Source organism: Neomonachus schauinslandi, chromosome 5 (assembly GCF_002201575.2).
Source record: "Neomonachus schauinslandi chromosome 5, ASM220157v2, whole genome shotgun sequence".
Classification (NCBI taxonomy): Eukaryota; Metazoa; Chordata; class Mammalia; order Carnivora; family Phocidae; genus Neomonachus; species Neomonachus schauinslandi.
In genome coordinates this window covers 166137712-166281890 of record NC_058407.1, presented here as the reverse complement: position 1 = coordinate 166281890, position 144179 = coordinate 166137712, and the positions used below count along the sequence as shown (strand labels likewise).

Here is a 144179-nt window from a genome sequence, read left to right as displayed (position 1 = left end):
TTTTTTTTTTTTTTTTTTTAAGATTTTATTTATTTATTTGAGAGAGAGAGAATGAGAGACAGAGAGCATGAGAGGGAGGAGGGTCAGAGGGAGAAACAGACTCCTTGCCAAGCAGGGAGCCCGATGCGGGACTCGATCCCGGGACTCCAGGATCATGACCTGAGCGGAAGGCAGTCGCTTAACCAACTGAGCCACCCAGGCGCCCTAAGATTCTATTTTTAAGTAATCTCTACACCCAACACGGGGCTTGAACTTACAACCCCAAGATCAAGAGTTGCAACTCAGGGCGCCTGGGTGGCTCAGTTGGTTAAGTGGCTGTCTTCGGCTCAGGTCATGATCCTGGAGTCCCAGGATCAAGTCCCGCATCAGACTCCCTGCTAGGCAGGGAGTCTGGTTCTCCCTCTGACCCTCCCCCCTCTCGTGCTCTCTCTCTCTCATTCTCTCTCTCAAATAAATAAAATCTTTAAAAAAAAAAAAAAAAGAGTTGCATGCTCTACTTACTGAGCCAGCCAGGCGCCCCTGAATATATTCTTTTTTTTTTTTTTTTAAGATTTTATTTATTTGACAGAGAGAGATACAGCAAGAGAGGGAACACAAGCAGGGGGAGTGGGAGAGGGAGAAGCAGGCCCCCCGCGGAGCAGGGAGCCCGATGTGGGGCTCGATCCCAGGACCCTGGGACCATGACCTGAGCCGAAGGCAGACGCTTAACGACCGAGCCAGCCAGGCGCCCCTGAACATATTCTTTATGGTTTAAATTTTTATAAATAAATGGCCATATAATAGTCTAACAAGTTACATACCATAATTTACTTTTTACAACAGCTTATTGAGATACAATTCACCCATTTAAACTGTACAATTCAATGGCTTTTACCGGTACCCACTAGCAGCCACACCACAATTCAGCTCCCATAGTCCCAGGCAACCACTAATCGACTTCCTATCTTTATGGATTTGCTTATTCTGGATGTTTTGCATAAACGGTATCATAAAATATGTGGTCCTTCGTGACTGGCTTCTTTCAGTTAGCATAAAGTTCTCAAGGTTCATCCCTGTTCTAGTGTGTTCCAGTATTTTATTTCTCTTCATTGCTGAATAATATTCCATTGTATGGATAGATTACATTTTTAAAAAAGCTCGGGGCACCTGGGTGGCTCAGTAGGTTAAGTGTCTGCCTTTAACTTAGGTCATGATCTCAGGGTCCTGGGATTGAGCCCCATGTCAGGTCCCTGCTCAGTGGGGAGTCTGCTTCTCCCTCTCCCTTTCTCCCTCCCTTCCCCCCCCCACTCATGCTCTCTCTCAAACAAATAAATAAATAAAATCTTTTAGAAAATGTATTTATCAGTTAATGGGCATTTGGGTTGTTTCCATTTTTTAGCTACTATAAATATTGTCTTAGTTCATTCAGGCTGCTATAAGAAAAAAGCAAAAATACCATTGACTAGGTAGCACATAAACAACAGAAATTTATTTTTCACAGTTCTGGAGGCTGGGAAGTCCCAAATCAAGGCAGTGGCAGGTTCAGTTCTGGTGAGAGACTGCTTCCTCATTAAGGCCAGTTTCTTGTTGTTAGTCTCACGTAATGGAAGCCAGGAGGGAGCTCTCTGGGATCTCTTGTAAAAGGGCGTTTGCTGAAAAGATCATTTGTTTCCCACTGAATGGTCTTAGCACCCTTGTTGAAAAATCAACTGATCATAAAAGTGAGCGTTTATATCTGGCTTCTCAGTTCTTTTTTAAAAAAATTAATTAATTAATTTTAAATACGCACCTCACCCAATGTGGGGCTTGAACTCACAACCCTGAGATCAAGAGTCACATCCTCTACTGACTGAGCCTGCCAGGCTCTCCTGGGCTCTCAGTTCTATTCCACTGATCTCTATGTCTATCCTCACAGCAGTACTGCACTCCATTGATTACTATAACTTTGTAGTAATTTTGCAGTCAGGAGGTAGTGAGTCCTCCAACTTTGTGCTCCTTTTTCAAGATTGTTTTAGCTATCCTGGATCCCTTATATTTCCATATGAATCCTAGGATCAGCTTTTCAATTTCTGGTGATAAAAAAACCACAACTAATTAGGATTTTGATAGAGATCATTTTGAATCTAAGAATCAATTTGGGAGGATTGCCATCTTAACAATATTAAATCTTCCAATCCATGAACATGGGATGCCTTTATTGAAGTCTTCCTTAATTTCTTTAATGATGTTTTATAGTTTTTAGTGTACAAATCTTACACTTTAAAAAAATTTATTCTTAAAAATTTTATTATTTTTGTTGCTATTATAAGTAGAATTGCTTCCTTAATTTCATTTTTGGATTGAAATATATATACATATATTTAAAGATTATTGATTTATTTGAGAGAAAGAGCACAAGCGAGGGGAAGGGCAGAGGTAGAGGGAGAAGCAGACTCTCTGCTGAGCAGGGAGCCCGAAGCAGGGCTCAATCCCAGGTCTCTTGAGATCACGACCTAAACCAAAGGCAGATGCCCAACCTACTGAGCCACCCAGGCACCCTGCTGAGATCTTTGTTTATTTTTTTAAGATTTTATTTTTAAGCAATCTCTACACCCAACATGGGGCTTGAACCTATAACCCTGAGATCAAGACTTGCATGCTCTACCAAATGGGTCAGCAAGGCGCCCTTCTGAGACTTTATTGTGACACTATTAGTGTGTCTCATTCATGTTTGCTTGCATTCACCAACCCACAACTGAGCAATGCTTGACCCCCCCCCCTTTTTTTTTAAGATTTTATTTATTTATTTGACACACAGAGAGAGGGAGAGAGCAAGCACAAGCAGGGGGAGTGGCAGGCAGGGAGAAGCAGGCTCCCCACTGAGCAGGGAGCCCGATGTGGAGCTCAATCCCAGGATCCTGGGATCATGACCTGAGCCAAAGGCAGACGCTTAACTGACTTAGCCACCCAGGCGCCCCGCTTGACACCCCTTGTAAGCACAGGGGATTTCAGGGATGAATTGGGCCGTCCTTCTCTGCTGAAGCCAGTCTGGTGAGAAAGACAGAACTGGGTGAGGGCAATTACATGAGGACCAGAGCAGTGGGAGGTCACACTTCAATAGCTCTAAGCACCTTATGAAGATGAACTCATTTAAAGCTCATTAACATCTCTTAGAGGTGGTACTTCTTTTTCCCTATTGCAGCAGAGAAAACTCACCCAAGGTGACACTGCCAGTAAGGAGCAGAGGTAGGATTTAAACCTGGAGCCAGAGCTCTTAGCTCTCGTGCTCTTCACTCCCTCTACAAAACCGTCCCAAAAGAACAAATAAAGTGCCACAGCAGTAAATACGGTAACAAGAAATACGGTAATGATAAATACGACCCTGGCAATGCAGAGTTCTGCAGACACAAAGAGGGAAACAGTCCACTCTACCTGGACGTGTTGAAGGATGTTTCCGCGGAGGAACCGTTCTTTAGCTGAGCCTTGAAAAAAGAATTCACCAGAACCCAACAGTGGGAAGGTTGTTTCAAGCCTGTGTGAGAGCAGACAGCCGTGAAGGGGCTCGGGGTGTCCAGTTAGCACTGGTCTGTTTGTTACAGAAGTGCTCTCCTTAAAATAACGGGGGGGGGGGCACCTGGGTGACTCAGTCATTAAGCATCTGCCTTCGGCTCAGGTCATGATCTTGGGGTCCTGGGATCAAGCCCTGTGTCAGGCTCCCTGCTCAGCGGGAAGCCTGCTTCTCCCTCTCCCACTCCCCCTTCTTGTGTTCCCTCTCTCGCTGTGCCTCTCTCTGTCATATAAATAAATAAAATCTTAAAAAAAAAAATGACAGGGAGGAAGAGCTACAGAGAACAATTTTTTTAAATCACTATGTCCTCTCTACTCATGTCAATTACAACCGAAATAATATTTCTTTATTGAAAACAGAAATATTAAAAATGTTTAAAATTTAAATGTAAAAAACTTCACCCTGAAAATAAATCTTTAAAAATTTATTTGAATAATCTCTACACCCAACTTGGGGTTCGAACTCCCAACCTCCCCAGATCAAGAGTCGCTCGCTCCTCTGACTGAGCCATGCCAGGCGCCCCTAAGATATTTTTAAGAGAAATATTATTTACTGATTTCTAATCACATTGTGTCTATGATATTCTAACCACTTTGAAATGGACCCAGAATGGTATAAAAACTGCAGTTTGCAGGCCAAAGACTTCCAGGGGCTTTTTGGTGTGAGAGCACTTCACACAGCAGCTGAAAGCAGAAGACCCCGAAGACAGCAAACATGGATTCCTGCCTCAACTGGTAGTTTGTAAAAATTTTCCATGAGGTGGCAGTAGTTCTTCAAGGAGTCGTGGAAAAGGATCTCAGTTGAAAATTCAAGTTTTTTGGTGTTGGTGGGTTTTTTGTTTTTTGTTTTTTTGTCATTAAAGTGAGATCTCTTTCATGCACTTGAACTTTGCCTACCTTAGAATAAAAGCCACGATATAAAAATTCCTTGATTTACAGAGCGAAATTGGTTTCAAGTGTCGATATTTTCTGGAATTTTCTCGATGGTATTCTCTATCAGCTCACGCTATCAGCTCACGCGGGCGGACCGAGGTTTCCTTCTACCTCTCAAGGTCATTTCCGAGCGGTCAACTGAACGAAGGAAAATGAGATTCCCACCACAGCAACTAGAAAGCCGTGTTTAATGTCAGCCCTGCCAAGCAACGTGAAGCAAGCGGTAAGTGATTTTGGCATCTGGAAGTGTTCCATGCTTCACCCCAAGTGAGTGTGTCCCTTACTCTCCGTTCTCTGGCTGGCTGCCCTGTTAATTTCTATTTTCTCAGACATCTGCACCGATCTCAATTTACGCTTGTGAGTAAAAGACAAGAATAAGAGAGGAGCCCAGCTAGCTGAAGTGCAGCAGAGAACAAAAAGTGGAAAGGATGGGCCCTCACAGAAGAGAATTGTTTCAGCCCCAGAACAAAGGGGCAGATGGATTAGGCCAGTCTGAGCCCTGGCTCCGCCTCTTAGCAGCTGGGCCCTCACCTGATCTCTGAGCTAGTGTTTTTCAACCATAGAAGGACAACAATACCTATTCACAGGATCAGAGAGTGCAAAGGGGAGAATGTCCAAGTTAGTGGAAGGTACACCAAATATTTTACCAGGCCATCCAAATGTTTCCCTGCTGGCTTTTTTTTTTTTTTTCCCCTTTGCCTGTTTCCCACACCAGAAAGACGATGGAAATAAAAATGAAAGTCCTAATCCTCTTGTCAATCCATTTTTGGCTGGCTGTCCTCCCTGGCTGCACACCAGAATCACCAGGGAGCCCTGGTCCCAGCCCAGAGCAATAGCCACAGTCCCTGTGGGTGGGGTATGAACTTGAGGCAGCCACTTGACAAACCCTCTGAATGCCCTTGAAGGGATTCTGCCTTACCCGGAGCGGTCCCGTGGTTTCCTCGCTAAGGACACTGCCAGCCAAGAAACCAACGATTTTGCTTAAATGAATCTGTTAAGCAGCTGCTTCAAATTCACCCTCGTGGATCCCGTGGGGTATAAAGCTGGCCTGACCTCACTGAGTTAAATGGACATACTTTTGTTCTGGGCTTAGAGAAGCATCTTCGCAAGCATCTTTACAGACTTCTTCGATGCTGAAAATGGAGATCTGTGACCTATAATTTGCAAGATCTTTAATTTACTATAATTATAAGGACACTTCTGAAATTAATGTCCAAATAACCAAAGGCACTAGATGACAATTCCAATACATCACTTCAATGCCTTCCTCCCTTTCCTCTTCTCTGTCCCTTCCCAAAACGATGCTTCAATTCAGGTGAGTTTGTTTCTTTGGTTTTTTTTTTTTTAACTAATTTAAATACTTTATTTGTTGTGACCTAGTTATAAAGCCCCTCTGATGAAAATATTAGCAGTTTTTGGTTAAATCAGTTTTTTTGTTTTTTATATTTTGCAGATCTCTTTAATTTTTCTTCTTCAAAAAAAATTTTTTTTTAATTTTTTTTTGGGGGTGGGCACTTGGATGGCAGAGTTGGTTAAGCACCCGACTCTCGCTTTCAGCTCAGGTCCTGGCTCAGGATCATGAGATCAAGCCTCAGAGTCTGCTTCAGATTCTCTCTCTCCCTCTCCGCCTCCCACTTGTGCCCCCCCCCAAAATAAATAAATAAACCTTAAAAAGGATTTTTTTTTTTTTTAAGGAGGCTCCATGCCCAGAGTGGAGCCCAACGCAGGGCTTGAAAGCACATCCTTGAGACCAAGACCTGAGCTGAGATCAAGAGCCTGACACTTAACCGACTGAGCTGCCCAGGTGCCCCTCAAATTTTTATTTAAATTCTAGTTAGTTGGGGCACCTGGGTGGCTCAGTCGGTTAAGCGGCTGCCTTCGGCTCAGGTCATGATCCCAGGCTCCTGGGATCGAGCCCCACATCGGGCTCCCTGCTCAGCAGAGAGCCTGCTTCTCCCTTTCCCTCTGCCTGCCGCTCTGCCTACTTGTGCTATCTCTCTGTCAAATAAATTCTAGTTAGTTAACATAGAGTGCGATATAGGTTTCAGGAGTAGAACTTAGTGATTCATCACTTTCATACAACACCCAGTGCTAATCATAAAAAGTGCCCTCCTTAGGGATGCCTGGGTGGCTCAGTCAGCTAAGCATCTGCCTTCAGCTCAGGTCAGGATCCCAGGGTCCTGGGATCGAGTTCTGCATCGGGCTCCCTGCTCAGCGGGGGCCTGCTTCTCCCTCTGCCTGCCGCTCCCCCTGCTCATGCTCTTTCTCTCTCTCTCTGACAAATAAATAAATAAAATCTTTTAAAAAGTGCCCTCCTTAATACCCAACTCCCATCCAGCCCTCCCCCACCTACTTCTCTCCATCAACCCTCAGTTTGTTCTCTATTGATAAGAGTCTCTTATGGTTTGCTTCTCTCTCTCTCTCTCTCTTTTTTTTCCTCCTCCTTGGTTAAATCAGTCTTAAGTCAAAGACATTCATTAAATAGGAATCTTCAAATGTGACTATTCCAGAAATTTTCTCTGTGCTGCCTGATCAAGACTAATTTACTGTAATATTACCTTTTTCTGGAAGGTATCTGCATATATTTGAACTGAACTCATAATTTTCCTAAATATGCCCTAAACTAAAAAAATATATATATTCTGTATTAAAACCAAAACAATTTTCATACCACTTCCCTTTCCAGGCTTTCTTGTAAAGTGTGGTAAAAAAATAAATGTGCGCCAAACTTCCCCTCTTCAAAACAGAGATACTCTCTTCCTAGAGCCTTGGAAACCAGAGTGCAGCAGTCCACTGTCACAACTTCTGGCCAAAAGCAAAACTCAGGCTGCTGGGGCCGGGGTATTCCTCTAGTAGGGGCCACATGTCCCCTGGGATGGGGCCATACTGCATACCTGAAGGACCCCTGTTCCACCGTCTTAATCACATCAACAGCCCATTCTATTTTTTTTTTTTTAAGATTTTATTTATTTGTCAGAAAGAGAGAGAGAGAGAACACAAGCAGGGGGAGAAGTGAGCAGGCAGAAGGAGAAGCAGACTCCTCACTCAGCTGGACCCCGCAATGCAGGACTCGATCCCAGGACGCTGGGATCATGACCTGAGCCGAAGGCAGACCCTTAACTGACTGAGCCACCCAGGCGTCCCTTGATAGCCCATTCTAACTGCTGACTGCATTTGACAACCATCCCTACACACAAAGCCATCCAGTGTTGGGTCTTACAAAGCCACAAAATTTTCACCATCCTCTGCAGACCGGGCAGATTGTTTCTGAATTGTGGTAAAGTGTGCATAACATAAAACGTACCATCTTAACCATTTCTCAGTATACAGTTCATTAGCGGTGAGTACATCACGTTGTTATGCAGTTGATCCCCAGAACTCAGTTCATCTTGCAAAACTGAAGCTCCGTACCTATTTTTTAAAGATTTTGTTTATTTATTTGACAGAGAGAGAGAGGGCACAAGCAGGGGGAGCTGCAGAGGGTAGAGAGAGAGTAGCAGACTCCCCCCTAAGCAGGAAGCCTGACGTGGGGCTCGATCCCAGGACCCTGGGATCATGAACTGAGCCGAAGGCAGACGCTTAACCGACGGAGCCACCCAGGCGCCCGTGAAGCCCCATATTTATTAAACAACTCCCCATTTCACCTCCCTCAGCTCCTGCCAACTGCCATTCTATTTTCTGTCTCCAGAAACGTGACTGCTCTAAGTATTGCATATAAGTGGAATCATACAGCATTTGTCTTTTTGTGGAAGCCAAAAAAAATTTATTTTTTTAATTTTTATTTTTTAAAGATTTTATTTATTTATTTGAGAGAGAGAGAATGAGAGAGAGAGCACATGAGAGGGGGGAGGGTCAGAGGGAGAAGCGGACTCCCTGCCGAGCAGGGAGCCCGATGTGGGACTCGATCCAGGGACTCCAGGATCATGACCTGAGCCGAAGGCCGTCGCTTAACCAACTGAGCCACCCAGGCGCCCAACAAAAAAAATTTTTAAAGTTTATTTCTTTCAGTAATTTTTTACACGCAACGTGGGGCTCGAACTCCCGACCCCTGAGATCAAGAGGCGCGTGCATCTCCAACAATGGAGCCAGCCAGGCGCCCCTGGAAGCAGAATGTTTTCTTTCTTTTTTTTTTTTAAGATTTATTTATTTATTTATTTGACAGATGGAGACACAGCGAGAGAGGGAACACAAGCAGGGGGAGAGGGAGAGGGAGAAGCAGGCTTCCTGCCGAGCAGGGAGCCCGAGCAGAATGTTTTCAACCACACCTTCATCCCATCAGAGGTACGGCCAGGGAGCAGAAGATCTGAAAGTTTGAACTTCACGATGAAGTGTGTAAAACACACTCATACACACTCACACGTACACACGGACCTGCAGATACACGCACCATCCAGAGCTGAGCTGCGTGGGACGAAGTGCATCCGTGGGTGCCACCGGAGGCCTGTTTAGCGAAACTGCCCCCCTCCCACCTCCACCGTGTTTCACCTGTAGGAGCAGAAAGGAAAAGTGTGCTTTTGGCAACTGGCAAGGGTCAAGGTCTTTCAAGTTATACAAGAACGGGCCTGCAGGGAGGCTTCTCAGGACGCAGCCTGGAACTGAAACCCGACATGAAACCAGCTGCAAAGGGGCCCCCTCGGAGATCAAACCCAGGCCGGGTGTGTGCAGAGGGGCCTTGGGGGATCAGGGCTCTGGCCTGGGAATTTCACAAAAGACTCATCTGGTTCTGCAGGTTTGGCTTGGAGGATTCATTCTTGGGCCTCCCTGTTGTTATCTGCACCTCCCATGCCAACCTGGCCCAGGGTCACGGTAGGCTGGGTCCAGGAGGAGCCGGGAAGCAGGTGCCCTGAGGACTTTGACAGGAAGCCCGTCAGCAACAACTTCTTACTGTCTCCACGCAGAAAACCACAGTGTTCTCACTTGACAAAATGTTCTGGAAACTGCTCTGCAGTGGAAGGTGTTGCTGGCCGCCCCGCCGGGGGCAGGGCCAGAGTGGGACCCAGCACAGGCCGGCAGCTGGGTGACCTGCACTGCCGGCGGACACGGGCAGCCGGATCTGTGGCTTCACCCATGTTCCTGAGATGGGGCGTCAGGAATGCGGGTGGGGAGGGCCCTCACTGAGGCCTCGGGACTGTTCTTCTTCCCCCCGCCCTTTGTTGCTGCGCCATTTGTCTGGATAGTTCTACCCTTCCTTGTTTTAAAGATGTATTTTATGTATTTATTTTAAGGGGGGAGGAGCAGAGGAAGAGGGAGAGAGAATCTCAAGCAGACGCACACTGAGCGCAGAGCCTGACACGGGGCTCGATCTAACGACTCTGAGACCACGACCTGAGCCGAAACCAAGCATCGGACGCCTCACTGACTAAGCCACCCAGGTGCCCCTCTACCCTTCCTTTTTAAACCATAAAGGCTTACAAGGGACTGGGGTCCAGTGCCCAGGTGTGACAATGGGCCACTTCTGGGGCCTGGCAGGTAGGCTCATGGGGCAGGGGGTGGGGCATGGAGGATGTGGGGCTTGTGGGGTCACCAGATCTCCTATCAGGCACTGCTTGTCCACACAGCCCCTTGCCCATGTCCTGCCCTGCCTACCTTCCCTGAGGCCTCGTTCCCAGCAGTCCTAGGCTGCCTCCCCCCACCCCCCAGCCAACCTGCAGGGGCCTCAGCCTTCTGGGGACTCGCTGCACCCACCCTGGCATTTTCTTGGGGGCTCCTCTGGTCCGATGTAATATTCCAAGTGTCAGGGGAAGAAGGGACTTCCTCAGGATGCCAGGGTGGCCATGGTGGTTTGGGTTGGCACAGAAATATGGGTGTGGGGCTGAGTGACACCTCCCATGCCCCCCTCCCCCCATAATCCCCCACCAGCCAAGGGAAGCTGGCCGACTGTCCTTTGAGGGCCCCTCTCTCCCCGCCTTTCCCTCTCTCTTTCCTCCTCTTCTCTCACAGTTTGGCGGTTTCCTAAAAGTTAAACATGCATCCACCCTAAGAATCAACAGTTCCACTTCGAGCCATTTACCCAAGAGAAGTGAAAACATGTCCACACAGACTCGTATCCCATCCATAGCCACTTAATCCATAATAAGCCCACCGGGAGACAATCCTAATGCTCACCACGGCTGGAGAAATTGTGGCACATCCATTCAAAGGAATACCACTCAGCAGTAAAAAGGAATGCCTTACTAATCCATACAATTGCATGAATCCCACCCCGAAAGCATTAGGCTACGTGAGGGAAGTAAGCCTGACATAGAAAATACGGGCTGGATGAGTCCTTTTACAGGAAATTCTGGAAGAGGCAAACTAGTGACAGCAAACAGATCAAAGATCGCCGGGGCCTGGGGGGTGTGTTGGGGGGAGAGGATTAACCCAAGCAAGGGGGCGCAAGGGCACTTTGTCAGTGATGGAAACGTTCTGTATCTTGATTCTGGTGGGGATTCCATGGGTAAACACATTAGTCAAAAACGCATTGAACGAAGCACAGAAAAAGGAATCGTTTTCTTCTGTGTACATAAAATACTTGAATAAAGGTTTTTTTGTTTTTGTCTTTTTTTTTTTTTTTTTTAAAGGCAGCTTAGCCCAGCTTGCCCGAGTGGGTGGTTCCATGTCGCCTGGAAAAGGAAGGCGGAAGCTGGAATGACAGGCATCCTGACCGACATGTCCAGCACAGACTAGGTGGCACAGAAGGCCCATTGTGATCAGAGCAGAGTCTCTCTCCAGCTTGTTCTGCACCTGGCCCTGAGCCCCCGGCCATTCCCTCTGTGAGCCGTGCACCTTGACACTTCCCTGTCTTTGACCTGCTCCTCTCCTTGCTTTCAATACCCCCACTTTTTTTTATAAGGGTATTTATTTATTTTATTTAAAGAGATTTTATTTTTATTTATTTGACAGAGAGAGAGACAGCCAGAGAGGGAACACAAGCAGGGGGAGTGGGAGAGGGAGAAGCAGGCTTCCCACTGAGCAGGGAGCCTGATGTGGGGCTCGCTCCCAGGACCCTGGGATCATGACCTGAGCCAAAGGCAGACGCTTAACGACTGAGCCACCCAGGTGCCCGTCAATACCCCCCACCTTTTTGCGGGGAGGTTCCATGCATCCTTGAGAGCTTGACTCCGGTGTCTCCCCCACTCCCCGGAGTCTCTGGGCTCTCCCTACTGCTGGACTAGCCACACTGTGTTATAACCTGTTACTCTTCTGTCCTGCCACAGTCTGTAACCTCCTTGAGGTCAGGGATGGTGCCCTATTTCCCTCTGTACTCCCCCAAAGCACCAACACCTTCCCGGAATGCTGGTTATGCAATATGGTAGGCCTAAATAAGTCTGCTAAATACATTCTCACAACCTTCCTAAAAACATAGATGTTATTCTCCCCCCCAACTTGCAGATGAGGAAATGTGGATCCGAGCGCTCAGGCGATGATGCTGAAGATCTCAAAGGCAGGAGGCAGCATCACTGGGCGTCAGGCACAGAGGGTAGGAGGGTGAGTGGACTTCAGTCCCTGCCTTCTGTGAGCTCAGAGAGGAGAGAAGCTCACAGAGAGTGGGAAGCATACACCGAATGGAAACATGAGTGAATGAATGAAGGAATTTGGGTGGCCTTTCCTCCCCTTTGCAGTCTACAACAGCGTGAACCCTTAAGCGCAAGCAGGGGCTCCCTCTTCCTCTCCACTCCAGGAGGGACCTAACCCACCAAACTTCAGCACAGCCCAGCTAGAGACCTTGGGGATTAATTTAGCCAGTTGTTGTTGTTTAAAGATTTTAATAAATTTTAAAGATTTATTTATTTGACAGATAGAGACATAGCGAGAGAGGGAACACAAGCAGGGGGAGTGGGAGAGGGAGAAGCAGGCTTCCCGCGGAGCAGGGAGCCCGATGCGGGGCTCGATCCCAGGACCCTGGGACCATGACCTGAGCCGAAGGCAGACGCTTAACTGACTGAGCCACCCAGGCACCCCGGATTCATAGTTTTTGTTGGGCTTATTTATAGTGACAGCTGGGTTTTGTATTTTACTATAAAAATCTTTGATTTTATTTTTTATTTATTTATTTTTAAAGATTTTATTTATTTATTTGAGAGAGAGAGAATGAGAGACAGGGAGCATGAGAGGGAGGAGGGTCAGAGGGAGAAGCAGACTCCCTGCTGAGCAGGGAGCCCGATGCGGGACTCGATCCCGGGACTCCAGGATCATGACCTGAGCCGAAGGCAGTCGCTTAACCAACTGAGCCACCCAGACGCCCCCAAAAATCTTTGATTTTATTAACAGAGGTTTATGCGGCACTGCTTGCATTTTACCTAGAATGTGAACCTTGCATAAATGTAATGGCTCTGGGGGTGCCTAGAACAGGGCTGGAATGCAGTAAATATTCCAGTATTTGCTGGAGGTTCTGTCCATCTCCTTTGCTGAAACTTGATTTTGAGAGAGTCAACTTTCCTAGTCGGATTTTTTAAAAATCTTTAATTTCCTATGTCTGTCTGCAATATGTTAGGAAATTGCTCACAGATAATTTCACTTGACTTGAAAACAAAGCATAACCTTTGATTTGCAGCCAAGTGTGACCGGTTTTCTCTTCCTTTCCAATTTATTGGTAGAACAGACAGAATTGTGTTACATTATCTTACTTCATGGTACCACCCAGAATAATGCAATTGGGAAACTGGTACCTATGTTCTACTTTATGCTTTTATAAGAATTAAACGTATCATCAAAGTATGATGAAACCAACTTATTGCTCTTTATAACAACATGGGTGAATCTCATAGACATAATATAGAGTGAAGAAAAAGGACACAAAAGAGTATATAGCCAACATAAATCCGTTTACATAAATTTCAGAAAAAGGAGGGGCACCCGACCAGAGCATGAGACTCTCGATCTCGGGGTTGTGAGTTCGAGCCCCACGTTGGGTGCAGAGATTATTTAAAAATAATATCTTAAAAAAAAAAGTTCAGAAAGAGGCACAGTGGATCTGTGGTGAAGGAAATCAGGGCAGTGGGTATTATGGTGGGAGCTGGGGGGCTTCTGGCACTTTGTCACTGTCCTATTTCTTGGTCTGAGTTCTTTTTTTTTTTAATTTTTAGAAGATTTTATTTATTTATTTAACAGAGAGAGAGCACAAGCAGGGCGAGCAGCAGAAGGAGAGGGAAAAGCAGGCTCCCTGCTGAGCAGGGAGCCTAATGCGGGACTCAATCCAGGACCCCAGAATCATGACCAGAGCAGAAGGCAGACGCTTAACCGACTGAGCCACCCAGGCGCCCCTCCTGGTCTGAGTTCTGACCCCACAGGTGTGCTCACTGTTAAAGTTTATAAAGCTATTCACCAGTCTGTGCTCTTGTCTGCTTGCCTGGCATATATCAGTAAAAAGGTTAATGTGACAAAGCCAAATTTCAGCACCTTTTCTAGAATAAAGGAGGGGCTTTTCATCCATTTGCCCTTTAGCTTCTGTAAGCCAGCAAACAGTGACAATGAGATAAAATTCGGTTTGGGAGGGAGATGGGGGGGGATGGGCAAATGGGGTGAGAGGGAGTGGGAGGTACAAGCTTCCAGTTACAAAATAACTAAGTCCTAGGGATGAAAGGCACAGCACAGGGAATATAACCAAGGGTATTGTAATCGTGTTGTATGGGGACAGATGGGAGCCACACATGGGGAGCACAGTATGTCACACAGAGTTGTAGAGTCAATGAGTTGTACTCCCAAAACTGATGTAACGGTGTTTCATTTCAGCTTTGGACCTGTTTGTTCTTCTACGTAATCTATAAGATTACCTGTATCTATTTTTAAAAATATTTTATTTATTTATTTGAGAGAGACAGAGATAGCAAGAGAGAACACAAGCAAGCGGGAAGGAGGGGGGAAAGCAGACGCCCCACTAAGCAGGGAGCCCGATGCGGGGCTCGATCCCAGGACCCTGGGATCATGACCTGAGCCGAAGGCAGACGCTCAACCGACTGAGCCACCCGCGCGCCCCTCCCTGTATCTACTTTTTGTTACTCTTACTTTTTCATGGAGCTGTTAACGTTAGTTTCAGGTGTAGAGCATGGTGATTCCACAGCTCTATACCCTGTCTGTGCTCACAGCAAGTTCAGCTCCCGTCTGTCACCCAACAATGTGATTACAACACCGTCAACCATATTCCCTATGCTGTACCTTTCATCCCTGGGACTTATTCATTCCATCCCTCGAAGCCGGGACCTCACACTCCTCCATCCCCCCCACGCCCTCTGCCCTTGGTCAACCACCAGTTTGTTCTCCCTATTTAAGGGTTTGTTTCTGCTTTGTTCATTTGTTTTCTTTTCTCGATTCCACATGTAAATCAAATCATAGAGTGTTTGCCTTTCTCTGACTTATTTCGCTTAGCATAATGCCCTCTGGGCTCATCCATGTTTTCAAAAATGGCAAGATCTCATTCTTTTTTATGGCTGAGTGCTATTACCCAGATATATTTTAATTGATTGATTTCTTAGGATTATGCCCAATGTGATTGTTTCAATTTGTTCTTACAAATTTGTTTAAAAAACAAATACCTTTTAAAGATGAACCCTTCCATGGTATGTGGAAACAAAAATGTTCCCATAGTTCATTTCTAAGTTAGCACCTTCTGGTTGCTTGTTTTGTTTGCTCAGTAAATGCTGTTTAGCTGTTAAATGTGACTAGGTGAACACACACAAGAATGCCTCCTTGGTAAATGAGGCCCAGGGTCATTTTCAGATCCCAGAAAATCCCAGATCCCAGAAAACCGGCCCATTCTGCAAGCTAAAGGACTAGCACTATTCCAATTTCAGTAATGCTCATTTGTAAACTCCTTCCTCTCATGTTTCTTTTCCCTTTCACTTTGAACTCTGAATATTTTGTGATTAAAAATCAGGAGAGTTCTACCAAAATCCAAATTTCTGACTTCTCTGAATCAGTAAATCTGGTGACAAGGGACCTATGTTTCTAATTGGGAACAATTGGCTGACTCATATTTAATTAGGCATTTGTCATGTGACAGGTATTTGCCCTGGGCCAGGACTGGGGATCAAGAAATGAAGGAGATGAGATCTCTGATCCCAAGAAATTAAAATCAAATAAACAAGATGAGAAGGACACAGATATTTATAATACAAGATAGAATGTGGGGCACCTGGGTGGCTCAGTCGTTAAGCCTCCGGCTCAGGTCATGATCCCAGGGTCCTGGGATGGAACCCCGCATCGGGCTCCCTGCTCAGCGGGAGGCCTGCTTCTCCCTCTCCCACTCTCCCTGCTTGTGTTCCCTCTCTTGCTGTGTCTCTCTCTGTCAAATAAATAAATAAATTCTTTAAAAAAAAAAGAACTTTGTTAAAAAAAAAATACAAGATAGAACATGATAGGTATCCTAACAGATTTATACAGAGCTGTAAAATAACAGAGAAGGAAGAAATTAAATCTCAATGGAGAGTTCACTGAGGTCTTTATCATTTTTTCCCAATTATAAAATAAAATAAAATAAAATATTCTCATCATAGAAAAGTTAGAAGATTAAAACATATGAGACTATTTAAAAACAATCAGGGGTGCCCCGGGTGGCTCAGTCAATAGTGTCTTCCTTGGGCTCGGGTCATGATCTCAGGACTTCAGATCGCACATCGGGCTCCTTGCTCAGTGGGGAGTCTATTTTTCCCTCTCCCTCTGCTGCTCCCCCTGCTTGTGCTCTCTCTCTCTCAAATGAATAAATAAATCATCTTAAAAAAGAGAAATAAAAAAAATTAAAAAATAAAAACATTCAAATAGAGGTGCCTAGGTGGCCCAATCTGTTGAGCCTCCACTTGGTTTCAGCTCAGGTTATGATCTCGGGCATCATGAAATCGAGCCCCTTGTCGGCTCCACTCTCAGCGCAGAGTCTGTTTGAGATTCTCTCCCTCTTCCTCTCCCTCTGCCCCTCCCTGCATGCATGCTCTCTCTTTAAAATAAATAAATAAATAAATAAAATCTTAACAAAAAAAACCACTCAAACAAAATACTTCCACAGACTTTGGTATTTCTTCCAAACTTATTTTCTATGTGTATACCTTTTTTTTTCTTTTTTTTTTTTTTTAAAGATTTTATTTATTTATTTGACAGAGAGATAGAAGGGCACAAGCAGAGGGAATGGCAGAAGGAGAAGGAGAAGCAGGCTCTGCACTGAGCAGGGAGCCCGATGCGGGACTGGATCCCAGGACCCCGGGATCATGACCTGAGCCGAAGGCAGACGCTCAACCATCTGAGCCACCCAGGCGCCCTACCTTTTTTTTTCTTAAGTAAGCCCTACACGCAAGGTGGGGCTTGAACTCAACGACCTCAGGATCGAGAGTCCCCTGCTCTATTGACTGAGCCACCCAGGCGCCCCTCTATTTGTGTATCCTAATTAAAGTGACATACCATATTTATAGCCTGCTTTTAATTGCTCAGGATATGCTGTGAGCAATTTCTATATCATTATTGTTTCAGAATCCTGATTTTTAAAAAAGATTTTATTTATTTGTTTGAGAGAGAGAGAGCAAGAGAGCAAGCAAGTGAGGGCAGGGGGGAGGGGCAGAGGGAGAGAGAGAGAGAGAATCTCAAGCCAATTTTGAGCTGAGCACAGAGCCCAATGTGGAGTTGACCCCACTCCCATGAGATCACTACCTGAACAGAAACCAAGAGCTGGATGCTTAACCGACTGTGCCACCCAGGTGCCCCAAGATTGATGATTTTAATCTATGGTGTAGAAAGGATTCATGGGCTGGGAGTAAGGGGTGAGAATTGAATGGGAAGGAGTACAAGTGAGATTGTGGGGTGCTACAAAGGGTCTATACTTTGATGACAATGGTCATCATGTATTTGTCAAAACTCAAAGAACTGTACTCTTATTTTTTTTAAAAAGATTTTATTATTTATTTGACAGAGAGAGACACAGCAAGAGAGGGAACACAAGCAGGGGGAGTGGGAGAGGGAGAAGCAGGCTTCCTGCTGAGCAAGGAGCCCGATGTGGGGCTCGATCCCAGGACCCTGGGATCATGACCTGAGCCAAAAGCAGACACTTAATGACTGAGCCACCCAGGTGCCCCAAAGAACTGTACTCTTAAAATGGGTGTATTTAAGTTAATTTTACAAATCCATTTTGTTCTCATCACGTACGGACACGCGGGCACACACACACACACACACACACACATAAGGTAACTGTGTGAGGTGATGGATGTGTTAAGTGATTTTACTATGATAACCATTTCACCTTATTATGATAACCTGATGATTTCATAAAAGTCATCAGGTTGTATGCCTTAAGCTTATGCAATGTTATGTCAATTATATTTCCATAAAGTTGGCAAAAACATAAAAAATAAATTCCTATGACCAGTAAAAAAAAAAAAAAAATCCATTCCAGGGTCACACAAAATGGTTAAGTAGGAAGCTCCAGGGCTCAGTCCGTCCTCCACTGAAGCAAACACTGAGCTGAAAAGAAGGACTGTAATCAACTATTTCAGAACTCTGGAGCCTGATCAAACCCTTATAGCAACCAGAAGAGTGCTTGATGAGGGACAGGCTGCTGTTTCGTAACTGGCGTGCACAAAACAGCTACTCTCGCCTGTTCCTCAGTCCCCACCATGACTGTGGGCACAGCAGCCTGTGTTTCTGGAGAGGGTGAACTGGTGCCAGGGTGGGCAGTGGGAATCTTGTCCCTCAAAAATTTGGGGTTGTGCACTTCGGTTAGTCTGGTGGTTACCTGAGGGGACTACTGTAGACACTTATCTTGGTTTTGCATACACACACACACACACACACACAGACACACAGACACACACAGACACACACACACCCTCCCCGCCCTTAGGCTACAGCAGCTTCTCTGGCAGAATCTTTTGAAAGATTTAAGGGAACAGAGTCTTTTTTGGGGGGGGTGAGGGTGTTTGAGAGGGGAGGTTGGCATCTTTCTAGGTTACTGGCTGACTACAGAGATAATGGAAAAGAAATTTAAGTGACCACATGCAATAAGATATATACACCTTATAAAAAGTTTGTAAAAGACACAAATGGATGGTTCTAGTCCTCAACAAGAAAAATCAGCAATCTCTAAGAAGTGAGAGTATCAGATTTTTTAAAAAAGATTTTATTTATTATTTATTTGACAGAGAGAGAGAGACAGTGAGAGAGGGAACACAAGCAGGGGGAGTGGGAGAGGGAGAAGCAGGCTTCCCACTGAGCAAAGAGCCCGATGTGGGGCTTGATCCCAGGACTCTGGGATCACGACTTGAGCCTAAGGCAGATGCCTAATGACTGAGCCACCCAGGCGCCCCGAGAGAATCAGATTTTCTAGAGCTACCCCATAATAACAAATGAATGTCCACTTCTGAACAAAATATTACAGAACATGTAAAGGAACAGAAAAGTACAGCCTATTCATAGGGGGAAAAAAAAGAATTTGACAGAAATTATCCCTGAAGAAGTTAAGGTAATGGAATTACTAGTCAAAGATATTAAATCAAATATTTTGAATATACACAATAAGCCAAAGAAAACCTTGGACAAAGAGGGGTACCTGGCTGGCTCAGTTGGTAGAGTCTGCAACTCTTGATCTTGGGGTTGTGAGTTCAAGCCCCACAGTGGCCGTGGCAATTACTAAAAAACAATAAATAAATAAACTTAATAATAATAATAAAGGTAAAATAGCCTAAAAAATAAAAAAAAGAAAACCATGAACAAACAACTAAAGGAAATCAGGAAAACAATGTATGAACAAAATGAGAATATCAATAAAGAGATAGAAATGATCAAAAGGAATGGATAAAAAATTTTGGAGTGAAAGAATATAATAACTGAAATGAAAAATTCACTAGAGGAGTTTAACGATCAGTTTCAGCAGGAAGAAAGGATCAGCAACTTTGAGGATAAGGCAATTGAAACAATCCAGTCTGAGAAACAAAAAGAAAAAAGAATGAAAAAAAAATAGCAAAACCCGAGGGACTTGTAGAACAGCACCAAGAGTAACAACAAACACCTAAGAGTTCTAGAAGGAGAGAAGAAAGGGATGGAAAAAAATTTGAAGAAATAATGGCTGACAGAGTCTCATGTCTGATGAAAGACACAAATATACACATCTAAGAAACTCAACAAACTCCAAGCAGGAAAAACTCAAAGAGATCCATACGGAGACAAATTATAGTGAAACTGTCAAATCTAAAGACAAAGCAGCAAGAGAAAACCAACTTGTCATGTACAAAGAAACCTTCCTTACATTCACAGCTGGTATTTCATCAGAAACCATGTTGGCCAGAAGGCAGTGGGATGACATATCTAAAGTCTTAAAAAAACAAGAAAACACACAAAAAACTATCAATCAAGAATTCTATATCCAGTAAAACTATACTTCATGTATAATAAAGAAATGAAGACATTTCCAGATAAACAAAAGCTAAGGAAGTTCATTAGTAGTAGATCTGCCCTATAAGAAGTGCCAAAGCAGGGACACCTGGCTGGCTCAGTAGATAGAGCATGTGACTCTTGATCTTGAGGTCATGAACTCATGCCCCATGTTGGGCTTAGAGATTACTTTAAAAAAAAAAGAAAGAAAGAAAGAAAAAAGAAAATACCTTGAGATGAATGAAAACAAAACACAACATGCTACAACTTGGGGCATGCAGTGAAAACAGTACTAAAAGGAGCACTTATAGCTGTAAATGTCTATATTTAAAAAAGAAGAAAAACCTCTTATGTATAACCTAACTGTAAATCTTAAAGAACTAGAAAAAGAAGAGCAAACTAAACCCAAAGCTAGCAGAAAGAAGAAAATATTAAAGAAGAGATAAACAGAGAATAGAAAAACAAGAGAAAATTAACAGAACCGAAGTTTGTTTTTTTAATAACAACAAAACAGACAAATATTTAGCTAGATTGAATGCGAGAAAAGGAAAGACTCAAATTACTAAGATCAGAAATTTCAGTTCACAGACAGTATGATGTTATATGTAGGATGTCCTAAAGAATCCACAAATAAACTATTACAGCTGATAAATGAATTCTGCAATGTTTCAAGATACAAAATCAACACGTACAAATCAGTTGTATTTTTTTTAAGATTTTATTTATTTATTTGTCAGAGAGAGAGAGAGCACAAGCAGGGTTAGTGGCAGGCAGAGGGAGAAGCAGGTTTCCTGCTGAGCAAGGAGCCCGATGTGGGACTAGATCCCAGGACTCTGGGATCATGACCTGAGCCAAGGCAGACGCTTAATGGACTGAGCCACCCAGGTGTTCCAAATCACCTTGTATTTCTATACACTAAGCAATGAACCAGTTGAAAAAGAAATGAAGAAAACAAGGGCGCTTGGGTGGCTCAATCCATTGAGCATCTGACTTGGGTTCCCTGATCAGTGGGAGTCTGCTGGCCCCTCTCCCTCTGTCCCTCCCCCCACTTGTGCTCTCTCTCTCTCTCTCTCAAATGAATAAAATCTTTTTAAAAAAAGGAAATTAAGAAAACAATTCCATTTGCAAGAGCATGAAAAAGAATATAATACTTAGGAATAAGTAAACTTAACTAAGGAGACCAAAGTTTTATATACTGAATGCTTCAAAACACTGTTGAAAGAAATTCAAGACCTAAATGAGCAGAAGGATATCTCACGATCACGATTACAAGAGTCAATATTGTCACAATGACAATACTACCCAAAGTGAAAAACTTCTATTCCTCTGTGCAAGACACTCTGATGGCTGTAGACTGGAAGGGGGAGAGAGACAAATGCAGAAGAGGGGCTTACTCCCTATCTCTCACAGGTGTTTAAAATCTAGTGACTACAGGGGCACCTGAGTGGCTCAGTCGTTAGGCGTCTGCCTTCGGCTCAGGTCATGATCCCAGGGTCCTGGGATCGAGTCCCGCATCGGGCTCCCTGCTCAGCAGGGAGCCTGCTTCTCCCTCTGCCTCTCTCTCTCTGTCTCTTATGAATAATAAATAAAATCTTAAAGAAAAAAGAAAAAAAGCTAAATGAGACTTCATCAGGATTAAAATTTTGTGTGTCAAAGTGCATATTATTTTACTATTAAGAGAGTGCAAAGACAATGCCCAGAATGAGAGAAAATACTTGCAAATTGTATATCTGATAAGAGATTAATGTTCAGATTATATAAAGAACTACTACAAATCAAGGATAAAAAGACAAACAATCCAGTTAAAAAATGGAACAAGAAACAAAACAAACAAGCAAAGGGAAAGAGAGAGAGAGAGAGAGAGATAAATGAAGAAAGAGACTCTTAACTACAGAGAACACACTGATGGTTACCAGAGGGGAAGTGGATGGGGGATGGGTGAAATAGATGATGGAGAGTAAGGCACCCCTTTGTCATGATGAGCACCGGGTGTTGTACAGAAATGTCGAATCACTGTATTGTACACCTGAAACTAATACTATGCTGTATGTTAACTAACTGGAATTAAGATAAAAACTTAAAAGAGATGGACCAAGGACTTGATTTCTCCAAAGATACACTAATGCTCACAACTTCATTAGTCATGAGGGAAATGCAAATCAAAACTACCCCAATGAGATACCACTTCATAGCCAGGAGGATGGCTATTATTAGACACACGCATGCAAGCATGCACACACTAGCAGAATGGAAAATACCAAGTGTTAGTGAGGGCATGCAGAAGCTGGTGCTCGTGCAGTGCTAGTGGGAATGTAAAATGGTGCTGCCCCCGTGGAAAAGTTTAGTGGTGGGGCGCCCAGGTGGCTCAGTCGACTGAGCGTCTAACTTTTGTTGAGGTCATGATCTCAGGGTCCTGGGATGGAGCCCAGCATCAGGCTCCCTGCTCAGCAGGAGTCTGCTTGTCTCTCTCTCTCCTCAAATAAATAAATTAAAAAAAAAAAAAAAAGATTTGGTGACTCCTCTAAAAGTTCAACATGAAATTACCGTGTGACCCAGCAATTCCACTTCTAGGACTATATCCCGAAGAAATGAAAACAGGGGCGCCTGGCTGGCTAATGGTGCAGCATGCGACTTTCGATCTCTGGGTCGTGAGTTTGAGCCCCACATGGGGTGCAGAGATTACTAAATATCGTAAAAAAAAAAAAATGGAAACAAACTCAAATAGATACTTGTGCATGAATGTTCATAGCAGCATTATTCACAATAGCCAAAAGGAGGAAATGACCCATCAGATAATTGGGTAAGCAAAATATGATATATACATACAATGGAATAGTAGCCATAAAAAGAAATTTCTGTTGCATATGCTACAACGTGTAACATTGAAAACTTGCTAGAGGAAAGTGGCCAGTTAAAAAAGGACAAATATTGTCTGATCCTCTTTTTTATTATTTTTTTTAAAGATGGTCTTTTTTGGGGGGCGCCTGGGTGGGTCAGATGGTTAAGCGTCTGCCTTGGGCTCGGGTCATGATCCCAGGGTCCTGGGATCGAGCCCCGAGTCGGGCTCCTGGCTCAGCGGGGAGCTTGCTCCTCCCTCTCCCCCTGCCTCTCTCCCTGCTCATGTTCTCTCTCTCTCTCTGTATCTCTGTGTCTCAAATGAATAAATTAAAAAATTTTAAAAAATTTTTAAAAAAAGATGGTCTTTTTTTTTTTTTTAAAGATTTTATTCATTTGAGACACACAGAGAGAGAGAGAGAGAGAGCATGAGCTGGGGGAGAGACGGGGGAGAGGGAGAAGCAGGCTCCCGGCTGAGCCAGGAGCCCTATGTGGGGCTTGATCCCAGGACCCTGGGATCATAACCCGGGCGGAAGGCAGATGCCTAACCATCTGAACCACCCAGGCGCCCCCCATCTGAGCCACCCAGGTGCCCCCCATCTGAGCCACCCAGGCGCCCCTGTCCGATCCTCTTTTTATGGGGTAACCAAAAAAGGCAGAAAGTACAATAGAAGTTACGAGGCGCTGGAGGGAGAAGAAAATGGGGAATTATAGCTTAATTGCAGAGTTTTTGTTTGGGCAATGCCAAAGTTCTGGAATTAGATCGTTGTGATGGTCACATAACATTGTGGAGGTGCTTAAAACCGCAGAACCATCCTTACTTAGAAATGGTTCGAACAGTACATTTTGTTATATATCTTTTATTTACAACCAAACCAAAATGCATACGAAATTGAGGCTTTCTTTTGGACTAGTTAGATCGACAGAGCGTGGTAAAGGGAAACCTTTCAACTATCTAGGTCAATGATGCTGTCTGGCGAGCCGGACCGGGAGGAGGACTGGGGACGCTAAGTCGTGCGTGCTAAGCAAGCGCGGGCCGACTGAGCTATAAAACCAGAACACTGTGCACCTAGGCACAGTTTCTAAAGATGGACAGAAGTGTCCGCCGGCCCCAACGGGGCTTTTGTTCCAAGCTGTTTCTGTCCTGCCTGCAAACGGCATGGAAATGGAAATCGTTGGCAGCTGCCCCCGAGTATGCAGCAGGATTCGGGAGGATCCCCCGCCCTCCCTCTCACCTCCTGACCCCCAAGCAGGTGCCTTACCAACTCTCCTGCGGCCGCATGCTTCTGGCATTTCCAGGAACGCCCAGAACCGGCCTGCTCCCGGGCTCCGAGGAGGCCCATCAGCCGGCCGTGGGAGCCTGCGGGAGGGGCAGGGTGCAGGTGCTGGCGGGTAGGACTTCCGCCCGCCTGGACAACGGTGGCCCGGGGCTGCAGGGCAAGTGACGAGCCTGCGGGTCCTGCGGCGGGAGGGATGCCCCGCGGCCCACCTGGCAGGCGGGCGGGCGTGCAGAACGGGGACCAGGACCCAGACCCGTACCCGGAGGGAGAGCCTTAAAAAGCACCGTGAAATGGAGAGCCCGGACAGCTCCAGCAAACAAGGGAGATGGATAGAGATGGAAATGCAGAAATCTTGCTTGGAGAGAACGTGTGTACGTGTTTATGTACATATACATGCCTATATCTGTATATCCATATACATATATCTATGTCTGTATGTATGTTGGTGTGGGGAAGGCTTTTCTCACTACTGATTTTTAACATTGAACACGTAAGGGGAAAAAAATGGATAAATTCGCCTATATCAACCATAAAACTTCAGCAGAACAACACCCAAAAAATGTCACGGTCAAAAGACAAACTGAGAAAATATTGTAACACACCTAAGGAGAGAAACGCGAATTTCTTTCATTTTATAAAGCACTCGCACAAGAGAATAAGGGGGGGTGGTGAGGGGGAGGAAGCAAAGGACTTAATGGAGAAAAGGCAAACATGAATAGCCTTTGCAGAGACATACATGCAAATGGCAAATAAAAATATGAAAAGACACCCAACTTGGTTCATAATCAATGTGCACAGCAGAACTGCGGCGGGTGGGGGTGGGGGAATGCTATTTTCCACTGGAATTGGGCAGGTGTGGAGGAAATGGACATTTTCATACCCTGTAATGTCCAGTGGTGCAATCTTTCTGAAGGGCAAATTGGCCATGTGTATCAACATTTTAGGTGTACAGATCCTTTGATGTGATGGTTTTTGCTGTTAAGAGGTATTAGAAGGCTAAGAGTTCCCACCTTTTTTTTTAAACCATACTCATTTTATTTTTAAAAATTCCATCCACCTTTCATATTCATTGCAAATGCTACCTCCTCCATGCAAAATTTCCTGTCTTCGTCTCTAACCTTCTGGTACTATTTCATGGCATCAACCTGAGTATACCTTGGATTTCAGTCACTTATCCTATCTATGCCTGGATGAGGTGGCTGGAGCCTACAAATAGACAGCAGTAGTTGAGAATTCAGGCTTGGATACAGGCCGATTTAGATTAGAGTCTAGATTTTGCCATCTGCGTATCCTTGGCTAAGTAACTTAAACTTCCTGAGCCTTTTTAGCAAATGGGGAGGTTCTAAGCATCTACCACAGTGGGGGTTGTGTCAGCGTGCAATGAGATAATTAAGAGTGGAGCACAGTGTGTGGCATCAAAGAAAGGAACACACAATCTTAGCTAGATGGCAGAGACAGCCTCACAAGCTTTCCAGAATTTAATAGATACTCAGATTCTTTCCAATTGCTTATGTGTCCCTCACTTCCCCCATTATCTCAGGGCCAATCTGAGTTCATTTGGGATGGGAACGCACAGTTTCCTGGAAGAAATGAAGTCCGTTTAAGACCCCAGGTACAACCCCGAGCCTGGCCAGCCTGCTCCCCAGGCGCAGGGGGAAGGAAGAGGATGATTTAACACCTTCCCACAGATGGGAAGACAAAAAGTACTTGATACACCCATGCCACGGTGGCTAATTTCACATTTGAACAGTTTCCTTATCACTGGCTTCTTTTTTTCCTCTCTAATCCCTTGTTCAAAAATTCCCTTTATTCTTGGTTGAAAATTTCTCCAAGTGCATCTACCTTAATTATCATAATAAACACAAGGTCTTGAAAGGGGTTAAAAAAGGGTGGTTATGAGTCACCAGAAAAAGAGGAAAGGCTTGTAAAATGCAAAGATGAAGACTCAAGAATCTGGACCACTGGCGTTAAATTGACACCGGAAACATAAAGAGGAAAAGGAAGGAATGGGGAGATTGGTTTTCAGCATGTAAACGAGACTTTCTTTCTCTTGGTGTTATGAAAGTCAGGCTGTAGGTTATGCATTTTATTTGGAAATAGCTTTCCTTGACACAACTTTACACTCAGGTTTCTGAGTCCTCTACAATATTTTTGACAGAGATATATATTCTGAAAGGATGTGCTGCTTATATCACTCATTATTTTATTACTTCCATCATCTGATCAGTCAGATATGATAACAGGTCCACCTTAATCTGGTGATAAGAGTCAGTCTTGGTAAATGTAGTTTCTCAGATATTAGAATATAAAGCATTTTAAAAATGAGCAATAGATTTCTTCAGTCAGAAAAGAAACATGCACATATTATTCACATTTAAAAATAATGTTTGGAAGGCTAAATTATACCATGTAATATTTATAGAACACTTAACTTAGAGTTTCTAAAGTATTTTCGTTTACATGTCATCTGAGTCCCCCAAATCCCTGAGGGAGGCAAAGAAAATATTATAGAGATTTTACTTTTTAAAAATTAAGTTACACGATTACAGCCATCTGAACATAATGCTAAACAGAAAACCATATTCATCTAAATCCTGTTATTCAACCTCTTCCAAAAAACCCTGTTTATTTCAATGAGTTTTTCATGAATATTAGGTGTATTGCATAGGGCAGATGCTTGCATAAAAGGCACAGCAAGAGTTGGAAGGTCTGTTTATATCACATCTACATTATTAATTATTATGAATAAATTATAACTGGGATTTAGGTTTTTTTTTTTTCCCACTTTGGAAGAGTTCTGGAAAAGGTCACTTATCTAAATATTCAAATTATCCAAATGGAAAACTGTCCCAAAACAGTGTTTTATAATCAGTTAAAAACGCATCCTTGTAATAACAAAGGATTTATCTGCTAGAGTGCAGATACCCATCCAAAAGCTAACAATGTCACTGTGGCAAAACCCCCGTGATCTGGACTGAGTTATACAAGTTCTAATTGAGAACGCTGATGTGAGAGATCCAACCCTTACGAGAGAGATATATATTTTATGGCCCATTCTCTCAATATACAGTACTTATGTCTACTGTAAAGGAAAACCAAGAAATTGGACCCAGAAGATATTGGGCTAGTATCAGTGCCATTATGGGAAAAAGAGTCCTCTGTTTAGTTTCCATCAAAAGCCTGGATGTGTTCCTGAAACTAATGTAAATTGTGTGTCAACTACACTCCAAAAAAATAAAATAAAATAAAATAAAATATTAAAAAAAGAAAGACTGGGGCACTTGGCTGGCTCAGTCAGTAGAGCATGGGACTTTTGATCTCAGGGTTGTAAGTTCAAGCCCCACATTGGGTGTAGAGATTACATTTAAAAAATCTTAAAAAAAAGGATGACCAGATGTGTTGTGAAAAACGGGTATGTCAAGAGCATCTCAACTTTTGCTTAGAATTATGGTTTTGGGCAATTTAAAATACATGACAGAGTCACAGAAAGATTAAATTATTCAGTTTGGATCTTTAAAAAGACCCACTAAATGATCTCTCAACAACAGTAACCTTGACCAAGTGAGGTGGGCATGGTTCTGTCAGATGGGTGCTCAGGGTTTCCTAACCAGGGTAGGTCCATGATAAATGGTCCCATAATAACAGAGAAGGCAGACTCCTGATACCAAGTATTAAAATCCCCAGGAGAACGTGATGCGTTTTCAAGACTGTTGAAGACATTCAAATATTACCACATCACTTGGTATTTAAAAGCAATCTACAAGGCTGTGAACTCAGTCTATATGAAGATGCATTCATACCAGTTGGTCTAGATCCATCTCTTGACTGGCCAAGGCCCATTACACTTGGCTTTTGTCTCCCAGGTACAAAGTAGAATGGTATCATACTATACAGACACTCATCTGCAGGACTGCATACACTAGGTTAAACATTACAAAGAGAAATATTTGGGGGTACCTGGATGAGACAGTCGGTTAAGCATCTGACTCTTGGTTTTGGCTCAGGTCATGATTTCAGGGTACTGGGATCGAGCCCCACATTGGGTTCTGTGCTCAGCGTGGAGTCTGCTTGAAATTCTCTCTCCCTCTCCTTCCACCCCTCCTGCTTGGGCTCTCTCTCTAAAATAAATAAACAAAAAGGGAAATATTTGAAATAGTTCAAAATAAATAACATGCAAGGTTCTGCCACCTGTTGGCCTCTGTGCACTTTGGTCTTAAGTGAGCGTGATCCAAGAGCTACAAATCAGTCTTAGCATACACATCTTGTTATGTTGAATGAGATTCTGACCACAGCAAGCTGTGTGCAACTTAACAAAGGATTCCATCCCTAAACACAAATCCTTTGTTGCTCAACCCAAAAAACAGCAATTTGATCCTATGCTGGAAAAACAACTCTGCCCTGCTGAGATGGTATTCAAAGTTGCTCATCCCCAATGTCCACAATAGCCAAACTGTGGAAAGAGCCAAGATGTCCATCGACAGAAGAATGGATAAAGAAGATGTGGTATATATATACAATGGAATATCATGCAGCCATCAAAAGGAATGGGATCTTGCCATTTGCAACGACGTGGATGGAACTGGAGGGTATTATGTTGAGTGAAATAAGTCATACAGAGAAAGACATGTATCATATGATCTCACTGATATGAGGAATTCTTAATTGTAGGAAACAAACTGAGGGTTGCTGGAGTGGGGGGTGGGGTGGGAGGGATGGGGTGACTGGGTGATAGACACTGGGGAGGGTATGTGCTCTGGTAAGCGCTGTGAATTGTGCAAGACTGTTGAATCTCAGATCTGTACCTCTGAAACAAATAATGCAATATATGTTAAAAAAAAAAAAAAGAAGAAGAAGAAGGTAGCGGGAGGGGAAGAATGAAGCGGGGGAAATCGGAGGGGTAGATGAACCATGAGAGACGATGGACTCTGAAAAACAAACAGGGTTCTAGAGGGGAGGGGGGTGGGAGGATGGGTTAGCCTGGTGGTGGGTATTGAGGAGGGCACATTCTGCATGGAGCACTGGGTGTTATGCACAAACAATGAATCATGGAACACTTCATCTAAAACTAATGATGTAATGTATGGGGATTAACATAAGAATAAAAAAATTAAAAAAAAACAAAAAACAAAAAAAACAAAGTTGCTCATCCCTACGGTCACAATTAACATAGCACCTATCAATGAGTGAGGGACAAATTGGTTAACAAAAAGCAGTAAGTGTACCAGTAACTGCCAAGGTGGTGAGCCAGGCCTTAGGAAAGACCGTAAAAGCGTATTTGTGACTTTAAGACATAAATTCGAGGGTTACAGCCCCCAACAGCAGTATTCGAGAAAAAAGGAATTCGAACCACACACCATTCCATACACCCTTCATTGTCTCAAAAGGGCCAGCTTTCTATCTCCAGGCAATTAGAAGCCAGCTTAAAAGCTTGAGGAACAGCTTTAGGATTTAATAGTTTTAGGAACTGCTTCAACCCCAAAGAAGTTGGGAGTTTTTCATTAAGCAGCAGCAAAATTCCACACCGGAGTGTTAAATTCATAGAAGTGAGCAAACACTTTTTTTTTTTTTAAGATTTTATTTATTTATTTGACAGAGAGAGAGAGAGGGAACACAAGCAGGGGGAACAGGAGAGGGATAAGCAGACTCCCTGCTGAGCAGGGAGCCGGATGTGGGGCTCCATCCCAGGATCCCGGGATCATGACCCCAGCTGAAGGCAGACACTTAAGGACTGAGCCACCCAGGTGCCTTGAGCAAACAACTTTTTAATGATGACAAGTGTCATCTTGACTAAATGAACTTCTGCCTTCCCAACTCTCTAACAGTCTCCAAATGCGACTCCATGACACCAGCGCACCCAGTGAATCCTTCCTTCGCTGTCCTCAACCTTCCAGTGTCCTCAAGAAACCATCCAGGACGCCAGTCCTTCCATAAAACATACTCACCGGTGCCCACAACAGCTGAATGTTTGCCCCTGGAAGGCTGGCTGCTCCTATCAGCTCAGTTGTAGACTTCCCAAAAGTTACCTTTGTTCCTTAAATATATGTCAGTTGTACGTGCTACTGGGAATACGGACTTTAATTAAATATTCCAATATGTTAATGAAATACGAGTGCAAAAAGAAAACTGTTCTCGTGAAAATGAAATGAACGCTTTGGAGAGACTCGACAAAGGAGAGTCACAATCGAATTAGGCGGGGACAAAATGCCTGTAAAAGATTGTAGGGGAAATCGTAAAAATGTGGAGGTCTTCTGCAATCAGACTGCCTCCGCAGGGATCTTTAAAGTCTCCATCTAATTTAAAGAATCCCAACATGGACATTCTAGAGGCGGCTTTATGGGTGCGGTCTATGCACGAAAGATGGGGAACGCCAATCTGTGAACTAAGATTCAAAGGGAAGGTCTTGGACCTACATCAAAAGACTGGCTGCTCGGAAAGTTTTCTTTCCAGCGACAAAGGCTGGAAAAAGCGCCGTGGTCGCCACCTACCGAGAAGGAGGGGGCGGGGGGGGGGGATGGATGGCCGGCGTAGCCCCCATCTCCGCTGGGGAGAAGAATCGCGAAATCATTCGATCCTGTGCTTTACAGAACCACCTACGACCTCTGGGCTCGAGTTTTGTAAACTTTCGAGTTTCACTTAGGTGAAGGGCAGTGTCTCATCAATATCGAAATTCGAGACCTCAAGTTGAAAAGCGAAAGAATAAGCGGGGTGGCAGGGGGAGAGGTTTCGGTCAAATTTCTCCGCGGTTGACAGAACAAAACGCACGGGCTACAAGACAGGTTTTCTGCTCTCACTCCGTGGCTTTCCCTCAACTTTGCTTCTAAATGTTGAGTGAGGGAGCGTGAGGAAAGCCTGGGGGGTGGGTATGAGTAAATAAAAACAGGAGCGTCCCCTCCCGTCGCCCGTCCAAAGTTGGGGCAACAGTCTCTTTCGGCCGCTTTGGAGGCAAGCTTTCAAAACTAACAGAGGAGTTCTTTGTGTCCCGGAGGGTGGTGCAGGGCGGAGGAAGTCCCTTGGCGGAGCACGAAGAGGGGCAGGCCGGCCTGGGGCTCCCGGCCTTTGCCGTGTTCCGGCCTCGCAATCGGCAGGGAATCTCGGGTGCAAGAGTGCGAGCCCTGCACGGTGGCTGAGGCTGGCTGCATCGCCGCACGGAGCAAGCGAGGGCTACCCCCGGCCTAGATAGGCGCCCCGCGCCCCGGCTCCCCTCCCCCACCCGAGCGGCCGCGCAGGCCCCAGGTGCAGCCATGTTCTTGCTCCCACCACCCGCGCCTCCATTGACAGTCCTTGCCGGAGAGGGCCGGGCGCTGCGCTCGCCGCGTCCTCGGGTTCGGGGCTCGCCCGCGCGAGGCTTCCTGGGAGTCGTAGTCCACCGCCCCCGCCGTCGCGTTGGTGGGGACGAATCAGAAACTACAACTCCCGCTGGGCGGCGCTGCAGGTGCGCACGCGCAGCGCGCCTTCGAGGAACAAAAAAAAAAAAAAAAAGAGGAGGAGGAGGAGGGTGAGAGAGAAGCTCGGAGAGCAGAGAAAAGGGGCCACCGATCGCCCCCCCCGCTTCCCCGCACGCGCTCTCTAGCTGAGGCCGCCCGCCTGTCCCGGTTATCCCAGCCTCTCCTTCGGTCCCCTGTGATCGGATCTAGGCGCTGAGCGAGGCCCTGCCGGGGCGGCCATGCGGCGGTGACAGGAGCTCGGCCGAGACGCCCGGGCCCCTCGCCCTCTCACCTCCTGCCCGCTCGCCCGCTCGCCTCAGCCCGAAGCTGCTCCGCCGCGGCCGCAGCTCGCGCGCGGCCCACACTCGCTTCCCTTCGGCTCGCCCAGCCCCGGCGCTGCCTGGAGGCGGCTGCACTCGGGTGAGTCCCTGTCGCCTCATCCCCCGTCCCCCGCCCCGGTTGCCATCACGAGCAGGGCCTTTATTTGAGACGCGCCCCCTCCGGGGCCTGCACAGACTGGGGTCTGTCGGCGGCCGTGTTGGGGTACCCGGTCCCCCAGCCCCCCCCGGGCCGCCGGCGTTGGGGGTGGGGCAGGAGCAGACGCGGTCGCGGGGGACGACAGTTGCACGCGCGCGCCTGGGTGCGCGTGGGGGAGGGGCGCGCGCGCCGGCGCTGCGTGGGGGGGCCTCACGCGTGAGGCCCGCGCGCGAGCGAGCCTGCGGGCTGCGCATGCCCGGCCGCTGATTGGCCGTCTCGGGCGGTGCGGGTGCGCGCGCGGTGCCAGGCCCGAGCCGTGGGGTCGCGCTCGGCCTGGTGTCTCCGGGGCTCGTGCGCCCGGGTAGCAGACGCGCCGGATTGGCCGGCGGGCGGCCGGGGCGGTGCTGCCGCGCTGCCTGGTTACTGCGGCCGGCGGGCAGGCGGGCCCGGGAGCGCCGCCCCTCCCCGCCCCCCCCGCCCCCGCTCCTCCCCGCCCCTGTCCGCGCCCAGGTGGAGCCAGGAGTGGGCTTTGTCCCGGGCCCGGCCGGCGCGCCGGCCCCGCGGGGCCTGTTCTTGGGGGGAAATAAGCACAATGACCGGAAGGAAAACCTCAGCCTTCAGGCCATGAAAAGAAGCCGTCTGGATTCCGCCAGCACCCAGACGGGGTTTCGGGGAGGGAAGAAGATAAAAAACTGTCTTCCTTATCCTCCTCCCTCCCCCCCGTCCACTTTATTCCAAGTTTTGCCCTTTAATAAAGTAAGTTTTTTTTTTTTTTAAATGTGGTTTTGCGGCAATTGGCTGAGAATGTTCAGATGTCTAGTTCCGTTCGAGCATTGCTCGCTCCTGCTGATGCGGGACTCCGTGCAGACTTCTCACTTCTTTGCATTCAACTTCGCTGCAGACAATAGCTTGATGGGCCCGAGTGCGGAAGAGTAGTCTTTGGGCGTTCAGGAATCAGAAGGGGAAGTTAGTTTGCAAATGAGGGTGCATCGGAGTGCTCTGAGGAGGCCGAGCTTTTTCCCGAGGCTAAGGCCTACGACTGGGAATGACATTTTATTTACTACTACGTCTGTATATTTGTTTTGTCAGTTTTTCAGCCCCAGAGTTCTACTGCCGGGCGCTTTCCTTTTTCCTCCTTCTTTGGACCTTGGCTCACACCTTTCGGCTGGAAGGACTTTTTCTTCTTTTCAGGCTTTGGAACTCTTTTCTTGTTCATATGCAATCACTGAAAGCCGTCTCTTGCATTGTTCGGTCAGAATTTGTTGTTTCTTCGTACGGTGTCCCAATCAACTTGTGTGGCCCTTCTAGGAGGGTATCTTTATTTCCCCTATGAGTGTGTTTGGTTCTTCCCTGTGTACTCGTGTCTGCCTAGTCAGTGGGTAGGAGGGGTAGGGATTAAGCCTTTTCCGCCTTTTGTCTCCCCAGTGTACAAACCGTCAAAGGGCCTTGCATATAGTCGTAACAACAGCTAACGTTTGGATGATGTTTCCTAAGTGCCCGGCATCCCTCTCAAGCACTTAACGTGTATTTTCTTACTTAATCTTCAAAACAACCCCCTAATTCCCTTGTGTAGATGAGGAACAAGTCTAGAGAAGCTGAGTAATTTACTCTTGATTACTCAGCAAGTCAACCTTGACTCCAAGATTTGAGCCTAGGCAATATGACTCTTAACCCCTAAGCCAGTGGCTTTCCAACTCCGGAGCATCAGCAACCCCTGGAGGGCTTGTTAAAACACAGTTGCCAGGCCCCACCCCAGACTTTCTGATTCTGCAGGTCTGGGGTGCGGCCCGATCATTTGCATTTCTAACTAGTTCGCCCTGCTGCTACAAGGAAGGCACTTTGAGAGCCATTCACCACGGTGAAGAATTAAGTTATGAGTGCAGGAAATTTATTCTAGATTTCCTTTAACGAAATTAAAAGTTCAGTAAGTCTCAGGTTTTATTTTTTATTTATTTATTTTTAAAGATTTTATTTATTTATTTGACAGAGAGATAGCACAAAGTAGGCAGAGAGGCAGGCAGAGGGAGAGGGAGAAGCATGCTCTCCGCTGAGCAGGGAGCCCGACATGGGGCTCAATCCCAGGACCCTGGGGTCATGACCTGAGCGGAAGGGAGATGCTTAACCCACTGAGCCACCCAGGCGCCCCTAAGTCTCAGGTTTTAAAAGGAGCCATGGATTTAAGTACAGGGTAAAATTAGAAACCTAAATAATCTTGGCTTTTTTTTCACTCTGAATCATTTTTTAATTTATTTATCACACTGGTATTTATTATCTCCTCCCAGAGATGGCTGAAGCATCCTGTCCCACCACCGAATCTAGTCTGGAAACCCTGAAAGATGTGATAGGGCCTGAGTGTGACACTGAGATGGGGGAGGTGCTGATCACCTGTAGCCCTGAATCTCCCCCGACCCCCTCCCAAGCCCCAGGCACGTCCAGCGATTTGGTTTACTTTTTTCTTTCCTTTTTTTTTTTTTTTTCTTCTCATGTTTTTTTAAGTAGGCTCTAGGCCCTACATGGGGCTTGAACTCAGGATCCTGAGATCAGCAGTTGCATGCTGCACTGACTGAGCAGCCAGGCGCCCAATTTGGTTTACTTTAAAAATGACTACAAAGGGGGCACCTGGGTGGCTCAGTTGTTAAGTGTCTGCCTTCAGCTCAGGTCATGATCCCAGGGTCCTGGGATCGAGCCCGGCATCCGGCTCCCCGCTCGGCGGAAAGCTTGCTTCTCCTTCTCCCACTCCCCCTGCTTGTGTTCCCTCTCTCGCTGTGTCTGTCTCTGTCAAATAAATAAATAAAATCTTAAAAAAAAATGACTACAAAGACTGTCCTTAAAATGTAGGTTTCTGAGGTTCTTTTTCTTGGGGCACAAGTCTTGAGAAAGATTTTTTAGTTTATTATAATGGATTTCTTTCTGGAGAAAGTAACTCAAATTAGGTGGGAGGAATGTTCTGTCATTTTTGATGATCCATAGATGGATCGTGTGTTCCAAAACAAAACATAAAAGACAAGGGCCCTTCTCCAGGTTGTTATTAAAGGAGCCGTAAATAAGACACTGAGAGATTACTAAACACTTAACCTTTCCAGTTATTACTGCTGGCTAGCTTATGCGTTGCATTCCACCTGATTCAGTTCTAACATGGTCTCTTCATTGAAAACATGCGTTTTTAAATATTGCGGTTCTCTTCATAACTGCGGTGTGGTATAATTCACATGATATTGTTTTGACCACTGGCTTAAACAGATGCTGATCAAGTGATTTTTATGTATGTGTAAGGGAAAAATTTTTCTGAATAGTTGAGAAGTAATACTCTGAGAACAGTAGCAGAAATACTGTTTTTAGAAATATGTTAGAGGCAATTTACCTGAAAGGTAATTGCCAAGAATTTTATCAGTAGCAGTCTACTAATGATCACTGGTAGCATTTTTTTTTTTTTTAAAGATTTTATTTATTTATTTGAGACAGAGAGAATGAGAGACAGAGCATGAGAGGGAGGAGGGTCAGAGGGAGAAGCAGACTCCCTGCCGAGCAGGGAGCCCGATGTGGAACTCGATCCCGGGACTCCAGGATCATGACCTGAGCCGAAGGCAGTCGCTTAACCAACTGAGCCACCCAGGCGCCCCACTGGTAGCATTTTTCTTCAAAAGTTGTATACATTCATTGGGTGAAGCTTATTCATTGTTACTAACTGAAAGAAAGTTGGATATGCAGTCAGTCATTTGGTTATAATTGTGAAGTTGAGATTGCTTGTAATCAAGGTGGTTTAAATGGCAACATAGCAACATGCAGAATATTCAGTTGGTCAGAGTGTAGCCTGAGGTGACTTGCGGGGGGGGAATAAAATTGAGAATTAGTATTTAAAGGATGTGAGTACAGTGGAAAAATGATGTGGATAAAATCATCCCAGGTGCTGAAAGTGGTATCTTGATACTCAATTTCCACTCTTTTTTGTCCTTTACCATTCTCTCCCTTGCCTGTGCTTTGCTGGAACTCTCACCACTGCAGTTTTTTCCTGTTTTTGTTTTCTTTCATTCTCTTTGTTTCTACAGCCCTTGTCTTTCTCCCCAGGCTTATTTGTGTTTTCTTTCTGGCACTTACTTATTCCTCTGCTTTTTCCACTTTGGCCTAGTGGGAACATAAGAGAAAGTTCGAAATAGCCAGGGATTTTCAGAGTTGATGGGAGAATTCACTCACTGTTCCTTGGTTGTAACTTGATTGAAAACCAGAGTACTTTTGGGGCGCGTGGGTGGCTCAGTTCATTGAGGGTCAGACTCTTGGTTCCTGCTCAGGTCGTGATCTCAGGGTTGTGAGATCAAGCCCCGCGTGGGGCTCAGCATGGAGTTGGCCTGAGGATTCTCTCTCCCTCTCCGCTCCTCCCCAGCTCCTGTTCTCTCTCTCTCTCTCATAAATAAAATCTTTAAAAACCCCCAAAACTATAGAGGATTTTTTTTTTTTTAAGATTTTTATTTATTTATTTGACAGAGAGAGAGATAGCGAGAGCAGGAACACAAGCAGGGGGAGTGGGAGAGGGAGAAGCAGGCTTCCTGACGAGCAGGGAGCCCGATGTGGGACTCAATCCCAGGATCCTGGGATCATGACCTGAGCCGAAGGCAGACGCTTAACGACTGAGCCACCCAGGCGCCCAACTATAAAGGATTTTTAAAGAATTCGTTTATTTAAAATGTAATTTAAGAGGCAAAATGAGTTTATAACTGTGAGAGAAGAATATGACTTAGTGTGGTTCTAATAGACATAAGTTCCAAAATCAGACTGCCTGGATTCAGATCCTGGCTCATGCTGCTTCTGGTTGTTACCGTGAGCAATTCACTTCACCTTTTTGTGCCTTATTTTCCCTATTTTAAAAAAAGTAGGAATGATGATGAGAGAACCTTGTTTCTCTTACAGGTTGTTGTGAAGATTGAAAGTGCTTGGGACTGGCGAACAATAAGCATTCAGTAAATATTACCATAAAAATACTGTGTTGAATACTTCTGAGAAATTGAATTTTCTAAGGAAATAAAAATTGTCCCAGTAACATTGACTACAAGGTTAATCCCCCCAAACCGAAGAATATAAGTTCTGGAAAGGCAGGGACTTCTTGGGATTTTTTCCTTGTGACTGTTAAATTGTTTTGTTTTTGTAGGAGGGCAAAGGAAATAATGGTTCTTTTTTTTTCCGCTTAAAGTACAGGTATGAGATTATATTGTAGAATTATATACGTAATTCTACAAACAGAGTAGTGAAGAGTTTGGTTTTATTTAGGGTATCTGCTTCAAACAAGCTGAGAAACTATAAATTTGTGTAATGGAGATGAAACATGTCTACCTTGTGAATAGTGAATTTTATAATTGAAAAATAGCCTTCTGGAACTGCTTGCTCAACACATAAATTCACTGCGCCTATTTTCTGTCTTCAGCCCTCACAAGTTTTAGAGGTAGTAACCTCTTTCCCTACTGGTGATGTTGACGTATTTGAGATAGAAAGTAGTAAAGGAGTTGAAAGGTAGTCGTAATTTCTTGGCTTTTGCAGGGCAATTAAAGGAGGTAAGAAAATCTTAGCTATCTTATTTGTGGCCAGGCACCAAACACTTCAATTACATTATTTCATCGATAATTTGACAAAGAAGGATGACAGCATATATTATGCCCACTTTATAAGTGAGGAAATAGAAATTGACCCTAGTTCTGGAATGAGTTTGAAAATTGGCTGAACAGTTATCAGGAAATCCATTAGCTTCACTTCTTCCTCTTGTTCTTTCTCTTTCTGCCACTTTAAGCATATTTAAGCCTTTTTTTATGTATAGCATTTTTTATTCAGTGGCATTGATTATGTTCAAAATGTTGTACAGGGGCGCCTGGGTGGCTCAGTTGGTTAAGTGACTGCCTTCGGCTCAGGTCATGATCCTGGAGTCCTGGGATCGAGTCCCGCATTGGGCTCCCTGCTCAGCAGGGAATCTGCTTCTCCCTCTGACCCTCCCCCCTCTCATGTGCTCTCGCTCTCTCATTCTCTCTCTCTCAAATAAATAAAAAAAAATCTTTAAAAAAAAAATGTTGTACAATCATCACTACTATTTGTAAGATCTTTCTTTTCACCCCAAATAGAAACTCTGTACCCATTAAGCAATAACTCGTCATTTCTCCTCTCCCCCAGTCTCTGGTAACCTCTAATATACTTTCTATCTCTGTGAATTTGCCTGTTTTATTCTTTATACTTACTTGTTTATTTATTTATTTTTAGGTAGGCTCTATGCCTAACATGGGGCTTGAACTCACAACCCTGAGTTAGGACTCGCATGCTCTACTGACTGAGTCAGCCAGGGGCCCCTTGCCTGTTTTAGATATCTCTTTTAAAGTGGAATTGACAGTGTTAGTCATTTTGTGTGTGGTTTACTTCACTTAGCATATTGGTTTCAAGGTTCATCTATGTTGTACCCTGTGTCAGAACTTCATTTCTCTTTATGGCTGAATAATGTTCCATTATGTAGTATACAACATTTTATTTATACTTTCATCTGCTGATGGACGTTTAGATTGCTTCTGTCTTTTGGCTGTTATGGATATGCAGGTGTGGACATTGGTTCACCAGTGTGTTTTGAAGCCTGTTTTCAAATCTTGTGTATATACTCAGGAGTGGAATTGCTGGATCATTGTTTTTCTTTTTAGTGCTTTTTTTGGAGCAGAAGAATTTGGATAGATCTGAACAAATCTCCCAATAGTGTAGAAAACCCACGTAAAATGCATTTGTCCCCTTTGTAAAGAATAAATTTGTGTCTGCCATTTCCACCATGAACACCTCTTTCTTTCAAGTGGTTCCGCATAGTGATAAAAAAAAAAAGGTTGTAAAATATACATACCACAGAACTTGACCGTTTTTCATTTATAGTTTATTTATTTTTAGTCTATTGTTAATTATGATAGCTACATAATATTTATAATATACTACGAAGAAATCATATCAGTAATCATTTTAACCGTTTTTTAAAACTTTTTTTTTTTTAAGTAGGCTCCATGCCCAACACGGGGCTCGAACTCATGACCGGCCCTGAGATCAAGAGTCGATCGAATGCTCTACCGACTGAGGAAGCCAGGCGCCCATTTTAACCATTTTTAAGTGCATAGTTCAGGGGCATTAGGTACAATCACATATGTTGTTGGAACCATCACATCTCACAGGACTTTTTCTTTTTTTTTTAAGCTTTTATTTATTTATTTGAGAGAGAGAGAGAGCAGGGGAAGATGCAGAGGGAGAGGGACAAGCAGACTCCCCGCTGAGCCTGGAGCCCCACGCAGAACTCCATCCCACAACCCTGAGATCATGACTTGAGCCAAAACCAAGAGTTGGTAGCTCAACCGACTGAGCCACCCAGGCGCCCCTGGGACTTTATCTTCCTAACCTGAAACTGCCCATTAAACAACAATCCAGGTTTCCCCTTACCCCAGCCCCTTGCACGCAACTGTTCTACTTTCTGCCTGTAATTTTGATGATTTCAGGGACCTCGTAAGTACAGTATTTGTCCTTCCCTGACTGGTTTGCTTCACTTAGCATAGTGTCTTCAAGATTCATCCATGTTATAGGATGTGTCAGAATGTCCTTCCTTTTTATTTATTTTATTTTTTTAAGATTTTATTTATTTATTTGATAGAGTGTGAGCAAGAGAGAGCATGAGTGGGTCAGAGGGGCAGAGGGAGACGGAAAAGCAGGCTCCCCGCTGAGCAGGGAGCCCGACTTGGGGCTCGATCCTAGGACCCTGGGACCATGACCTGAGCCGAAGGCAGACGCTTAACAACTGAGCCACTCAGGTGCCCCCCAAAATCCACTATTAAGAATTTAAAAAGGAAGGACGGGGCGCCTGGGTGGCTCAGTTGTTAAGCGTCTGCCTTCGGCTCAGGTCATAATCCTAGGGTCCTGGGATCGAGCCCCATGTAGGGCTCCCTGCTCAGCGGGAAGCCTGCTTCTCCCTCTCCCACTCCCCCGCTTGTGTTCCTGTTCTTGCTCGCTCTGTCACATAGATATATAAAATCTTTAAAAAAAAAAAAATCGTGGTTTTTGGATTTTTGTTTTTTTTATAGAGTGACCAAAGAAATAATTTTTTGAAACTACTGTGTTGATTATATTATAGTATAATTGTAGAAGCAGAGAGGAATGAAGAGTTCGATCCAATTTAGGTATTTGGGTAAAGTGAGCCCTGGTTAGAGTCTGTGAAGATTGTTGATTGTATGGGTCTCATCCTTTTGAGGATAGCTGTGTGAATTTGGATTCCATTTGCATGCATAGTCCTTAGCGTAGTATTTTTTACAGTAAGTAAAAAATTATTTTCTGGGACCTGGGTGGCTCAATTGGTCGGGTGTCCATTTCTTGATCTCGGCTCAAGTCTTGAACCTCAGGCTTGTGAGTTCAAGCTCCGCTTTGGGCTCCACACTCAGTGTGGAGCCTACTTTAAAAAATGATTTTTATCATGTCTATTGCTTCTGTAAAGCTTTTAGAATACTTTTTCTAGGGTGTGTTGTAAAACAGTGGGGTAGTCACTTAACCAGATATTCACTTTTTGAGTCTATTTATTTCATAATTTTTCCCTTTATTTATAGCCTTTATCTGTAGGAAAAACATTTTTTTTAACAATGGTATTTAAGAACCCAGCTTTTTTTTTAATAGTTGGTTTTTTTTTTTTTAAGATTTATTTATTTGAGGGCTCCTGGGTGGCTCAGTCGGTTGAGCACCTGCCTTTGGCTCAAGTCATGATCTCAGGGTCCTGGGATAGAGTCAGGCTCCCTGCTCAGATGGGAGTCTGCTTCTCCCTCTCCCTCTTCCCCCTGCTCGTGCTCACGCTCTCTCTTTCTCTCAAATAAATAAATCTTTTTTTTTTTGAGATTTTATTTCTTTATTCATGAGAGACAGAGAGAGAGAGGGAGGCAGAGAGAGAAGCCGGCTCCCCACGGATCAGGGAGCCCAATGCGGGGCTCGATCTCAGGCCCCTGGGAACATAACCCAAGCCAAAGACAAACGCTTAACCAACTGAGCCACCCAGGAGCCCCAGAACAGTTTCCTTATACTAGCAAAATGAGTGGCTATATTCACTCTTAATCTTCTATGTTTTAAGCTTTGGAGAAGGGATCCCTTATTGTTTTTGGAGCAGTACTTACTCACTTACCCAGCATGTTGAGGGCCGCCTGGGTGTGTTAGCTCTTCTGCGAAGCCTCAGGACACAATCTGTTTCTTGGAAGATACTGGTCTGGGCAGATTATATTGTTGAGAGCTTCAGGATAAAGACTGTGAAGTTGAGTGTGTGTATTCATTCTAGTTTCTTTGTTTTAGATATTTGGAGTAAGGTGACTTTTTAAAGTTAAATTTAAAACAATTTTTGAGGACCACATTTGATGTAAACACATGCATGCTTTATTTTTTTTTTTAAGATTTATTTATTTGAGAGAGACGGGGAGTGCGCATGTGTGAGCTTGTGCTCAGAGGGAGAGGGAGACAAGCAAACTCCCTGCTGAGCAGGGAGCCTGACGCAGGGCTTGATCCCAGGACCCTGAGAACTTGACCTGAGCCGAGGTCAGATCCTTAGTTGACTGAGCCATCCAGGCACCCCCACATGCAAGCTTTAAAAACATTTCAAAGCAGTGATTATTGTATACCTTAAAAGTACACAATGTTAGATGTCAATTTTTATCTCAGTGAAGTTGGGGAAAATAAATGGGGAAAAAAGCAGTGATTTATTTTGACACTTTTCTCATTAGTTTTCCTGCCCCATGAGACGATAGGTTATTTTATTTAGTGGTAATTAAAGCAACTAGTTGGGAAATTTTCATTTTATCAGACTTGGATTTGGAGAGTTTATATGTAAATAAATAGATACCATTACATATGTGTTTTAAAAGTAACTATTTTAATGAAATTTAAATTTTTATTTATTTATTTTTAAAAGATTTTATTTATTTATTTGAGAGAGAGAATGAAAGACAGAGAGCACGAGAGGGAAGAGGATCAGAGGGAGAAGCAGACCCCCCGCCGAGCAGGGAGCCTGATGTGGGACTCGATCCCGGGACTCCAGGATCATGACCTGAGCTGAAGGCAGTCGCTTAACCAACTGAGCCACCCAGGCGCCCTGAAATTTAAATTTTTAAACGGTTAATTTAGTGAATGCTTGTGTGAAACTCCAGCAGGTACTTAACTTACATTCTGATAACTTTGTGGTAAGTACACATATTATTGTCATTTTCCAGACTAGGAAGTTTGGGGTTCAAGAATCCCAAGGTCAGTCATATCTAGTACTGGAGATAGAACTTGAATTCAGAACTTTGGTCTCATTCCAAAATTGGCGTTCATAGTAGCTTTGCTCTGTTGCCTGCCATCTGTGAACAGTGCATTAAGAAAAAATAAAGATGGGACTTTGTAGAGCATAGTTACTTGATTTTCATTTCCTGTTCCCATTCGTACAAAGTTAGAAAAAGAACAAGTGATCCAGGGGTGCCTAGGTGGCACAGTCATTAAGCGTCTGCCTTCAGCTCAGGTCAGCTTGTGTTCCCTCTCTCGCTGTGTGTCTCTCTGTCAAATAAAGAACACTTCATCCAGCTTTCCCAGTCCTAAATAATTTTTAAATTTGTAATAAGGTCAAAGGGATACATTCTTGGTGTGTTGGTAGAACAAGATCTGGACTACCAATTTAAAAGGGTAAGTTATACATTTGCAAACATTTTCTCTTGAACTGTGGTGCCAAGAAAAGTTGCCAATCTTCCTGAGTAGCTGATACGGGTTATTGATTGATCGATTGATTGATTGGTTTGTTTTTCAAGGACATTGCTTTGGCTACTTGTGAGGCTCAGGACTGAATTTGTGACCCATCAGTTGGGCAGATCCTCTTTCCCTGGCTTCATTTTATTATTTTGTAATTCTTCCTTTCACCTGGCTTTTTTAAAAATAAAATTTAGCTATTTTTGTTAGGTATCTCAACATGTTTTTCAAAATATGGTGGAGAAGGGTGTTAAGTTTTAAGCATAAATATAACTGTTACAGATCATTTCTTTTTTTTTTTTAAGATTTTATTTATTCATTTATTTGAGAGAGAGAGCACATGAGAGTGGAGAGGGTCAGAGGGAGAAGCAGACTCCGAGCTGAGCAGGGAGCCTGATGTGGGACTCTGTCCTGGGACTCCAGGATGATGACCTGAGCCGAAAGCAGTCGCCCAACCAACTGAGCCACCCAGACGCCCTGTTACAGATCATTTCAAATCTTAACCTTTCAAATGTATTTTGTTTCTTGAGAGATCGCTTGGGTTTTACTGGCATGGTTACCAGCTTTATTGCAGTAGATAGAAATGAAGAATTAAGCATCTTAAAATGTAAGCAAAGCCAGCTATCAAAACTTAAAAGCCTTGACTAAAAAATCCATCTTGAGCAAAGCTTCATCTTAGGGATTTCTAGTTTTATTTCTAAGCATTTGCCATTACATAGAATTTCTAAAATTAATGAAAGTTAAACAAACTAAAATGGGCTCTTTGGCTCTGTTTCTCTTGTCTGCTGAAGTATATATGTTCAAAATATGTTACTATATTAATATAAATTGTGATACTTTATATTCTGTTATGAAATGTTTGTGAAATGGAACCTCTGAATGAAGCACTAACCTGATTTTCTTCCCTTTGGAAAATACCTATTAAGCCTGTGGAGTTAAACTCTTAGCAACGTGAATTAAAATATCCCTCTGTGATAATGGGCAAAGAATAAGGGAATTCTGGGAGTTAAGGTCCAAGTGTAGTGTCTGGTGAACTGATCTTATCCGAGATGTTACATCCAATTCTGGGACCTTGCCTGGAGAAACTGGAATACTTTGAGGATGGTGTAGTAAAGGTAAAGGATGTTACAAGGACAGCACAGGACAGACCGCTGCTTAGTTTAGAGATGAGCATGTGAAGGAGCACTATGCTTTGAAAGGGCTTTTTTGTAGAAGGAGGATGCCACAGGGACAGATTTGATCTATTAGGAGGACTAATATTAAACCAGACCCGTGATTGCATATTGTTAATTTAAAATTAGCAAGGTCAGGGTGCCTGGCCGGCTTAGTCCGTGGAGTGTGCGACTCTTAGATCTTGGGGTTGTAAATGGAGCCTCACATCGGGTGTAGAGATTACTTAAATAAAATTTTTTTTTATTCATTAAAATATTTATTGAGAAGCTAGGGAGATACAAAAGTGATTAAAACATCGTCAAAGAGGTGAGGCAAATGCACACATCATAGAAAGCCAAGTGTAAGGGGGTCACTGAATGACAGCAGTCTAAAGAAAAGTGCTTTAGGAGATTAAGAATGAGATTGCTTCCAGTAAACAAATAAAATCTTAAAAAAAAAAAAAGCAAGCTCTCTGTTGGAGGATAGGTCAAATCTTGGGGTGCCTTAAGAGAGTTGGGCAAGAATACCAGTAACAAGTAACATTTTTTGGGTGCTTTTTAGAAAAGCATTTACTGTTCTAAGCACTGCTTACATTAGGGCACTTTTTAATCTTCACAGCAATCCTGTGTTCCAAGGTCGGCAGGCGCCATCAACCTAAGCAGTCGGATTCAGAGCCCATGCTCTTTAATTATCACGTTATACTAATTTCCAGTTCTGATATTAATGTTTAAAGTATAGGTAATGATATTAATGATAAACTAGTAATTTTACTTAACTGTTACTAAACAGGATAGCTGCAGGGTTGAAAATCATGTGAACTTACCTGGGATCAAATTATTGATTACACTTTCTGAATTAGGCATTTTAGCCAGTGATCTACTATTTGATAGCCTTCATTGTGACTAAGTTTAGTATTGAGGGGAAAACATCAGCCAGGAGCTTAGGATTCATTGTTGAATTCGGCACGTGTCGGGAGTGCCAGGCCCTGTGTTGGTGCTGGGGCGACGGGATTCCCCCCTCCAGTCTAGCGTACAGACACACACCGTGAATAGCAAATACTGTCCAAATTAAAAGCCTCCGGTTTACCAGTTGTGTGCGGTCTGTAGAGAAGTTTGATAACCTTTTAAGTTAGGTGTAGTGTGTGTGCCTTCACTTCTGGGCTCTTTTACCTTCATGAGTTTCTAGTCATTCCCTCCTTCAAATGCAAAAAGAAAGAAAAATAGCCCATTTCCAGTTTTATTTAGCTAATGGAGACAAATTGTAATCAGTAATTTACTATTTAATGTCCTTTGCCTTTCTCCTGATTTAAACATTCTGCCTACCTTTGACAGCAAAAGCAGCAAGACTTAAACACCCCTGAGATAAGGCAAAAGTAGAAAAATTTTGATTAGCTTATTAGCACATATGTACTTAGTGCTTTAAAAATTATTTGGGACGCTCTTGAACTGACAAAATAGTTACAAGAACAACAAACAAAAATTTCCCATATACCCTTCACCCAAAAACCCCATTCAGGTTTTGCCAGGTGTCACTTTTTTTTTTTTTTTAAAGATTTTATTTATTTGAGAGAGAGAGCATGAGAAGGGGTTCCAGAGGGAGAGAGAAGAGAGGGAGAAGCAGACTCCCCTCTGAGCAGGGAGCCTGATGTGGGGCTCGATCCCAGGACCCCAGGGTCATGACCTGAACTGAAGGCAGCCTCTTAACCAACTGAGCCACCCAGGCACCCTGCCAGATGTCACTTTATAGCAAAAGGGTCTGTATAATCCAGGATCACATTTTCACCCAGTTGTCTTCTCCCTCTAATACACCTCACTTTAGAACAGTTCCTTAGCCTTTGAATTCGGTGCCCTTGACCTTTTTGAAGATGTACTCATTTTACAGAATGTCCCTCAACTTGGATTTGTCTGATGTATTTAGGCAGGAATATCACAGTGTTCTCAGTACATTCTGTTGGGTGGGACATGAGGTCTGTTTGTCCCTGACTAGTGTTAACTTTGATCACTTGGTGTGTGCCACGCTTTACTTTGTTAATAAGTATTTTGTATGGCAATACTTCGGGGATAATGAAACTCTTTTTTAGAATTAAGGATTTTTTTCTTCTCTTGAGGCTGGGGATTTTAATTTTTTAGCATGAAGGTTAGCACATGGACCTAAAAATCCCATTATAGTTTTTGTCTAAGTCTCTTTGAAACTGAATGTTTTTCTGGAATTTAAATATTGTGAATAGTGGAATTTGGGAAACATTAAAAATCAGATTAAATTTTACAGGGGCACCTGGGTGGCTCAGTCGTTAAGCGTCTGCCTTCGGCTCAGGTCATGATTCCAGCGTCCTGGGATGGAGCCCTGTGTCGGGCTCCCTGCTTGGATGGAAGCCTACTTCTCCCTCTTCCTCTCCCCCTGCTTGTGTTCCCCCTCTCACTGTGTATCTGTCAAATAAATAAATAAAATCTTTGAAAATAAATAAATAAAATCTTTTAAAAAATAAATTTTACAGTAGATGGTGTGGTTTGAAAGAACATGGAGAATTAAGAACAGTAAGATCTCAATTAGATTGTACTTAATAATTCTGTCATCTCGAGCAGTTTACCTTGTTTTTCCATTATAAGCTGTTCTTACGTTAAAAAAAGTTCTGCTTTGTAAAATGTGTCAGGCAAATGCCCTGCTTTGGTAATAAACACATCAAGTTAATTTCTTTGGTATCCCTCAGAAGACAAATTAATAGGGTCAGCGAATGTCTTCTGTAGAAGCTACTAAGTAGACATAATTAGAACAAATAGTAACATGTTGAAAGAAATTTAAGACACAAATTCTGTGTTTGCAATCCGAACTCATTATAGTAAATGTACACTGACATTTTAGGGATGAATGTTTCCTCTCCTGAGAAACAGATTACTTAGCTTTTACTACTTAGTAATTATAGGTACAACATGGAGGTATTAAATGCCATCAATTTCAGAGGTAAAAAGATTTACGCAGCCTAGAAGAGTGTTGGAATATAGTATTATATGATGACCTAAATTAATTTTAATGCAACTGAATCTTGTTTAGGATAAAGTCAGCTGATTGAACTATTAGATCCTTTCCATTTATTTTCGGCACCGTTATGACAAAATGTGTAACATCTTAGATGATGAATTTTAACTTTTCTGTTTGTACTCATCATTTTGAGGAAATTTCTTTTTTTTTTAAAGATTTTATTTATTTATTTGACAGAGAGAGACACAGCGAGAGAGGGAACACAAACAGGGGGAGTAGGAGAAGGAGAAGCAGGCTTCCCGCGGAGCAGGGAGCTAATGCGGGGCTCGATCCCAGGACCCTGGGATCATGACCTGAGCCAAAGGCAGACGCTTAACGACTGAGCCACCCAGGTGCCCCTGAGGAAATTTCTTTTTTTTTTTTTAAAGATTTTATTTTTTTTTATTTATTCATGAGAGACAGAGAGAGAGACAGAGGCAGAGGGAGAAGCAGGCTCCCCGCGGAGCAGGGAGCCCGATGTGGGACTCGATCCCAGGACCCTGGGATCATGACCTGAGCCGAAGGCAGACGCTTAACCGACTGAGCCACCCAGGCGTCCCGGAAATTTCTTTTATAAAGTACAATTTATACTTAAAAGTTTGAGGTGCCATTTTACATTTTCCTTAGAATTAAGTGATACTTGAAATTATTTTATACTTTTCACTGAAGATACTTCTATTAGTTTATATCTTTAGACTCTGATGGTGCCTTTCATCATTAATTTTGTCAAAACTTGACTTTAGGATTTTTTTTTTTTTTTAAGATTTTATTTATTTGACAGACACAGCGAGAGAGGAAACACAAGCAGGGGGAGTGGGAGAGGGAGAAGCAGGCTTCCCGCCGAGCAGGGAGCCCGATGTGGGACTCGATCCCAGGACCCTGGGATCATGAGTCCTGGGATCATGACCTGAGCTGAAGGCAGACGCTTAACGACTGAGCCACCCAGGCGCCCCTTGACTTTAGGATTTCTTAATAAAATGAGTTGGTAAATTTGAGTTTTACCTCACATGTAAATAATAACCTGAGACTAGATCTCATAGAATGGAGAACAACTGGAACTGACACCAAAACACCGAGGAAGAGATCTTAAATACTGGCCCAGAAAAAGACCATCCATAATACAGGAAAATCACACTGCATTTTTTTTTTTTTTAATTTATTTGAGACAGAGAGAATGAGAGAGACAGAGAGCACATGAGAGGGGGAAGGGTCAGAGGGAGAAGCAGGCTCCCCGCCGAGCAGGGAGCCCGATGCGGGACTCGATCCCGGGACTCCAGGATCATGACCTGAGCTGAAGGCAGCCGCTTAACCGACTGAGCCACCCAGGCGCCCAACACACTGCATTTTTTTTAATGTATTTTATTTTTTTTTAAGTAGGTTGTACGTGCAACATGGGGCTCGAACTCATGACCCTAAGATTAAGAGTTGCGTGCTCTGCCTAGTGAGCCAGCCAGATTCCTCCCACTGCGTTTTGGGGGGTAGAGGTCAATAACTGAACAAGTTTGGATGAAACATTGTCCTGGTAAAAATATTCCTTTGTTTGTTTGTTTTTACGTCTGAAACCTGTTGAATAATTATAGAATCGAATACCATTATCTGTCCTAAATACTGGCTGTAGTCTTCCATGGACAGTGTCCTAGTGGTAAGCTATTTTAGGTACTGTTGAATATTTTCTTAGTTTTAATCAATCCAGGTATCTGGCTAGGATTTAGTGGTTATGGCTCTTGTACAAAACATTGAGTTAGGAAAAGTTAATGATTTTTGCAGTCCTGAAGATTATTTTACCATACTTAAGTAACTATGTAGGGTAGATCTTAATTGCTTACTATAAGTAAAAATAACGGAGATAACCTTAGCAGTTTGTACAAAATTGTGAAAATAAAGTTTTTGAGAATAGAATAAAATAATCGGCCTGGTGCCCCTATCAGTTTAAATCCAGTTCCTCCTGGTTGAGAAGTGGGTCCTGGGTCTTGGATTTTACTAAAATTTTACTAAGTTAAACTGTTGTTTAAACTCAACTCTGAGAGCTGTTACTTGCTGTTAAGAGGAGATATGACTCCTGATGGAGCCTGTCACCAGAATTCTGTGACACAGATTACGTGTTCACGTAAACACGTGGCCTGTAACTCTTTCATTTTTTTAAAAAGATGTTATTTATTTATTCATAAGAGACAGAGAGAGAGAGAGGCAGAGGGAGAAGCAGGCTCCCCGCTGGGCAGGGAGCCCGATGTGGGACTCGATCCCAGGACCCTGGGATCATGACCTGAGCCGAAGGCGGCAGACACTTAACCATCTGAGCCACCCAGGCGCCCTCATTCATATTTTTTTCTTTGAACCAAATCCTTTATTTTCTTCATAGAATGTGACTGATGTTGACTATAAAGTGTTCCTCAGTGTTCACTGTATTCCTCAATGTCCATTGTAATCTGTGCTTTGTGGAAAAAAAGGATACTATCCTTTTGCTTCAGTTTGTTTACAGTGGGTGGCAGTTAATTTACTGCCTCATAAAGATTGCTTAGTATTACAGGTTTTTTTTTTTTTTAAGATTTTATTTATTTATTTGAGAGAGAGAGAATGAAAGAGAGCACGTAAGAGGGGGGAGGGTCAGAGGGAGAAGCAGATCCCCTGCTGAGCAGGGAGCCCGATGCGGGACTCGATCCAGGGACTCCAGGATCATGACCTGAGCCGAAGGCAGTCGCTTAACCAACTGAGCCACCCAGGCGCCCGCCTAGTATTACAGTTTTAATCACTGTGTAATTATTTACCTTGGGTTCCTCTGTTTAACCTGCTTTTCTTTGATTATTATTGTGCATGAAAGAGGTAATTTGGAATTTGGAGATATGGATTCCAGCCACTTGTTATAAAATTAACTGTCTTTATGACCATAGCAAGACAGCTAATCTTTCCAGGTTGGGCTTCTCATTTATAACATAATGGAGCAAGGAGGTTGCACTAAAATATCTTGATTTTTTTCCCCCCCCTTGATCTAAGATTATATGTTGTAAGAGTAAAATGGAAAGATGCTTGTTGAAATTAACAAAATATAAATACAAAAAAAAGCGTAAAAATGTAATTAAAAAAACAGGATCAGTGTAATATAGTACCTTCCCCACTTACTAGTCTGATCTGAGGCTTAAATTTGAAGCACAAGTACTGAAAATTTAGTAATATTTTATTTTATTTATTTAAAAAAGATTTTATTTACTTATTTGAGAGAGAGGGAGCTAGAACGAGTGGGGGGGGAGAGGCAGAGGGAGAAGCAGACTCCCTGCAGAGCAGGAGCCCAGTGTGGAACTTGATCCCAGGACCCTGGGATCATGACCTGAGCTGAAGGCAGATGATTAACCGACTGAACCACCCAGGTGCCTAATTTTGTAATATTTTAGAGATCACCATAATAAAAAATATTAAGGACCTCAGTGGGTTTTTTTGTTTTGTGTGTTTTTGTTGTTGTTAGAATGATAATAGCATGTGTGAAAATCTTCATGAAGTCTCTGACTCACTATAAAATATTTTTTGTTATTTCGCTATTCAGCATTAACAGCAAGGATCAATAAACTAAAAGAAGTATGGTCAAATGAAACTTTGTATGGAATTAATTATTGGCTTATTTTGAGGTGGAACAGATCAAAACAGTAAGGACTCAGATAAACCTAATCCTTGAAATGGATCTCCAACAAGAAACACAAGGAGATTGTACAGAATGGCTGGAGTCTGGTTTCAGACAGATCAGAAAGGCATCACATCCATTAAACAGTAGCTGACCAGGATGAGAGATGTATGAAACAGTAACAGTCCAATGAAGGTCATCTTTGAAAGTCCTAAAGGAGAATTGAAAAGCAAATCAGGGAAACACAAGATGAAGTCAGAAAACATTCAGAATAGACAAATTGAGGAAATTGAAAAAATAGGAAAGAAGATACAGCAGACTAAGGTCGCTGCTATTTTTTGTGTGTTAGGCTTATGCTTTCTCATCCCTTTTCTCCTGATACCGGTGTCCTGGCTTTGCTTTCTTTTTAGTAGGCTTCACGCCCAACATGGGGCCTGAACTCACAGCCCTGAGATCAAGAGTCACATGCCATACGGACTTAGCTGGCCAGGCATCCCCCTGCTTTGCCTTCTGAATAACTGCCTACCTTCCTATTCCATGTGGTCCTAGCTAGACTGCCAATCGCAGTGAATCCCAGATAATTTTGTTCTGACTAGCCACTGTAATTAGACCAGGCTTGTGACACAAACCCCCAGAACTCTTGTGTACATTGCAGTGGGAAGATAAGATAATCTGTTGCCTCTAGGGTCACAGTGTAGGTGTGTGGTAAACTTAAAGATGCATGTGGCCTTTTTGTCTTAGGGAAGAAACCCATCTGCTCAAAGAGAAGTGAAGAATCTGTGTGGGAGTAGAGAGAACTCTTAACGACATGTCTTGTGTTTCCGGATCTAGCATTAGGTGGAGCCAGTGCATCCTTTCAGCTGAATAACTAAGACGTAAAAATTCCCTTCTTGGGGTGGTTGGAAGTAGGAATTTGTAACCTTACAGTCTAAGATAGTTTTGGCAAATTCATAAGTTGTTCTTAAGAATAAAGAATATTATAAGATGTGGTTACCAGAGTGGGTGGAACTAATAAGAATGTTCTAAAATTATAGAATAAAACCGGTATAAATAACAAAGTTGATTAGATGGGAACTTGGAAGGGCTAATATAGAAAGGCTAATAAGAAAAAGAAAGTGAGAACTCAGATAATAGAAGTGAAAATCACTTTTGTCCTGAAGGTACCTACCAATTGCAACACCTTATGGGATGAGAGGCTCAGAAATGGAAGCCCAGAGCCTGCACAAAACTAGGGGTCAAATAGGAGACTTTTTTTTTTCCAGTAAGATGAGACCCCAAATTGGATGAGGGTGATTGACAAGTGAGCTAGCCTGCATCCCTGTTTGTGGTCTGGGTTAACATCTGGGTGGCACAAGCAGCCTGAAGCCGTGAACTTGGATTATGGTGGTCCCGGGGAGGTGGTGTTCCCAGACACCTAGAGGAACCTGCCTTAATCAAAGGTCTCACATTTAAAATAATTTTTCTTTCTTTTTTTTTTAAAAGATTTTATTTATTTATTTGACAGAGAGAGACACAGCGAGAGAGGGAACACAAGCAGGGGGAGTGGGAGAGGGAGAACCAGGCTTCCCGGTGAGCAGGGAGCCTGATGCGGGGCTCGATCCCAGCACCCTTAGATATGACCTGAGCCCAAGGCAGATGCTTAGCTGACTGAGCTATCCAGGTGTCCTTAAAATAATTTCTTTTAATGTTTTTTTAATCTAAAGTGAGCAGCACATAAAAAAGATAATCAGGCATACATGGGAGCAAGTACCATGAATATGAGCAAAAACTATCAGAAACAACAGAAATACAGCTAAGACTTTTTTTTTTTTGAATTGCTAGAGACTATGAAACAACTACCTCTATTATGTTTTAAGAAATAGGGCACCTGGATGACTCAGTTAAACCTCTGCCTTGGGCTCAGGTCATGATCTCAGGGTCCTGGGATTGAGTCCTGCATCGGGCTCCCTGCTGCACAGGGAGCCTGCTTCTCCCTCTTCCACTCCCCCTGCTTGTGTGTGCCTGCACGCTCTCGCTCTCTCTCTGTCAAATAAATAAAATCTTAAAAAAAAAAATGTCAGGCTTGGGGCACCTGGGTGGCTTAGTGGGTCATGAGATCAAGCCCTGCTTTAGGCTCCATGCTCAGCACGGCGTCTGCTTAAGTTTTTCTCTCTCTCCCTCCCCCTCCCTCTGCCCCTTCCCCTCTCCTCTCAGATAAATAAAATCTTTTTTTAATAAAAAAAATATGTCAGGCTTGAAAATCTCTAGGGAGTAGGAAACTATAAAAGGTTACATAACAACAAATAGAAATTTTAGAAGTAAAAATTATAAACAATAAAAAACTTGATGTGTGGTTTTAATAACAGAATAAGCACAGCTAAAGAAAGAATTAGTGAAATGCAAGGTGAGTCTGAAGAAATAGTGAAGAGAGGAAAAATGAGAAAAATAAGAAGTGAGTATGAGTCTTAGGACAAACGTAACATTCCGTCTGAGTCTCAGTAGGATGGGAGACAGAGAACCAGACAGAGACAGTGTGTGTGAAGAGGCAACAACTGACCTTTTGATACATCGGAATCCTTAGTCAGGAATCCCAGGGAAGGACAGAGTGAATAAGAAGAAATGTGCATCTAGATGCATAGTGAACCTATAGAAAACCAAAGAAAGAAAACATACAAACAGCAGGGAGTGGGGTGGGGATTACTTTCAAAGGAGACACCAGATGACTTTTGAAAGGCAATAGTGGAAGGCAGGATATAATGAAGTAACCTCCGTGTGCTGAATGAAAGAAGCTCTCGACCTAGATTTCTATTCCAGTGAAAATATCTTACAAGAATAAAAGACTTACAGCAAACAAAAACAATTTGCCGTGAGAAAGAAATTTTAAAGAATTAACTTAGGCAAAAGAAAAGTCTTGAGATGCAAAAAAGAATAAACAAAGACTCTTAAATATGTTCCTAAAGAAAAATGAAAAATTGTGTGAAGCAGAAAATACTGCATTTGAAAATACAGAATTAAAACACATGTACAAAAGCTAAATAATCAAGGAGTTACATGACATAATAATCAGAATTGAAAGAATGAATTGGGATTGAAAATTATTGACAATTTTGGGGCACCTGACTGACTCAGTTGGTAGAGCATGTGACTCTCAATCTCAGGGTTGTGAGTTCAAGCCCCACATTGGGCATGGAGCCTGCTTTCAAAAAAAGGAAGATTATTGACAATTTATGTAAGTATGAAGCCATCAGACATCAACTTAGTAGTGGGCATAGGATCTGAGTAACCTAAGAAGAAATATGAATAATAAAAGTATGAAAAGTGTTTTGTTTTTTTTTAAGATTTTATTTATTTATTTGTCAGAGAGCGAGAGAGCACAAGCAGGGGGAGCAGCAGGCAGAGGGAGAAGCAGGCTCCCCGCCAGGCAAGGAGCCCAACGCAGGACTCGATCCCAGGACCCCCGGGATCATGACTGGAGCGGAAGGCAGATGCTTAACTGCCTGGAGCTGCCCAGGCGTCCCTGAAAAGTGTTTCTTAAGCGAGCAAGGAAATTCACCTACTTTGGTAGTATTGAGGTAGTCATAGTGATTAGGTCCTAGCTCTCCAAAAATGTTGGTGAGGCTGATAAATTTAGTATATTTTATTTTATTACTATGTTTTTTTAAATAATGTGCTTTTTAAAAGTAATCTTTACACCCAACATGAGGCTTAAACTCATGACCTTGAGATCAAGAGTCACATGCTGTATCAATTGAGCTAGCCAGGCACCCCAAATTTAGTCTATTTTAAACATTTCTGAGAACAGTGTAAAAATTTTGGCATTATGTATCAAGAGCTATAAAGATGTTAATACTACTTAATGGGAGTGCCCGGGTGGTTCAGTCAGTTGGGCGTCCTAATCTTGATTTCAGTTCAAGTCGATCTCAGGGTCAAGGGAGATCTCAGGGTTCAGGGATCAAGCCCCGCATCAGGCTCTTGCTCAGTGGGTTGTCTGCTTGAGACATTCTTTCCCTCTGCCCCTCCCTTCCCTCCACTTGTGCTCTCTCTCTAAAAGTAAATAAATCTTTTTAAATAAAGATGCTCATATGAATCTATTTCAGTATTAAGAATTTTAAAATACGGAAATAAGACAAAAGATTTATGAAGATGTTCAGAGAAATTGTATGATTCTATTTTGATAGGCTATTATGTAGCTGTATAAATAATTCGTTCTGTAAGAATATGGAATGTGACCGAAGGTACATGATGCTAGTTGATCATTGTGGCAAGGTCGATGCACTGATTGTGGGTTAGCCTCTTTGGAATTTTACTGATTTATCTTGAGAATCTGTGTCTCTGATGTCTCACATGCATTTTAACTGTAGTATATCATAAAACTGTATTTGTGTGTTCCTCTCAGGAAACCTACCTTGTTACTCTATTCTATGGGGATACTCTTATACCAGTAATCAATCCTTGGGAGGCTGGCAGTGAAGAATGCTCACATGGAGTTGGAATGGACCTTTGTATCCTGGTTTATGTTCCCTTAAGTTTTCTTTTTCCTTGGTTAACTCTGGTTACAGCTACCACCGTGGTGGCTCGAGGGGTCATGAGAATTACTTCTCATCATTAAGCTTACCTGAGTTTACTCAACATAGTGTAGCCTCTAGAGCAGTATAGTTTTTGGGTTTTGTTTTTTTTTTTTAAGATTTATTTGACAGAGAGAGACACAGCGAGAGCAGGAACACAAGCTGGGGGAGTGGGAGAGGGAGAAGCAGACTCGCTGCTGAGCAGAGAGCCTGATGCAGGGCTCAGTCCCAGGACCCTGAGATCATGACCCAGGCTGAAGGCAGACGCTTAACGACTGAGCCACCCAGGCACCCCAGCAGTGTAGTTGTTGTGATGATGACCGTGATCTTCAATATAGCAGCCACTGGCTACATGTGGATATTGAGCACTTGAAAGGTGGCTAGTCGTACTGAAATTTTAAATTTTAATTAAAATAGTTACATGGGGCTATTAGCTACCATAGTACATCTCTAAAGGGATAATCCACGAGGTTGTTCCTTGACTGTTGGTCTTCTGCCTTTGATGACTGCTTTATAGAGATCACGTTTTCTCTTGTAAGCTCTTCATAAGGCCTCCTTTATTTTATTTTATTTTATTTTTTTAAAGATTTTATTTATTTGAGAGAGAGAGAGAGCACATGAGGGGGGGAGGGTCAGAGGGAGAAGCAGACTCCCTGCTGAGCAGGGAGCCCGATGCGGGACTCGATCCCGGCACTCCAGGATCATGACCTGAGCTGAAGGCAGTCGCTTAACCAACTGAGCCACCCAGGCGCCCCATAAGGCCTCCTTTAGATATACATGGGGGAGCAGGCACTTTGTTACAAATCCAGAACCAGAAGTCATTTTCTTGTCTTAACACGGGTTTAGTCTATGAATTGTCTCCGGTCAATTTTTCCTCCTTTTCTGTATATAGAAGATTCAGAGGGATCCATTCTTTTTTTTTTTTTTTTTTTGTATTTACTGTCTTACAGAGTACATGATCATTTTGTTCATTTTCCTTTTTTTTTTTTTAAAGATTTTATTTATTTGAGAGAGAGGGAATGAGAGGGAGAGAGAGCACATTAGAGGGGGGAGGGTCAGAGGGAGAAGCAGACTCCCTGCTGAGCAGGGAGCCTGATGCAGGACTCATCCTGTGACTCCAGGATCATGACCTGAGCCGAAGGCAGTTGCTTAACCAACTGAGCCACCCTGGCGCCCTGTTCATTTTCCTTTTTGTTCCAAAGAATATCCCTAATGAAGTTTAGAGATAGAAATATGCCTATTAGCATTTCTTGAGTAGAGCGCTAACTGTCCCATTTTTAGTTGCTTTCAGTGGTAATTTTTTTGTTGTTCATTTCTAGTCACACACGCACAAACCCTGTTTAAAATAAACCAGAAAAAAACTACATGGGTTCTGCTCAAGCGTTTTATGGGAACACTATCTCCTGTGAAGTTCTTTTTTTCTAGGCTCCATGAATATACTTGTATTTCGCTTTTGTGCTCTTTATTCTTTCTCCCTTATAGGGTTGTTGTGACTATGAAATAGGTAATGAATAAAGCATGATGGGTATAATGAATAGATCTTTCTTCTTTTTTTTTAGTCTGTCCAACTCCTATTTAAAATGAGGGGGGCTCAAGGGACCCCTGGGTGGCTCAGTTGGTGAAGCCTCTGCCTTCGGCTCAGGTCATGATCCCAGGGTCCTGGGATTGAGTGCCTGCATCATGCTCCCTGCTCAGCGGGGAGCCTGCCTCTCCCTCTTCCCTTCCTCCTGCTCGTGCTTGCTCTCTCTCTGACAAATAAATGAATAAAATCTTAAAAAAAAAATAAAATGAGGGGGCTCATAAAAGGTTAGAGGTGAAAGGGGACTTTGAAGCAGGTGGTTGATATAGTGTCTCTGCTCACTGGAGGTCACAGAGCTACTTCGTGGTTGGGGACCCACAACACGGTCTGCCAGTGCCTGTCATGCCTCATGCTCTGTACACAGCCCGGCCTGGCGTGTGGCCCTGGTGTGTCGTCAGCATCACTGTTTGATGGCAGTTCCTTTCTGGGAAAGAGAAGAAAAGGGCAGTAGTTACTGGGTGAGGGGTGCAGGAAGAGTGTGTCTTGAAGAGTCTTGACTCAAGACTATCCAGGGAAATGGCCTCTTGGGACGTTCGGAGAATTTCTGTTGTGATGCAAATGCACACTTTCTTGAGAGCAGAAAGCCCCAAACAAAATGCATCCTTCCCCATCAAGCCCTACTGGACTCGTCACCTCTAAGGTTCTTCCCATTGTTTAGTGCTCCAATGTTTCCTGAGAAGTTCTGGTAATGAAATAGGACCTCTAATCACCTGGCATCCCTCCAGGGCTGTCAGTGTGATGTCTGTCTCCCATTTCTTAATACTCATTGAGTGTGAATGACCTCATGGCGGATTTCTGGCAATTTAAGGTGAGAAGTAGAACAATCGCAGTAGGCAGAAAATTGTCCCCGTGTTGTGTTCTGGCACTAAGAGTGGCTATAACCTTTGACACATTAAATTTGTGAAATGAGAACATGTCCCCCTTACCACGTCTCCTTTTTCTCTTTCTGGAGAATTGAAAGAAAAGTAAGAGTAGTAAGAAATCCTATGAACTTTCAGAAATAATGACAGTATATTCTAAGTGAATGTTATGATTATGGCAAAATAATATGCCTTTTTAGTTCATTTTGACTGAGCCACATTTTAATATAAATTTACTTAAACTCTTTTCCAGGTGAAAAGAATGAGACCTAGGCTGTTAGGGAGAGCAATTTCAGTGTTTTAAGCAATCTCTTGCTTAATACTGCTTTTCCTGATTTCTATCTCTATTCAGGACAGAGATCTTGTTTTGGAAAACAAAATTGTTTCTATTTGTTCACAGATTCAGGGATAAGTATCAGTTGTTTTTGTTACTGTTTTTCATTGTAAAGTGTTACTTCGTAAGTATGTACACTTTGTTACTTGTTGATGCCCAAATATAGCCTAGTAGTTAACTCACATGGTAACAAATGGTGGAGCTAGGTCACCTTTTTTTTTTTTTTAAAGTAAGCTCAGTGCTCAACATGGGGCTTGAACTCACTACCCCAAGATCGAGAGTCACACGTTCTGCCGATTGAACCAGCCAGGTGCCCCTAGAAAAAGTTTTTTTTAGTATTAGTGGTTGGTTGTTTTGTTTTTTTGAGAGAGAGCTCAGGAACTGGAGTGAGAGGTGGAGGGGGAGGGGCAGAGGGAGAGGAGAAAGAATCTTAAGCAGGCTCCAAGCCCAACACGGTGTCCTCCATGGGGCTTGATCTCACTACCCTGAGATCATGACCTGAGCTGAAATCAAGAGTCAGACGCTTAACAGACTGAGCCACTCAGGCACCCCAGTATTAGTATTTTTAAAATAGGTTTTTGATTTTGGCTTCTTAGAGTGTCTTTATGCAGTATATTTTTGCTTTTTTCAATTTTCAATTTTTCTTTTTTAAGATTTTATTTATTTTTTTGACAGAGACACAGCAAGAGGGGGAACACAAGCAGGGGGAGTGGGAGAGGGAGAGAGAGAAGCAGGCTTCCCGCTGAGCAGGGAGCCCGACGTGGGGCTTGATCCCAGGACACTGGGATCATGACCTGAGCTGAAGGCAGACACCTAACCCACTGAGCCACCCAGGCGCCCCTCAATTTTAAATTTTTATAAGATATACATAACAAAATTTACCATTTTAACCATTTTTAAATGTACAGCTCCCTGGCATTAAGTGCATTCATATTGTTCTGCAGCCATCACCATCATTTAGTTCCAGAACTTTTCATCATCCAAATAAAGTTCTGTGCACATTAACAATAAATCCCCACTACTCATTCCTCCTCGTCCCTGGCGATTACCATTCTACTTTCTGTCTCTATAAATTAGACTGTTATGTAGGTATCTCATGGAATCATAATATTTGTCTTTTTTGTGTCTGGCTTATTTCACTTAGAATAATCTTTTCGAGTTTCATTTATGTTGTAGCATGTTTCAGAACTTCTTTCCTCTTTAAGGCTGAATTATGTATAGCATTGTATGTATGTCTCCCATTTTGTGCATCCATTCAGCTGACAGTGGACATCTGGGTTGTTTCCACCTCTTGGCTATTGTGAATAATGCTTTTGTGAACATGAGTATAGACATATCTGAGTGCCTGCTTTTGGTTTTGGGTATACACCCAGAAGTGGAATTGCTGTGTCATGGTAATTCTGTTTAACTTTTTTAGGAACTACCAAATTGTTTTCCATCCTGGATGCACCATTTTACATTCCTAAGAGCAGTGCACAAGGGTTCCAATTTCTCCACATCCTTGCCAATACTTACTAAATGTTTAGTGTTTATGTGTTGCATTTTTATAGTGTTGGAGATTCAGCTGAGGCTCCTTGCTGATACCCAAGTATCAGAAAATGTTTTCTAAAGAGAATAATAATGCTGTATTATAAAGCATTCTTAGATGTTATTGTCCTGCAACCGATTTCCTTTTTTATTTTTATTTATTTTATTATTTTATTATTTTTTAAAGATTTTATTTATTTGATAGAGAGAGACACAGCGAGAAAGGGAACACAAGCAGGGGGAGTGGGAGAGGGAGAAGCAGGCTTCCTGCCGAGCAGGGAGCCTAATGCGGGGCTCGATCCCAGGACTCTGGGATCATGACCTGAGCCGAAGGCAGACGCCTAACGACTGAGCCACCCAGGTGCCCCCAACCGATTTCCTTCTTAGTAAGAACAAAGAAATTCTCTTCACCCAGCCTCTGTCTGCCTTACCCACTCTGCGTGTGCCTGGGAGGAAGGGAACTTTGTATTTATGTCCTGTGTTGAACTGTGATAAACTATCACTGGATCCTGGAGTGCTTCACCTCTAACTCTCACTTGGGATAATTTTTTTTTTTTTTAATTTATTTGAGAGACAGAGTATGAGCTGGGGGAGAGGGAGAAGCAGGCTCCCCGCTGAGCAGGGAGCCCCACACGGGGCTCTATCCCAGGACCCCGGGATCGGGACCTGAGCTGAAGGCAGATGCTTAACCGACTGAGCCACCCAAGCGTCCCTCACTTGGGAGAAATTTTAACTGGTTGTGGGTGACATCTGAATTTATTTTGGGGATTATGCTGACCTAATTTTATGGAAATTAGTTGGAAATTTAGGGGATAGATTTTTCTATCTTAGAGGATGGGAGTTTTTGACAAATTGAATACTCAGCTTCTGAGTTTTTTTTTCTCTTAGGCAAGAAAACTGTAAATTAGGCAGTCTGTGGAGGAGTCTCACAGCTCTGAACATCTGTTTAGAAGGACCTTGTGAATTTCTGCCACTCACTTTCTTATTTCTTTCCTAGGGATCATGGCCCAAGTAGCAATGTCTACCCTGCCTGTTGAAGACGAAGAGTCCTCAGAGAGCAGGATGGTGGTGACGTTCCTTATGTCTGCTCTTGAGTCCATGGTGAGATGGCTTTATAGTTCTAGAAAATGTTTATAGTTGGATAGGATTGAGTTCGCGGGTGAGATTGATTTTTTTTTTTTAAGATTTTATTTATTTGACAAAGAGAGAGACGAGGAGAGAGGGAAAACAAGCAGGGGGAGTGGGAGAGGGAGAAGCAGGCTTCCCGCCGAGCAGGGAGCCCGATGTGGGGCTCGATCCCAGGACCCTGGGATCATGACCTGAGCCACCCAGGCGCCCGAGATTGATTTTTTTGTAAACATACATGGTTTTTGGTTTTTTAAGAAGATTTTTTTTGCTTGAATAGTAGTTATGGATTTAGGCCTTTCAGATCATTTTATTACCATGTTTCAGAATATTCTTAACTTACCTAAATGTTTACTTTGTTACATTAAATTTCAGTTGTTTACCTACCAATATCTTAGGCAATTTCTTGTTGTGCAAGCAGTAGCTTTGAATTTATGTGTTGTTACTCATAAATGAAGTTACTCAGAATGAGTTTGTATATTCTAGTGTGGCGCTGGTGTTTAATTGTATCTGTATAAAGAACATTGGCAGAATTCTGGGCCATAAGAGCATACTTACTATTTATATTCTTTATTGTGCTATGCGTTCGTAGTTGTCCTTACCCCACTACCTTTTACTAAATATGTTAGTGTGTTAGCTCTTTATTTTTAAGAAACCTGTATTGTATACACAATTATAGTAAACTATTAAGTATCCTTTTGCTGTATTTTTTTTATTACTGTGATGGTAGTAATAATAATTTGCTTAATCATGTTTTTATAGATCTATAGCGGGAAACCTAGTATTTCAGCTCATAGATTTATAAGCATCAGACTTAGGTATTTTCTGACACATTGAAATTAAATATATCCTAACTAGGAGAGGGCTATGTATTTCCCATCCTAAGTGTTGACTAGTATTAGATAGTATTTAACCTCACAGGTGTCAGTATGACAGAGTTTGCAGGTTTGTTGCCTTTCCCCATTAAGGCATTTTTTCCTTCTTTGTACTATTTGAGAATTTTGAAAAATTCTTTCCTTAAAGAATGTTAGTGGCTATATACTGTTATTTTTTTTTTAAGATTTTATTTATTTATTTGAGAGAGAGCACAAGCAAGGGGAGGGGCAGAAGGAGAGAGATAGACTCATAAGCAGACTCCCTGCTGAGCAGGGAGCCCCACCCCGGGCTCAATCCCAGGACCCCAGAATCATGACTTGAGCCGAAGGTAGACATTTAACTGACTGAGCCACCCAAGCGCCCTTAAATAATAGTTCAGAGATTAAATCCTACTCTAGCTTTGTTTTGTTTTGTTTTTTAAGATTTTATTTTATTTATTTGACACAGAGAGAGAGAGGGAGAGAGAGAGAGAGCACAAGCATGGGGAGTGGCAGGCAGAGGGAGAAGCAGGCTCCGTCTGAGCAGGGAGCGTGACGCGGGGCTCGATCCCAGGACCCTGGGATCATGACCTGAGCTGAAGACAGATGCTCAACTGACTGAGCCACCCAGGAATCCCTACTCTGGTTTTTCTTTTGTTTTTGTTTTTTAAAAGATTTCTCATTTATTTGAGACAGAGAGCACGAGCAGGGGTAGGGACAGAGGGAGAGGGAGAGGCAGACTCCCTGCTGAGCACAAATTTAAAAAAAGAAGAAAAAATATATAATTATATATTTAACTCCATAAACAGCTTTTTTTTTTTTTTTTTAAGATTTTATTTACTTATTTGACAGAAAGAGACACACAGCAAAAGAGGGAACACAAGCAGGGGGAGTGGGAGAGGGAGAAGCAGGCTTCCCGCTGAGCAGGGAGCCCGACATGGGGCTCGATCCCAGGACCCTGGGACCATGACCTGAGCCGAAGGCAGACGCTCAACCGACTGAGCCGCCCAGGTGCCCCTAAACAGCTTTTTTTTTTTTTTAAGATTTTATTTATTAGAATGAGAGACAGAGAGCACTAGAGGGAAGAGGGTCAGAGGGAGAAGCAGACCCCCTGCTGAGCAGGGAGCCTGATGTGGGACTCGATCCCAGGACTCCAGGATCATGACCTGAGCTGAAGGCAGTTGCTTAACCAACTGAGCCACCCAGGCGCCCCTAAACATCTTTTCTAATGCCTAAAATAAGTGAGGTATTTTTATGCATCAGTAGGGTAACATACTACTAACATAGTAGAAAAATAACCAAACGATATTTTAATTTACAGAGAAATAGCTAAGGTACAATACTCTTTAATTTTGATACCAACCAGTCAGTGGATTATTATTATTATTATTATTTTTAAAGATTTTATTATTTTTTTTTTAAGTAATCTCTACACCTGAAGTGGGGATCAGACTCAACAACCCCAAGATCAAGAGTTGTCATGCTCTACAGACTGAGCCAGCCAGGTGCTCTGAGTGGATTATTGATTATACTAAGATACCGTTTTAAAATTTTTCTGGAAAAGTTACACAGTATCATTTGTGAGAATATTTTGATTTAGATCTTCTAGAAGGTCAGATGGGAGTGTGAACTGATAGAATCTTCTTAGAAAGCAGTTTGCAGTAGGTTTTGAGAACCTTAAAAGTATTTACTTTCAGAGTCAAAAGTTTTTTTGACTCGCTTCATCTCTCTGACACTCTACACACAAATATTTTGTCCCCAGATTATTTCAGTGTTATTTTAAGGAGTGATAATTAGAATCACCAACATTGCCAGTAATGTTAGTACTAAAGAAAATAAAATGGAATGTTATGTGTTAAGATTTTTGAGAATTTTTAATTTCATAGGAATATACTTAGTAGAAGCCATACTTATTAAAAAAAAAAAAAATACCCGAACATGATTCCCATGGTGTATTCAGACAGAGATACTTCTGGATGTGGGATTATGTAGTGGATGTTGTGATGTGGCTTCAGATTTCCCTTTAGGACTGATGGCCTTGATCCTTCCAGCTGCTGGGAGGGTTTGAGGCTCCCTGGCCCAAGGTCTCCCGTTTCTTTGGGAGGGCGATCCCAGCTCCAGAGCTCCCCAGATGCAGCTACACCAGCTATCAACTCTCCCTCTGCTGAATCCTGCGCCCCTCACATCTCATGAGTGTTGATATTGAGAGTACTCTCCAGTAAGCCTGGGTGGAAATCTGAGTCTGTTTCATGGGGATTTGACCTATAACAGATTACAAGGGATTTCTGCCTTTTTTCTTATATATTCTGTTTTTTCATGTTTAAAATAGGGGTTGAAAACCATATAGAAAGAGAGGTACCTTTAAAAAATGGTGACTCTTGGGCACCTGGGTGGCTCAGTCGTTAAGTATCTGCCTTCTGCTCAGGTCATGATCCTAGGGTCCTGGGATCTAGCCCCTTATCGGGCTCCCTGCTCAGTGGGAAGCCTGCTTCTCCCTCTCCTGCTCCTCCCCCCCTGCTTGTGTTCCCTCTCTCGCTGTCTCTCTTTTTTTTCCTCTTGCTGTCTCTTTGTCTGTCAAATAAATAAATAAAATCTTTAAAAAAAATAAAAAAAATAAAAAATGGTGACTCTTTTTATATGATAATCTAAGGCCAGAAACTGGGAACTTCATCTGATTTCAGATACTATAGAAAGACAATTGAAGTGATAATTTTTAATTTATCCAGCAGAAATAGTACTTTAAGACATCTATATGTAATATAAGGTTTGCTATTTGTATTTTAGTGTAAAGAACTGGCCAAATCCAAGGCAGAAGTGGCCTGCATCGCGGTGTATGAAACAGATGTGTTTGTCGTTGGAACTGAAAGAGGACGTGCTTTTGTCAACACCAGAAAGGATTTTCAGAAAGATTTTGTAAAATACTGTAAGTGTTGTATTTTTATCTTTTGTATTTCATAAATATTGTGCCTAAATATTTATGGATAACAAATGTCGTCTTATTTTCTAAAGCAGAATGAGATTTATACTAAAAGGACTTTCTAAAATGTCTAGAGACACATTTCAAAATGCTCAAAATGTCCGCAACATGGTAATATATAAGGGTAAATACTGAAGAGTTTAAGAAAAATGGTAAATGTTTATCCTGTGTTCCTTGGTTGGCGTTACTTTGGATTAGTGCCACACCTGAGAAAAAAGGTAGAGAAATCTTGAATTGATTAAAGGTTCTTATTTAGTTATTTTCTTGATAGGTATTTGGCGTGTTAAACGCAAGTTCTTCTCTGTGCACAAAATTTGTGTAAGCATGCTGCAAAGTTAAACCAGTCTCTCCGATTCCCTCCATAGAATCAGCTTGTCAGGGTTCTCAGTGCATTTTGTGGTCCTCCGATTGGAAGTTCATCCAACTGGTGAAAATTTAACTCGATACGGAACAAACGCAGTAGAGAAGTTTGCTGTAGGCTATTACTGCCTATGGTCTTACACAGTCAGACTGGTTTTATATCCTTGTTTAACCTCACACTGCCTGCCGGTCTCATATTGTCTCAGTGATACAGCCTCTTCTTAAACATGGAAAGAGAACAAAATGGTGGGGATGTCTGCAGGCATATTGTGTGTGTGTGTGTGTGTGTGTGTGTCTTTAAGTGCCAAACTTAAATTTCCACTATCAAGTTAGATCCAATTCATGATAAATTGAACAGATCGTGGGTAAATAGTTTTCTTAATTCATTAGTTCAATTCTCAATTGTATTTTTAGTCCTTTTTAAAAAAGCATATCTTCTCTACACTGCAGGCCCCCTCCACGCCCCACTATAATCTTTCAAGCTTTATATATAATATATTTAGTATAATCTATTTAAATTTTTTTCATTATTTCTGATCGTTTTGAGAATTTTTAAGGCTTTGATCATGTTTGTATATTTAAGTTTATAGTAATAATGTTGTTTTGATTATGTGTATATCAGCTGCCATCTGTCCCATGAATACTATAATCCCACTGGCAGCTGTGTTTATATTTCTGTTCCCTATACTGACTTGCTTATGTGGTTCTCCAGTGGTTAGAACTAAGCATTAGGGGAATTGTCCTCAGTTGCAAATTGTAGTCCCTGCCTATTAGTATTCATAGTTTCTTTTTGTTACCAGTAATTTAATGCCCTAGAGAATAATCTTTGGATGTAATTCTCAAGTACATAATATTTGTTTATATAAAGTATTTTGTAGATAAGGATCAGTAGTGGTCTTCTGTAACCTAATCAATAGGTTTATGAGTTAGTTTTACAATTTCTTGGGGAGAATTCTCTTTCCCAGGGTTTGGAAAAGCACTGTCCAGGAGCAATGAGATGATATTAATCACTCATAATTTAAAATGTTTGAGTTAATGACAGTAAGAAAGAGAAACAAGTGAAATTTATTTTAGTGGTTATAGTTAACCCAATATATTTAAAACATTGTCATTTAACATGTAGTCAACATAAAAATGATTAATGGGATATTTTGCATAGTCTTCTGTACTAAGTTTTCAAAATCCAGTATGTATTGCAAATTTACCACACATCGTAATTTGGACTGGTACATTTCAGGTGCTCAGTAGCCACAGGTGTCTAGTGGCTATGTGTTGGATTTTTTGAACCTGGAATGTTTTTTGTGATGGTGATAATCTCATATTTAAGTTTGTAGGTGATAAATTACTCTGAAGATAACTTTCTGCTTTTTAATCTAGTAGCTAATTTTTACTTTACAGAATTTTTAGTTACAGCTGCAATTATTTTAGAGATGATGACCGTTTATATTCAAGTCATTTGTTATAGGTTTTTATTTTGAAATGCCCCTCCTCTCCTTTTTTTTTTTTTTAAGATTTTATTTATTTGAGAGAGAGAGAGAGCATGCACCCCCATATGGGGAGGGGCAGAGGGAGAGGGAGAAGCAGGCTACCCGCCAGTAGGGAACCTGACACTGAGCTCAATCCTGGGACCCTGAGATCATGATCTGAGCTGAAAGCAGCCACTTAACCGACTGAGCCTCCCAGGCTCCCCTCTTTCTGTCTTTTTATAATAAATCATAAATATTAGAATATTAGAAAAAAGTATTCTTACGGAAAGGCAAATACTAAGATAATGGATAAGAGCCTTTTATATCGTTAATTATTTTGCAGGTGTTGAAGAAGAAGAAAAGGCTGCAGAGATGCATAAGATGAAATCTACAACCCCGGCAAATCGGATGAGTGTAGATGCTGTAGAGATTGAGACGCTCAGAAAAACAGTTGAAGACTATTTCTGCTTTTGCTATGGTAAGGTTATACACTTGAATTTTCTAAAAGAGACATATAATTGAGTTTGCTAAAGGGTAAATTGTGTAACTGGTTTCACAAACTGCACATTTTGACAAACTTCAGTTTGAGTCAGTTTCCAAACAGTGGGTTAACATCAGGAATGACCTTACTTCCCATTTCTTATTTGAAGAAACCCAGAAACAAACAAGTGTACCTATTAGAGCTGTGGGGTAGGGTTTGTTTTTTTTTTTTCTTTTTAGGAGCAGTTTTAGGTTTATAGGAAAAGGAAGAGGGAGGTAGATTTCCCATGTACTCCCTGGCCCAGTACCTGCATAGATCCCTCCCACTATCAACTCCCCCACTCCCTTCCCCAGAGAACCTACGTTAACACATCATAATCATCCAAAGAGAACTGTGTATTTTTGCCCTGTGTGCTGATCTCACCAATTTCCTGAAGAAACCACCTTTTGTTAGTCTAAACACATGGTAAACAAAGCTCTTCAGAAAACAGTGGAAGGGAGAAGATACTGGTTACACTGTGAGGTTGTAGGTAAAATTCATATCTGGGGAATAGGGTTTCTAGAATCTGTGGACTCACTGCCTGATATACACAGACAGTGTGGTAGAACACACTCAGTTGTGAATGTCCGTTGTATTTATCTAATTAAAGTTTTCAATGAGAATATTGGCCAAAAATCGCCTGATATTTTATGGTAACAGTAGGACCTGTTAGGTTTCCATGTTCTAAGGCTGAACTGTATATGTAAAGATTGTATTATACCAGGGTGAGGCTATTTTAAAGAAAGACAGTAGTGGAAGAAATCAGCCATTGTTTCTTTTGCTTTGTATAGATTTTATATAAATATTTTACATACTTTTCATTTTGGCCTTTTGGATCTGTTTCAGGCTTAGAACTTCGAACATGGGAATAGGGCCCTCTGATATTTCGAATTTGTTTTAAAATCGGATATTACAAAATAACATGAGTGCTGTTTGTTCAGCCATGATAAACTAATGTTGGTTTTGTTTTTTAATCTCACCATTTAATGATGTTTATCCTCTTTCTACCTCACATCTGTCCCTCACCCCCAGGGAAAGCTTTAGGCAAATCAACAGTGGTACCTGTTCCATATGAGAAGATGCTACGAGATCAGTCCGCTGTGGTCGTGCAGGGGCTTCCGGAAGGAGTTGCCTTTAAACACCCCGAGAACTACGATCTTGCCACCCTGAAATGGATTTTAGAGAACAAAGCAGGGATTTCATTTATCATAAAGAGGTGAAGTACTTTATCCCTTGCCCATCAGCAGTTTTGTATATAAAGTTGAATATTCAGCTTATTTTAATATATTTTTTAAATTCTTGTTTACTGTAGAAGTTATTTAAATTTATGCTTTTTTGTTTTGTATATTCATGTGTAGTTTTTTTGTTTTGTTTTAATGCAGACCTTTCCTAGAGCCAAAGAAGCACCTAGGTAAGTGATTACTTTGTTTCCAGATAGTTCTAAACCTGTTGGGCCAAATTAAACACATTTTTCTGATTTCTCTTTTATTTTGAGAATATGATGTTAAGACATCTTGGAGTAGGGTGTTCTATATAAACCAGTGAAAAGTCACTGAGCTGAAAAAGTAGACTTGTTTTTTGTTTTTAGCTCTGCTACTTTCTTTATGATCTAGTCAAGGTTTTACCCTGGCACCATGTTCGATCATATACTGGATCTGCCCTCATTTCCCAGAATTAAGAGGATGACTCAATTACCTAGCGTTCATTGAACGGGCGCAGAATTGTTGGGCACGAGATTGGATGGGGAGGGGATACACAGCCATGCATCAGGCAGTGAAGCTTTGGAGTGCTGGTAGTTTAATGGAAGAGATAAAAAAGCCCATAAAGTCACCATAGCAAGAGCATAACCTACACACTGTACAAATGGTTAGAGAAGGTACTGTGGAAGTTCGTTGGAGGAAGGATTCATTTATAACCCAGGAAGGCTTTCAAGTTGAAGAGGGCATTAAGATGGGCCCTTGAAGAATGAGGAGGATTTCAACAGGACTTCCTTTTGGGAAGTTTGAGCCATTGCATTTGAAGGGAAAAGTGATTTTTAGAAGACTGGTGCCCTTTGGAGGCAGGTTTATTTGAGACTTTTGAAAATAAATGACCATTATCATTGGTAGTCTCTTAACCAGTGTAAGGAAGAAAGGACAAAATAATATATACATATACCCATATTTTATTGTTCGTTAAATAACCTTCGTTTTCTTCTCATCACGATGAAAAGATTACTATTTTAGATGCTTTATTGAGGTATAATTGGCACGACATAAAATTCACCTGTTTTAAGTATATAATTCAGTGGGCTTTAGTAAATTTATAATGACAGAGTTTACAAAGTTTTACAGTCATTGCCATCTAATTTCAGAATATTTTCATCCTCATCTCTTATTATTTCCATGAATGTTATATAAATTAGATACATAGTGTATATCCTTTTAGATTGTCTTCTTTCACTCAGCATAATTCAGTTGAGGCTCATCCAAATCGTTGGGTGTATCAATAGTTACTTCTTTTTTCTTGCTGAATGGTAGGTATTCCTACATATGAATATACCACTCATTTATCCATTCACAGGTTGATAGGCCTTTAGATTGTTTCCACTGAGCTGTTACGAAAAATACTACCATAGACCTACTTGAGTAAGTTTTTGTCTGGACATATGCTTTAATTCCTCTTGGGTATATATACCTAGGAGTAGAATTGCTGAGTCATAGACTAATTTTACATTTAGCTTTAGGAAGACTGCCAAGCTGCCCTCTAGGTGCCTGCACCATTTTATGTTCCTCCTGCCATTGTCTGAGGATTCCAGTTTCTCCGCGTCCCCGTCAGCACTTGGTACTGTCTTTTTGGTTTTAACCATCCTAATGGGTGTGAAGTGCTGTGTCACGGTGGTTTGGATTTGTATATCCCTAATTACTAATAAAGTTGCGTATCTTTTCATGTGCTTAGTGACCATGTGTATCCTTTGGAGTAAGGTCTGTTCAGGTTCTTTCCATGTGTTTTTATTGGGTTATTTGTAGTTTTATTATTGAGTTGTAAGAATTCTTTATATATTTTTGATACAGATATTTTCTCCAGTTTTACAAGTTGTCTTTTGACAGTGTCCTGTGAGGAACAAAAGTTTTTAATTTTTACAAAGCCTGATTTAGTCTTTCCTCATTTGTGCTTTTGATCTTGTATCCAAGATTGTCTGTTGCCTGACACAAGGTCATGAGGATGTGTCCTGTTTTCTTCTGTAAGTTTTATAGCCTGAGTTGTTACATTTGGATCTGTGGTCAGTTTTGAGTTAATTTTTGCATATGGCACATGGTAAGGTTGTAAATTCCATTTTTTGCATGTGGCTATCCAGTTGTTCCAGCAGTTTGTTGAAAAGACCATCCTTTCTCCCCAGAAGTGCTTCAGCATTTTTGTTGAAAGTTAGTTGACCCTGTGTGTTTGTTTCTGGACTTCTACATAGTGGATCATGTTGTATGTGAATCAGGACAGTTTACCTCTTTGCAATCTTAATGCTTTTTATTTATTAATCTTGTTACTCTAGCCAGAATGTCCAATACAATATTGAATGGAAGTGGTGATAGCAGACCTCACCTTCTCAATATTAGGAGGAAGACATTTGGGCTCTTGTCATTATGTTAGCTATTGTTTTTTGGTAGATGTCCTTTTTAAGACTGAGAAAGTAAAGATTTATTGTCTTGTTTAAATTAAAATTCCGAATTTTGTTAAGCAGTATTTTTTCCTGAAGTGTTCTAGGTTAGTTTTAATCTGCTGTTTGTATTTTTTGAAGTTTTCTACTCTAGAGACTTCTTTTGAAACATTGGGGCCTGGTTGTTAACTAAAGAATGTTTCTATAGGGTGTTTACACTGAATGGTGCAAGCAGGGGGGTTTGTATGACTCTGTTTTTTTATCATACCGACTGTCAAAGTAATTGGGAAGTTGCGATTGTAATGGGATGTTTTCCAGTTTTTAAAGTTTTTAATAACTTTGTTATTATTTGTATAAAGATTTTATTTATTTATTTATTTGAAAGAGAGAGAGAGAGAGCCCACACGAGTGGGGGCAGGGGCAGAGGGAGAGGGGTGAGCAGACTCCCTGCTGAGTAGGGAGCCAGATGCGGGGCTCGATCCCAGGACCCTGAGATCACCACCTGAGCCAAAGGCAGATGCTTAACTGACTGAGCCACCCAGGTGCCCCTTGTTGACTTATTATTGACATAAGATAAACTACCCATATTTAAAATGTACGGTTTGCTTAATTTTGATACACATATACACTGTGAAAACCATCAGTATAGTCAAGACAATGAACATATCTTTCACACCCAAGTTTGCTCTCAGCCCTTGGTAATTCCTTCCTTTTGTTTCTCCCTGCCCTTAATCCCAGGTAGCCATTGATGATGTCACGGTGGATTTATTTGCATTTTCTAGATTTTTAAAATAGTAATGGAATCATAGTAGGTACTATGTTTTGGTTTTGCTTCTTAATTTTGAGATTTATCCCTGTTGTTCAGCTGATGAGTATTCCAGTGTATAGGTATACTCCAATTTACCCATTTACCTGTCCATGAAAATTTGGGTTTCTATTTCTTGGCTGTTATAAAGAAGACCGCTCTGAATATTTCAGTGCAAGTCTTCATGTGGACATACATTTGGGTAAATACCTAAAATTGGAGTGGCACATGGTATCTACATATATACTTTTTAAAGAATGTGCTGAACTGGTTTTCAATGTGATTTACTCCATTTGGTGTTCCCACCGACAGTGAGAGTCCCAGTTGTTCTATATCTTTATCAGTATTTGGTGGCATCAGTCTCTCTTTACCTTTTTTTTTTTTTTTTTGCAGACATAAAATTCATGTTGTTGTTTTTTTTAAATATAAAATTCATGGTTTTGAAGTATGTAGTTCAGTGGGTTTTATTGTATTTCCAAGGTGGACAGCTGTCACCACAATCTAATTTGAGAACATTTTCATCACCCCCAAATAGAAGTCCCGTACCTATTAGCCAGTCACTGTTTGCCAGTTCCGAGCCAGATACACCCCTAACAGAAATCTTTATCAGCACTCCTGTATCACTGGAGGCTTTCCCATGTTGCTGGAGTAATAATACATTGTTGTATTTGTTTCAACGATAAAAATTTGAGCTTTTTCCTTAAGGGGAGAGGGTGCTGGTGGGTGAGGAGATGAAAGCTGTTGGACGATCCTCATCCCCACCTCCCCTCTTCACAGGGGGAGAATGAAGGACACCGTTGTGTGGATTCACACGGCACTCACCCCAGTGTGACCCAGGGCTGCAGGCGCTCCTGCCCTCACTCGTTCTCTGTTTAGGAACGTTGGAAATATTAGTCCCATTGAAAGTGTTGGCAAAACCTAAATCTTACTATTTCTTTTGTACATAGGTGGTCGCGTGATGGTAACAGATGCTGAAAGGTCCATGCTGTCTCCAGGTGGAAGGTAAAGCACAGTTCATCAGTACAAGTAAACCTCCACACCCCAGCGACTTTAGTTTTTAGAATCTTGAGGTATTAGAATATTAAAAAGGCCCATAGCACACGTCTTGAAGGTTAACATTCAGCTGATTCATTTGGGGTCCTATGAAAATGCAGTTTTTGACTGAGTAGTTCCTGGAGGAAGCTAAAAGCATAGGTTGATAACCACGTTCAGAAGAGGAGGGCCCGTCGAGTAAAGTGGAATTTGCAAGTTATTGTGCTACCCTACGTTGTTATACGTTTTTCCCCAAAAGGTTGATTGGAATTAAAGTACTAAACTCAGTGGACAAGTTACATTTATGCAAGAAATAAATACGTAAATTTAACATTGAGTCAGGTTTGCATTGACCTTGGTCAGGTGAATGATTTACGTGTTGGTGTGTGGATGGCCCGCATCAGTGCACAGCTTCATCACGCCTTCTTTTCCTTTCAGCTGTGGCCCAGTCAAAGTGAAAACTGAACCCACAGAAGATTCTGGTATGTGCTAGCGCTTTTAGAATCCCACTATGAAGTAAGGGAGCCTTTTCCTTAATTTAGAAGGTTGTATTTTGACTCGTTATTTACTGTGATTTTTTTTTTTTAATGTTTTGATGAGAAGCAGACAGAACAAATTTATTCCAATAGTGACATGATTATTTTTTTTATTTTTTTTTAAAGATTTTATTTATTTGACAGAGAGAGACACAGCAAGAGAGGGAACACAAGCAGGGGGAGTGGGAGAGGGAGAAGCAGGCTCCCTGCTGAGGTATTGCTGTTCCCCCCCCCCCGATGTGGGGCTCGAACCCAGGACCCTGGGATCAGGACCTGAGCTCAAGGCAGAGGCTTAACCACCTGAGCCACCCAGGTGCCCCAACATTATTTCTTAATGTTACCAAATATTATACTAAAACCTGAAAAGTTTAGTTACTGAATGGTAGCCAGAAGTTTGTTGCTAACTACCCGTTAGTAAACAAAATTTGTTACTAGGTTCCCCCCAATTATGTAAGAATAATAGTGTAAAATGTCAGCTCTTTCTACAGTGCTTTTTACACAAGCCAAGCAAATATCTCCTTACTCTCCCCGCCCCCCCCCATCCCCGTTTCTACTCTCCAAGGAGATTGCTTTTAACTCTACGCTGTTTTTTTTGCCTTCAGTTTCTTATTTTTAAATGTCAGCTTGTACTGTTATTTCATACAGATTTTTTTGGGTAACTTTATTGAGGTACAGTTTGCTGCCAAATTCACCTGCCCCAAGTATAAAATTCAGTGATGTTGGGTACATACTGAGTTTTGCAGTGATCACCATAATCTATTGTTGGAACATTTCTGTCATCCCAAATGGAAACCTGGTGCCCAAGTAGAAACTGTGTTCCCACCATTAGTCTAATTTTGGGTTTTGTAGGTGACCTGGACATTGCATATGAGTGGAATCCTACAATAGGGAGTTTTACATTTTGCTTCTTTTACTCTGCATTGTGTTGGGAGGCTCATCTTCAAAAATAGTTGTAGTGTACATAAGTAGTTCATACCTGAATAGTATTCCATTGTACAGATATACTACCTTTTCTTTATCCAATCTGTTTACCATTTGGTGGACATTTGAGTTGTTCCCACTTTCTGGCTGTTCTGAATAACATGGCTGTCAACATTCACATATTTGTCTTTGTTAGGAAAATACGTTTGTCTTCATTTCTCTTGGGTAGATAGATACCCAGGAGTAAATTGCTGGTTCTATGGTAACTCTGTGCTTAACTTACAAGCAACTGACAAATTGTTTTCCAAAGTGGCTGTACGTTCTTAGCAGCAGTGTATGGGGGTTTCAGTTTCTCTGTATCTTGGCCAACATGTGGTATTGTCTGTCTTTTTTGATAATAGCAATTCTAGTGAGTATGAAGTGGTATCTCATTGTGTGGGGTGTTTTTTTTTAATGCTTTTAAATAGACATTTTATTTTTAGAGCAGTTTTAGGTTCACAACAAAATGGAACAAAAAATATAGAGGGTGTTTTCATGGATCTTCTACCCTGCACATGAAAACCCTCCCTCCCACGATTAACATCCCACATTAGAGTGGTATTAGAAATGATGAACCAGGAGTGCCTGGGTGGCTCAGTCGTTAAGTGTCTGCCTTCGGCTCAGGTCATAATCCCAGGGTCCTGGGATCGAGCCCCGTGTCGGGCTCCCTGCTCCTAGGAGAGCCTGCTTCTCCCTCTCCCTCTGTCTGTCGCTCTGCCTACTTGTGCTCTCTCTCTCTGTCAAATAAATAAATCTTAAAAATAAACAAACAAACAAATAAATAATGATGAACCATTATCACCCAGAGTCCATAGCTTACATTAGGGATCAGTCTTGTGCATTTTGTGGGTTTTGATAAATGCATAATGACATGCATTCACTATTACAGAGCATACAGAAGAGTTCCACTGCCCTAAAAATCTCTGTCCTCTGCCTTTTCATCCGTCTCTCTTCTCTAACACCTGGCCATCAATCACTGATCTTTTTACTGCCTCCATTGTTTTGCCTTTTTTAGAATGTCCTAGAATTGGGATTTTAATTGCATTTTCCTAACGATGTTGAACATCATTTTATGTGCTCATTAGTTACTTCTATATTGGTTTGATGAAATGTCTTTTTAAATCTTTTGCTCATTCTTTAATTATGTTGTTTGTTTTCTTTCTTTTTTTCTTATTTATTTATTACTGAAATAGGGTTGACCTACAATGTTACATTAATTTCAGGTGTACAACATAATAATTCGACAATTCTCTACATTATTCAGTGCCCACCATGATAAGTATGACTACCATCTGACACCATACAACATTATTACAGTATTGACTACATTCCCTATGCTGTACTTTTAATCTCTGTGACTTAGTTATTGTATAATTGAAAATTAGTACCTTTTAATCCTTTTTCCCATCCCCCCATGCATCCCTTCTGGCAACCACCCGTTCTCTGTATTTAAGAGTCTGTTTGTTCATTTGTTTTGTTTTTTATGTTCCACATGTAAGTGAAATCGTCTTGTCTTCGTCTTGTCTGACTTATTTCACTCAGCATAATGCCCTGTAGGTCTGTCCGTGTTGTCACGGATGGCAAGATTTCCTTCTTCTTTGTTTCTCCTTTTTTTTTTTTTCCATTTTCTTTTTTTTGATATTTTAATTATAAGAGTTTTTTTATATATTCTGGATACAATTTTTTTAAATCAGAAACAATGTTTTGCAAATATTGTTTTCTACTCTGTGGCTTGTGTTTTCATTTTCTTAATGGTGTCCCTTCAAGCCTAAAAGTGTTTTCATTTTGATGCAATTCAGTTTTTCAGATTTTTCTTTTATCACATGGGGCTTTGATGTTTTTACATCTGAGAAAACCTAAACTCTTTGCCTCACCTGAGATCATGAGGAATTTTACATTGTGCTGTGTTTTTCTTCAGTTATACAGTTTTAACTCTTATGTCTAAGCCTCAGGCCTGTTTTGAGTTCATTGTTGCATGGGTTGCCAGGGAAGGGTCTGATTCATCCTTCCGCGTGTGGATGCCCTGCTGCCCTGGCATCCTTTGGGCATCCTTTGTTGAAAAGCTATCCAGTCCCCATCGGATCGCCTCAGCACCTCTATCAAACTGCAGGTGACCAAGTGTATTGCTGTCCCCGTGAACTCGAACGCCCAGTCTTAGACCAGCAGCACCACACTGTAGCTCATGTCATTTGAAGGTTTGGTTTTGTTATCTGTTAACATATGGAACAATGAGGATATAATGATTTTACTATCTCCCAATGCTGCAGCTCCTTTCCCACTTGGACCATCTAGTTAAATTGATTTTTACTGTTCAAATTCTTTGAGAACTGAGCATGATCTTGGACATTTTACTTTAATGTTTGCTTTCTTGCCATGTTCCATTTCTGGGGCGCAAGTGGTTTTGCTAATTTATAAAACATACAGCTCTTCCTGACTGGATTGCAATTCCATTGTTAGGATTTTTTTTCTTTTTTTAAAAGATTTCATTTATTTGGCAGAAAAAGAGAGAGAAAGCACAAGCATGGGGAGCGCCAGCAGAGGGAGAAGGAGAAGCAGGCTCCCTACTAAGCAGGGAGCCTGATGCGGGTCTTGATCCCAGGACCCTGGGATCATGACCTGAGCTGAAGGCAGACACTTAACCGACTGAGCCACCCAGGCGACCCAGGATTTTTTTTTCTTACTCTGGTTCTATGAATGAAAGCAACTTCATCTTTTAAAGATAATACATAATTTTAAAAGATCATTGTATTATACTAAGAATATAAGTTATAATTAGCTTTGGTGATTGGCAACGAGAAATGGACATTTACTGCATTTTCTTATTGAAGCCATATATAAACTGTGTAACCTGAGCAGAGGCTATAGCTGGGGTCCAGAAATTTTAATTGTGTCAAATGCAGTTTTATATCACTGCAAAATAGTGATGTTTTTGGTTTCACCTCTTAGAGGGGACGGAAGCTGATTGTAATTTTGTTATATCCCAGTTTGCGCTGTTGCAGAGCCTGTCACTGTGGGGCTTTTACTCTGCTCTCACATTAGTTAAAACATTATCTTGGGGCGCCTGGCTTGCTCAGTCGGTAGAGCATGGGACAACTCATGATCTCAGGGCTGTAAGTTCGAATCCCATGTTGTGTGTAGAGATTACTTAAGTAAAAAAATCTTTAAAACAAATTACCTTATGCAGTGAACTTCAGGCTTAAGGTTCATCTAGGAACACAAGGATATTATTAGAAAATCTCTAAACTCACTTTCTCATGTTATCGAAATAATTAGAAATAATATATCATCTGAGTAGATGATAAGAAGGCTGCAGAAATCCTTAACCTGATTGGTTGGGCTATCATAAAGAGCTGTAAATGCCAACCCATCGTTGTGTTGAATAGAGAACCACTGGAAGCACTCTTCATAGAAAGAGGTGCACTTTCACCAGTTTCTTGGCCGTGTTCTAGTACAAACCAGTACAAGGATGAGGTGTAAGTAATTAGGAAGTGGAGGCACCATTAACTTATACAGATGGTTGGATTGTGTGTGTAGAACACCAGAGAATCAACTAGAGAACCGAAAACAACATGCTGAGAGTCTGACTTGACTTTGTGAAGTGTGAGAAATTCCAGATATAATAAGAGTTCCTTTGAAAGATTTCTAAGTACTACATTTGACTAAGAAAGAATTAAAAATGAAGGATGGCGGGGCGCCTGGGTGGCTCAGTTGTTAAGCGTCTGCCTTCGGCTCAGGTCATGATCCCAGGGTCCTGAGATCGAGCCCCACGCCGGGCTCCCTGGTCAGCGGGAAGCCTGCTTCTCCCTCTCCCAATCCCCCTGCTTGTGCTCTCTCGCTCTCTCTCTCTATCAAATAAATAAATTCTTTAAAAAAAAAAAACTTAAAAAAACACTTTAAAATAAAAAATTTAAAGGCTAATAAAAAATTTATTATTCATCGATATCCCATGGTAGTATTTCTCCAACTAACTAGCACTTTGTCTTGTAGACACTTGTGTATCAGCAGATACAGAGCCATCGCCTTACTGGGTTGAATGGCAACGAGGAACTCCACTGATGGGAACCGGAGGTTAACTGCCATTATTATAAGGCGGCAAAGGGTCAAAGAACACGTGCACCTTAAAATGATAAGAAAGGGGCGCCTGGCTGGCTTGGTTGGAACTCATGACTCCTAATCTCGGGGTTGTGAGTTCAAGCCCCATGTGGGATACAGAGATTACTTAAAAATAAAATTTTTAAAAATAAATAAATAAGATGATAAGAATACCAAAGTATCATCTGTAATAAAGCAACAGTTTAAGCAGTCATCAAGAATTTTTAAAGCTGCTGTTTCTATCTGCTCTTTACTGAGTATGAGCAGAGTGTTTGCCAATCTGCCGGCACAACTTCATCTTTGTTGGATTTTTATCTCCATTTCTTTAACTATACTAAGCATTTTCTCTTGCTTCTTGAATCTCTGATCATTAATTTTTTGGATTAGCTCTTTGTAAGTACAATACAACCCTTTGTCCTCTGTCTTGCAAGTAGCCATTCCCTGTGTCTTACATTCCTCTGACACATTTTGGCTGACTTTGCCATCCTTCATTTTTTTTTTTAAGATTTTATTTATTTATTTGACAGAGAGAGAAAGAGATACAGTGAGAGAGGGAACACGAGCAGGGGTGTCAGAGACGGAGAATCCCAAATGTTTTCCCCCCTCCTTTTCTTGTATAATTCCCTCCTGTTAGAATCCTGCCAATCAGATATTCTTAGTATATTTACTTCATTTGACCTGTGTCCTGTTGTCTAAGCCATGGCTCATTGCTCCCCTCCTTACCTCACTGCCACTCTGACCTTCCCTGTTGGGCTGGCACCACTCATGCTTGCCCCCTCATCTAGCTCAGGCTCCTAAAGCCCTCGCTCGCTTTCCCTGCCACTCCTGTCAGTCCTCTTCTCATTCTGCCACCATAGGCCAAGTCTTAGTTTTTTTGGGAGACGTGCAAGAAGGTGCCATTGGATGTCTTTATTGGGAGGAAGTATTTGAATCTTTTATGTTTTTTTACAGAAGGTTTTTCCCTTTCTTTTTCATGCCATAGGAGATCTCAGTTTTCTGTTTAGCTTTTAGTTGATTGCACTTAAATCATCATTTTGGACATTGTTTTCTCTCTTTTATTCACATAGTCATTTCCTGAATAGTTTGTATCTAAAAGTAAACATGCTGAATTGAGAAAAGTCCTATTTTATTGAATTCTTTAGCTGTCTGTATGTATGGATATAATAGTGTTGCTATCATAGAGGTTTCTTTTTTCTCCTGACTGGACCATGACTGTTATACCCAAGAAATATATAAAAAATAAAGTAAAATGGAAATATTAAAAGAAACTGCAGCATAAATTGAGAATATGAAGATATAAAGTACAGGGGAGAAAAAAGCCATACCAGTTATTTGAATGGAGAAAATTTACTGTAATGCTGAACTGGTTATAGTCATTAGCTTTGTAACAAGAAAGAGTATGTTAAAGTATAAGTAACAACCCAGGGAATTGGCTGCCACCCCTAGAACTTTAATTTTGACTTACGAGGTGGGAGACTATTTGGATGTTACTGATGTCTGAGGGGACGGGGACGTGTTAAAACTGGTTCTGGTAGTGTTGGAAAAATTTTCCAGTGGGTCTTGCTATTGCTATGAGAAGGGTCTACTTTCAGCAGGTTGATGGAGGGCACAAGCAGTGACCTACCCTGATCGGAACAAGATGCAGACAAGAAGCCAAAAGGAAGTCACGGGTTCATGTTCTCTACTCTAGCCTTGTAGCCTCCTCCCTGCTGTGTTCCCTTGGGAGTTTTTGCAAGGAGCCAAACTGGTTTGCAGTCCAGGCTCCAGCAGGGTCTCAAAGGGTGTGTCTGGAACTGGGACAAGAGCTTCATGACCGCACTGGCTACTGCCTCTGGCTGCTCCATCCACACCCTTCTCCACGTATTTGGACTTTCCTAGAACAGCAGAACATCTGTTCCCCGCTGGTAGGATGTAGCTCTTTCCTACAGAGTCAATCATTTCTGCCCTCTCCCCAGAATGAGGACTTCCAATGTTCTGACAGTCATTGTGCCTATCCCTGGGAGACCTATTAGTGTCCATTCATGAGGTATATTATTTGTGTCTCAAATGTACTCTCAACCTGTTTGAATATTCTTTTTTCTAGAGGCTACATGGTAACAGAAGCTGAACAAAACTTGTAAAATAATAATGCAAAGTAGAATGGAGAGCAGTTTATATATCCAAATACATTGTATTTGCAGAAAGACACATTCCTAACATGGAAGAAAATATGCACAGTGTTCACATTTCTACAACTTGTCACAAGAATTCATACCTTCTTTAATTCATTACCCATTATATTGTATTTCCTTTGCCTTCAGTCAGGACCTTAGCTGGTAAGGTTGTTTACCTGGTTGAGGTCACCTGAACCTTCATTCCTGTACCCCAGTGGATTTGCCTTTTTTGTTTGCTTTCATTTTTCTCTTAACTTTTACTGATGAACACTGATGTAGTAAAGAGACAGCCCACAGAATCTCAGGGGTTCGAGATTGTTCCCTGCCGCTGTTGTGGGGAGCAAGCCTGTTTCCCGTTGGTAATTGCTTGTTGCTTTAGGAGTAAGTGTCCCTTAGCATGGCAAGCTGGTTCTTTTTGAGCTATTTCCAGTTGACAGGATTCTCTGTGTGCTTCTCATGTCACATAGCGCCAGCACAGGATTAGTCCATCAGGAGAACTGTGTGGTTGTGCTTAGCCTTCCTACGTGTGCGGTTGGGCAGTGTGTGCTTTTGTGTCTAGCCACAGAGGTCCACGTCCAATTACCTATCCTAATTATTGGCAGAGCGTTAGGCAGAAAGGTGTATGTCGTACCCTTGTTAATAAAGGGATTTATTAGGAGGGGAAAAAAATCAACATATCTTATTAAAGTGATTCTTAACTGCGGAGTATTGAGTCATTACAGCTGAGGTTTACAAGTGATTTCCTTCCTTCCTTCTGTCCATCCTCCTTTCAGAAGGAGGCAGAGGGCAGAGGGAGAGGGAGAGAGACAGTCATAAGCAGGTTCTGTGCCCAGCATGGAGCCTGACGCAGGGCTCCCATGTCTTGACCCTGAGATCATGACCTGAGCCTAAGACAGATGCATAACCAACTGAGCCACCCAGGCGCCCCTACGAGTGATTTTCAATAGTTTGTAAAAGTCTGTAAAAGTCTTTTTTATTTCTTTAGTAAGCTCTACACCCAGCATGGGGCTTGAACTCATGACCGTGAGATGAGGAGTCGTGTGCTCTACTGACTTGAGCCAGCCAGGAACCCCTGTAAAAGCATTTTTAATGTTGAGTGAAGAGAGAGTGTGACTAATTTTCTTCAAATCCAAAGATAAGAATGTCAGAGAAAAAAGCAGCAAATAATCTCAGAAAATTAGTAATAGTTAAAACTTTGTTTAGTTTGGATTTTAGATGAATTTTGCCCCTTTGCTACCTAGCAAACTTTTGTCCTTTCAAAGTCTTTATGTATGCATTGCTTGCATTATTAGGGCAGGAGAGATTTTCCTACACCATCTACCTGCATGCCCTACAGTGTAATTAGATACTTTGATTTGTTTTTACAGGTATTTCCCTGGAAATGGCAGCTGTGACAGTAAAAGAAGAATCAGAAGATCCTGATTACTATCAATACAACATTCAAGGTAATACTATGCATTCCATTTTTCTTTCCAAAAGTTATTGGTGGTTAAAATTCAAATTTATCAATTGCTTGAGTTCGTTAAATACTCATTTATTGATTGTTTCTTGATTGGCATGCATGCTTATAATTTATCACTGGAATAAGATAGATTTCAAAAATGTGGCAGTGAAATAAGTAATCTGTCTACAGGGGAAATGTAAAATAGCCATTAATATTCTTAAAAGGACAAGCAAAAGTTGTGGCACAATTTAGAATTCAATTCTAGTTTCTAGTGTTAATTTGCAAGACACAAGAGGTCTTCTGAACCTCGAATGCTCTATTTGTGCAACAGAAAAATACTTGTCTAAGTATTATCATTATCTTAAAAATCTGTAAAAGGTAAGACATTAATAAATTTTTAGCTATTATTTATCACTTTGTTCCACATCTTTCTGCTTGCTTATTAGGGAGGCATTAAAGGTTGTGGTTTTATAATGCAGTTTGCTCTTACCCGTCATTGGATTTTAGTTTAGAAGAACGTTTTCTATATTTTATAGTCCATTTTATTTTTATAGATGCATAAAATACATGAAAATATTTAAAGTATAAAAGCTGATCAGTTTTGTTGTCGGTATATACCTATAAAGATATCTTCACTGCAGTCAGGATAATGACATTTCCATAACCCTCAAGTTTCTTTGTGTTCTGTTGCAATTCACTGCCTTCCCCAGCCAACCAGTGATCTGTTTTCTGTCATTTGACATGAGTTTCCATTTTTTTAGAAATTTCTATAGGTGGAATCATTATAAAGTATGTACTGTTTTCTTGGGATGGGATGTGACTTCTTTCATTCCACATAATTGTTTTGAAATTCATCCACAGTGTTACATATATCCATAGCTAATGCTGTTTTATTGCTGAGGATTATTCCATTGCTTGGCTGTCTACCACAATTTGTTTATCTCTGTATATTGATAGATATTTTGGTTGTTTCTAGTTTGGGGGGCTCTTAAAAAAAAAGTTGCTGTGAATTTTTGTGTGCAAATTGTTGTATGGAAATATGCCTTCATTTCTCTTGAGTAGATTCCTAGAAATGGAATAGCTGGGACATATGGTAGGTACTTAATTTTGTAAGAAACCCGCACAGTGCTTGTACTATTTTACATTTCCACCGGCAGTTGCTAGTTGTCCCACATCCTTACCAACACTTGTCGTGTCAGTCTTCTTTTTAGCCATTTTAGTGAGTGTCTTGCAGGACCTCATTTTACTTGTGATTTGTGATTTGCCTAATAGTTGTAGCTCATTTAAAAAGATAAGCCCTTACCAGTTCTGGAGCATTGTACAAGTTTTATGAATAAATTTATTCTGATTTGTAATCATGTGAATATCTGTATACATATATTAAACTGTTTCATCGTGAATTTCATTATTTTTATTTTTAAATTTATTTTTTTTATAATTTCATTATTTTTATTCGTCAGTTTTGAACACTTTTTAAAAATTTTTTTAAAAAGATTATTTATGTGACAGAGAGAGAGAGAAAGAGATCACAAGTAGGCAGACAGGCAGACAGAGGGAGAGGGAGAAGCAGGCTCCCTGCTGAGCAGGGAGCCCGATGCGGGGCTCGATCCCAGGATGCTGGGATCATGACCTGAGCCGAAGGCAGACGCTTAATCGACTGAGCCACCCAGGAGCCCTGAAAATTTTATTTCTTGTGATGTTAGTAATCACACGGCTAAGAGGTTGAGACAATTCTATGGAGTTTTAATTAAACAGTTAAAATTTTGGAAAAAATTTAGCCTTTATAAAAGTAGCTGTTGGTACCTTACTAATACATGGGCATAAATTTAATAAATATTGTGGAATACAATAGTCTTTTTTTGTTCCTACACAGATTATTTTTAAAATAAAAAGTCTGCCTTCATCTTTGGTATTGTCTGTTTAGAGTTGTGTTATTCTCAGCCATGAGTATGAAAGCTTTTCTGTCCCCTTTTCAGATTGTAGGTTGAGTGATTTAAAGTGATGCATGAGAAATGAGGGTTGGAAATCAGATGTTTGTAGAGGGAAAGATGGCTTGAAATGATGGTACCTTAGGTACAGTTAAAGGAGGTAGGAGCTATGTTTTATAAAAATTTTGTGGTTTTACATTTAGGTCTTTGATCAATTTAGGCCTAATTTTTGTATGGTGTGGAAGATAATTTGGTTCAAACTTAGGCATATGGATATCCAAATTTTCCAGTAGCATTTGTTGAAAAGACTTTTTTCCCATTGCATTACCTTTGTATCTCAATATTCTGTTCCATTGATCTGTGTGTCCTTTTGCCAACTTCACATGTGTTGAGTACTATAGCTTATAGTAAGTCTTGAAATCAGAGTGTGGGAGTCCTACAAAATTGTTCTTCTTTTTCAAAATTATCTTGTCTATTGTAGCTCCTTTATTCATATCAGTTGTAAAAATCAGCTTGGTGATTTGTTGAAAAAACTGTGGGGATATTGATAGAGATTATGGTGAATCTGAACAGCTGATTTGGGCTAATTCCCTTCATGCCCGATCTTTTGGTTCATGAACATGGTTTCTGTCTCTTACCTGTTTAGCTTTTCCTAGGTTTCTTTTATCAGAGCTTTGTTTTTGGCAGAGAGATCCCGTAGTGCACATTTTGTAAGATTTACATCTAAGTATTTAATGTTTATTGTTGTTACTGAAAATGGTACTGTTCTTTTACATTTCAGCTTCCAACTATGGCCAATCCATAGAACTGCGGTTGATTTTTAAGTACTGACCTTGTATCTTGTGACTCAGTTAAAATTCACTTATTAGTTCAAGCAACTCGTGGGTGAAGTCTTTGGGATTTTCTAAGGAGACAATGTCATTCCTTCTGTTTCCTTTCCTTGTGTTAATTGTGCTGTCTGGGACCCTCTGGTCTTGTATTGAACAGGAGTAGTGAGAGTAGACATCCAAATCTTTCAGTGTAATAGCTGTGGGGTTTTTGTAGATGCCCTTCATCAGTTCGAGGACGTTCTCTTGTGTTCAGTGCTTATAGTGATTGGATGTCGAATTTGTAGAAGGTCTTTTCTATATCTCTTGAGATAATTATATGGGTTTTTCATGTTTACTCTGTTAAAATGGGGATTGGTACTAATTTTCAGATGTTAAACCAGCCAGGCATTACTGGGATAATAAACCCTATTTGGTTATAATGTATTCTTTCTATGTATTATTGATTGTTCTTAAGAGGAATGTGTCAGAAGACTTCTTTTCTTGTAAATGTCTTTGTATTTGGTTTTGGTAATACTGACCTCAGTAAAATGAATTGGGAAGTGGTGATGTATTGGAAGAGTGTTTTTGTAGAATTGGTACTATTCTTTTCTTTAGTGTTTGGTGAATTTTGCCAGTGAAGCCACCTAGACCTTTTGGTTTCCATAATGGAAAGTTTTTAAACTCGGTCTGTTTTTTAATTTTTAAATTTCTTTTAGTAGTTGTGGGCTATTGAGGTTACGTATTTCTTGATTGAGCTTTAGCAGTTTGTGTCTTTTAGGGAATCTGTCTACTTTGCCTTAAGTGTCCTTTTTTTATTTTAATATTTGCAAGGTCTGTAGTGATGCCCCTCTCATTTCCAGTTTTCTTAATTTGTGTCTATCTTTTTTTCTTGGTTGTCTGGCTCAGGGTTTCTCAAGCTTGTCAATATTGACATTTTGATCCAGCAGTTCACTGTTGTGGGTATCTCTCTTATGCTATGAATTGTAGAATGTTTAGTAGCTTTCCTGGCCTTTACCCAATGGATACCAGTGGTATCTCCCTAGCTGTGACCATCTAAACTGGCATAATTATATGATATAATCACTCCCTGTGGAGTGGGGACACAGTCACTAGCAGTGGAGAACCATTGGTCCAGCTCTGGAGCTTTTACGTAATTTTCTTTTTTCTCAGAGATCCAGCTTTTATTTTCAGTGAGTTTTGCTCTTAAGTTTCTTTCTTTTTTCTTGTTTTAATTTTAATTTGTTTTTATTTTATGTTTCTTAAGATAGAAGAGTAAATCCTTGATTGCGATCTTTTCTAATACAAGCATTTAATGCCATAAATTTCCCTCTTAAGCATCAGTTCATCTGTAGCCCACAAACTGATTTATACTTAACTTTCATTCAATTCAAAACATTTTCTGATTTTCCTTGTGATTTCTTCTTTGTCCTGTCGTTTTTGTAGAGGTGTGTCGTTTTTTTCTTAAATAAGTTTTTATTTTAATTCCAGTGTAGTTAACATACAGCATTATATTAGTTTCAGGTTTACAGTATAGTGATTCAGCACTTTCATACAGTACCCAGTGCTCATTGCTGACAAGTGTGCTCCTTAATCCCTCTTCCCTATTTCTCCCATCCCCCTGCCCACCTCCCTCTGGTAACCATTTGTGTGTTTCTGTAGTTAAGTGTCTGTCCCTTTGTCTTTCTGATATTTTTTCCCCTTTACTCGTTTGTTTTGTTTCTGAAATTCCACATATGAGTGAAATCATAGGGTATTTATCTTTCTGTGACTGACTTATTTTGCTTAGCATAATATTCTAGCTCCATCCATGCCATTGCAAGTGGCAAGATTTCATTCTTTTTTATGGCTGAATAGTATTCCATTCTCTCTGTATTCCACATTTTCTTTATCCATTCATCGACAGACACTTGGGATGCTTCCGTAATTTGGCTATTGTAAATTATGCTGCTATAAACATAGAGGTGCATATATTCCTTTGAATTAGTGGTTTCGTATTTTTTTGGGTAGATACCCAGTAGTGTGATCACTGTGTCATAGCAGGAGAAGTGCGTAGTTTTAATTTCCACATACTTGTGGACTTCTCGGGTATCTTTCTGTTACTGATTCTCAGTTTTTTTCTGTTACAGTTGGCGAACACTCTTTGTATAATTTCAGTTATTTTAACTTTGTTAAGGTTGGTTGATAGTCATTTAGGTCTGCTATCCCTACTGCTATTTTTGACTGCTTGTTCTAGCAGTTAAAACAGTATTGAAATCTCCAACTGGCTTTGGATCTGTTTCTCCTTTCATGCTTTCTGAAGGGCTGTTGTTAGGTGCCAGTATCCTTAGAAGCTTCTTCCCTTGGACTCCTTTCTAGGCAACCCCCTTTGAGTGGTAACCCTTCTCGTGACCTGTAGCAACCTGCATTAGTTTTGTCTGGTTTTGTATTTCACGCAAGTGGAATCCTTTTGCATGTACTGGTTGTATTAGGCTTCGGGTTTTTTTTTTTTTTTTTAATTATTTAATTAATTATTTATTTATTTAAATTTTTAAAGTAATCTCTACACCCATTTTGGGGCTTGAACTCACAACCCCAGGATCAAGAGTCACACACTCCACCAGAATGATCCAGCCAGGCAGCACTAGGCTTCTTTTATAAAACAAAATTTGTGAGACATATTGTTAGGTGTGCTTATAGATTATTTATTTGCATTGCTATATTGTATTTCTAAAATACTTTCTTTTAAAGTGAAATAGTGAAACCTAAAGACATAATGTACATCTGCCCAGGTTTATGGAATCTTATTCTTTAGACATCTTCTCTTAGGAATGTTTGATTTTCATGACTGGGTAGACACCACTAGCATTTTGAGTGTGCTTAGAATGAATAAAATCCAAATATGTGTGTTAAAACATACATAGCTAAAATTAAACATCATAGGTAGTTTGAGAGGACAGTGATCTGGAATGGTATCCTGGGCAAATATTAACCACCAGAAATCAAGTTTAACATATGAATTTGAGGCCAAAGAAAAAAAAAAGTAATAGGTATAAATAGTTAAACTATATAATGTATACTAATAAGTAACTGAGGTGAAATAGCGATTATTAATATATACCGCGTGTGTGGGTATATATACACACACATACACACACAAACATATACCTTACAATATAGCCTCAAAATTAAAATAGAAATAAAGCATTGACACAATTGTGATAAATTTATAGACCTACAGTCATGTGGGATTTTTTTTTTTTAAGGTTTTATTTATTTATTTGACACAGAGAGTGCACGCACAAGCAGGGAGAATGGCAGGCAGAGGGAGAAACAGGCTCCCTGCTGAGCAGGGAGCCAGATACGGGACTCCATCCCAGGACCCTAGGATCATGACCCCAGCGGAAGGCAGATGCTTAACCGCCTGAGCCACCCAGGCGCCCCAGTCATGTGGGAGAGTCTAACAAATGACTGTCAATAACTAAAACATCATGCTCATGAATACCTATAGATTATAAGTAGAATGTTTGCATTCTACAGTAGAAAAATAAGCTAATTGATGCACATGTAGAATTCAGCACCAAGCACATAAATTTACAAAGCATGGATCTTTTACAAAAGTTGACTTTATCCTTGTTCATGGATAACCTTAAATTCTCTGAACATAATATAATTAGTGTAATTAGAATTCAGAAGTAAACAGGTTATTTATTTATTAAAGATTTTATTTAGTTATTTGACAGTGAGAGAGACAGTGAGAGAGGGAATACAAGCAGGGGGAGTGGGAGAGGGAGAAGCAGGTTTCCCGCTGAGCAGGGTCTTGATCCCAGGACCAGGACCAGGACCTGAGCTGAAGGCAGATGCTTAACAACTGAGCCACCCAGGTGCCCCATAAACAGGTTATTTAAAATAGAAATCCTACAAAAATGTACTTTGTGTTAAAGAGGACCTTAGTTTTAAAAAACTAGAGCAGAACAATACTTAGGTTACTATAAAGCCAGACTTAAGAAAAAGCAGCTAAAGCCGAACTTAGAGGTCAAGTAACACCCTTAGCTATCATTTAATTAATTGTTTTCTGCGTATTGTTTACCCAGGAGCGCATGACTAGGAAGCAGTGAATCAGGCATTTGAATTCAAGCCTCTTTCATTCAGCATCTTGCTCTTAGTTGAAATTTCAAATACAGTTTGTGCATTTTCTCTGAACTTGTTTTCTTCTATGACATGTTCTTTACTTACAATGTGTAGTTTGAGTCTTTAAAGTGAAATTTCTCATGAGTTAGGGGCACTTTTCAAAAGTCTTATAACACTATCCTATATTCAGAGATAGTGAAGTGTTTTGTATTCATTTTAGTACAAGAACGTTGTTTTTTTTAAGTAGACATTAAAAGCACAACGTTTTGTTGTCTGTTTTAGATTGATTACTCTCATCACTAACAAGCTTGATACTACATGTAACATGTTGTCAAAATCTTTATAGTGTTCTATGAAGGTTTAGTTAACTCAAAATACTTACTATATTAATAACTAGGAAGAACAATGTGAGGTTATTAAGGAATCCTGTGGGTCTGCAGGAAAGGGGGAATTGTGAATTAATAACTGTTAGTTTGTCTTGTTTCTGTTTCAGTGGAGATTCAGGCTTACTGATAGTTTAATTACATGATTTTAGAGATTCTGAGGAAGGTATAACAATTTGATTCTGCAGTTCTCTTCAGCATGACAAAAAATTAAATATTTGTAAGGGAGGGAAGAAATACACCTCGTGTGATAAATCTGCAATTAAAATCTGTATGAAGTGAAAGTTGCAGTTTGCTGTTAGGAACCAACCTTCTACTGGGTAGAAAGACCCATGTCCACCGTTTTAGACATGTCATTCCCATTCAATCCATATATGTCTGGTCATTTTCAAAATCTCATTGGACTGTCTATATACGAATTTATCTGAGTACACCTTTTCCATTCAATAAGACCATAAATGGATGCCACTCGTTTTGTCATATTTTTTTCATTTTGCCTTTTTTTGTTCATGAAAAGGCTGTATTACTCCATATCTCTCACCCAAATTTGTTTACTGAAGTGACCCAAAATATATTTTTGGGATTACTTTTGAAGTATTATCTTTGTATTCCAAAGCAGGCCCTTCCGAAACTGATGATGTTGATGACAAACTCCCCCTTTCGAAGTCTTTACAAGGTATAACCTTTTTGCTTCCGTTTTCCCACATACTGTTCTGATGTGATGTTCTTTATATTGGACAGACTGTGTTTTAGTATTAATATCTGTATTGTTACTTTTCTAAATGGAAAAGGAAAAAGAAAATGTATTGGCCTTTTTTTTAAACATAAATGAACTTCACAAGCAACAATTTTTCAAAACCAATTTTCCCTTTTGTGAATCTAGTAATGAATCTCGAAATGGGTACATGACACACTTTCATATTTAAGGTAAAGTACACATTTATACCTTATATCAGAATAGCCAGAAATACGGTGTTTATTGTATAGTTAGTAATGTAAATTTCGATAAGGTCATGTTTATACTTAGTTTTTAGAAAGATTTGTGAAATACCACTTTGTAAATAAATCCCCAAGTTTATTAATTGAATACTTTTCTGGGAATTTTTGTATAGTGTGCCCTAACTTGATGATTGTAGGCTATTTGTGATGGCTTTTACTTCTGTCTATTCTGGCTGTGGTCGAGTAGGATCTGGTTTTTTTTTGTTGTTTTTTTATTTTTAGTTTTACTTTGACTGTAAATGTAATTGCTTATTTCAGATTTAAAAAAAGAACAGAAAGGACCTGCACTCTTTGTGATATTAGGGTGGAACAACCTCCTTACCTTGTTATTCTTTACCCACCCTTTCCTCACTAAATACTGGTCTCTGCTCCATTAACTCCCATCCCTTTGACCTCACATCTTTGTTTCCATTGACTTTACAGTCAAAGAAGCCAATGCTCCATGAATTCAGATGTTAATGTTAAAGGTGTTGTGGGGGGGGGCACTGTGTTTTGAGAAAGCATAGTTTAAAAGTTAATTAAAGAATAATTCATGGTTCTAGATTTATAGATTTACCTAGCGTTTTGAGCTCAGGTGAGTTTTTATAATAATGGAGTAAGTGGAAGAGAATCCCAAGATAATTATGGCATCATAAAGCTAGACATTTAAAAACCCAAAGTATTTGACCTTATTAAGGCATTTTAAGTTAAAAGGTACTAAGACGCTGAATGGCAGTTATTGAAACTGTAATTGATGCTCTTTAAAAATCAAGATAAAATATACTTAAAACCTATGTCTGAGGGTCACACCGTTAGTATAGCTTCTGAGTTCAGTTATCAGTGGATGACCAAATAGATTGGATTTTGCTTCCCCTGTGTGATTTATTCTTACTCCTAGGTAATATAGTTTATTGATACACGAAGGCAGTGATTTGCAGCTTTTTCCATGTTTGCAGCTCAGACATTTAAGGACAGAGGATGAATATTCTGGGGCAGTTTGGGCAATTAATCCGAAGTGGCTCTCTAATGTTGTAGGTTACTTCTTTCCTATTTATGAGTAAAACTGCTCTAGTGGGATGAGCCTGTTTACCTTGTGACTGCCTAACCTGATACATTGCTTTATGTTCCAGTTTTTAGAAGCAGGCAGATTATATTACCTGAATTAAAATGCTTTTGAGACTAAAGGTAGTATCTTAAATTTTAACTTACGAGTTTCCTTTTAGTACAACTTTGATTAAATAATGGGGATTGAGTTTCCATAGCTTCCGCCATTGTAAAAATGGAAAGCAGGAAACATTTCACAGCCAAACCTGAACTTGTTTGTGTAGACTTTATTAATAGTCTGTGAGCAAAGATAGCATTTACTCTGATTTGTGTTTTTGTGTGTGCGTCATTGACAGATGAGCATGGTACCTTGAACCATAATTGTTCTGTATCTCAAATTCCAACATCTATCAGTAATTATATTGTATAGTTACAGTAAATAATAGTAAATCCCCAAACCTACTTAGGTTTATTTTATCTGTTTACATTTTAAAATAATTTTTTGTGCTTTCAAATAGAAGTGTTACATGTTTTTCTGAATTAGATCACATTGTTGGAATTAACTGCGAAAGAGTTAATCAGTTTGTATATGTTGTATGGTTAAGTGTTAAATTATTTGCAGTGTTGCCTAGTTTCTCTTCTTTCAATGTAAGTTTTTACTGGTATAGTATATGTGGTTTATTTTCTCTTTAGGGAGCCATCATTCTTCAGAAGGCAATGAAGGAACAGAAATGGAAGTACCAGCAGAAGGTTAGATATAAAGGGATTTTTAATTTGCAGTATTCGTATTGTGTTTGTTCTCTATTAAATATTACCCATAAAACACCTTATTTGGAACCAAAAAGATGATTATTTTGGTATGCCTTCTTAGCCAACAGGTTTATTTTTTTAGTCCTAAGATGTAATATACATATTTTACTCTACTGAGTAATAAAGCATGTGGGGATGAAAACGGAAGTGGTAAGTAAAACTCTTCATGATGCAAAATACTGCCCTTTTATCCTGATCGTCTTGTGCCATATTAAGGATCCCTTAAGAAAGAATGGCTTCAGTATTTTAGACCTAAAAATATGACTGGCTTCTGTTCCTATTTCGTTCTTAAACATATTATTTAATGGTACCATTTTTTGGAGTAGTATTTCCACATAAGATTAATAAAGGAGGGATTTTCTCTCTGATTATTTTTATCCCCACAACTACCCTGTGGAACTCCTTTTTCTGTTTCTCAGCCAATCCTCCTTCAATTGTGGCACTGAGGAAATACTTAACTGTGGTACGGCTCTTTAAATTCTCGCAATCCTAAGTGAAACTGTTATCTTGCCGAATGGCTTCCTATTTCTCAGCAGTTTATGTAGCTCCAGGAGAATTCTTGTAGATTTCTCCCAAGGAAAATGACTGGCATAAGGTATCTGAATCTTGTTTTAGAATTATGATTTCTCTCATAAACTGGTCATGTTGTGCCTTCTTTTTTCCCTGGAATAAAAAGGGAATCTGTACGATAAATTTTTATTCCTTATATTTGCTTTTTTATTTAACTTTTTAAAGTCATTAATTTTATTTCTACCTTCTTTTGAGGAGAAGGTGGTCTTAAGGTCCCTGGAATGTTGGCTAAGCTTTCCAAATTCAGTTTTAGAATTAGAATTAGGGTTTCTAACTGAAGTACATTTCTTGCAGAAAATATCGAGATGCTTATTTTCAACAATATTTGACATTTCTTTCTGAGAACTTTTTATAGAAAATAGTGTGGGTGATTTTTTTTTTCCTGATGTTTTACTGTGTGGAGGTAATAGATGTTTCCTCTGTAACAACATCTCTATTTTAGATAGGCGGTCTGCATGCACCAGGGAGCTACCTGTATGCAGGCCACAGCGGGCCCAGGCAGTCTTCAGGCAGTCTGCGTTGCTCCATAGTCCACAATGGTATCTGATGACTAGGCTTTGAAATACTTGATGTTTGAGATTTTTATTGTCACATTGCTGTATGAACAGAGTTGAGTCGAACCTGGGTTCTGGTCTTTATTTCTTTACTAACAAGTGAACATGATCTTTGGCAAATCAATTAATCTCTCAACCTTTACAAAATGAAGAGAGTTGATGAGGATACTCTCTAGCTGAGCTTTCCAGCACTAACATTCTGATGTACATTTGTTTTGTGTAGTAACACAAATATAAATATCTAAGTCCGTATCAAGTTAGGGGATAGAGTCCTGTATGCATCTGTCCCAGTCATTGTCTTGATATGAAGGTCCCCAAAGCAAAACATTGGTTGTGGTTTTATTTAACGATGTAAACCACTCCTAGGATTTCTGAAAGGAGAGGGGAAATAGTAAACAAAAGAGAAAGCCTTTGTGTCTATCCCAGCATTTTCTAGTTACAGCAGGAAAACAATAGTGACAGCATTATATTCTCCTTCTTCTAAAATCTGAGGTTTTTGAGTCCATCAATGCTTAATGCAAGTAACTTGGTATTATCAAATAGTTTGTCCCAGAGTTTTCTTTTTGTTTTCTCTTATCCCCGTTTGCAATGAAAAGGGTCAGATATTTTAACCTAACAACTATGAGCTGAATTCAGATGCCAGTAAAAATTTTCTTGTAGGCTGCTTTTGGAGTAACAAATCAGTGAAATGTTGGAACATACAGAAAGTGCTTTATAATGAATGTCATTTTAGAATTTTATTTTTTTCAAGATTCTACTCAGCATGTCCCTTCAGAAACAAGTGAGGACCCCGAAGTTGAGGTGACTATTGAAGGTTAGTTACCTAAAAGCCTTGATTCCAAAAGTTTACTTCTGGTCATAAAACTCTTTGTCACATTCACATTGCTAAGTATGCATTTCATTCATTCTTAACGGAAACTTGTGAGAAGAATTGAAGCATATATGTGTATTTGTGACCAAAGCAGCCCACTTCCCAGCAGCGCAGCCGGTGCTTTGGGAGTTCTAGACAACAAAGCAAGCCGTGAGCTCGAGCAGTGGCCTGCGGGTGGACCGAGCTATCCTTTTCTGTCACCGGGAATCGAAAATAAATGAAAACTATGACCAGACGTGATGCACATGAGAACAGATTTTAGAACCTGTGGTTGGGTCGTGATAGAAGAGAGCTAACCAGTACCTCAATGATGCGGAAGGGAAAGTGTGGAGAGTTAGTTTGTCTTTCTTCACGTTTGCCCCTAGAAAACTATGAAAGGCTAATGCAGAATCTCTTTAAAAACAACTTTTGAAGCAGTAGCGACAAATAGATTCTTAAGAAATATCTTTAGCTAAAGTGGCTTCAAACCTAGTTTTGTCTTCCAAGGTACCGCATGAATGCAGATGGACCAGAGTTATGTATAAATCCAGCTAATGGGATTATTAACAGTATCACTTTTCATATTTAATAACTACTAAATGCATGTTGATATTTTTCCTTTTCAATTAATGTCTCACACTATACCTCTCAAAGATACCCCCCCCCCAGTACTTCTTTCCTGAGGTAAAATATTGAAACACTACAGTAAATGGCACTATGTGGAGGTTTATTTACCACCGCCACCCCCCGCTCTGTTCTAAAGTCCCTAAACTCGGGTAGATGTCATTTTATTGTGTATACACATAAAGGTAATTTTATATATAAATACACATGTATATATAGTTTTGCAAAGTTATGTAGATGTTTTCGGCATACAACATTATAACAGACATTTAAAATACACATATATCACATTTCCATAGGTTTGTCCCCCCTCCCCCTTCCCAACCACACATCTTGGTACTTCAGGTTTTGGGGATTTTTTTTGTGTGTTTTTGTTTCGTGTTTTGTTTTTTCCTGCAGCCTAACCTTTCTTAATTTGATCTCTCTCTCTTTTAATAACCTCTCTCCTTTGTCATTTGTTATTTATCATGTTTGGCTATTTCATACTATTCAAAATGTTTATCTTCATTGCTTCTGAAATATGTATATATATATATATATAGCTGATGATTCTCATGAAGCTTTATTTCATACTTCATGTGTTAATACCTCAATATCACATACATATTTCTTGTATCATTAATATAATTTTACTAACCTAAAAGCACTTTTGAATTGTTTGTAGTCAGCATTAAATACTCAAATTTAATTGCTTTTTAGTTAGAAACCTCAGTTATCAGAGAAGGACATCTTAAGAGCATGTAACTATTATGCACCCTCAGAACTTTGTCCTTTCTGTAGAGATAGAAAAAATAGATGATTATTAAAATAATTAGAATAAAACTTTTTTATGAGAGAAAGAGATCAGGGGTTGGGAGGGGCAGAGCGAGAGAGAGAATCTTAAGCAGGCTCCCCACTCAGCGTGAGCCCGACGTGGGACTCAATCTCATGATCCTGAGATCATGACCTGAGCTGGAACCAAGAGGGAAGCTTAACCCACTGAGCCACCCAGGTGCCCCTAGAATAAAACTTTTAAATAGGACTAGTAACTTAGTGGATTTATGAACGCTTAAAGCAGATAAAGGCAGTTAAAATTGCTTAGAAAATAAATACTTTTATAGCACAAGACCTCTGAAGATAATCATGAAATAAATGGATCATAAACCTAAAGTGTGTCAGTCTTTTCAATTTTGATTCTTTGGAGGAGAGTGATAAATCCTGTTTCTTTGAATCTTAAGACAGTGCCAGAAGTTTGCTTTACCCAGCTGAATTTATCAACAAGTTGTAGAATGTCTTTTATGTTCAGAAGAGCAGTGAAATGCCAGGTTTTTTTGAAGGAAGGTAAACTGTTAAGTGTGATATTAACAAGGAAGGTCAAATGAGAACTTACATGCACATCTAATGAGAACTTACATACACATCTGTTTGATAAGTATATTGTATATTTTTTCTGGAAAGATGATTGCAAAATTGTAGAAACTAGTTAAATATCGATAGTGAGAAAAATAAAACGTGGTATATCCTCATAATAGAAAAAATACACAAACATTGAAATAGGGGGGTGGTTTTTTGTTCAGTTTGGTTTTAAGTAAGTGACCTGAAAAAAAGACCCTTACTATAAGAAGTTTCAAGATTGAAAAATCCCTGCCTTTCATGAACAAAGCAAATTTAAAAGGAAAATTGTATCTAGAAAGCTTAAAAGAAGCTAAATGAAGATAATCCTGTTTGCTTGGGATGATTTTTATTTTCTCCCATTATATCTTTCTGCATTTCCCAAATAGTATACAAAAGAAAAAAAAAAGAACTTGTCATCAAGTAAGTTTGTTAGATTTTTCCACAACACTTTATCATTGATCTCTGTATTTGAAATCATGTGGAGATGCAAAGAGGCTAATTTGGCATTGATGCAGACACGTCATCTAGGATCATAATCTTTACCATTGCTGGTGGTGTGTGCTCAGAGTTGTGCTCGCCCGTTCATGGTGATCCATTTGTCTTTGAAGTTAGTGGTACACACTTCCCCCCTTGTGTGACTTAGGTTTGGGAACTCGCCTTTGGAATAAGAGGACCACACTTGCCTTAATTTAGTAAACACTGTGCACACATTTAGGGGTAAAATCAGACAGCTGACAGGTCTTTGATGCATGCAGAGAAAATCTTTTTTCAGAATTGTTTGATATAGCTGTCATGGGCATGGTAATAAGGGGATCTTTTGTGCTTCAGAAGAGGTTCTCTGATCATGTACTTTTTTTAGGACATTGGTTCCCAAACCTGAGCCTTTCACACACGTCCGTTGTGCTGTGGCCTAACCTCCTGTTTGTTTCTTCACCCCAGATTTTTCTTTAACTTGATTGTAAAGAGATGCATTTAGAAATTAATCCTTCATCTTCTTAAGTAAAACTGTATTTGAAGTAGTAGATTTTCTTTCTCCTGTACATGGAAACACATAAATACTTCAACAGAGGTGCACTTCTACACATAGTTGGCACGTGGACCGTCGTCGGAGAACCCTGTTAGAGCTTCAGTAGCTGGATTACTTGTCATCCTCTGTTGGAATCCTTTTTGTGACATTCATGCATAGGACCTTCGTCAGTATTTGGCTGCTGCTTATACTTGAGGACTGCACTTTGCAAGTATTCATTTAATCATTGCGCAAATACCGCGCACCTTGTCTGTGCCTTGGGACCTGTACGAGGTAGTAAGGATTTAGGCATGAACCAGATAAGCAAGTCCACTGGAGGGTTTTGATCAAGGAGCAACAGGTTCTGTCCTTCCCTTTGTAGAAACAAGGCTGCTTTGTGAAAGACGGAGAGCAGGCAGGGTGGAGCAAGAACACCAGCGCAGAAGGCTGTTGGGTGTGGTTACCCAGGGCCCAAGGCTAGGTGTTTTAGAACAGGACCAAGGCAGTGGAGATAAAAGTGGGTGAATTCAGAGTGAGTTCTGAAAACAGAGTCAATAAGTAGGCTTTGCTGTTCATCATTGTTTAATTATTGTGCTCATCTTAGAAATGTTACCGGCACGTTCATAGAATCTGGATGATTGAGTAGGTTAGTATTTGAATTTTTTGTGTTTTGATTTTTATAGATGCTGAAGAGTCACGTAATGAACTTCCAGTTGTTTATGTAGAAATTAGAGTTTTAGAGGAGTTGGGACCTGGATCCATGGGTGAAAACTGCCATCCATTAATTTGAAATGTGTAGGGTAATTCATGGCTCTGCATAATTTCAAAAGGGATGTAGTGTCTAGTTTATTTTGACTTTTAAAAGATAGGTGTCAGATTGTAAAATATTACTATTGGATTGCGTTGCAAATAAGAGTACCAGAAAATTTGTTTCATATTCTGTTAATGCATTCAGCATTCAGGATGCCGTAATAAATTTTAGCCCTGAAGTCTGTGCTATCCTGTAGGTATATTTGTAAATACGTTGCAAAAAAGAGAACGGGCTTTTCTTTGAGTTAGGGATGGTAGCTGCCTTTTCTCAAAGTGTGGTGGGTGCTTGTGTTCGTACTGATAGCGTAGTTCTTAGTTACTACCACATAACAACTTGTGCACGTTAAAATATTTTGAAATTTATCTTAAAAGCTTTTAGCATTGATGATGTAAACATTTTTAGTTTGGGCTTGAATTTGAAGCTTCCTGAAATAGGTGTCTCTAACACAAAAGTGGTTGCTTCTAATGTGGAAATGCCATGATAATTAGAATGACAGCATTCGGTCTGCCAGACCTGAGGGTCACAAGAGGCAAATACTTAGAGCTTTATGTGATAGTTTTGCTACAGAGATGCAATTTTGATCCTTTGTGGCAAGGATTTTGAGGTCAAGAATAACATTTTCTCATACTTTTGCAAAAGAAATGACAGTTTTTTGCAGCGAAGAGTGGAAAAGACTATGGAAGTTCAGAGCTGTTCTTGTGATTTCATTCCACGTTTCACAGGATTTAAAACACCCAAAGATTGATTAGTAAATATATGAAGTGGGTTAGTCTTTTACTAGAATGTGTGGTGTGATGTTTTGTTACCACAAATAATACATCTCTTTGTATTTGTTCACATTTATAGATTAAACTTATTTGTCCCTGGAGAGAAATGGGAAACCACTTTTTAATATATTACAGTCTGATCAATCGCTTGTCTTGTTTGCACATACTCGCCTAGATTTGTCTTTGTTCTTTTTTGTTTATGGTTAATGAGGTTACTTTTATAATATAAATATGTTTATCCTATTCTCTATGTTGCAAAATAAAGTTGGACTGATTGAAGCAGTCTTGACACTTAAAGAAAAGCTCTCTTGTCCTTTTCCCTGGGCCTCAGTTTCAAAGAGTTTATAGTTGAGATGAATATAATAGATTGCTGGGATTCTTCATTACCACCCTCCAGCTCTCTTGTCTTCTTAATTTTATACTCTTTTTGTTTTATGTACTTCAGTTAACAGTTTAAATAATGACCCACAGGGAAAGTACTTTTGTTTTTAATGTCATTGCTTAATGTTTGTAAAGAAATGTTAACATTAAGCATTTAAAATGCTTTGACACAGGGCTCCTGGCTGGCTCAGCCGGTAGAGCGTGCCACTCTTGATCTGATCTCGCCACTCTTGATCTCGGGTCATGAGTTTGAGCCCCACGTTGGGAGTAGAGATTACTTAAAATAAAGCAAAAATGATTTGACACTATTCCTAGGTGAAACGAGTGTCTTTCATTTTACTTTAGGCAGACTAGCATAAAAATACTTGTAGGCTTCTAAAAATCTGGAAATGGAAAAAGTTGTTTTGTTTTTTCCCAGTACATTTTCAGAATAGAAGGGTAAATGTATTAATGATACCTCAAATGTTTTCCCAAATGTGTCTTTATAGGTTGAATTTAATTACTTGATAATCTTTTATAGTGTTTTGACCGTTTTTATAGCCATTTGACCACTAATCCTTGTAGTAATTTAATAAGCCCACATGACACGGTCAAATTTTATTTTACTAGTAGTTTGTAATTTTTAAATCTTCTACAATAGATTTCTTTTTTTCTGGGTTTGAGGAAGGGTTTCTACAGGGGCAGTCAACACGTGAAAGAGTGTTGTAAGTTGTTCATATGATAACATTTCCCAACATCCCCTGAACGTGGCATTTTTGTCTCCCAGCTCATAAATGGGTCCTGATGTGACTTAATCTGGTATTGGTGACATTAGTGACTTTTTCTCTTATTGGTTAGAATAATCAGCAAATGGCATTAGAGGAAGAACCCGAAGTCAGTGAGCCAGGCGACAGCATCTGGTTGTGTTCTCTGACTCCTTGAGAGGAATGGCAGACAAGTGTTTTAGGCTTCGGTCAGATTTTCCCTTGATTAACATGCAAAATGCATAGAAGTTATGTATGGTTGTCCCAGGCAATGTTGTGTATTTGGCTGAATTTGGATTTCTTGTTATCTCTTGGAGAGTACCATGCTAGTTTGGTGCTAAGAGTTACACTCAGAGTCTGATCTCAGCTGCACTGTTGAGCATGTGACAAGGTGAAGTCACACAACATTCATGGAGCGGATTTCTTGAGCTGTGAGAGGAGAGTGAAAATTATCTAAAAGAGTGATCTGTAGTACTTGAATGGCAGCTTTTTGTGATTGTCTTTATCACAGTGATTATTTCTTTTCTGTCCCATACTGAGTTTCAAGTAGAGATTTCTTAAAGTGACATTTTTAGTAATTTATGGATGATGTTTGAGCAGAAAGCTTAGTATTGTGCCACGTGACATTTTCAGGGTTCTAGAAAAAAGATGACATTGATAGCTTTTCTTATTTTATCCAGATGTCCTTCATTCTAGCATTAGATGAAGTTTCCTAGCAGGGCTGAGGTGCAGGACATACCCATGAAGACCGTAGCACGAACTTACACTACGAACATCTGAAGTAGTCTACGTTCTGTACTTCAGTATCTGTTTGTTCATTTCTACTGGGTTTTGTGTTGACTCAGTCAGCATTATCTGTTTCACAAATAACGTAGCCCTATTTCATTAATTCTGTAAGTTTTGTGTTTGTTAGAAGTGTTTGACGTAAGTTACCTACCCTCCCTTGTTTATGCATGCTTGGATTTTATATAAGCTGAAATATTTTTCTCTTCAAGCTGTATTTCCTCCCCCTTTTCGTGTATATTTGTATAATTGTAGGTATCTGTCTCTTAAAACCTTTTGCCTGAAAGACTTAAACTGTAATCTTACGAGCTGAGAGGATTTAGGGGAGCAGGGAAATTGAGGAGGATGTAATTCAAATTAGACTAAAGAAGATGAAGTAAGGCAAAGGGAAATGAGGACTATTCACCTGAGCACCTCCCCTCGAGAGTAGGCAAACTGCAGGTGTAACTGGGAAGGAGTAGGCCTAGAATGACCTTAGAGAAGTACTGATGGGGCAGCTGCAAACGGATGTACAGGCCCCCGTCTTCTGAATGTTGAGAATTGAACAGACGGCAGCCAGAACTCACTCAGACTGTTCCTCCAGTGATGACAATTTTCTTTTTCAAGATGATGATTATTCTCCACCTACCAAGAGACCAAAGAGCAGCGAGCCCCCCCAGCCACCAGTCACGGAGCCTGCCAATGCTGGGAAGCGGAAAGTGAGGGAGTTCAACTTCGGTAGGTTCTACCTCAGATACAGGCCCCTTTTCTTTCTTTCCTTCTGAACGTTTTCTGTTTCTCCTAAAACTTAGAGCCATTCGTGTGTGTGTAGGGGGGGGGGGGGGGGGAGATGCTTTAAAATACATTACTGCCTTAGATTCTAACAGGAGGAAAACCAAGGCAATTTGAAGCACGCTTACAGACACTGTTGAAGCTTAGTGTGAGTTGACCAAAGCACAAGACATTGTGTCTTCTGATGTTAAGTACGGTTAATAGACTTTGAATTAGTGTTTTGATGACTCAGCAATTAAGACGTTTTTCTTAGCTTTAAAACCTTCCTTATTTGGGGCGCCTGGGTGGCTCAGTCGTTAAGCGTCTGCCTTCGGCTTAGGTCATGATCCTGGGGTCCTGGGATCGAGCCCCACATCGGGCTCCCTGCTTGGCGGGAAGCCTGCTTCTCCCTTTCCCACTCCCCCTGCTTGTGTTCCTTCTCTCGCTGTCTCTCTCTCTCTCTGTCAAATAAATAACTAAATAAAATCTTTATAAAAAATAAAACCTTCCTTATTTAAGATCTGTTTTCCACTTTGATTTTTTGTGTTCTGTGTAACTGCCAGCAGTTAATCTAACCAAGCCTCAGTGGATAGTGTATATTTTTGAAGGGACTAAATAAAATATCAGTGGAGCAAATTATATTTGCGATCCATATTTTGAATAGGTAGAACATTTAACTTCTACATTTTTTAAATAGCTTTTTAGTATTTTAATTTGTCATAGTCATTAAATGTTGGATATAAATTGATTTTATTTATAGATAGTAGTAAGTTTACATGTATTTATATTCCTTAGCACTCTATTTTAGGGTGCAACTATATGTAAATACTTATTTCTACACAATTTAGGCGTGTTTTAGAAGGTTTCCTGAATGACCTTGGACACCTCCTCTTTTTTGCCTCCATTTTATACTGTTTAATTGGACTGGTCTTTTCTGACCTTTTTAGAAATTATCAGGCTGAAAAGAGGTACTCAGTGTTTTGAAAATAAACTTTAAGTCATCCCTACACCCCATGTGGGGCTTGAGCTCACAACCCCAACATCAAGAGTTGGACGTTCTTTTGACTGAGCCACCAGGTGCCCCTCGAAAATAAACTTTAAAAACATCTCTTATAATCTCTCATTGGACCAATTCTAAGAAGGACAAAAAAGGGAAAAGTTCTTAAGAAAGCAGTAAAATTTTATAGATGGAGTTGGATTATTAAAACTAGGATGTGTGACTTTTGATCTTGGTTGGGGTCATGAGTTCAAGTCTCATGTTGGGCATAGAGATTACTTAGTATAAAAAAAATTAGGATGTATTATGTAGAAAATAAGTCTTTAGATGATGGGTCATTGTAATATAATAGTGCCCCCAGGCAGGGATTTATTGTTTAGATGTAACTTAAAACTCTCAATTTTTCAGAGAAATGGAATGCTCGAATTACTGATCTACGGAAACAAGTGGAAGAGTTGTTTGAAAGAAAATATGGTAAGTCTAAACTCAGAAATTCTTGTAATCGTTTTTTGATAAGCCTTTTAACAGTTGGGTTACTTTTCATCCAGTGTAAGAAAGTTCACTTCTCACAGTGACGTATCGGTCCGTCAGAAGGTTGTGGAGAGTGTCTGTTCAAATATTAGAAACCTTGTCTCCTAGATTACTATGAAGCTTTGGGAAAGTTTTCTTTCTGTGATTACCAATTAGCATTTCTTTTAACCCTTCAACATGCTCCTTTGGGGGTTTATTTACATATTTGTTGCAGAGTCCAGGATCTTGGAGATCGAATTGAAGATGAGCTTCTTCATAATAGTCTTTCTTCATCTGCTGTGTTAAGTCCAGTATTCATCTTGTGTCCTTATTTTCTCAACAATTGATATGTAATTGGTTAAGTTAGGTCTCAAATTGTCTTCTCCTTTTCTTTTATTATTCTGTCCTACATCTGCCTTTAGGTAGTGGTCAAAAAAACAAGCACCATGTTACCCCCGGTTGGTGTATATTGCCTAAAATATATATCATCTAAAAATAGCAACCTTCATTGAACTGTGTTTTTATTTGGAGGATTCTTAACTTTGCAGTGGACTAACAGTCTAGAAAATGGGCTGATTATACTGAATTTTCACTTGAAAATCCTCTTTTTGGAGTGCTCTCCCGCATCACTGAGTTTCTCTGGGTGAAGTTTTTAAATGATAGACTACACTGGCATTATTTAGTTTACTAAACTTGAAATGATAGTTCCTGTACCATTTTTCATGGATGACAGCTCACCCGTCCGTGAAGATTCGGAATGAGAGTAAATTCAGTAACTTCTCCTTAAGGCTCTCCTAGAAGCCCTCCCTCTCCAGTAGCCAGAGCGTTTTCCCTGTGATCTTAATTGGTCCCCTCAAAGCAGAAACTCCCAGAATTTGTTATATTCAGCACTGTTCCGTGCTGGGAATGTTACAGGCCCTGGGGACAGAATGCTCAGCCCTTTCTCTTCATCCTCTCTGAGGATGTGTTAGGAAGATTTGATAAGATAGACAGCATAGTGTCTGTAATAGCTGGTGCGTAAGTACATAGTAAGTACTTTTTGTATATACCTTCGTTACCCTTATACTTATTGTAGTAACTTATTGTTACCCTTATACTTACTTATTGTAAGTATCGTATTGTAGTACGAGTAAAAATAATTTACTGTTAGAAAATCTCAGTGCTTCTCATAAAGGGAAACAAAAATTATGTTTTTGCTTTTGTTGTGATGGTGATTTATTTCATTATTTTGCATATAAGAAAATAATGTTGGGGCGCCTGGGTGGCTCAGTCGTTAAGCGTCTGCCTTCGGCTCGGGTCATGATCTCGGGGTCCTGGGATCGAGCCCCGCATCAAGTTCCCTGCTCAGCGGGAAGCCTGCTTGTGTTCCCTCTCTTGCTGTGTATCTCTCTGTCAAATAAATAAATAAAATCTTTAAAAAAAAAAAGAAAAAATGTTTTCCTCCTATTGTGAGATTTTAAGAACAATATTCACATTTTACAAGTGGAAACAATGGTGATAGCCTTAGAGGAAGATGTTTTCTTTGTTATGTGAATAGGATTTTCAGATGCACTATGTCAACAACGGATGTTAAATGTCAGTATTAGTGTGTACTGTGGTCCACTTGAAACTTCAGTACACGTATTAATGTTTAGCCAAGAGACTTAAAATACTAGTGAAAAAGGGCGGCTGTTCTGATGAAGGGGGATTCCTGTGGGAGGAGTTGGGAGTAAGGGGAAGCCCCGGGGGCCCTTTCCCTGTGGGGCTTACGGGGCCTTTCTGGCCAGGTCAATAGCTCATCTGCTGTTCTTGCAGCACACGCACTAGAAAGCTGCTTCCGTAGCGGTGCCGTGCTCGTGAAGTAGAAGTTTTTGGAAGAAAAGCCATAGGTGTCTGCAGTCTAGAACATTTGTCGTCGATTGACTCAGCATCAGCACGTTTAACGGTGGAACTTTTGATAGTCTATAAATGTGCCTCTATTATGAGCTTAACCGATGCTTTTAAAAACCTTTTTATTATGAAAATTTCCAAACAAAAGTAAATGATACAGAGACCCTCTAAGTATCCATCACCCACATTCAACAGCCTTTAACATTACAATATTTTCCTTCTTGCCCTCTCTCGCCTGTCCCATCTCTTTTTGATGCAAGCGTATTTTAAAACTGTAGCAGTGTCCCAGACATCCTGTCATTTCAGCTCTAAGAAGTCTACATTTCAAAATGGGGAGTTGAGGGGCACCTGGTGGCCCCAGTCAGTAGAGCAGGCAACTCTTGATCTCGGGGTCGTGGGTTTGAGCCCCACATCTTAATCTCCGTTCCATTATCACACCTGAAAACATTACATGTAATACCCAGTGATGTTCAGATGTACCCTGTTGTTTAGAGAATCTGACCCTTTAGTTTGTTTGATCACTAAGGTCTTCTCATTATATTTGAATCTTGAGACTTCCCATGCTTTTGACCTTTCGCAGCTGCTGCATTATTTTACCTTTGGACAAAGAAATTGTAGCAGAATATTTACAATTCAGAAAAATTTTCTGCTTCTGCTATTTCATTAAAAAAATCCTTTTTAGGGCGCCTGGGTGGCTCAGTTGGTTGAGCGACTGCCTTCAGCTCAGGTCATGATCCCAGGGTCCTGGGATCGAGTCCCGCATCGGGCTCCCTGCTCTGCGGGGAGCCTGCTTCTCCCTCTCCCACCCCCCCTGCTTGTGTTCCCTCTCTCGCTGTGTCTCTCTCTGTCAAATAAATAAATAAAATCTTTAAAAAAAATCCTTTTTACACTAATGTTTATCGTTGAAAAATACTATTTCCTGTAAATACTATATGTATTAACTGGTGTGAACCGGTATGTTTTTCTGGATCGTACGTTCTTTAGATTTCAGTAGATCGTCTAGCTGCATCTACGTTCCCCCAAAATAATACATTATTTGATTGCAGATTTGGTTAGAGTACCGGCATCGTTGTTGTTCTTTTCCTTTTAGTTCCTCTGTATTACTTTTTTTGTGATGCAGTTAAAGTAAACAGAAGCAAAGATAAAGTTACAAAAGTTACAGAGCAGTACGTATTCAATTACTCTGTCGTACAAACTGTGTGGTTAATCCCTGCCAATTAATGATTTTTCCTCTCTCTTTTTATCCTTAAAGCTCAAGCTATAAAAGCCAAAGGCCCTGTGACGATCCCATACCCTCTTTTCCAGTCACACGTTGAAGATCTTTATGTAGAAGGACTTCCGGAAGGAATTCCTTTTAGAAGGCCATCTACTTACGGAATTCCTCGCCTTGAGAGGATATTACTGGCAAAGGAAAGGATTCGTTTTGTGATTAAGAAGTAAGACGCTCTTTGGACTCTTGTCTTTGTTCTCGTTTAGTGCATCTTTTTATACTGTTGTCAAATGTTCATTAACCTCTAGGGCTGTATTTTAATTAAATTTGAGTTATATATTATTTTACCGCATTTTAATGTGTCGCTGTGGACACGTTTTTCTTGTTCATGCCCAGATTTGGCTTCTAGAGCATGAATATTTGCCCATATGTGATTGACATAAAGCTGTCATTGTCTTTCTCGAATTTTCTTCTAAGTCTGCTAAAGAAAGGAGTAGAGTATCAGTAGAGTATTCATTTAATCAGAATTAAAAATTTTTAATATTTTAAGAAAGCAATACAGTGCCAGTCAATATCAACAAACAGTATCTTGTTTTAAGAGTTATTTATTTATTTTAGAGAGATTGAGAGAGAGAGAGAGAGAGACAGACAGACTCTCAGGCAGACTCTGCACTGAGCATGGAGCCGGACATGGGGCTCATCTCACAACCCTGAGATCATGACCTGAGCCAAAACCGAGAGTCGGACCCTTAACCGCCTGAGCCACCCAGGCATCCCAAATAGAGACTTCCTGACATAGAAAGGGTGGGGTAGCAGTTAGGATCTCCAGCAGTAAGGGAAAAAAATCCTTGTCAGTCAACTTCATACAGTAAAATGCTTACCTTACAAGGAGGTCAGAGGTAGGATGATTAAAACTGGTACATGGAACTCTGCTTTTATTCTTCTCCAGATTCTTCCTTCCTTGTGCTGTTTCCTTAGACCAGTGGTGTGCTGGATGCAGTAATTCCAGGCTTCACAGCCAGGCAGGGTGTAGAGGAGAGACAGCAGCTACCTTTGTTTCTCTTGGAAGGGGCCTTACTCTTCTCTGGTTAAAATTCTGTCAAGTGCTTATTCCTCAACCAGGCACAGGCACGAGAAAGATAAACCATTATGGGTTTGGACCAAATGGTACTCGGGCCGCAGGGAGTGGCGATGGGTTTGCTTCTGCTGAAAGACATGGCTTTAAATAAATAAATAACTCTTAAAACAAGACACTATTTATTGATATTGATTGGTACTGTATTGCTTTTCTAAAATATTATACTGATACATTGATACTCTACTCCTTTCTCCTTAATGTGTCGCTGTGGACAGGATTTTCTTGGTCATGCCCAGACTTGGCTTCTAGAACATGAATATTTGCCCATATGTGATTGATGTATAGCTGTCATTGTCTTTCTCCAATTTTCTGCTAAGTCTGAAGACATGGCTTTCATTTTAAGTCCTTCTATGGGGAATGAGTCTTTTTGAACTGTGTTCATATTGTAACTGATTTTTAAACTTTTTTTCTGACATCTCTTGAACTGAAAACAGTAAAGTAAATAAAAGTAGTGGAATAGGGACTCCTGGGTGGCGGAGTCGGTTAAGTTTCTGACTCTTGGTTTCGGCTCAGATCGTGATCTCAGGGTCCTGAGATCAAGCCACGCCTTGGGTTCTGCATAGAGTCTGCTTAAGATTCTCTTTCTCCACCTCCCTCTGCCCCCTGCCCCTGCACTCCCTTGCTTGCTCTCAAATAAAATAAACCTTAAAAAAAAACCCGTAGTGGAATAATAGTATTTATCATTTGCAGAAGTATTCAACTTCATTACTTTGGGAACACTCTGGTACTGTGCTGAAAAAATGGGAATTTAACTACTTTGATCAGAGATTACAGCCAAGCATGCTTGCATCTGTATTGGTATTCAGTAAGGGGATGACAGCTTTTAAGATTTAATTAAGCACGAAAAAGACCTAAGATAGGTACCTCAAGATAATAAGTGAGCTGTCCTCCACAGAGAGAAACTTGTTGCAGATAAATTTTTAGTTTTGAGATCTAGTGGACTCATGAAATTGAATTGTCAACCAATGGGCTTGTTCTAAAACCCTGACACTAGCCAAGAACCATCAGTAAGCATACACTGCTTGATGTATTAATGATACATTAATAAGTTTAAGAAAACTCTTTTGCACTGTCATTTTATGCTTTTAATATTAGAGGTTTTAAATTCATTTTAAATAGCAAAATAAATAGAATTTTATAGGTTTGTTATATTTATATAGAATTTTAATATATAGAATTATATTTATACTGAGTTTATTATATACAGATATATAGTGTTGCTAGTATTTGCTAACCTTCAAGTGTATAAAACTGTGTTTGGATGTTTAAATGTTAATGCAGGCATATCATGGGATACTTTGTGCCATGCACATCCTGTTTCAAGTCCTTTCAGTATACTTAGTTATACTTATGGTAAGCCCTCTTCTACATCGAGAGGGACTTTTTGTTTTACATTATTTATTTGAGAGAGAGAGAGCGAGGGAGAGGGAGAAGCAGGCTCCCTGCTGATCATGACCTAGGATCATGACCTGAGCCGAAGGCAGACACTTAACTAAGCCACCCAGGCGCCCCTTGAGGGGGACTTCTAAAGCCTTTCTCTAATGGTGGTTCGTCTTGATGTATGTATTTTGTTATGTATTTTGTTTTAGAAGGGTAATTCTATAGAGTTTAGCCAATGTCTTATTTCTCACTCACTAATATTTGAATATTGTATATAACCATTGATTCAATCCTGTGCTAGCTTCCAACATTTCTGAAATGGGTCATTCTTGTCTCTGACCCAATCCCCACCCCTACCAGCAACCGCTGACTTTAGGTCATTACATCAAAAACGAATGATGGGCTATATAAGTTAGATTGTGAAAATTCTGTTATCTAGAAATTATATTTTCTGGGCAGTTTTGTATTACAAAATAAAAAACATGTAATCTATCTTACAGATGTGTTAGTGTTGAAATATATTTAGGATTTTTATAACCAATTTATAGATGTTGAAGTGAGGTACTCTTGAGTATAATGTAAAATTAAGAGATCTCATTAAAAAGTTTTGTGGCTCTCTTCTTTTGGTGTTACACTTTTATAAGGTATCTTTGGGTTGCAAAGTGAACTCTTTCCGTGAAGGACACATATTCCAAGATGCACCTTATGAAACAATTTGCAATTACCATTTGGTTTTATTATTCTCTGGAAATCTCCAGAAATGAGGATTTAATTGTGCTTAAGAGTTCAGATTGTCTCTTCTTTTTAAAACTAGTCTTCACTACAGAGTATCTAATAAGTACTAGTAGTTGCTACTTTTGCTAACTGTTACCTTGTAAATACTTAGTACTTTTTCTCACCTTGCAGACATGAACTTCTGAATTCAACACGTGAAGACTTACAGCTTGATAAACCAGCTTCAGGAGGTAGGTCTCCAGTCTTGTTTCAAACTGTGTGTCATAGTGTGGTCCTTGGCTGGCTCAGTTGGTAGAGCACGCAACTCTTGATCTCAGGGTCGTTAGTTCGAGTCCCTTGTGGCCATAGAGGTTACTTTAAAAAAATGTGTCAAATCAGAACATTATATACAAGAAATACACAATATCGAAATAATATTCTCTGCTCTCTAGAAGAATAAACCCATGTTCTTCCTAATAATCCATTATAAATAAGTGCAAACATCACATTGCTGGCAAGACTGAGAGAACTAAGCTCGTTCTACTTCTGAGACACAAAGTCTCTTACCTGGCACGGTGAACCAGTGTGTTAACCCACATCTGCATTAGTCAACTGAATCATCCCTCGTCATTTTTTTTTTTTTTAATAAAATGTTTTATTTATTTATTCATGAGAGTCAGAGAGAGAGAGAGAGAGAGAGAGAGGCAGAGGCAGAGGGAGAAGCAGGCTCCCCACCTAGCAGGGAGCCCGATGCGGGACTCCATCCAGGACCCCGGGATCATGACCTGAGCTGAAGGCAGACGCTTAACCATCTGAGCCACCCAGGCGCCCCCATCCCTCATCATTATCCACAGGACATAAAAGGGCTTACTTCTTAGAGCACAGAGCTGTGGGTATCATCACTTGTTTGTGAGACGTGTTTCAGGGAAATACAATTGTGACTTGTTCTCTTACTTCACTTGGCTCAGCTCTAGAGGGCTGGGGGTGGGGTTAGAAAATGGAAATCCTGTCACTTTGAGTTGGTGTGATGAAGGCTCACCAGCATTATCCTATCCCTAAATTTACCATCATGGAGCTCACCTGCAGGCTACTGTTCAGTGAACTGCACTCTGCTGTTTCCGAGCTATGATCATGACACTTGAGAGTACCTGTGAAATTACTGAGTTATTAATTTCCATTTTGTCATTGTTTCATTTGTTCTTTTTATTCGGTGTCAGCAATGTTTTTAAGAAACACATTCTGAAATCTTAGAAATAATCTTAGAACAGGAGCGCCTGGCTGGCTCAGGTGGTGGAGGGTGCGACTCCTGACCTCTCAGGGTCGTGTGTTCAAGCCCCATGTTGGGTGTAGAGATTACTTAAATACATAAACTTTAAAAAAATTCATTACTTAATTGACCTAGTTTAGTAATGCCACTAGTTTGAGGACATTGTATGTTTGTTATTCTTAACAGTGAAGGAAGAGTGGTATGCCAGAATCACTAAATTGCGAAAGATGGTAGATCAGCTTTTCTGCAAAAAATTTGGTAAGTGTGATATCCCCCACGACTAAATTATATTACAGAATAAGTTTCCCAAATTTTGCTTTAAGAAAGTAAATACAGTGAAATGATTCACCTCGTTTTCTTTTTTCCCCCTTTTAAAAAACATATAATTAAGAAGAGTTCAGTGATTCATCAGTTGCATATAACACCCAGTGCTCATTACATCATGTGCCCTCCTTAATGCCCATCACCAGTTACCCTATCCCCCCATCCCCTCCACTCCACACCCCCTCCACTCCAGCAACACTCTTGTTTGTTTCCTATGATTAAGAGTCTTTATGGTTTGTTTCCCTCTCTGATTCTGTTTTGTTTAATTTTTCCCTCCTGTCCCCTATGATCCTATTTTGTTTCTTAAATTCCACATGTGAGTGAGATCATACAATTGTCTTTCTCTGATTGATTTATTTCCTTCAGCGTAATACCCTCTAGTTCCATCCACGTCAGTTTCAAATGGCAAGATTTCAATTTTTTTGATGGCTGAGTAATATTCCATTGTGTGTGTGTGTGTGTGTGTGTGTGTGTATACACCACATCTTCTTTATCCATTCATCTGTTGATGGACGTCTTGGCTCTTTCCACAGTTTGGCTCTTGTGGACATTGCTGCTATGAACATTGGGGTGCAGGTGCCCCTTTGGATCACTACATTTGTATCTTTGGGGTAAATCCCTAGTAGTGAAATTGCTGGGTCATCCGGGAGCTCTAGGCTTGAGGAACCTCCATACTGTTTTCCAGAGTGGCTGCACCAGCTTGCATTCCCACCAACAGTGTAGGAGGGTTCCCCTTTCTCCGCATCCTCGCCAACATTTCTTGTTTCCTGACTTGTTCATTTCAGCCCTTCTGACCAGTGTGTCACCTCCAGTTTTCTTTCATTGGTGAATATACATATGTTAATCCTGAAGAGTTTTAGGCCCATGCCAGAGGGGAGAGAGCCCTGCAGCAGACGTGCGAGTTCTCTTCCTGAGTAACTCCGACCCAGTGTCGCTGGTACAGCGTCGGGCCCCTCGCGGTCCAGGAGTCCTTTGTCTTTGGCCCCTTCTGCAGCGCTTGGCGTGCCTCTGTGTAGGAGCAGGCCTGGGTCACAGTCTGTCCCTGAGGGCTGGTTATCCAAAAACGCGGTGTGCCCCACACTGTTCTCCTCTTACTCCCTGGCCTCGCCGGCTCCCATCCCTGAACACTTGACCGTACTTGGATTTGGTTTGTCACCGCGGCATCTTTTGTTACCCTGGGCCGCTCTCCCCTGCTTTGTCCTGCCTTCAACAGGGCTGTGTTTCTTCTTTTTCTTGCTTTCACTGTTTTAAACCATTTATATGGACAGTTACGAACCTGGGTGACTGTTGGTTTCTTCCCGTGTCCCTGGTTGTCGTTTTCGTTCTTGATGGCACCTCCCTTTCGTTCAGTCTGTCCAGCTTGGAGTGCTGCCTGACAGCTTGGTCCTGAGTCCTTTGGCTCCTCCCCTGCTGTGCTCTCTGGGCAGCCAGTCCCTCCCATCTCCCGTTGTGAACATATCGGAATCTCTGTTTCCTGATGGCTTTTACATTTAAGTTTCGAGCCGTGGAAACTCCATCAGAACTTTATTTTTGCCCCCCACCTGCTTGGTACCTCTGCAGACTTCACATGTCCGAATTAGGATCTTTGTCCCCCTCTGCACCATGTTCCTTTCCCCGACCTTCTGGGGGGCACCACCCTCTCCCCCATTGTCCCAGCCAAAGCATTTCTCGATTCTCACAAGGCCTCCTGCTGACCGGACTTTGAGCTCAGCCCCAATCCCTGCCCTTTCCTCTGCTCCCGTCTCTCCCAGCACAGAGCCAGTGCCACAAAGCAGCTAGGTTTCAGTCTCATTAAAAACATACAACGGAGGCATGTCCCCTTTCTGTTTTCTGTTCCATGGCCTCCCTTTGTTCTTGGAATTAACCCCACAGTCCCCAGTCATAGCCACCCTGCCTTTCTTCTGATAGCACCCCCTGGACTGTCCCACTGGCTCACTTCATTCTGGCTGCAGTGACGGTCTACTTGTCCTTTAAGTTTCGAAGGTCATGCCCTCCTGGGGAGTGTTGCCTTGCCGGGACCTCAGATGTTTTTGTGCCTCTCCTTTTCGTTTACATTTCAATTTAAATGTGGCCGCATTGGCCTGGTCTTCACTTGGGGTACCCATCTACCGCACACCATTAAGCACATCCGGTCTCATACCCATTTTCGTTCCTCGAAGCACTAATGGTGGTCTTCTGCCTCCCACTACAACACTGTAGATAATGACAGCCAAGATCTTGCGTGTCTTGTCTACTGCCAGAACCGTGCTTTAGTGCTGGAGTAGGTACTGACCAAATACTTCCTGAAGAGACCCGTGTCACAGACCTGTGTGCTAAAGCCGCCAGAAATCACTGAGCCTTTCAGTCAGGTAGTGTACATTGGACCTCGTGAAATTATGTCACCGAGAAGACCAGAGAACGTCCCGGAGCGCCCCAGCTGCCCTGCACGGGGAAGGCTGTGGTGGAGGGCAGCGTGGCGGGCTGGCACGGAGAGTCCCAAGGACTGCAGCGGTTCTCACTGTTCTGCGAGAGAAACCATTTGAGTTTTACCACAAAAAGCCAAGTCTCCTGGGTGATGATTCTTACTTGCCCTGCAGTTTCCTGGAGGGGTGCATGGCAGTGAGTGTTAAAGACGTAATAAACCAGCTCTTAGGTATTTCTCAGGTGGCAGCTGCGAACTTAGGTCACTGACTAGATGTTGTTTATCTCTACTCTTGACCTGGGAATTGAAGGCATGGGGGAGAAGTCTGAATTTTAAGTTTTTTCTCCTGATCCCTGTCCTTGACTACCCAATGTGAATTCAGGACCTTAGTGACAAGTTCTCTCCTCTTAGTACATCTGGTTGGAAATCAGCTAGTGAGCAATAAACTAAAGCATCTTCCCCACTTTAAAGATCATTTTATTTCCAAGGCATTTAGTAACATGAATCAGGTGAAGAAGGCCACCGTAGTGTCATTAGAGTCCAGGAGTATCTGCATGAACAGGTTTAAACTTTGCCCTCACGTGTGGTTCTGGAAGTTGAGCTTGGGAAAACAGTCGGCCAAACCTGTTAGCACCACTGATGCTTGCCAAGCAAGCTGACTTCAGCCTTGTGGAAAGAGGAGGCTGTTGACAAGCCCATATACTCACTCACACAAAAAGGAGCCAATGGGAAATATTCTGGCTTGGTGTCAGAGCTAAGAAAATAGGTAAGAGCTTACGTGTTGCTACATTATAAACAATAAAAGTCTGGTTCTTTGTTTTTGCTCATGGCCTTAGGTGAGTCTAGGACTGTAGGTAATGTAGAGAGGGTTGCTGTTTTCTCTAAGGTTCCTGAAAGGGGAAGGGGAAAGCTTACGTTTTCTGTTAAGTGTCAAACATTGTAAGTGTAGAAGGTTCCACTGCTTCAGCAGAATAGTCCGTTTTAGGCCTTGGGCATCCGTGGACACCCGGGCGCCAGGTGCTGAGAACACGGCAGAGCAGAAGGCACAGTGGGACTCCCCCAGACATGGGGGAAAGGTACATAGTACACAAGAGGTGTTATGTCTGGGGACACGAGGGGAATAGGGAGCCAGGTGGATTGTTGTTTTCTCTAGAGGAAGCCTCACTGGTGACCAGCTAATGCAGTTGGCCTTCCCCCTTTCCCATAACTTCTGCTCTTCCTCTCTCTACTCCAGCAGTTGATTCTTTTTTATTTCATAGGAGTTTCATTAGAATTATGACTATTCTTTTTTGCTGTATTTCCCTGAGTAATAATTATTGTATTACGTATCATATCGTATCTCCCAGGTGTGGTGTGAAAGGCTCTACCACATTTCTTGAGGGAGTGTTTCTTTTAACAGTAATGATCTTTATTACACTGTGTGTGGTTTTCTTTCTTTCTTTCTTTTTTAAGATTTTATTTATTTATTTGACAGAGAGACACACAGCGAGAGAGGGAACACAAGCAGGGGGAGTGGGAGAGGGAGAAGCAGGCTTCCTGCTGAGCAGGGAGCCTGACAGGGGGCTCGATCCCAGGACTCTGGGATCACGACCTGAGCCGAAGGCAGACACTTAACGACTGAGCCACTCAGGCGCCCCCTGTGTGTGGTTTTCAAATACACATTCTTATAGCAAAGAGATGCTGGGACACCTGGGTGGCTCAGTCAGTTACGTGTCTGCCTTCGGCTCAGGTCATGATCCAGTGTCCTGGGATCGAGCCCCGCATTGGGCTCCCTGCTCCGCGGGAAGCCTGCTTCTCCCTCTGCCTGCCACTCCGCCTGCTTGTGTTCCCTCTCTCTGTCTCTCTGTCTCTCTGACAAATAAGTAAAACCTTTTGAGAGAGAGAGAGATCCTGTACTGGGGCCCTTCAGATTTGGTGCTAAGGAAATTAGGAAGAAGTTCGATGGAAGGCCTTGAATCTTATTAGACCTCTGTTTGAGTGTGGTTTCAGAGCAGAGATTAGAAATTTCATGTTTACACTTTGAAATTCTAATTCTCCACCTATTCAGAACTAGAAAAGCAGTGCAGTGCATTCCCATGTACCCATTTTTCAGAATCAGTGATCATTAAGATTTTTCCACACTGTTCATCTTTTCCTCTTTTTTCCCTTGGTAGGAATATTATAAAGCACGTCACAGGCACGGCATCATTTATGTTGTGCTCACTGCTCTTTTGTGAATAGTGCTTTCATTTTCTTACACGAGCACCAGGTCATCACGCCTGATACAGTTAACCATTCCTTTGTACCCACTCTTGGCCAGTCCGTCTGTGAGTTTCCTCATTCATCTGAAAAGTACCTTGAAAGGTTTGCTTTGAATCTTGGTCTAAACAACACTCATGCATTAGCATTGGTTGTTATGCTTCTTTTAATCTAAACCAGTCTCTGCTTGCTATTTTTATTTCCCATTCCATGCATTCTTTGCAGAAGTTATTTCCTTTTAAAATGCCACACTCATGTAGTTCTGAGGGGTAAAGAACATTCGTCTCATGGTTGCAATATAAGTAAAAAATAGAGCCTGCAGTAACTGTGTGTGTGGGAGCCAGCTATAGGATTATCACACTCGTCGCGCAGCAGAAGTCGGCCTCCAGAGGATTTGAAAAAGTAGTATCTAAGTTACATTCTTTATTTGCTATGGTAGTTCTCTTATCCTTCTATTTCTTCCCAAAGATACTGAAAAATCTCTTCTAGGATCTTCAAGCTATTAAGATGGTCTTCGAATCCAGAAACTTCCCTCCACCAGAAGTTACCTCTTGATCATGGGCCATTCATACTTGCCTTTGCTGTACTGAGCCTGTTTCCATAGTTAGTGTGTGTGTTTCCAGAGTTTAGTTTGCTTTTCAAAAAGTTGACCACTGTCTTGCTTTGGATTGTACTAAACTGTGATTTCATCAGAAGGTTAACCTCCTGAATTGCTTTTCCTTTGTAAAGCTGAAGCCTTGGGGAGCACGGAGGCCAAGGCTGTACCTTACCAGAAATTTGAGGCACATCCTAATGACCTCTATGTGGAAGGACTACCTGAAAACATTCCTTTTAGAAGTCCCTCGTGGTATGGCATCCCAAGGCTGGAGAAGATCATACAAGTGGGCAATCGAATTAAATTTGTTATTAAAAGGTAAGATTATAAAATCTCCAGAAACAAATGTAATGCTTTCCTTAATAGAGATTAATTTCATGCAAGTGGGTCTTTTGTTCCCCTCTCCATTGGACTTACTCTCCATATTTATTTTATTTTTATTTATTTATTTATTTTTTTTATTTTTTAAAGATTTTATTTATTTTATTTGAGAGAGAGAGAGAATGAGAGACAGAGAGCATGAGAGGGAGGAGGGTCAGAGGGAGAAGCAGACTGCCCGCCGAGCAGGGAGCCCGATGCGAGACTCGATCCCGGGACTCCAGGATCATGACCTGAGCCGAAGGCAGTCGCTTAACCAACTGAGCCACCCAGGCGCCCTACTCTCCATATTTAAAATTAAGTTGTATTACAGTTAGGTTCATTTATTGAACGAATATTTATTTAGTATCAGGTACCAGATAGACAGAACTGGGTCCAAGAGGAACCCTGTCTTGGGAGACTTATTGTAGAGATAAATGCAGTAAGGTGTTACTGGGTGCTTTGAGGGAGAAGGTGAGGGTGGCAGGTAGATGGGTCAGCTGTGCATAGAGTAGTGGAAAGGGGCTTCAAATACAGGGAATAGTAAAAGTAGAGGAAGGGGTCACATAACTGCACCATTCTGTGTGGAAGGAGTGATGCCCCGTGGGTATGGGAAGCCAGGCAGATATGGGCATGTGGAGGAAGGCCTTTGGTCCTGTACTATCAGTGGAGTAATTAAAAGGTTTTAAAGCCAGTTCCTTTTAAAAGAGTTTAGAGGGATGCCTGGCTGGCTCAGTCGGTATGGCTTGCAACTCTTGATTTCGGGTTTGCAAGTTCAAGCCCCACGTTGGGCGTAGAGCTTACTTTAAAAAAAATTATAATCATTTGGATTTGCATTTTAAAAGGATTCTTCTGGCTTGAGTTTGAAGGATAGTGGTGATTTGGGGGCAGGGAGAAAGTGCAGAAGGTCTGGCTTTAATATAGAAGGGTGCGGAAGGGGTAGAATGTGTAGCTCTGGCTTATTCACTGGGGCTTGTGTGTTTGTGTGGTCACTGGGTCTCATTGTGTAAGGGAGAGAGGGATCTTTTTAGGACAACACAGCTAGATATTTCTGACTGTATTGTGGTGGAGCTCATCTGAGGTTTTAGAAACAGTTGAACTGTTGCGGGTGAAACGACTATTTTGCACGGTTGAGCTTCAAATGCCTTTGAGGACATATAGGTCCGAACTGGAATCTGTGAAAATTGCTATTTTCAAAATAATCGAGTCCTCCAACTGATTTTTCCCCCCCACTGGAAATGAGGTTGGAATGAACCATAGTGGCACTCACTGACAGTTCACAGCTGTGTGGGGAAGGCCCCAGGCGTTCCTGCATGCTCTGTTACTCACCTCCCCTGTGTTTTCACAGACCGGAGCTTCTGACTCACAGTACTACTGAAGTCACTCAGCCAAGAACGAACACACCAGGTAAGATGGTTGTGAATTCCTTTTTAAAAGCTCAGATCAGTGTTTTTAAGGAATTTGACAATCTTTTAAAGTGATGGAGCTCATCTCTTCTCCCTTTCCCCCAAAAATCGTTTGTGGACGCTCAATACAGACCCTCCTTCATGTATCAGTACACACCCAGGTAGTTTTGGGAAAGCTCAGGCTTTGAATTTAGATCAGTGGTGTTGGGTAGAAATGTGTCATTTTTAATATTCTGGTAGCCAAATCTGTGTTTCAACCTGTAATCAAAATAAATACATGATGAGGTAAAACTGTTGCATATTGTACACTTCGAGTCCGACTCCCGTCAGTGAAGCACATTTCAAGTGTTTGGTTGCCACATGTGGCTCATGTGGCAGACCCACGCAGATTCAGGCCTTAATCTTTCTTCACAAGGCCCCTGTTCTCTTAATGACAAACACTGCAATTCCAGCAGCTGCGCTGACCTCAGAGCCCAATAGAACCTGGAGGTCTCAGTCTCGGTTGTGTGAATGAATGGTCTTATTTTCTTCATCTGGGCTATAAGTCTGCCTTTATTTCTTTGCCATCTTTTTGTTTACTGTGCATAGTGGCAGAAAAAGTGACCACAGCTTGCATATCTTCTACAGCGTTACAGACTTCTGTTGCCAAGGACTAGGGGGCGTTTCTGAATTCACACGGTTCGTTGTTCTTACAAATACTGCGGCAAAATGGTATACAAGATGTCTGTACTAAATACTGACCGTTCAGCAGAGGGTACCTGCGGGCAGCCGACGGAGGTCAGCCAGGATGCTGGAGAGATTGTAAAGTTGTTTGTTTGTAGTGGCATGCAAAATGGTTGAGAAACACCATACAAGGGACACCCAATTCTCCTCTGCCAGGAATCCTGCTGGGGAGATGGTGTGATCAGTGAGCATCAGAACCCACACAGCAACCTCCTCAGCATGCTTTTGAGTTAGGCAAAGAAACAGAGTATTGGTGACAAATGGAAGATTGGGGATGACATAGACTTTGCTGAGGGAAGTAATGGAAAGAGCAATATTCCTGAAGGTAGAACTGGGTTAACCTGGATGAGTGTGACTATGATAAAAGTCTCTGTTCAAGTCTTCATTTCTCAAGAGAGACAGCAAATTCCAGGTTGTGATTAATGTGATTGCTGGTTAATAATTCTGATAGTGACTGCAAACGTGAGAATGGTAAAGCTGTGCCCAGCACCGTAGGTTGAGGGCTCCCGTTGTCAGCTGTACTTGATCTCTTGTCCTCTAACATAGATACTTGAAAAGCCTGTCCTCAAAAGAAAAGTCTCAGTGCTCTGAATCATTAACGATACTTAGCCTTCCACCATTCGTAGGAGACCTTGGCAAGAATTAAAGTCGTCATTCTTCATTCCAGCAAAAATGTTCATCTGGTCTGCCAGTAAACCAGGCATCCGTTTTTTGCTGGGCCAATTCAAGTCAGACTGCGTGACAAGAGTTAGTCACGCCATTAGAAAGGTCTGCTTAATTCTTGGCGTGACATATGAGATTTGATAAAAGATGTATGCTTAAACACACTGGGGGGGCACTTAGCCCTCAATTTTGTAACAGATACACATGTGTCACCTGTGAGAAATTCCTGGAGTTAACCAGATGATTGAGCTTTGAAGGGGCAGGACAGGGAGGGTTACTTGCTTCCCGGGAGGAGTAGTGCAGAGATCTTTACCCCCAGAGGAGGTGTAGGGTGAGGCAGAAACTGGACAAGTGAACAGAAGCTCTTGACCTTGGAGAAGAAGAGTCGCGATGTTTTTTAGCAATGGTTTTTGGTTTGTACCAGACTTCTTCCTCTGGCTGAACGGTTGAGCCACACCATATGAAACCCTTGAGATGGTAGGTTTTCTTTTAAAGTAAGAGTTTTAAAGTACTTCTACAGTAAAAGTAAAGTGTATTACGAGATTTTCCCAGGCCACTGACCTTTAGCATTATTTCCAGAACTTTCCCAGCATTTCCCACTGCCTCTGTCCACAGACACAGATGACTTCCACCCTGAATGCGATCCCTGTGCTCTACCCTACCCTCTTTCTTGCTCTCTCTTTCTCTCTCTTGCTTACTCTCTCGTCTCCTCTCTTTGTCCAGCCCCTCCCATCATCACCCTCCATTGCTTCTCTCTATCCACAGCTCCACCAAACAAGCCCTGAGTGTCTGTTAAGCAAGTGACATCCTACGTGTCTTCTGCAATGGCTTATTTTCCCTTTATTTACAAGGGGATGGTTGTTGTCTTGTGAATAAGGGGAAGGAAATAAGCCAGAATATAGATGAGAGGAGTGTCAAGTCACATCTCCATAATCCCTTTAGTATGTATCTCTCCCATGTGTTTCTGCAAATACTGAAATTTCGCTTTCTGTGCATTTCTAGCCACACATCGGTTTGATAAGACAAGGAATGCCTGTACAGAAAGCTGATACAATCAAAGCTGTTCTGTGAAGGCGTGGGGTGCCCGGGCCCTTGCACGGCTGTTCCTCCCTGCCCTGACAGGATCCTGTGGTGCTCCTCCAAGGAAGAGCCCTCGAAAACCACTCATTTAGAGCATTCTTAGGAACAAGTTCTTTATTTACAGTGTGAACTGAAATTTGAATTCTGTCTTCCTGAAGTTCTCATGTTTGACAGGTGCAGGGAATCCTTCTTTTCCTTAAGACCCAGAGGTTTTGTTTCTAAACAAAATCAAATTCAGAGCATCACTGGACTGTACACCCGAAACTGATACAGTGTTGTGTGTCAGATGGATCTGATTCTTCTAAAAAAGAACATAACCAGGAAGAACAACATCCAGCCTAATTTTGTGACAGCACCAAGAAGGAACGTTGTTAGTTACATTTATTTTTGCTTTCTAGTCAAAGAAGACTGGAATGTCAGAATTACCAAGCTACGGAAGCAAGTGGAAGAGATTTTTAATTTGAAATTCGGTAAGTAAAACCCAGTGATTATGTCTTAGTTTAGAAACCTAAATGAAAGGCAGCATTCTGAATGAATTATAGCAGTTCAGGACCTACGGAAGGAAGGTCCCAGAAACTGGGTTTTCATTTATTTCTGCTACTAAATTCGCTACCTAACCTGAGCAAGTTACTTTATTTCTCTCAGATTAGATTTTCTGGTATGTCCAAATGGGAGAGGAAGGGAGGAGTTGGGGGAAGGCCCAATCCCACTGTCTGCACTTCGAATCTGGCTAACACCGCACGTACAGCAAATAGGTTTCATCATTTGTTTCAACATAGATTTGTTGACAGCGGTTTCCTGGAGCGCTGTCTTGAGGAGGATTCTGAGGAGATTGATTCAGCAAGAGTGTTTCAGTTGATTGGGTGTGTCTGTCATGGAAAAGGAAGTAAGGAGTGGGAGGGATAGCAGTACCCCCGGGGCCTTCCCATCCATCATTATTAAAAGGTGTTAATGTTTTGTGTCCCGGATGGAATCTTCCATCTCTGCCTCTGCTCTCTCTAACTTGATGAGTTCCGCTTAGGTGCACCATATGCAGTTTGTATCTATCAACAGCAGACTTGTCTCTGTCAGTGTGCCGTGGCCCATAGTTCATTTCTGCCCAGAGCACAGAGATCATTTTGACTAATAATGGAACTATCCTTTTGATTTGTTAAAGTGTTAAAATGTTCTTTTTTCAAAATACTTATTTTTTAGGCCCATTCTTCAGTTTTGCACAATATACTACGCAAAATGCTTCCAATAATGGAGTGGGAGACTCCCCTTAAAAAAAAATACTGAGTGGAGATTGCTAGATGGTAGGGAGTCTTTGCATAACACATTTGAGAATGCCCGGACGTTAGCGCGACTTACTGTGGTGATCCTTTTGCAGTTTGTACAAATACCAAATCATTATGCCTGAAACTAATGTAATGTTTTATGTCAGCTATACCTTGATAAAATGAAAAATTTTTAAAAAAGAATGTCCATAACATTTTACCTTCCATACATTATGTTCTCTTAACTTGCAGCTCAAGCTCTTGGACTCACAGAGGCAGTAAAAGTTCCATACCCCGTGTTTGAATCAAACCCCGAGTTCCTTTATGTAGAAGGCTTGCCAGAAGGAATTCCCTTCCGCAGCCCTACCTGGTTTGGAATCCCACGACTTGAAAGGATTGTCCGTGGGAGTAATAAAATCAAGTTTGTTGTTAAAAAGTAAGTTCAATTTGCCCATATAGTCATTTTTGGAATCAGAACAGTAAAGTTCTATTTCCATTTGAAGTTTTTCCTAGCTGCGGGCGACGGCTAAGGCTTTGTCGTCTGGATTGGAACGCGCAGCTCTGAGCTGCAGCCCTGGCCCGGGCCCCTGCCTTGGCTTATCCTTGAACCCGTGTAGATTTTCTTCTTCCGTACAAGGAGAAGGGGGACACCTGCCTCGCCGGGGTGGTGTTCGACTTGGTCACAGACACTGTGCTGACTCTTAGCATTCCTTAGTACTTGAATGGAGGATGAAGATGCGGATTTGTATCTGCTCCAGTGTTCCTGAGGCACTCGTGGGCAGCTGAGTTTCCGTGCTTGTGTGTCTTACTTACACGTCTGCAGGATTTCCACACTTGCGGAAATTAGTGTCCGTTAATTTTCATTTCACAGAAAAAGTCATTTACTCTTCACAAAATCACGTAGCAGATCATGGTGGGAGGGAAAAGTGAGGGTTGTTTTTGTCCATGATGACAGAATGCATTGTCACATTACAGAATGATGGCCTTTATAAAAAAAAAAAAAAGTCACTGGTCGTGATAATGTTTACTAGCTGTGAAGACCAGTAGTATGCTGGCTATTCTAATATTTCTTGGTTTTCTCTCTAGACCTGAACTAGTTATTTCCTACCTGCCTCCTGGAATGGCTAGTAAAATAAACACTAAAGGTAAGAGATCATACATACTCTGTTACACTTCCGTGCAGTAAAACATTCTTTTGACATTACCTAAATCACACTGAATCATGCGCTAGCGTCTATTGGGGGCTTTTGGTTTGTTTCTTTGCTTTTTATGTAATGGACTCCCCCCTCCCCTTTAAAAACATTTCATTGAAAATTTCCTGCTTGTCATCCTCCTTCATTCGTGTTTCCACAGTTTTGTGGAGACTCAGAGGATTACATTACCAGTTTACTTCTTCAGGTTTCTTTGCAAAGATCCAAACTATATGAATTTTAATAATCTGCTTTTATAAAGCATCCCCTTCTGGTCCCCCTCTCCCCCAATATGCAAAAGTGATCATGTGCTTACTTTATAGCCTTGCAGTCGCCCAAAAGACCACGGAGCCCTGGGAGTAATTCAAAAGTTCCTGAAATTGAGGTCACTGTGGAAGGTAAGGCCACTCTGGGGCAGGTTTCTGATGATTCTCCAGTTCACTAAGTATATCCACTAATTCTTCAGTTTACTGTTTGTTTTTATGCAAATGAATTTTTACAAAACCGGGCTTGCCCATGAAGAGAGCTACCTGTGATAAAGCTAAACTTCTGAATCGTTCTGATTGAAATTTTCACAATAGTCTACATGATGTTCCTAGAGCACATTGTAATCTTGCAAGAAGATCCCTAAAATGCTTTTATTGCCTGCAATAAAGTAAGGTTGCAGAGAGGAACATGTGGGATTCTTTTCTCTCCTTTTCTCCTTTTTTTTGAGTGGGGGGCACAGAGGGAGAGAGAGAATCCCAAGCAGGCTCCATGCCCAGTGTAGGGCTTGAACTCAGAATGCTGAGATCAAGATTTGGACGCTTGAACAACTGAGTCACCCAGGCATGTGCATGTGCACACGCACACACATGCACACACACGCACACACACACACCACACACCACACACACCACACACACCACACACACACACACCACACACACCACAGGCCCCTCCTCCCCCCGCCTTTTGGGCGTTGGTGAGGGAGGGAGAGAGAATCTGAGAATCTTAAGCAGACCATACCCAGTGCAGATCCGATGTGGAGCCTGATCCCACAACTCTGAGAATAGGCTTACTCTTCATCTCAGGGTCGTGAGTTCAAGTCCCATGTTGGGTGTGGAGCCTACTTAAAAAAATAAGTATAAATAAACTCTTAGTTATCAGCTAGATGTTAGGAAAATAGAGAAACGAAGGGTTCATGTAATATGTTAATGTGATTGGGTCTATAGAAGTAAGGTTACCAGGTAGAAATTAGAATTGTATTCTGTTGTAAACACCTGATTTTACAAAGAGGGAGATGCCTGTTTTTCTACATAAAAGAAATTCTGAAGGTAAGTTACCCTTTAGTAGCTCAAAAATTATGAGACTGCCTCTGGGTTTCCTCTTGTCCTTTCTTTCATGGATACAAAAAGACCAATTGAGCTCCAGGTTCAGATGTACATAGAAGGCAAGACATAGGGGAGATGGAGTACCAGACCTGCCTGGACCCATTGTCTACAGAAGCAGGAAGCATTCTAGAATTCCCTAGCAGATTGATTCTTAGGTCTCTTGGTTGGGCGGGGAGAATTTAAAACAAAATAATTCACAGGCTCTGGTGCTAACATTTTTGGATTTTCAAGTCTCGGGCTCCATCATTTGTCATTTAGGCAGATTACTGAAAATCTCTTCTTCAGTTAGTACATCTGTAAAACGGTAATACGAATGGTACTTAACTCATATGCTGTTTTTTAAATTGAGATATACTTCACATAAATTTCACCATTTTATTTTTTTTAATTCACTGCTTAAAATACACAATTCAGTATATGCATAAGGTTGTGCAACCGTCAGACCAGTCGAACTCCAGAACCTTTTCATCACCCAGGAAAAAGCCCCCATACATATAGCAGTTGCTCCCCATCTCCCCTTCCCTGCAGCCCCTGGGAACCACTCATATACTTTTTTGTCTCTGGATAAGCCTATTTTCTACATTTCATGTAAGTGGAAGGACAGTGGGTGATCCTTTGTGACTGGCTTCTTTCACTTGGCGGAATGTTTTCCAGGTTCATCTGTCTTGTAGCTTGTCCCAGTACTGCAGTCCTTCCCCTCTGTCCACTTTTTAAGATTTGTGGTTAAATATATATAACAAAGATGGACCCTTCTAATGGTCTACATTTTTTAAATGTACAGTTCTGTGCATTAAGTGCATTCACATTGTTATGCAACTGTCACGACCATCACCACCATCTGTCTCCTGAACATTGTCCTCTTCCCCTGTCAAAACTGCCCGGTCAACACTGAATCCCCTTCATTTAAGTAACTGCTACACCTTTCTCCACCACAGCTCCGTGTTCGACAGCAGCGCACCAAGTGTTTGAGTTTCTCCACATACTTGCCACCACTTTCTATTTTCTGTTTCTTATTTTTTAAGATTTAATTTATTTAAGAGAGCGAGCAAGCAAGCATGAGCAGGGGGAGCGGGAGGGGCAAAGAGAGAGGGAGAAGCAGATGCCCCGATCATGCTGGGGCTCAATCCCAGGACCCCGAGATCATGACCTGAGCCAAAGACGTTTAACCGACTGAGCCACCCAGGCACCCCTTCTGTTTCTTATTTTTTAGGTAATATCCATCCTAATAGGTGTCCATTTCTTTTTCTTGGTGCCTAATACCACATTGGGTAGATGTACCACATTTTGTTTATCCATTTATCAGATGGACATTGGGGATGTTTCTGGTTTGGGGTATTAAGAATAATGTTACAGGGCGCCTGGGTGGCTCAGTCGTTAAGCGTCTGCCCTCGGCTCAGGTCATGATCCCAGGGTCCTGGGATCGAGCCCCGCATCGGGCTCACTGCTCCGTGGGAAGCCTGCTTCTCCCTCTCCCACTCCCCCTGCTTGTGTTCCCTTTCTCGCTGTCTTTCTCTGTCAAATAAATAAATAAAATCTTAAAAACAAAAAAAATAATGTTACTATGAACATTTGCATAGAAGTTTTTGTATAGGGGCGCCTGGGTGGCTCAGTCAGTAAGCGTCTGCCTTCAGCTCAGGCCATGATCCCAGGACCCCGGGATCATGACCAGAGCCGAAGGGGGAGCCACCCAGGCACCCCATAAATAAAAAATCTTTAAAAAAGAAGATTTGGGGCGCCTGGGTGGCTCAGTCGTTAAGCGTCTGCCTTCGGCTCAGGTCATGATCCCAGGGTCCTGGGATTGGGCTCCGTGCTCGGTGGGAAGGCTGCTTCTCCCTCTCCCACTCCCCCCTGCTTGTGTTCCCACTCTCGCTGTGTTTCTGTCAAATAAATAAATAAAAAATCTTTAAAAAAAAATAAAGTTTTTGTATGGACATGAGTTTTTAATCTCCACTTATTTTTTGAGGGTTTGATTATTAAATACAAATAAATATTATCTAGAATGATCTCGTGTAAATGCTGATACTTTTCTTGCTTTGCAGTAGAATCAGCAAGGGAGACAAGATAGGAATGGGATGTTCTTTAGGTTGGGTAATAAACCCATTTATTATACATACCAGCTTAGAAACCCATTGTTTCGGGATACGTGGGTGGTTCATTTGGTTAAGCGTCTGCCTTCGGCTCTGGTCATGATCTCGGGGTCCTGGGATCGAGCCCCACATCAGGCTCCCTGCTCAGCGGGGAGCCTGCTTCTCCCTCTGCCTGCCGCTCACCCGCTTATGTGTGTCTCTCTCTCTCTCTCTGACAAATAATTAAAATCTTAAAAAAAAATGCCCATTGTTTCTAAATTGAAAGAAATACTATCCAAGGATTAGACCCTCACTTCGCACACTATACTTTTGGTTTCTAATTCAAAAGGAGAGGACTAAGGTCGGTGATGGCTTGGTGATAAAATGCTTTTGACCTTCAGATTAACAGAGAATAGGTTTTTTTTTGTTTTTAAAGATTTTATTTATTTGAGAGAGAGAGAATGAGAGACAGAGAGCATGAGAGGGAGGAGGGTCAGAGGGAGAAGCAGACTCCCTGCCGAGCAGGGAGCCTGATGCCGGACTCGATCCCGGGACTCCAGGATCATGACCTGAGCCGAAGGCAGCCGCCTAACCAACTGAGCCACCCAGGCGCCCGAGAATAGGTTTATATTACGTTCCCCATGCCATAGAGGTCCTTGTCCCACGATAACTTTCTATTGCTTCACCAAGTCTATAAATGGACTCTGAATTTAAGTAATATTCGTTAAAATACCATAAAGTAGTCATTAGTATTTTAAGGTGATATATGTAGTAAAAGCTGTGTCCATGTCCAGGAACTTTTTGGCAGTTTAGTGGTGGGGGGAGGTATTTTGCTTGCACCATACTAATACTCTGTTTCAAATGATACGTCATGCTTGTTTGGAATTGTTTTACTTTAAAAAATAAATGTACATAATTTATACACACACAGTAAAACGTACCCATTGCGGTTGTGGGGTTTGAGTTTTGGAAAATGTTGGTGCCACCACTTTAGTCAATTTTTGAAACATCTCTATCACCCTGCCCTGCTCCCCGCAGGCCACAGCAGCCGGGCCCACGGGCAACCCCAGTCTGCCTTTTTTTTTTTTTTTTTTTTAAGATTTTATTTATTTATTTGACAGGCAGAGATAGCGAGAGAAGGAACACAAGCAGGGGGAGTGGCAGAGGGAGAAGCAGGCTTCCCGAGGAACAGGGAGCCCGATGTGGGGCTCCATCCCAGGACCCTGGGATCATGACCTGAGCCGAAGGCAGATGCCCAACGACCGAGCCACCCAGCGCTCTCCACCCCCCACCCGGTCTGCTTTTTCGTCACCACGGAATGCTTTTGCCTGTTCTGGAATTTCATATAAATGGAATCCTACTGGCTCTACTCTTTATGGCTTGCTTCTTTTTCTCAGCATAATGCTTTCTGATTTAACACTCGTGGCATATTTCAGTATCCCCTTTTTATTGTGGAGTGTTCCTCCATGGTGTGGCTTCACCACATTTTGTTTATACATTTGTCAGTGGACATTTGGGTTTGTTTCCAGCCTTGTCTAAAAACGATCCTGCGAACATTTGTGTACAAAGTGCAGCATATGTTCTCCTCTTGAGGAGGTATTTAGAAGCACAGTCGTGGAACTGTTCACGTTCTGCGAGACTGCCGAACAGTCTTCCGAAGTGGTTTTGTCATTTTACACTCCTGCCAGCAGTGGATGCCTTCCAGTTGCCCCCCATCCTCCCCGTCCTCAGCATTTGTCATTGTTTTAAATTTAGCTTTTCCAGTGGGTGCGTGGTGCTATTTCACTTAACTGTAAACCCGAATGCTGCTTTATTAATGTAGACTAAGAACTAGATAGTCAGGTCCATTCTGTCTGCTGCTCCCAAGTTCCTTCCCATCTCAGCCTGTTATCGAAGGCTTGCCTCATGAGTACGGAGCCTAAGCAGAGGTGTGAGCTGGCTTAGTAACCCTGTGCAGGGCTCTGGTGATGGGCTGGACTGATTGCCTCTTCCCGGTTGTACCCGCCAGCTAGCCCAGGCTGCTAGTTTGCTTTCCTCACTATGCCATCTTAAGAAAGCTGTTGTTTTATTCAGGAGTTTTCAAATAATTAAAGAGTAGAATGTTGGTTCTTGACATTTATTTCATTTGTTTAAGATTTTATGTATTTGTTTTAGAGAAAGAGCACGCGCGCGCTTGAGTGGGGGGAGGTGCAGAGGGAGGAGGACAAGCAGACCGCGGGCTGAGCACGAGCCAGATGCAGGGCTCTGTCCTAGGACCCTGAGATCATGACCTGAGCCGAAATCAAGATCAGACGCTTAACCGACTGAGCCACCCAGGCGCCCTGAAAGCCCAGAGTCTACAGATACTCTGCAAATTGGGAAATTTGGAGTTGGAAGATGTATCTTTAGAATGTTGGTTATTTTCTAAAGAAATCTGAGGAACCTTAATTTCTTTTTATTTTCCTATTATTTTGGCTCTTTTGTTTTTAAAGATTGCTGGCTGGCTTCAGATTTAAATAAACTCACTATTTAAGCATTAGGTGACCTCTACATAAAGAAGAGTCAGGTCCTGGTTTTATAAGAATAACTTAAAACTAATAGTCCTTTTCATTCAATGGAAAAACAACCAGTTTCCTACAACACTGTTTCTAATTTGTACTAAATTCAAAGGAAGGATGTGTCCAGAGTCAGCTAGAGAATCCAAAGGAAGGCTTCAGAGTGGGGATAGTACCTGAAGTTGGATTATGTTCATGGGTTGAAAGAAAAACGCATAAGCAAACATAGCTACCCCAAAATTAGATGGCTCCAAAAGGGCGCGTTGAAGCATTAAGTGAGTTGAAAATTCGTCAGATCTTCCAGAAAGCTAATTCTGTTTGGGACGAAAATGGCCGAACGTAGGGACGGAAGCAGAAAAATGGATGGAGGCTGTAAGCAGGGGCCTCGGTGCCCATTTGCATTGGTAGTGCTTATGTACTGTTTGAACTTAACGTGGTTTTTCAGGGACATCACAGGCAGTGCTTAAACATGATGAGGTGCATGTATTGATTATGATTTTTTCCTTTTAATTCTTCTTCAGGCCCTAATAGCAGCAACCCTCAAACCTCCGCGGTTAGAACCCCTACCCAGACTAATGGTTCTAATGTTCCCTTCAAGCCTCGAGGGAGAGAGTTTTCCTTTGGTAAATATGAATTCTTTTTTTCTTAATTTCATCATTTTAAATAAAAGGAACCAATACACTTTATTTTTCTAGGTGAATTGTTTTTTATTTGGTAAGTTGGTATATATGAGCTATTAAAGGTACTATAGTAGCTACTTAACCCCTCTGTGCCTCAGTTTCTGGATTTGTAAAGTGGGGATAATACTACTTCCTGCCTTGTGGGGTTATTATGATGATTGCAAGTACTAAGTTAAAGGGTAGAACCATACCTGGCACATAGAAGGTGCTGTCGTTTTTTGGGAGGTTTCTTGGTTTTCATTTGTTTTTTATTTTTAGCCTATGTCATTTGTTGCCAGTGTATTAGTAATACTGTGAAACCGTTTAATAATGTAGGATTAGAGTAGTTGCCAAGACATGACTGTGCTAAAAACCTATGTATTTTTTTTGTATTTCTCTTTTTTTTTTTAAGATTTTATTTATTTGCGAGAGAGAGAATGAGAGACAGAGAGCATGAGAGGGGGGAGGGTCAGAGGGAGAAGCAGACTCCCTGCTGAGCAGGGAGCCTGATGTGGGACTCGATCCCGGGACTCCAGGATCATGACCTGAGCCGAAGGCAGTCGCTTAACCAACTGAGCCACCCAGGCGCCCTTTTTTGTACTTCTTACAGATGCACAATAAAATAAGAAACTGCTGGGCATAGATGTATTTTGCGAAGTATTGCTACTAACTGTCTTGTTTTTCACTTGCAGAGGCCTGGAATGCCAAAATCACGGACCTAAAACAGAAAGTTGAGAATCTTTTCAATGAAAAATGCGGTAAGTTTATTTTGAAATATTAGTGCTAAAAGGTATGGTAGCCTTTTTCACGTAGTCTAAGAATGTGTGCAGAATAAAATGTGCAGCGTTGAAATGTTACTGTCATGGGAAGTGCATGTCTTTTGCGAGCATGGATGCCATCATTTCTCCCACTTTTCTGAGCACTGCAGAATTGAACACGTTTTTCTAAAATTGAAAGTAATACGATTTTTCAAAAAAATATATATAATTTTAGTAGCTGCAAAATGTAATTTAGAAAGGATTTTTTTTTTACAAAGGAGTTTTGAAAAGTGACGAACATGAGAAAGAATAGAAACGTCTGTGTGTGTTTTACAGGCGAAGCCCTTGGCCTGAAGCAAGCTGTGAAAGTACCGTTTGCATTATTTGAATCTTTCCCAGAAGACTTCTATGTGGAGGGCCTGCCTGAGGGCGTGCCGTTCCGGCGGCCGTCCACCTTTGGCATTCCAAGGCTGGAGAAGATACTCAGAAACAAGGCCAAGATTAAGTTCATCATTAAAAAGTAAGGGCAGTAAGCTGAAAGGAGGCTCGCCGTGCAGCGGCAGAGTGCTCTGACGCGGGCAGATTGGTGCTTGGGTTCACCGTTGTATCAAGACCTCATTAGCTCTAGGAGGCAAAAAAGAAGGCTCTTTAAGCTGTACTTTTGTAGATCTGTTAAGTGTTTCGTAACTGGTTATAAGAGGGAAGGAGGGCTGTAGCTTGTCAGAGGGATGACAGCTTGATTTTGTTCAATATACCACTGTCTTACTGTTAATGGTTGATGCTGCTGGGGTCTAAGCAGTTGTTCAGTTTTGTAAAGCCCTATGATTTCTCCAGCGTACAGAATATTTTTTCTTTCTTTCTTTAAGTTTATTTATTTTTTTTAGTAATCTCTACACCCACTGTGGGACTTGAACTCATGACCTCGAGATCAAGAGTCGGATGCTCTTCCAACTGTGCCCACCAGGCGCCCCCAGAATATTTTAAATTTCTGTTGGCTTTGGAGGTCTATGAATTAGACCAACACAATTGAAGTGGATGGGAATAATCAGAAGTTAAAAATATATGTTGATGTTGAAGAATTATTTGAACTTAATGGAAGTGAATTTTAGGTGCCATTTATTAACACTTGCTTCTGAGTCATACAGCGGTATTGTCAAATGCTCAAAGCTGACACTGCCAACCACATTGGCCACCTTTTGTACTTCTGGCCAGGGCTGGAGAGGGCTGGAGAGGTCTGGCAGTAGCTAAGGCCTCTGCTTCTGCGTTTTCCTAGAGAAAGACTCGCGCTCAAGTTTTCACAAGCTTGTCCTCTGTTTCCATGCTGCCCACGTACAGCGTGTTCCCTGTTTCCATTCTCAGGTCTAGCACTGGATCCTTCCAGGATATATGGTGGAAACCATGGGAAAGAGAAACTAATTGAAGCTAGACGGACCTGGGTTGGTGTTGTGATCATGATTAGGATTGGGGTTTTTGTATATGTTTCTTTAGACGAGGGACATGTTCTTTCTGTTCTTCCATTACTAAGAATTGAATGTATATGTACAGAAAGTAAATGGTTCTTTTAAATCTTTGTTTAATTTTAACATTTTACTATGGGATTATTAGCACACAGTGTTTTTTTCTCCCTTCCTGTTTTTCAGGCCTGAAATGTTTGAGACCGCAATTAAGGAGAGCACCTCCTCCTCGAAGAGCCCTCCGAGTGAGTGTCCTTGCTACAGAACGTGTGCTGTGGGAAACTTACGTTGCAGCAGTAATTTTAAAAGAATCGTTGAAAGAACAGCTACTGAGTTAAAACCAAGAACGCTCATTAAAGATTGTGGTTTTGACTGATTTACAATTTTGAGTTTATTTTATAAATGAGAATCTTTGTATGTCTGATGCTGTACTGAGCACAGTGAGAAAGAGAAAAGAGTGTGGGGCGGGGGTGGGGAGGTGGGGGGGGTGGGGAGCGGTCTTTCAGGAAGCTTAATTCCCCCAGAATGACAAAGTATACCATCAGATGGACCAACCCTTAACACAGAATTGGGTTAAATACTATCTTGTGTAGTCTGAATTTTAAGCGCAACAATAGAGCTGGTTTAGTTACATTTTGTGTGTGTTCTAATCTGAAGTTTCTATTTTAAGGAAAAATAAATTCATCGCCCAACGTTAATACTACTGCATCAGGTGTTGAAGATCTTAACATCATTCAGGTGACGATTCCAGGTACGATTTCTCTGCCTTTCTCTCGCTAGTGGGGTTTTCCGTGTTTGGATTTTCACTCGACTGACTTGGGTTCCCGGGACTCGCTCTGTGCCATGCTGTGCCCCTGTCCGCCCTGCAGAGAGCGCTAACCAAACACATCACCTCGTCGGTTCCTTCCCAGAAAGCTCTAGGCAGTTACCAGACGCAGAGTGAGCTAGTACCTAGTGCCTTGTTGAGGAAATCTGTACAAAAGAGCCGGCGGAGTTCCTTGTAACAGGCACAGAGGCATCGCGTTTTCGGTTTGTTGTTAGAGTCAAATCACTTGGTTAAGTCATTTCAACCTTGATTAGTGTAAAATACTTAAATCTTCCCAAGACACGAAGCCAGTTCACTCAGAGCACCTAAAAATTGACCTGGAATTAAAATTGCATTATTTAGCTATGACCGTCCTCTTGCCTTTTCTAGATGACGATAATGAAAGGCTGTCAAAAGTTGAAAAAGCGAGACAGCTCAGAGAGCAAGTGAACGACCTCTTCAGTCGGAAATTTGGTGAGTTTCGCATTTGCATAGTGCTGTTGCAATAAGCTAGGACATTTCCTTCCAGTGAGAGCTGAATGGTAGATTATGCTCGGATATCTGTTGTCTTCCTGCATAAAATGAAATGAAGTTGAAATGCAGGTGTTCGGGGCGCCTGGGTGGCTCAGTCGTTAAGCGTCTGCCCTCGGCTCAGGTCATGATCCCAGGGTCCTGGGATCGAGCCCCACATCGGGCTCTCTGCTCAGCGGGGAGCCTGCTTCTCCCTCTCCCACTCCCCCTGCTCGTGTTCCCTCTCTCTGTCAAATAAATAAAAATCTTTAAAAAAAAAAAAAGAAAAAGAAATGTAGGTGTTCGGGTTTCTCTAAAGTTTTTTCCTAAGGAAACGTTAGCTGTGTTAAACTCTCGATGATGGTCGCCATCAAAGCGAGTAGAACTGAGGTTCGGAGGTAAGGTTGTTTGATGTGTACTTTGACTATCATTAACTGCGGGGACTGTCCTTAATGTTGCTCGTGTGCTTTCTAACCACTTCGGAGATGATAGGTTGACCTGTGCTTTTATGCTGTTTGTCTTGTCCTAGGTGAAGCTATTGGTATGGGTTTCCCTGTGAAAGTTCCCTACAGGAAAATCACAATTAACCCTGGCTGTGTGGTGGTTGACGGCATGCCCCCCGGAGTGTCGTTCAAAGCCCCCAGTTACCTGGAAATCAGCTCCATGAGGAGGATCTTAGATTCTGCTGAGTTCATTAAATTCACTGTCATTAGGTAAGTGAGCCTTCCCCGCTTGTTCGTAAGAATGACTCTGTCCATCGTGAGGCTAAGTCATCTTCCAGAATGTAGTCCTAGGTAATAATAGGATCCAATTTTCCATATAACACATAAAATACTTGAGTTCTTCTACTGTGAGATTCTCTTCTGCCTGAGCTGACTCTTAATTCTCCTGTTTTTAAGGCAAGGGCTTAGTGAACCTTTGCCCATGGACCAGACCCAGCCTGTTGCCTGTTTTTATAAAGCCTTATTAAAACACGGTTACATACAGTTGGCAGTACATAGCGTCTACTGCAGCTTTCAGCTTACAGGGGTGAAACGGGGCAGTTGGGACAGAGACAGTATGATCTGCAAAGCCGAAAATATTTACTGGCTGACCCACTACAGAAAACAGTTGGCCAGCATGTGTCTTAGGAACGTCATCCCAGGCTCAGGTCGGACAGGGATCTGATCCCAAGTCAGGTCATTCTGTCTCCTTGTCTGTACCATAAAAGTGTAGTTGTCACCTTTGAGAATGGGCTCCTTATCCACAGAGCAGGAATGATGATTATACCTACACTCTAACAGCATCGTGAGATCACATTAATACGTGTTCGTCCAGTAGGTGTTCCGCAGACGTCCTCTTTTCCATCTACCTAAGCAAGAGTCCATGTCATCTTCACGCTTTCCAGCTCCCCAAAACTTTGCTATCACTAAATCTTCCCAGTCGGTTCATTGTTAAATTCCCACTGTTTCTAGTACAAATCACTTAGGACTGGCTCTTGGAAATAGCCCATGTGGTAACCTCCCAAGGCTTTCTGTCATCCGCTTATCTTCTCCCAGTACCCTTTCCCTAAAAATCCCGTTTTTGTCCCACTTAACCCGTGTCCGTGGTCCATGCTCTTCCCCAGGGGTCTGGATAAAAGCTTGCTTCCGTTAGACTATGTCACTGAAATTACTGTATTCTTTTTTTCTTGGCTTCTGTTGTTTTCACCATCTTTAGTGTGGCCTTATCTAATGATGGTGTGTAGTAGTTATATGTCTATCTTTTCAAAGATTAAAAAGTGTAAGATTGAAACGTAGTTGGATAACATTGCTCATTCTAACATGTAAGTGACTTGAGTTAAATATTAGTTAAACTGAATATACATGTAAATTTTGTAGAACAAAAATAAACTGTTACATAATTTGTTTCTCCCTTTAGACCATTTCCAGGACTTGTGATTAATAACCGTGAGTAAATTTCATGAAGTCTTTTCCTTTCTTCTTTTCTGGGGTGGGAGAGACTGTGTGCATGTGCCTTTGCTCACAGAAAGTAGTGTTTTACCCAAACCCTCCCGCAGTAACCTGGCAGAGCTGGTGGTGTAGCCTCAGGGTCAAGGCACCAGGCACTTTTCTACGTGTAAAATGGGGTTCGTTGCTTAGCCTTTTAAATCTCAGTTTATTCGTTCATAAAATGGTGATATTAGTGCCCATTTTGAGAGTCTTCGAGCAGTTTAAATAACTCCTTTGGTGTCAAACATCTTAAACAGGGATCAGTGAGTTCCTGCCTGTGTTTGTAAATAAAGTATTATTAGAACATTTCCTGGCCTCTTTGCTTATGGCGGAGTTGGGAAGCTGCAAGAGACCGTTGTGACCTGCAGAGCCTGAGATATGCACTCACTAGCTCTTTATGAAAAAGTTTGTTGACCCCTAACGTAGTCATACTTTATGTGCTCAAGAAGTACGATCTGAATTTGATAATATTACTGCAGTTCCTTTACTATTATTGTGTAATTGCTGTGCTGAAACAAGTAGGTCTTTTAATGTGATGTCGCTTGCTTCTGTTAATATTTAAGCCAGTATCTAGGGGCGCCTGGGTGGCTCAGTCGTTAAGCGTCTGCCTTCGGCTCAGGTCATGGTCCCAGGGTCCTGGGATCCAGCCCCGCATCGGGCTCCCTGCTCAGCAGGAGGCCTGCTTTGCTTCTCCCTCTCCCACTCCCCCTGCTTGTGTTCCCTCTCTCGCTGTGTCTCTGTCAAATAAATAAATAAAATCTTTAAAAAAAAAAAAAAATTTAAGCCAGTATCTGGCACAGGTTGGGCTCTCAAATATTGTTGCACGAACAGATGTATGTGGTTTTCCAATTCCCTGATGTTCGTAACATTTATTATTTTTTTTTATTTTCACTTTTTTTTATTCTTATGTTAATCCCCATACATTACATCATTAGTTTTAGATGAAGTGTTCCATGATTCGTTGTTTGTGCATAACACCCAGTGCTCCATGCAGAATGTGCCCTCCTCAATACCCACCACCAGGCTAACCCATCCTCCCACCCCCCTTGTTCGTAACATTTAAAATCGCATTTTTAGCAAATACTATACATACATGTCATACGTTCTATCCACTTTATTAAAGTTTTTCACAAGTGAGAATTCTCTTTCCCCAGTATCGTTAGAGCTTCAGTCTCTTTTCCAGGTGGTATTAATCTAACTCTAAAACCCATCTACACTGAGTACTCAGTTCTGTAGTTTATTTGCTGGGAGAGCGTAAGCCCCTCCAGTGTCATGTTATGGGGTTTCCGGGGCCCCTGGAGCAGCAGAGCCCTCCCCCCGCCCCCGGGAAATCAGGCACTCACTGTAGATGCCCCCTGCCCTTCTGTTCTGCTTCACACTGTTGGCCCTGTTTGGGACCTTCACTCTTCAGGGTCATAGATTTTGTTCTCTCTCTTCTGCCTCCCAAGTTTTGGGTTTCACTTTATCATAAAATGTATTCATTTGGTTGTACCCGTAAACCATGAGTTCTTTTTTATAGGTTCTATTTTTAATACATTCTCTTTCTTGGCCAAATATGTTAGTATCCAGTAGTGTCAGTGATGAAAGAGGACATAGGCCTTGCTTCATAGATCTTTAATCCTCTTTCTGACATTCTACTTAAATCACACCAGGGAACTTGGTCATTTAAAGAAATCCAATGATGGTTTTTTCCTTCAGATTTTTTTTTTTTTTTTATTAATCCCAGTGCATCTGTCTTCTGTGTAATTTTTAGTTTCAAAGAGTATTGTATTTTAAGCCTTCCTGTCCCCTTCCCTTACATTTAAAATTAAGTTCAGTTTTGTTCTTATCCTGGTACAGTAGTGTTTAGTAGAACTTTCCGGTAATTACTATGAATTAGTTATTCTGATGGGACATACCAGAGTTCTTAATACATGTTCCCTTCTTGTCATAAGGAAAATAGTGCCGGGGCGCCTGGGTGGCTCAGTCGATTGAGCGTCTGCCTTCGGCTCGGGTCATGATCCCGGGATTCTGGGATCGAGCCCCGCGTCGGGCTCCCTGATCAGTGGGGAGTCTGCTTCTCCCTCTCCCTCTGCCTGCCTCTCTGCCTACTCGTGCTCTCTCTCTGTCAAATAAATAAAATCTTTAAGAAAAAAGGAAAATAGTGCCTGTTACGGCAAGGTTGAAGCATCCAAATAGAGAATGTATGTAAAAATGCTTTTCCATTGTAACCGCATATCATTAAATTATTGTTTAAATCAGTCTGCTTTTTTTTTTCAGAGTTGGTTGATCAGAGTGAGTCAGAAGGCCCAGTGATACAAGGTAAATTCAGCAGGGTAAAACAGAAATATTCCTACTTTTGCGATACAGTGGATCACATAAAATTGTGGGGCCTCACTTGTTTACATGTGCTAATAACTTCAGGGAAAGTCATTTACACAGTCAGACTTCGTGTTTTTGGCTCCTGTGTTCAGAGGCCTGTATAAGCTCAAGCTCTGGGTCCTGACTGAGAACTGTGGGCCACATGCCATCTGACCCCACAGTCCCGGTCAGGCAGAAAGGAGGTCAGGAACTAGGAGGCCAATGTTGTAGAGTGTAATTTTTTAGTGACAAGCGTGTCTTTCTAACTTTACCCCTTTATGCCATTCATATCTAATGCTTGTTATCAGCCCAGTTTTGTCAGGGGGAAATTGTGACTTTTAACATTCCTTAGAAACCAGCGTTGAGGCCTGCTACTGTGATCCGCTTGAAAGCAACGAAAAGCTTTTATTCTATCAAAAAGGTATCCACAGGAAGGCGGGGAAAGACCTAAAAAGGAACTTCTTTCTTTCACGTTAGGGCTTTGTTAATTACGATTGTTATTTAAGACTTGGTTTGCGTAAGGTAACTTAACACATGCCCGAAAAGGAGATTTGGGGGAGTCTGGTTGAGTTGTCATGTTTAATCCCAAGACGCTATGGCTGCCGTTGCATCTGGGACTTGTGCTTTGTGTACATTGTCTGGAGGGCTTTCTCCTTGCTTCCTCTAGGTCCTTTAAGTAAGTGAGAGCGACTTTAGAACAGTATTAGAGTAAATCTTCATGTGTTTCTCTTCAGAATCAGCTGAGCCCAGCCAGTTGGAGGTTCCTGCGACAGAAGGTAAAAAGGGTTATTTGTCCAGCTGCCAAACACTGAAGTTCCTTAAGAATGTGCTCAGAACGAAGGATTGATTGTGGTTTTCACACTACCTCCTAGAACCCTGCGGTTGTGTTTTCTTTTTTCTTTTGTCTCGGGGTGAATTGGATCTGTCATTTACGTCCAGAAACGTCGTGTTAGCGATGACTTGGGGTTCTTTTGCTCCGTTTTCTCCAAATGACTCTTAATGAATCCTGAACGAGTGCAGTGACTACTTTCTAACCTAGATTTTTGAATAGATAAGCAATAAGGTGTTTGTTACTTTGAAAACTTGAGTAACACAATTTAGAACTGATTGCTAGAGGAACGTTGTCTCTGAAAATGTTACCTTTAGTATCTTACGATTCCTATTAAATTATTTTAGTACATAGTTTGGTAGGAGTGGGTTTATAATTATACAGATTTGCATTCATAGTGCAATTTACCAGTTCCCTTTTGTTTTTCTTGGTAGAAATAAAGGAGACTGATGGAAACTCTCAGATCAAGCAAGAACCAGACCCTACGTGGTAGACCTCTTCCCTCCTAGGGTAAATCAGCTTCTGTGTCCGGGGTGCCATCTAATGTTCGTCTGAACCCGCCTGTGTGGTCAGAAGCTACTGTGTCTTCCCTGCTTCAGCCATAAATGGTGCCCCGCACCTTCGGGTCATAGGAGGTCAAGTGTAAGCCCTACTGGATGGTTTGAGTTAGAGGATCAAGCAGAGAGATTTTCCTTAGATCAATGTTTGTGAGTCATAGATGTAAAAACACTTTTGCGCTAAAAGGAAAATGTTTTGTTTCTAATCTGTAGGGCAAATCTCACCCTCTCCATTGGAATAAACTCTGAATCCATATCACTACACTGACAAAAGCAGCATTTGCAGTCTGGCTAAGATGCACAATCCATTGTGCATCTTGCCTAATTAACTTACAACCTTGAACTTGGCCAGGTTGTTAACAGGACAGGCAGCTCTACACCAGGAGTCCGCTGCTTGCTGCTTTGGGGCCGTCGAACCTCGCTAAGCCTGAGCTGTTGAATAGTTGACGATGGTTATAGGGTCTGGCTTCACAGTAGTTGCTCTGATCTGTACCCGACAGTGCACTTTTTTAAAAAGACCTTTTTATTTGTCTGGGAATTTGCCATATAATGTCAGTTTGTGGACTTAAGTGTTGATTGAGTTTTGCTGTTTGCCAGCGTTAAATTCCTGTAACCGGAATAACCTGGTTTCTTGCTTGTTTGTTTTCTCTCCTATTTTAGCTTAAAGTATCAGTGGGTGAGAAGAGTTTTTCGGACCTGTTACTGCCCCAAGCCGTGTAATATACTTGTATAACAGAAATACCTTCTATACAAACCTTTTTTTCTACTTTTAGATAGAAATGTCTACTTTTTCAGCAGTTCTGTGAATTGAATTAAAGAGCAGAGTGACTGTAGATTTGGAATGGCTGGTTTACTTTGGAATGTATTATAAGGATTTTACAGCAATGCTGGAAAAATGACAGGGAAAATGACAGGGATGAATCTCATCAGATTTTTTACGTATCAACAGAGCCTTCAGCTATGGTGTTTATTTTCCAATCAAGCGAAGATCTCTCCTACTGGAACATCTCAGCTCCTGCAGTGAAGAAACACCTGTGATATAGTTCAGTCCTTTTAGTTTTTCTATTTGAAAAATCGTTTAAATGATCCTTTTGTTCACGGCTCTCTTTGACGACTGAGTGGACAGTTAGTATCTGTATATTTGACTAAACCTTTTCCTAAGCTGTCTATCATGGTTCATATGTTTTTTATCATAATTAAAACACCACCGTCTGGATCACCTAACAAGCCAGTGAGGTTAGCATGTTGGCGTGTGGCCTAGAGACGAAGTACAGGAACCTCTTCTACTGAGATTTGGCACCTGGATCAAACGCGTGACGCACCAGAAGTGTAAGGTCAGGTATGAGCGCTTGGGCCAGCCCAGGGACAGACGCTAAAGCCTCGCGATCATGTAACCTGTTGTGGTGTGGGTTTCTCTGGAACACTTCCAGCTCGGATCAGACTGTAGGGCTTTTCAGCGCCTTCATTATTTTAGAACTCTACTTGTAACTTTGAGGCTCCGGTGTGGGGAGTGAGGGGCCAATAAGCTAAGGACGTGCCCCCCCTGATATTCTGCGCCATTTGTGGGAGGATCTTACGTGGGTTGGATTTCACAGACAATGAGAGTTGTAAAATACCAGCTATGAGAAGCTAGAGTACGTGATGGCATAGAGTTTTCATTAGCTTTATCACAATATTCACGATGGAGAATTATATTACATGGTAGCAGAAATAGGCATTTTTATGTGTTGCTTATATTTTACCTCAAATTAAATTGTAGATATAGGGTAATAAATAAAATCCATCCATGCCTTTCACACACTAATTCATTTCTTTCGAAGGTGTTTTCATGGTTATGTCTGGGGAGGGTGGGTGGTTCGGTGGTAGGTGGAGTGCACAGTGAAGGCTAGGCAGGCACTGTTCGCGGGCTTTCTGAGACCGGTGCGCATCAGTCTGAGCTGGGGCTCGAGCCCCCGACTCCAGCAGCTGTGACATGCCAGCCGTATGCAGCTTCCCCGGGATTTGGAGGCAGGATCCCTCCCCGGAGAGAGCATGTGCATCAGCCCCTCCCACACGCGAAATCACACGCAGACTGCACATTTTTTTCCTGTTCTCCCAGCATAGCCTCTGCCTCTCCACGCCCCCCCCCCCAACTCCCCGACCCCTGCACGCCCGGGGAAAGCAGGGCTCCCCGCTTGCTAGCCTGCCGGCCGACATCAACAACTCATAGCTACTCCAGCAGGTCTCGTGGTTCCTTTGAAGCCTTCTTAACAAGTGTGCGCGGCCTGGCGCCCTTACCCCAACTTCCCATCCCAGCCACTTGCGAAACCCTCTTCGTCCACAGGCCGCTCTTAGAAGGAGATAAGCGCTTACGTATAAGGCTGCTTTAACAAACGTGTGGTGGATTACAGACTCAGCGAGGAGATGTGTTGTCCTATCCACCCGGAGTATTTGGGTCCCGTGTAAAAATGCTGTACGCATACGCACGGTTTTCGTTTTCGGGTATGCCCCCCCCCCTTTTCCTTCACATCTACCGAGCGGAGAGTTTGTGTGCTCTGGACAAACAGCCCAGAACTAGTGCCACAGCCACGTCACAACCTTTGAAAGGTTTAAGGAATGCGGTCCTGGCCCGTTCCGCCTCCCCTCTTAACTCGACAGGCGTAGTTTTGAGAAACGTTGACTCTAAAGCAAGGGGTGCCGCTGTCTCGTCTCCTCCTGGAGGAGCCCGCGTGTGAGACAGGTGGTTCTTACTGATTCACTGTCGCCTCCAGAACCTTCCCGCCTGTCGCTCCAGGCCCCTGCAAGGGTTCTGCCTTCCCAGGTTGCCGCCCCGGCTCCCGGTGTCCCTGAGCCGGCAGTGCCTGCATAAATGGGACCACAGATAGATCGAGTGATCCTTTCAGGGAGTGAGGGGATTAAACTTGTCCACCGAGATCTTTGTCGGGTCAGTGAGGATCGAATGGAAAAACGAAACAGCGCAAATAGGGCTTGTCATGCTTAGTGTTTCTGAAATGGCCTCCTTATTCCGTGACTTTCGGTCAAAGAGAATTTTACCAGGGAGGGTAGTGATGAGGAACACAGGCTTTGTTAACCACATCCAAGCTCTGCTTCGGGACAGCTGTTAACCTTGAGAAAATTTCCATCAGAAACAGCACAAGCAAAGAAACCTGGACATCCCAGGGTTACAGGATTCAGATCCCATCCACAGAGTCTGGCCAAGCACTGGCCCCCTCCCACCTTCCAAGCTCCCGGCCTTCAGTGGCGGGGAAAATGAGGCTCGGTTCCTAGAGCCTTTGGGAGGCAGCGCAACGGGGGGTGGGCCTGAGGGGAAGGGCCTACGCTGGAGCAGAGAGGGGGTCTGTCCTGAGAGACCTTGACCTTGGCGTTTGCCTGCCCTACCTCGTCATGACCTGCTGACGTATGGCAGCTTGCCCTTTCTGGCGGGGAGCACATCTGAAGTCATTGGTCCCAGCCCTCTGGCCCGTGAAGTGAGGTGTGTTAGTGTGCTCTCACCCCAGGCCGACGTTGCTTTGAGACTTCATGGATGAGGAAGTAAAGGCTGAATCGTAATCACACCCCCCTCCGCAGTCTTCCCTGAGACAGGGGCAGGACTTCAGCACGGGTCCGAAGCCTTCGGTGTAGCCACCATGGTGCTCTCTGCAGCTGGCAGCTGGCTCCCTCTCAAAGTAGGTCGGTTATTCTGAGCGTCCTTGTGGCCTCGTTTCTGCCCCACCATCACCACCACCACCGAGGACCAAAAAGGTGTGTTGGAAAAAAAAAAGTGTTAGGAAGGTTGACCCCAGACCTTACCAGATTCTACTTAACACAACAAGCCCCAGTCTAAATAAATTCAAGTGCTTTGGTTGGCTTAACCGATGGTGGGCAGATAATTGTCACACATTGAAGGGTATCTCCTAAATGGAAGCCTCGGTTTCTGGACATGTATGTATTTGGAAGGTATGTTCTCCCAGGGATGCCTTGGTTTCCCGATAGTGGGGACGAAGAAGGGAACAGGATTCCAGGAATTGAGAAGACCTGCAGGCTGCTTTCTTTAGCATAGCAGCTCTTCTTCTGCTTCTCCGACCTGTGGGTCCGGGAGGATGAGCACAAACGGAGCTGTTCATCCTTTTATTTAGACCCCCTAGAAGTTGCTCTACCAGCCTCTGCAGTTGGACCTTTACTCCAGTATGGGTGGTTGGCTTTCTGGACTTCACCCCATGGCTGCCAGCCCTTTTAGCTCAAAGATTTGAAAGCTTGCAGCTGGTTGTAGAAATCACACATCCCTAGGGGTCTGGTGGCCTGGTGACAAGTACAGTGGGTAGACCTAGCTTGGCCACTCCAGAGGGGCTCTCTCACCCCGGGCACAGCGTTAAATAACAAAGCCAAGGAGATTGGATTGGCTCATGGTTTTCCCCAGCCTCATCACTCCGATCAACAGTGGTCTTGTGTGTACCTTACCTCCCCCTTCTGCCCCACCCCACCCCCAAGACACACATAACCTTGTGGTTTTATTTTTAAGGAAGTGTCTGTAAAGTTGAAAGCAAGTTATGATACAATACCCATTAGTAAAGGTGTTTCCTGCCGGATTTCCTTCTCAGAAGCAAGATGAGGTGGTTGAGAAGCATTTTGCAGCATCAACTTTATGCGTGGTCTCTGGTCATCTAAAATCTCAAGTTCCGGAAACCAGTAACAGCTCTTACCAAGGACCATGGCTAGGCAGTGCCTGAGGGGACCTGGTAGGGGGATGTCCCCCTTCATTTCCATAAAAACTATTGGGTAGATCCAACCAGAGGCAGAGAAAGCAGGACTGCGCCCCAGAAGCTTAGATGTCACGGGCTCTAAGAAGATCTAGCTACATCATAAAAGGATCTGTTGAGTTCAGACCAAAATTGTCCTCTCCTTTATGGTGACCAATCTAGAACCTTTTTGGAAGAATCCTTAATAAAATACAGCAGACGAGGGTGTCCAAAAATGCGGGGTCGGAGCGAGGAGCCTAGGGGGTGTGGTCATAAAAGCCACAGTGAGTGTTGGCTTGTTGGCCTTAGAAGGGACCAGTGGGCCTGGAGCTTGATGCAAGGCAGGATGCTGCAAGGTGGCATGAGCAGCCGCTTCACACCTTCGTACACCATCTGAGGTGACCGTCCCTCGATCCATGCCTGTGTGCCTTTCTGTGTCCCCTTGGAAGTGGCAGAGGTACTGAGTCCTTGACAGGTCGCAGACTCCACTGCCCCTTCCGGCCGTCCTGGGGCTAGACAGATCTGTCAGTGGCAGCCCAGCCCTGGTGACTGCATCTGGGGCATGGTTTCCTTCATTACTGGAGTTAGCTTCAAGTTCAGAGATCACTACAAAATACCCTGCGGTGGCAGCTTGCTGCTGGATTTATCCTTTGTGCTTGGTTGAGGAGCTTCAAATAGCTTTCTTTGCATGACGCATCTGGGCCCAGCCAGCCAGGAAGTGTCAGCCAGGCCCTGGGTTTGGAGGGGCGGGCACAGGCCAGGCCCTGAGGGCCCCCAGGCAGCCCGCCAGGGAGGAGGCGGGCTTGCAAAATTCCACCCATCAGCCCGGCATCTGCCAGACCCACTAGGTGTCAGGAGCTCTGCCAGACGCTGCAGTCCCTTGAGGAAAGCCCTGGGCTGCAGCCCGTGGCCTTGGTTTCTGTCCTCTGCCTGACCTTGTCAGGAAAGCCCCTGTCCCAGCCTCAGATGACAACTCCCAACCAATCGAGAGCCTGCCCCGGGCGACTGAACCTCACGCTTCTCCCCGGAGCCTGGAGTGCCTGCTGTCATTCATGTGGCCCCTCCCTCGTTCAAGGCCCGGGTTCAACAGCCAGCAAGCGCCCTGACTGAGGTGGCGGAGTGGACCTGTGCCCCCTCCGCTCTACTGACCTCGGGTGGCCCTGTGCACAGTCTGCGGCTAGTGAGGGCTACCTGCCACGCTAAGCACTGGAGCCTCACGCGATGCAACAGCCCGCGAAATAAGTACCGTTGTCCCTGCCATCTTACAGGTGAAAACACGAAGGCTCCGTGTTAACTTGCCAAGGGGCTCCCAACTAGGAGTCCGAGTCCAAAGCAGGTGTGTGTGTGTGTCCAGCAGGTGGCATGGATGTGCCTTCCCCCGGGGCGCCACCTCCTGCAGACCAAAGGCGCGGTCGGAGCCCCCACTCCCGAGGCCCCCCGCCCAGGGGAGAAGAAATTCCCAGGGGTGGGACTCTGGTGTGTCCCCGAGCCCTCTCTCGAGTGCAGGCACCTGGTTCTCTTATGAGGCCTCAGCGTTCATCCCCGACCCACCCAGAGCCCATTTCTGGTCCGGTTTTCTGAGAAACGGAAGATTTATGGCCCCTTGGGAAGCAGATCTCCAGGAACCCACATTTCTGCATGCAGACACCTGCTTGCAGTTAAGAGCCTTGACCCCTCACGGCCAGCGTCCCCTCCCAGTGGCTCGGCTGCCTGCCAGGCAGTGGCGCCTGGGGGGGGGGGGGCCGTCCCACCAGTGTGGGCATCAGGAGAGAACCGGTCCTGAGGGCTGGCCCCGGGCATCCTCAGGCTGCTGATCCAGACTATTCTCACCCAAGGAGGGGCAGCAGGTGGGCTTTAAGTTACGCTTGGGAAAGAACTAACAGCCTCGTAACGATGGCTGATTTGTTCCCATCCTGG

At 41.9% G+C, this 144179-nt stretch overlaps 1 protein-coding gene across 6 annotated transcripts; it reads left to right on the top strand.

Annotated features, from left to right (window-relative positions):
* The first annotated feature begins 31588 nt into the window (after window positions 1–31588).
* GTF2I (general transcription factor IIi) lies at window positions 31589–139351 on the top strand. 6 transcript variants are annotated; one of them, XM_021700575.2, is made up of 35 exons: window positions 31589–31741; window positions 60145–60248; window positions 63911–64049; window positions 66273–66407; window positions 67482–67665; window positions 67832–67860; window positions 71833–71887; window positions 72356–72399; window positions 81026–81103; window positions 88946–89005; window positions 91045–91101; window positions 93037–93099; window positions 100231–100341; window positions 101780–101845; window positions 105003–105186; window positions 108385–108443; window positions 109646–109717; window positions 115152–115335; window positions 116723–116781; window positions 119645–119716; window positions 120755–120938; window positions 121589–121647; window positions 122016–122090; window positions 128187–128288; window positions 129017–129082; window positions 129419–129602; window positions 130723–130781; window positions 131207–131287; window positions 131732–131815; window positions 132381–132564; window positions 133751–133779; window positions 136081–136122; window positions 136896–136937; window positions 137425–137500; window positions 138497–139351. In XM_021700575.2, the coding sequence occupies exons 2-34, from the start codon at window positions 60150–60152 to the stop codon at window positions 137481–137483; spliced, it is 3000 nt and encodes a 999-aa protein (XP_021556250.1). In that variant the 5' UTR covers window positions 31589–31741; window positions 60145–60149; the 3' UTR covers window positions 137484–137500; window positions 138497–139351. The 6 variants fall into 6 exon arrangements, with proteins under 6 accessions (XP_021556250.1, XP_021556248.1, XP_021556251.1 ...); XM_021700573.2 differs by having other exon boundaries at window positions 138208–139351; XM_021700576.2 differs by lacking the exon at window positions 88946–89005 and having other exon boundaries at window positions 138208–139351.
* Window positions 139352–144179: the final 4828 nt, after the last annotated feature.

What these genes read in the sequence shown, in the direction of transcription:
- GTF2I (XM_021700575.2), top strand. Translation starts at nt 60,150, where the DNA reads ATGGCCCAAGTAGCAATGTCTACCCTGCCTGTTGAAGACGAAGAGTCC. An exon ending in GAAAGATTTTGTAAAATACT is followed by an intron (nt 64,050 to 66,272) that starts GTAAGTGTTGTA and finishes ATTATTTTGCAG; the next exon opens with GTGTTGAAGAAGAAGAAAAG. An exon ending in ATTAAATTTGTTATTAAAAG is followed by an intron (nt 115,336 to 116,722) that starts GTAAGATTATAA and finishes GTGTTTTCACAG; the next exon opens with ACCGGAGCTTCTGACTCACA.